This window comes from Nomia melanderi, chromosome 13, assembly GCF_051020985.1.
Source record: "Nomia melanderi isolate GNS246 chromosome 13, iyNomMela1, whole genome shotgun sequence".
Taxonomy (NCBI): domain Eukaryota; kingdom Metazoa; phylum Arthropoda; class Insecta; order Hymenoptera; family Halictidae; genus Nomia; species Nomia melanderi.
The window spans coordinates 11,126,512-11,260,992 of NC_135011.1; the positions used below are offsets into that span (position 1 = coordinate 11,126,512).

Genomic DNA, 134,481 nt, shown 5'->3' on the forward strand with positions numbered 1-134,481 from the left:
CACCCAATTATATGTATAATCAAATCACATCTGTTAAAAATAACGCAGTCATTTCTATAAAAATTAAATTACGGTCATAAAAGAACGTAAAATGTCAAATTCTTGCAATATAATATGGTATCTACATACTTTCATCCGTTTCATTCGTGTACACTCTAACATTTCTGTAATTATTGAAGAAGCGAAAAAATGATTTAGGTAAAAGTTATTCGGCATGGTGGGGAACATTTAGTAAGCTGTTTCGAATTTTTTCAGACTGTTATTTAAATTAAACTGTATTTTTGACACTTAAGGTATTTCTTTAACCCATGCCAAACTGTAAATTTTAAATGCTTTTCTAAATGATCACTTTAGCACAGATACAACAAAAGTCCTTTGTTACGTATGTACTTTGTTTATAGTTTCAACTGATTATGTATAATCGTATTGATGTATAACAAATTAGAATCGAAGATGAGATAAAAACTAATCAATTAGATTGCACCAGTGTAGAAAAAGAATACAAGACATTTATTTGTGATTTTTGGTCACATCATTGTACATCAATGTCTCGTTCTACCTTCCCATTCTTGCGACGTGGATATTTATACCTTCAAAAAAATTCTATTTTCCTTCGTAACTAAATATTTTGTTATTACGATTTAAAACAAGCGTCTAATGTCATCCTACTTTACTTTAAAGAGCTAAAAGGTTAACACGTTGAACGCTGCAGGATGTTACGTAACAAAATACACAAAATGAAAACAATATAATATCAAATTATTTCATTGAATTGTTTTATTATTATTGCATGTTTATCTCGTCGATTGTCGCCGCATTAGGTAAAATTATTTATAATATAACAATTTTTGTGAATAATCATCGTTTAATTGACTGAATTACAGTAATTTGATTTGGTCGAGGGTCACCGATGATCCCCATAGTATTCAATATGTTATCCCTTGACCTACAATATCCTATCAGACTCGTGATGAAAATTTTAAACTGAATTTGAAAAATCTAAGTGTTATTTATTTTCTTAAAACATAAATTAAATAATACTTTTGTATTATAAATCGTTAACTTTTGAAGTAAACGCAGACATAAAATCAGCATCAACATCGTTTTTCCTAAGAAATTACTAACAATAAAGCAGTTGTATCGATCACAGAAATACATAAATCATAGGCCGAAGGATTAACACTTTTGTTGCTACAGTGGTTACATGAGACCTAAGTTTCGAAATAACTCGAAAACAATTATAATTCATAATACAACTGACATCGAATAAAAATGTTCAGTAGCGTAAATAACTAGATAACTGTGTAACGTAAGAATTATGGTACCAAATAATTAATAATTATTCCTTTTTATCTTCGCTACAAAGAAATAAGTAATACGTAAAACGCTGATGTTTTTCGTGGCAGTCAACATGTTGAGAACCCCTGCTGTAGACTTACAAGAATGCACGCAGCGAATAATTCTATGTAGAAACGTGATCCGTCGAATTCGCGTAACCCAAAGGGAAAAGTCTTTTATCATCGATCGACATAAGCGTCATGGGGAATTGCTGGGAGACCAGCGGCCGACTGAAATTCTCATTAGCGCGGAGTGGAAGCCGCATTCTCGTCGCCTCTACATTCCCCATAAGACGGGATACAAGCGGCCGAGACGGCCGCATGATATTGCGACGGCGTCGAGGACACGAAATTCCTCGTATTGGAGATGTTCCATCGCATTAATTAGGTGGAAACACGGGACGGGACCGCGCGACATTCACAACTTTTCGAGGGCTACCCGAGACCGGAGTGTAGCCGATGATCACGAGGCCAGGGATGTGCTATGGCCGCCATGATGGCCGTTGCACAGCCTATTAGGAGTTTGGGCAGCAAACGTGTTCACCCTTTGTGGACGAGGATTTTTTGAGGTACCGAAAATCTTTTTCCATGGGATACTAACTTAGAGTAATTTCGGGTGAGATGGTTTGGTTTTATTTACATTGTCAAATATGTATATTTTTAATTGTTTTTAATGGTGTACTGAATCTTGCATAGAGAACTGTTTAATTATTCTTTTTATGAGTTTACATGGATAAATATATTTTCTTTTTGGTAAGTGTTAATGATAGTTATGATGTGACACTTCTTTTAAAAAAGTGGGCCATCTCCCCACGACTTGCGAAGAAAAGTTATCGAACTCAGAAATTCAAAAAATTAAGAAACTTCGTGCATAAGTAGAGTAAGACAATCCTAATAGGTTGCAATTTTTTGTATCAAATTTCACTTTGAAAAGTCACCCCTTAAGAAAATGAAAATTTATATTTCACGTAGATTATCTTGATAATGATAAGAAATAGCGAAAAAAAGTTTAAACAAAAAATACATTATTCTTTTGTATATATAAAATTGCAGAATAAAATTTTTCTAACGATTCGATTTCTAACCAATCAATTAATAATTATTATGTTATTAAAAGACTGATAAGGGTTGCTAAACAGTGTTACACCCCATTTAGAAGTGGAATCATGATTCAGAACAATTGTGATTTTAATGTAGAGTTTAAAGTGTCCAGAAGTGGTATAAAAAAATCTTCGGAAATACTTATTATATACTAATAAACAATGCAAAACATTGAGACAAATAATTCATAATGTAAAAAAGTTCTGCAGTTTGGAAAGATAATAAAAAGATATAAATGGTTTATCAATGACGTATATTTAACAGAATTCACTCAACTTTACAGGAAATTTAATTTCTTAATTTTAATACCAAATTGAAATATTCCACACCACACTTTGAACTTTTCATTTTTATCCATTGAACGAAACACTATACGCCGCGATGCGATGTGGTCAGATTAATATCATGGGCGTCACGGAACGAGCTACGAGCAGGAAGTGAATACTCCTGATTTTAATCACTTGCCTTATAATAACAAGTGTACCTAACGATGAAAGTTTCCAGTTCAGTTTACCACGTTCAGCTCCGCGTCGATCATCAATGATTAGGCTGCAGACTCGAAGACCGTGGAAAACAATATAAATTCTAAACATCAAATTTTTCAGGGGAAAATAGTAAGAAATTTAATTCGAAATTATTTACAAAATTTGTTTGTTTTTGTTGTTAAATGTTTTTATATGCTACTCTATTTGCGCATAAAATACATGATCTGATATTTTAATATAAACTCCTACATATTATTGTAATATAAAATAAAGATAATAACATTATGAGATAGCAAAGAAGATAGCAAAATCTACATTTGTAACTGAAATAAGTTTACTTTCAATTGTGCCAAAGTTGAATACTAAATCCGTCAAAATTTTTGGTGTAATTACCACTATCTACAATGTATAAGGTAATTACCACGTAATAATCCAATGAACAATCGTGGATATACTATACCTCTATTATATTGCAACCACTAATTGATTATTTGCGGCATATACTAGGTTTCCCAACAATATTGGACTATTCGAAATGTGGATAAATGTTAGCAATTATACTCGGGAAATTTTATACCATCTTTCGAGTTGAACAAAGTAATAATAATAAAAAATAGAGTTCACTTCCCAAGACGCAGTACTAAAATTTTGTAAATTATTGAATAAACTATTAATTTAATTTATTTTTATGGTAAAAAACAAAAGAGCTCTATATATTTATATAAAATAATGTAACTATTTATAACATTATATTTTATATCATTATATAATATCATTATGATAATCATTATAATATATACAGTTATATAATTATAATTAATTTCTAATTAATTAGAATATATCTTTATATAATGGTAAGTAATAAAGTAAATAGTTTTGCAAGAAATTATTTTATAGATTTAAAAAAGTTTACATGTGCATATTATAAAATAGAAAATTAAATCGATAGTCCTGATAATTGTGCATAGAAAGTTGAGAAGTTAAAAAAACATTCTTGAATCAAATTTTTCATATGGTTTGTTTTATTATAATTTTCTTTTACTTTGTGTAAACCTTTCTATTTATTTATCATCCAATAAAAACCATAGAGTGAAAATATTCTCATTCGGTGTGATAACACAAAATTCTATGTACTCCAAAAAATTAAAAAAAGCCTGTGAATAAATGAACAATCAATTGACATAAGGCTTCAATGATACGAGTAGAAGATTTATGACTTAGACAAGATGCAAAAGAATTAATAAGTTGGCTGTATCATTTTCTCAGTTATTTATATACGGCAAGATGTTTTACATATTGAACAATTGTTAAAGTTGAAGCCAACAGGTATAATTTATATCACTGAAAAATTTTATTTATTTAGAATACAATCAATTAAGAAATTTCATACAGTTTATTAAAAAAAGATTATTTCATTTGATAAAATAAGTGTACGTGACCAAGTAGACTTCTTTTTATAAATGAAAGTCAAACAAGGTGGAATAAGAAAAATTTGTTAATAGCATCTGTCGGATATAGATATTTAATAATAATCTTTAAGGATAATTTTTTAAGGGTAATTTAAATGTTTGTCTGTTTCGTTATTTTAATTTTTCCCGAATTTCTTGTAACAATTGCACAAAGTTGTGGAAAGTTATATATTAAATAAATAAATTTTATTGTTTATTCAATTTGTTTTTGGATAAAAATTTAAATACTGTTTATTTATTCGTACGTATATACAAACCAGAATTTCTTTAATACGTATTAAATAGTGAATGACGATAAAGTCATTTACAGTATTATAATTATTTATTATATCATTCTCAGAGTTATACCTATAGTACACATTCAACTGTCGTAAAAATCTAATCAAAATAAAATAAGTCATATCTAATTCACGTTTGCCTGTATAATGGGCTACTTATAAATAATTTTTATGAAAATATCTGTTTCACTTAATTTTAAAATATTCGAGCGATGCGATGCACGTTTCCAAAGCTGTAATACATAATCTTTATCATTTATCTAAGAACGCATGTAACAGTTTGTTGTATTCTAGATTATACTCACCTTAGTAATGTAGGCATCTTTTATCAGCGAAACGTTCGAGCAAAAGCAGGGCGCAGCAATTTGGACACGGAATAACACTGCGGTAAATGGAATAAGGCTGCAAGAAGGCAATCTACGCTTCTCCTGGCAATATCGCCGCCAACAATTCTGCTATTAAATCGTCTTAATCTTCTAACATGCGTTAAATCGCATTTTTGTTTCCCATTCGACTTCCGCCAATTGCATTTGTGTTCAATCTTTTTGGAACCGATATTATAAATCGATAATCGTTTCACATACAAAATTCGAGATTTCACAAAGCTATCTTGGTAAATATAAATTATCTTATATAGAATGTCCCTTATCAAAAAAATATCAGAGAAAGTAAACTTTGTTTGCAACGTACCATTGTAATATTTCAATAATTCACTGAACTATTGTTCTATTGTTCCTGTTTGAGTTTGTTTATTCGTGGATTGTCCGTGGAATTAACCTAAATTACATAAATTATTTTTATATTATTATCCCGTATTTCTTTAGATAATTTAAATAATTCAAAGTTCATTAACGATTTTCATTGGTTCTTATAATAATTATATTAACATTAATGGTTTTCAAAATCTGTATTTCTCATTTATCAATTTTTCTAGCACTTCCAAATATTTATTTATGCATTATTTATGTAAAAATGTTTTATTTTGATGTGTTAAATTAAATGAGTTTTAATATAATATAATTGATTGGTACGAGATTGCAAGAAGGAAACGTTTGCATAAATTAATGCCTTCTGTTAGTTCCCATCTGGCATTATCCTAGAATTCATTATCGTGACATTTCTACTATATTTAATTATAACAATTGCTTCCTGCAAATATGTAATTAACCAACGAATTACGATCACGTATTTGTCTTCGATTGAAATTTAGTCGACAGTATATCGAATGACTTCACGAGTAGTTCTACAACACATTTAGAATCGAAAATCGAATGCTCGACAAATTGAGGACATCCTATAATGTTCTACGAAAGGATGCTTCGAGTGGAACCACGGAATCGAAACTACACGGTACCTCTGTAAACATTGATTACACCGAAAATTGGTTCAACCAAATGTTTTATAGTTCCTCTAAATCTATACGACGCTTTGTTAAATTTGATTTATTCCCAGTGAAATGGTATACACTTCTTGTCAACGGAAATAAATAATTAAAAACAATAATACAAAAAAAACAAAATACATTACACTGTTTACTCTTTTTTCTCTTCTTCTTACGAGTACAATAGACATTAAATAAAAACAATTAAACTTGTATCATTAAACAAATCTTTAATTTTTAACTGCCAACATGATTTCGATAACATTTACAATGTTAAATCAATTTAAAATGAACGTTTAAATTATTATTTACAACATAAGGATTCAAGTCACGTAAACTCTTTCACATATAACGAAACCTGTATTTTCATTATAAAATATTAAATTATAATCACAACCTGTTTTAAATCTTACAATCACTTCCTTTTCTATTCTATTTGTAAAATCGACCTGAAAGCAGCCGTTAAGTGGACGGTCCTTTTAAATAATAGCTTTCAATTAATGAAATCCTTTTACACAACATTCCCCGGCATCCATAATGCAATTACCGCGCATAAATAATACTCGTTGGAATAATAAAACACAATTGGTTCTTGAATAAAAACAAGATGTTTCTTTTATTCCAGGTTTTATATCACAGGTACTCATCGAATGTTTATCCACTGTATCGTTCATTTTATTTCGATCGGCGCAGCAAGTTCTCAAGTTCTATTGTGTATAATTGAATCCTACTTATTATTAATACTACCTGAAACGGGAACTAGATTTCAACTGCACGGAACTTGTTTACGATTTAATTTAAAAGTTGGAATGAAGAAAGGGTTCGCGTTTTTTACAACGGCTATTGGAAAATATGGAATAAACTGAGCTGTTAACGACGCACTGTAGCTCTTCGTTTCGGGTTGGTACAACTAACATCTTTAGAACTTGCAGGCTGTCTTTTAGCGCGCACGAACTCTTAATTGTTCCACGAGTTAGTTCGAACAAAGCGTGCAAAATATGTGCATAAAACTACAAGAAAGAAAGTGTGGGATAGAGGTACGATGCTTAGAGGAAAGAGTTTCTTCTATCGTATTCACCGTCGCACTAGTATTTATAACGATTCTTCAGAATGTGTACTTTAACATTGTAACTACTGAATCATTGGAATGATTTATTTATCATGAAAATTGAAAAATTACACTTCCAAATTTTAAAAAATTACAAATTGTTCTTATAAAGGTATCTGCACGGTTACACGAATTTGTTTTACGATTTCTTGCAAAGACATCTTGATAATTTTAATAATTCTGAAATAAATGTTTTGAAATAATTTTGACTTTATCTTGAGCTGTCTGGTAGTTCCAGTGTTAAAATAAAGATTGTTATTTGACAGATGCAACATATTGATTGGAAGAGTCTTCTAATAAGAGAGTGTGTATAAAAATCAAGAATTTTAAGTCTGTTTATTATTTTGATCGTCTTGAAGTTTATTATATTATATGTTTTAAGCATCTATTAAAAGTATTTGTAAAGTAACATCATTAAAGTAACCTCTTTAATGAAGAATTACAGTTCTTATACACTGCGTTGCATAAAAATAAATCCAACTAACAGTTACAACCTCTATGTTTTTTTTATGAAGATTATGTTAAATTATGTATAATGTATGTGAACACATATTAATGTATAATGCTTTTCTAAAAAACAATTGCATACTTTCCTATATAGAAACAATGAAAAAGCGATTCTACCATTGTTCTGTAATTATAGAAACAAGTTTATAAATATTTTTGCAAATAATGATCTCATTATTGTTTGGAAAGTATAAGCCAAAAATAAAATATTTACTTGGCAGAATTAGTATTCAATTCTGTTATTCTTATACTGAATTCTGAATAATGTTGAAGATAATAGTTACATTACAATTGATTCTTTCAATTGTTTCAATTTCAATTCTTTCAAACTCAGTTGTAACATATAAAACACAAAAATATTCATATAGTTTTATAATTATGAAACGCAGTAGAATTTACTTTGTATCGAATAAAATTATTCTATACTGTATTTCAATAAAAAAACACGTGTTTTATAGACTTTTTTTAATAATTACACCGTCTACAATAAATTTAAAAACAAAGAACACATACCTCTACGTCACGTTCATCACAGTAATGTTTATCACTGAAAATCTACATGTCATCATTAAACCACGGATCTTTATCCAAATGCAAATTTTTCAACTCTATTTATTTTGTAAAAGTAGACATATGGTACTTCCCATAAAAATTTCAAAACGATAAGGTTAAAGGACAAACTCCGTTACATCTTTCATTTTTATTTACCTCATACTCCTTAAAATTTTTCCTAGGGAATATATCTATTACGTCTTAATCAAAATATTTATCTTATTATATTTTATATATTTACAAGTACAATAAATACATAAAATCCGTAGTATAATGATCACTGTCGAGCGTAGAAAATATTATCTTACATAAAAGATACAAATAAATTCTTTAAAATTTTCGACGAGAAACAAAAAACACCAAACATGCAGAATGTGAAAATAGAGCTAAACCTTCAGAAGGTTTAACACTAAACGTACCGTAAGTTTGTATGTACCAATTCCTACCATAACCAGACAAATAATTGGTTACAAAATGAAACTAAACAAATTAGATGGTAAATTTTCCTTAGTGAAGACAGAAACAATGAGAAAGACAAAAATTGAAACACTGATTAATCCGATGATATAGGAATTGATATAAAATTAAATAAAAGTTAAACGAAAAAAACGTAGAATTATAATACCTTGACCTATAATATCATATCAGCCTCCTAACGAAAATTTTAAAATGAATTTGAGAAATCAGTGTTATTTATATTTTTTAAATATAAATTAAATATTACTTTAATATTATCAACCGTTAACCTTTAAAATAACCTTAGACATTTTTTAATTAAATATAATTTTTTCTTTTTATAATAAATCATTAACAATAAAGTAATTGTATCGATCATAGTTAAGAAATAAATAATAGAGCAAAGCGTTAAATCATATTTTGAAACCAATCATTTAATCCATCGCGATATGATTAGTAGTAACAAACTAAGGAAATTTGCGTTTAGTTTTGATGTTCGTAAATTTATCTGTAAAAACGTCAAGTTTATATAAATGTCATCGAAGCACCATAAACTCCAATTAACACTAGAACTACCACTTAACGGTAGATTTTTTTGTCTAGCAATGATTGATACCTTAAAAGCATTGAATATTCGAAATGATCTTGAAAATAACTAGTTTCAATTAAATATTATAACAAATACCCAAAGAAACGGAAAACAATCTATTATTACAATTTTTATAGGGATTAGATAACTATTGTATTAAATGCTCGGTAGTTCTAGTGTTAAATAAATTTTCTAAAATACTCCATCGTAAAAACTAATTCCTTCATTTAACCTCAGAAATTGTATCACTCGCAGAATACGACTAATGTAGCAGTCAGTTTGCTAGATTAGGATCAGCTTTCGAAACGAGATGACTAGAATGGTGAAGCATAAAGAGAAACAAGTTACAAAGTGTCCGGTAAGTTCGGTTGGTCCCCAGACGTCCCCACCACCGTGATGGACGCCGTCGATGGGGTGTCATCGCCGTTATTCCTTTCCATGGCTGGCCCCCACGTCTTCATAGGTCGGAACAAACTGCGATCCCTCTGCGGACAATTAAAATAAAAGTCAAATTCTTTTAACAAAAGAAAAGGCTGGATCGAGTCCCTTCAAACAATTCAGCCTCAACTTTCCAGACTTGACGCTTTAACCTGTTAACTGTGGAATTTAGTTTGAAAAATCTCTCGTTTCGCGGGCAATAAGATAAAAAAATGAAGTGTGTACTCGTCAAACACAGGACAAATGTACCTAGAATATATTTGAATGAAAAACCAAAGCGAAACAAAGAAGAATTACATGCTAATCTGAAAAAATAAAGAATTCATCGTTGAAAGAAGTAGTATCATTTCAAGATCTAAGTGACGTGTATATACGTCAAACGCAGTTACCTTTTTAAGAGAGGGCACCACCTAGAAACGTCCCAAATATAGGTAAATCTTAAGAATATTTTTGTTAATAGCTATTAAGTGAAATTTTTTTATTTTTTCTGGGTATATAACTGTCACCTTCTGCTTTATATTTATATTTTTACTAAGCCAAAACATTTCAAAATGGCGAAGTTATTCGCCCGCTTCGCAATCCCTTTTCGTAAAGCAGCCATTGCTAGATGACTCGATTACAAAGGACTGAAACAACCGAAGACAACAATTTTTGTAGATTTTTGAACAGGAATATATTATCTAAAATGTAGCATACGGATTTTTCGAAGTTTTCATTATTATGGAAATGTTAAGCATTTGACGCGCAAAAACCTGTTTTTACCCCAAAAAATTAGCTTCAAATATTTATAAAAAATTAAGTAATTGAATCCACAAACAAAAAAGGGGTTCCGAAGCTAGCGAATAACTGTGCTATTTTCTAATATTTTGTCTTAGAAAAAATATAAATATAAAGCAGAAGGTGACAGTTATACAGCCAGAAAAAATCAGAAGTGTTCAAATGAAAATATTTAACACTAATCAGTAATTTTCATACTTTTATACGTAAAGGTTAAATTCACGTCCATACTTAAAGGTTAAGTCATGAAGAGATAAGATTTTCGAAAGTCCATTTTGCTAGTCGAGGGTTAACGGGGTGCAAAAATTAAAACTTGTATTAGATACAAGGAAAGCCTCCAAAAAGAATAACCCACTATTAAGATCGTCGAGATTGCAGAAAGTGATAATTTTGATTCTTGGCAGCAGGGGACCGTCTTAAAAAAATATCCTGATCTCGAACGAGTTAATTCGATTTGCGATAATATATTAAAAATTTGTTATTTTAGGATAAAAGATTAGAATCCTTTAATATAAACTAAATAATTAAACAATGTAAAAATTGTAAAAAATAATAATGATCATCAATTCAGATTCTGAATGGACCTAAGCATGGTACAGCAAGGATTAAATATGGTTAGAGTCAAGGTCAAGCTACAGATAGTGTTAAACATTGATGATGAAATAAATATATTAATATAAAAATATGACAACTTATTCCAAAAATGGATACCGTACTGTCTTATATAAATAGATCTTTCATTGGCATGGCAAATCGTTGAGACCAATGAAAGATTCCACGAATTTTGCTTAGAATGCCGTACGTAAATTGTTTACGATCGCTAAGGAGAATATTAGAGGTATTCGAATACTGAAACAGATTTGATCCTTAAATGCACTACGGTTGTGGAATAATTCATGAAATGTCTGCCCTGTCTTATAAATGCGCGCTACGATTGGACGATAGAAATCATGGCGCCTGCTACGGTCCTCGACTTATCTAAACACTTGAAATATTATTGGGAAGGTAGAAACACGTACACTAATAAGAAATAATTAGGACCAAAAATGCGTGGATTTTTTCATATGTCACGGTACTTCTAAATTATGTTTTAAAGTGAGAATTTAAAGATTAACTATTATCTTTATCTTTTAGGGTATTATTTTTTTATTGGATACTGTGTGCTATGTATATGTATTTCACAGTAGCTCATTTGATGGTCTTACCTAGACGAATCAATTTTAAAAATTTCGTTTAAGACGTAAAATTATTACTCCTTAATGTAGTTGAATATGTAAGGAATAAGGTATCAATAGCTTTTTTCATTAATACACTCTTAAAATATACGTGTTTTAAAAAATTGTACAAATTTTTCTCCATAATGAAAGTTCTTCAAATAAATATATACTAAATTTTTGATAATACTTCATCCTTGTATTATTTATCTTCCAATAAATATTTAAATTTAAGCATGTTTTATAATTAACAACATTTCTAACAATTGAAAAAATATTATTCGTCATTTATCCTGTTTTCATTTTTTAGAGTGTTTTTCTTTACTACGATGTTAATATTTATTCATTTATTATATATTGCGTAATCGATTGTTATCATATATTATTTATTGTACTATTATTATTTATTATGCTATGTAATGTAACTCATACTATATAAATAAGTAAACAATGTTTTACATAAGTATTACAATTAAGAATATTTAGTATTTACTCATTTATTATATGCTTGATAATTGATTATTATTTTATATTACTATGCAATATTATATTACCATAATTTGTTGGAAATATTCCATATGTAAAGATTCTTAATTTTGATCAGCTAAGTGGACTAAATGGGCTATTGTGTGTTTTCTGTAGATTTCGATGTGCTCTTTACTATAAGATAAGATTAATTAGTGAAGATTAGAAAATTCATACTTTATAAAAAGTATGGTAAACTTACTTAGGTTAGTTACTTACTTACTAGGTACTGGAAACAGAACATTAAAACAGTAGATGAGATGAAAGAAATTATGTAAATGTGAGCATCAAACAACACGTATTTGAAGTTATTTTTTATATTAATATCAACTATCGCTTCAGACTTCTAGCCTCGAAAATTTATTATGCCACGGTGAACGTTTTAACGGAAATAAGTTTACGAAGAATTTTAAGCGAAGAAAATTTCGTACGGGTGGAAATTGGTTAACCGAGTTTGGAGTTGGCGCAAAACTTTTAAACTATTAATACAAGGGTGGAAGGAAAAAAAATCTGTCGAATGAGGTCGGTCCTTTCATTAAATTATTTTGTCGTTTCAAAAGTGTCGGTTACGTCGTTTAAATTATTTTTTGTATATATTTACGTACTGAATTTTCTTTTATTTTAAGTACTGAAAAAGTATTTATAATACTTGTCAATAATAATTGTTCAATGATGTATAATAATAAGTACTTATTATTGAAATTAAGAATGCAAAAGTAATTTTCGTTAAGAATAATAATATAAAAAGAAGAAGAAGAAAATATATTTACCATTCCATATACATTTTTTAACATATATAGTTCTAAACAATTTTCCTATATACATTTAATTACGAGAAATATTTATGTAGTCGCTTTACAGTTTACTCTGTATATTAAGACAACGTAGGAAACAAGAACAAACAAGATACACACGAGTTCATAGCCAAACCAGGTAAGTACAAAGTTTAATAAAGTTACGTTAGATAGACACAATAGTTGCTAAACTACTTCGGCTCCATATATATTGTACTAAAAACTAATAATAACCGTTGTGTTTATAGTAAATAAGAATAAGAATCATGCATACGAAATATATTCAAATTAATACTGCAACGTGACTATTGAAAATATTATAAGATATTTCAATTTAACTACATTTAAGTGGAGAAAGGGGTGATAATAAGACCTCTTAGTTTTATATTTCATTCTAAAGTTTAATTCCTAAATTAAAGTAGATGAAATTTAATTGGAAACTATCATATATTTGCATCTAATCCAATGAAAGAGCTGACTTTTAATTACTCACAGTATCATATAGAAAAATAAGACACAGATTATTGAAATACCTATTATAAAAATGAATCTATCAGCATATTAATAGAAAATTGCAGGTCAAAATGACATACATTTTCAAGTTCAATTACTAACTGTTAATGAAATAGATCACAATTTAATTAGTTATAATGGAATAAACAACACAATATTGACAAATAATTAAGAAATCTTGTTCAATGTCAATTATTAAAAAATCTTATGAACTGCCAACTTTGAGAATACCCTGAATACTCAACAAATAATATTTAATCCTTTACAAACCAAATCTTGTTTAGATCTTTCTTCCAATAATTCTCCGTCTTGCCAGATACAGTTGAAAATTTTCGTCACGATTCTGACACGATATTGTAGGTCAAAGGGTTAAAATGACGCGTATACACAACAAACGCAGTCAACTTGTTAAATCATCTATTATATTATACAAGTACTAGTACACCAGGATAATCCATAATAATACAATCTTCGAATATTGTCAGAACTATTGATGACCCTTCACAAAAAGGAAAACCGCGGTAAAATCGTCTACTCCAGGATGATAAAAACAGAACAAAATTCTCCAATGTTAGCACTTGCAGTGTCTTCCACAAAAACAGTTCGACTGTTCCGCGCAATGTGACTGGAGACATCGGAGTGAGTTGCGATTCAAGAACAAAAGAAACGTAATCAGTAACTTTAACATCGATACAAAAGAATCACGGTTTCGAAAAGCGAGAGGTTGGTCCGGCGTTACTTTCTTCACGGTGGTTGTGTCCCATTTCGCTTGGCGGGTCATATCTCCGCGAACCGCACAAGTAGTTCGGAACTGTGCAGGGAATCGAAAACAGGAGGGAAAGAGATAAGAGTAATAGTAAATTTATCGGGTAACACAAAGCGGAAGTGGTCAAGAAGAGGGGGGACGGTGGGGCAGAAAGTACGGCAGAAATAGGTTCGATCCGAACGATGGAGCGCGGACGAAACTTTTCGTTTCAAAGTACGATTACCTACGTACCGTGGAAAAACTTGTATTAAGACGTTCGAAGTTCGCAAGATTTCACGGCAAGGGGGGCAACTTTTAAAGCGGTGCCCACCGCCCGGGGGCAACCGTCACTGGACGGTGTGCGGCTTTTAAAAAAATTTGCAATTCGTCCATCATTGAAACATTATAGTAATATAAAGAAACTTCCCGCAACAGTACAGTGTTTATGTAATTCTTCCATAAAAAATTAGAACAACAGTATTTCTTTTATTCAAAATAGAAGTTTTACTATTGTATTAATATTATGGATCAGTATTTTAGTTGCGAATATATTTTCGTATCATGGCTTGGATATATCAGCATACTTTGAACTTTTGGTTTCATATAGGAAAACTTTAGGAATTTTTTTGTTAATAACTATTAAGTAAAAATTCCTGGCTTTTTCTGGGTATAACTGTGACCTTCTGTTTTATGTTTATACTTTTTCTAAGCCAAAGTTGTATTTTACGCTATATTTTTTCTAAGTAGAGAACTGATTGAAAATAATAGATTATGGAGGGAAAACAAGTTTTTCAAATGTTACTAGTTACCATTTCAATACTATCAGTGTGTATACAGAGAATTTAACTAGGTGTAGAAGGCATTTTAAGGTAGGATTGAAAAGAAGTACAAATACTGGAACATTACTAACAAAAAGTGAAAAAGAATTTTTAAATCTTCCTTTTGCAAAAAAGAAAGAAGAAATGGGAAATATAAATTGCGATACAACAAATATGAATTGGTTTCTTATTGAATTGCTATAATACATATAATTCAAAGCAATACGAATATCAAAAGTAATAAAGACACTATTTCACCTTTGTTTTCAAGTTATTAACCATTGAAAACTGCCAATAACGACTGATTGTGAATCTGTTCTCTGTTTCTGTCTCTGATACGGTACGTCACTGTCCAAGCTAACACTGACCTATTTCACGTGCACTGTTACCCGTGAGCCATTATAATTCAGAGAGATTTGGAATTGTTAATAACCGAAAATGGCAAATTTTAATAACGAAAACTATCGAAAACCAAATGGCAATTTTATTCTTGATTTTCGTCTTACGATTATGTATTGTAGTTTGTTTTGTAGAATTTCCGTTTTAAAAAAATTTACTATGCAGGATTGATAATATTGGCATTATACCACTGTATAAATTTATATTAGAAAGTTTTAATTTATAATTAACATAAGAGTCACATAATGTGAAACAGCACATAGCAAAAACCTATATACTTGCTACAATAAAAATACTTTTCTGACATCAAAAACGCACACAACAGATTAAAAAATTTCTAATATGTATGTACGCTGCTGCACATAAGTATTTGGTCAGTTTATATGATCCTATTAAAATGCTACACCTCACATAAGGAAAATGAACTTAATACTATGGATATTATTTAAAGTTGTAAGATGTAACATCATACTTAGAAACTTAATAACTCTTTTCAGTCTCATTTTTTAAATATTTAATTTAGAAAGTTTGTTGAATATAATGAAATATCGTAACTATGAAGATCATCTCCAAGACAAATGATGGAAACGAACATGTTAACAATAACCGAACCAGGAACTAATCAAACGGCCAGTTTTAAAATTCTGCGTTTTCTTTCGTTCATTTAACACTAAAACTATCCAACAGTTGAATTAACTTTTTAAAACTCCTCTATACAATCTCAAAGAGTGCATCTACTGAAACTTTAATTGATTTACAATTCACTTACCGCAATGCTAAATCAATTTCTTTAATAATTTCTCAAAGAGATAACTATTATCTTTTTAATAATTGCAAAAAGAAGACATCAGAAATGAGTCATTTTAAGCCGTACTTCTTTTTAATAATTGCAGAAAGATGAAATCAGAAATGAGTCATTTTAACCCATTTAGCAGTTTTAGTGTTAACTTTATATAAATTATTGTCTAACTAATCAGTTTCTCAATCTTCATTTTCCCTTTTGCCTCTCTATCCACTAAAAAAGGTATCATCTAACTTGTTTACCTTTGTTTTGTATCCATGTGACTGGTTACGGTAAGAAAAGTGCTGGTATGGTTAATGTTAATATTTTATAATACATCGTAATACACTAAGCCTTAAACTATTTCACAAATAAAACTAATCAAATGCATATGCACGGTAATGAAATAACAGATCACAAAAAAAATTCAAAATACAGTAATACTTGCTTAAATTCCATTATTTCGGATTGATAACAAATTTCAATTGCAGTAATTTTAACCTTACCTCCTTAAATGTAGTGCCAGTGAATTCCTGAGATTGCTGTGATTAAAATGAATCCAAACACGATGTAAATCTATACTATTTTTACCGACTTAATGTAATTAACGAAATTAAAGGTTCTTTTCACTGTGTCTGTCTCCCTTCCCCTCTTATATTCATTTTCTGTCCCTGTCGATTGGAATCGCGTTACACTGAGCTCGAAACAGTGAGTAATGGGGGAGGAGTAGGGTTGGTGCAGTGGAATTAAGCCGAACAGATTTCTCTGGGATTTAAGCGAGCATCACTGTACTACTGTGAAAACCATGTCCAGTCCAGAAGAACCGGCCAAGACGTCTTCAAGGAAACTCGGTCACCAATGAGAATCGTTGTGAACTGTAAAGATTACGCGGCGACCCGTTTTAACTGAAAACGTATCGCGAAATCTGTGGGTAATTTGCATAATAATCTCTAGTTTGTCGAGCATTATTCTAGCTGATATCTCGATTTAGCTCATATCCCGCGCACTTCTCCCATAAACTCAGTGATTTGATGGCGCGCAATCGCCAGTAATCGTTCGAGCCCGAATTAATGCGCTTATTCTGTGTAACGATAGAATTCCACAGAGATTTAGTGGCGTCATTATTAGCGTCGTGACAAACTTACCGGTCCTTTCCACAGCCGCTGGATGAAAAAGAATGGCAACGGGGCGATGGTCGACAGGCCGATCAGTATTCCAATCGCGTTCGCCCAGTCAGGGAATATGTACGTGCCATAATAACCGAACTCGTACGTACATATTTGATACACGAACACCCCCTGCGGAGAAAAAGAAAACTCAAAGAACAGGTTGCCCGTTATTTCGCCCGCGAATTCCTCGGGAGAGCAGTGATCTTCCGGTACACCGACCAATTAGGAATTTGATATTTTTAGCCGGAAGAAACACCGTCCCGTTTTCCCCAGGGCGCGATTGTATTAGGTGTAATAAAAAGTTCTTTACGGCGAGCTTCGGTTGACTAAATGAATTCGTTTCGTAGAAGCTACCGAATACCTATTACGATGGTATTGCTTGGCTCTTCGAAACATGGCGGAATGCCATAGATACTAATAGCGTTTACTTTAATGATTAGTGCTAGAACTACCGAGCATTTAATACGATTGATATGTAATCTCTATAAAAATTGTAACAATAGATTATGTTCAGTTTATTCATACATTCATTGTAGTATTCAAATGAAACTATTTATTTTCAAAATCATTTCGAATATTCAATGCTTTTAAAGTGTTAATAATTGCGAAACATAAAATCGAAACCAGACATTTTGACTGGTACGGTAGTTCTAGTGTTAAGTGTTTGCACGTTATTTTAATAATAGAATTACTGTATATACAAAAATGACGGGTTTCAGTTTTTTTTTCGTAATTGTTGATATCTTGAAAATGTTAAATGTTTGAAATAATTTTAGAAATAAATAGTTTCACTTGAATACTATAATGGACACGGGAAGAAACCGGAAGAATATATTGCCACAATTTTTATAAGTATTATATATTAATTATATTAAAAGCTTGGTAGGTCTGGTGTCAAACAAAACTTTGATTTTACTGAAAAATCAGAGAGTACATTTTACTATACGTAATAACTTAACAATTAATTGAGATAGATAAAAATACTCGTAATTTCTAAGTTACCAATCATAACAATTATCAATTTCTTCATTATTTATATTAGACATTAGTAACTTTTATTAAATATCGTTAAAAAATATTCATAAATACGACAGTTATAACAGAATTCATAGTTCACCTCCTCTTTCTGCAAATTTACAAAATATTGTGAGCCATCCACTAAAATTCTCTCACTTAACCGGTTATGTTAAATGAAAAAAATTTAGCAAAAATTATCCCCTTCGCTAAGTTGTCGGTATCAGTAACAACCGGCTGAAATTAATAAAATTAACGTAACACTTAAATAATTTTGTTTACTTTTTCGTTCTCTTAACAATCGTATATTACCTATATTTACACCTTTTGCGGACAAAATTTTGTTTAATGTTTAGAATGATTTTCCTATGAAATAAATATTTAATATCCCTAACTACTTAAATAATAATAGCGTAAGTATATTTAGATTTTATTACTCGATTAGAAATAGGAAGAATAATAAAAGAGTATTTTTTTAATGTATTGAATCATCCAGCTTCCGTGTACCTTCAATTAGTAAACATATATATAGGAAATGATAGAATAACAATTATTCTTTACCTGTACTTCTTAAAAATTATTCCATTACCATTATTACTTTTGACTATTCGGTGATCTAAATATTGGTAAATATTCTTCTCCCTATTAATAATTTTGGCATCAATAATTGCTTAATAATAAAACCAATAAAAATGCCAATTGATACAATAAACTTATTTCAAACAACAGTTTAATCATCTACAAAACCGTTCACACGACTTAAACAAAAAAATCAACAAAACTTATGTGGCGGCCGAAAAGCTGCCTTACGCCACTGGATTTCCTCGCTATTCTTTTCCCGTTAACGCTGTCCTTCCGCGCGAGTCTGTTTCGTGTCATCGCACATTTGGCGACCAGACCCGCGCGGGCCCTCGAATTTTCCGAAGGTTTCCCAGGCCTCGCACGGAACTGCCCAGTTCGAGGGGCAGGCCCTTGCAGGTCTGGAAACTTTCACCGTTCTTACGACACTCTTGTTTACTTGTCTGTTCACCATCATCCTTCTTCTTCTTCTCTGTCTTTTGGATCTTTTCTCTCTTCCTCGTTTTTCTTCTCTGTCTTTTGAATCGTTTCTCTCTTTCTCGTTTTTCTCCTACTCTCCTATCTTTCTGTCCTTCTTTAGAGGAATATATATTTTCCGGGGAGAGTTTAGGAGCTCTCACTTTTTCTTCACGCGCGTTCGACGTCACCACGAACCTCCGCGACACCGACCTTTGGCAAACTGTGTTGAGGGCCGTACTTCACCAATCGTCTTCGGTTTAACATCTCCGAATCCTCCACACTTACTAATCGAAAACTATAGCTTAAACTAAACCTCATTAAAATGAAGAACCATAAAAACCCGTAACAATCTTACAGAATAGACCAATATAATTTATAATTTTCTCATTTCATCCTCCATCACAAATCTTGATTATTAGAATCGATTCTAACCCATTATTAACGGTATAATCAAAATCCTGTCGCCATATCTCATACACGTTCGCGTTATAAAATCTTTCCGTCTCGCTCGAATAACTATGCTCGGTATCGTTTATTTTCCGCGCTGATAAAAGGAAACAATGAATGCGCGCGGGCGCGCGCGCGCATCAGCCAATTGAAACGTTATCGAGAATTTCCTTGTCAGACTTTCCGAGGTGAAAAGCCTCGGACCGCAGGCATTGTGTACAATTGTTTATGAAAATTGGATGACCGATGACCGCAACACGCGCAGAGACTTATCGGAAAACGAACGGCGATAACTCAACGGAGATCGCGCTCGATTGGCCGCGAAACAAAGCTCGGCCGCGTAGTTTCCGTTATTTTTCCGAGCGGCCGGCAAAAAGCTCGAACGAGGCCCATTCTTTTCCCGACGATCAATTTGATTCGTGCGTGGGACAGAAATTATGTTATCGATTCGATCGGTTGTTTTAAATCAGTCCGCGCGGCCCATAGACGCGGACCGTAATCGACGAGAGGAGTAGCCGACCGATTGAGTGGCGCGATCATTTATTTCGGTACGACTCCCGTGATCGCTAAAGTGGAACGTGACAAGGGTTTGAGCAACGCACCCCTCCCAAAAGGGAATAAAAAGAGCCCTGGATGAAAAGGATACAGCTACGCCTGTATTTCAACTCGTTTCTCCTTTTCTAGTTATTATTGACCGCTGTCACGTGAACTGGACGTAATCAAGTTAATGTTTATAAGATTGATAGATACTTTTGCCTGTCATATGCACATGAGGGACAGCTTAAGGAATTTTTCATGCTAACAGAAATTGTTGTGTTTAGCTCTTTGAGTGGTAAATATTTACAGCTAAAATGTTCAGTGTGGACAGAGTACTTTTTTGTTTAGTTTGTTGTCTGAAGATTAATAAACCATGTTAACCTGTTAACTGTGGAATTTGGTTTAAGAAATCTCTCATCGTGCTCAAAATAAAATCGAATTAATGAATTGTGCACTAATCAAACACAGAGCAAATGCCGAAATAGTATATTCTAATAAAAAACTACAGCGAAACGAAGGACAATTGTATGTTTGTATGGAAAAATAGGTAATTCATCGTTGAAAGAATTAACTGGTTAATTCATGCAATGCGTGATTAAGTTGTAATTATAATTCTTTAATTTTACCAGATTGAGCAATGATAAAAAACGTGTATATTAATATCGTACACTTATAGTTGTCTTATAGCACTCAACGTGTTAAATATTATTGGTTATGTTCAATAGATTAATTAGTTTGAAAATTGTAAGGATAACAATGTAGTAGCAGTGGAAGGAAAGGTAAAATGTATCGTTTGGAAATATATACAGTAAACGTTGGCTAATTGCAACACTCAACGGGACCGGAAGATTGTAATTATGAACGGATAGTATCGAATCTGCTCCAAGAAACGAACATTTTGCGCATGGCGGATGTAGAAAAGGACAACGCGAGTGAAGGAAAAAGAAAGACTGAGAGTCGAAGTGTTCGGCAACATTAAAGGCTTGTGATGAGCTGGAGATCTTTAATTAAAAAATCAAACTTAATAAGAAAACTTAATATAAATCATAAATTAATAATAAAAACATCTAATTATATTTTCATTTGTTTATTTCAAAAAATAAATAGTTGACTTTCTTGAAAAAACTTATTTGTATGGTTATTTACTTTCTTTTTCTTTAATACTTTTCCATTGGTCTATCGAAATGTAGAAGTATTATAAAAAACTTTGTGAACAAACTTAAAAATACTTAAAGACACTCTAAAAGAGGATTAAAACGTTAATTAATTAGTAAACATTTTCCTTGATAAGACAATATTAAATGCTGTACAAAACTGTCAAAGAATAAATTACTGGAATAATCATAATTCTATACATAATCATAATGTTCAAAATAAAGTGGCAATCAATAATAATAATTCAAAATAAATTACAAATATTTATGTGTTATTTTCAAGACAGAAAATTGTGTTGCAACTTACTGAATTCACAAAAATCTCAGAAATATTTTCATATAATATATCTAATGGAATGTTATAAAAATATTAAAGGAAACGTTTTTTTTCATTTGAAAAGGTAAAAATATTTCAGGCAATAAAGTTACGCGTGACGCATCCTCTAAAAAATCATAAAAAAAGGTGAAAAGAATACGAGGAGCAGTTGTGCCTCATTAAAGCGATCATCCCCTCAAGCGAGTGTCATTCCGAGCACGCATGAGTACTAAGGATACGCACGTCGATGTAGTTTCGCTTTTACAATTGTGACGACAGAAAAAAAATACAGAAGTATTACGTTCAAGCTTCATCTAAGTGTTACACATGATTATAAAAATAATTTGAAGTTAGGTTAATTTATTCATAATAATTTCATTTGTGTCTTTTTATCTACGATTCTAATTTATTATATAATACTGTGAATATTTATAACGAAGACAACAATATTATTAATATTAATTTAAGAACGCCTTTTAAAATATTAAATAAAACTATAAAACACATCCATGGTGTTTTTTAATGTAAAAACATAATTATGATCAAAGGTAAAAATGAAAGGAGTACCATTTATTTCTGCAAGGTTTCTAAATCGAGACCGAATGTTTACCCATGTACTTTTTTAAAAACAATAATGTAATATTATAAAATCATTTTAAAAGAAATGAATTAATAAAATGAGGTAAGCATAAAATTTGTAGAATGAAAGAGTTAATGTATCAATGATAAATATCATCAGATGCATAGTAAAAGTACGTGTTACCTTTGACGTGAAAAAATAAATAAGTAAATTCACATCTGTCAATCTAATGTAACAATAAAAATTGTCTACATGTACAGTGATGAAATACATTTTCTGTTATTCACTGATATATTACAGTGGTTAATTAATTGTTTAATTTTAAAACTCCCTGCATACAAAAACATTATTTGTTTTTTGTTCATTATCACTAACTTTGATAGTGGTGTAATTTCATGTTTCGAAAATAAAGTGTCGTCACCAAAAGAAATATAATACAGGAAGAACAAGCAAAAAGTGTTTATTTTTGCATACTGTTCCTGGTTTAACGTGAGCCAAGATATGAAAAAACGTGCAGCCAAGCATTATGCGTTCTGTATGCCATCTGCAACCCACAGGAAATAAAACAAGAATATACCGAGTGTCACTAAAATAGCGACGCAACTTGTGGAACAGTAGCCTTATTGAAGAATAAGTTGACGATACAATATTTTTGGAATAAGCATAAAGACGATTAATTTCGTGTTTGTATAAATTATTAATATCTTTCACGTATCGTATTGCATACATACAAGGTAATCAATACTGCTACCTAAAATTACTTTTAAACTTTCCGTTATATAAAAAGCTATTCCAAACCAAAGTTACATACTATGAGAGTAATTATTACCTTTTTATTCTTTTATTTATTATTAAAGTATGAATATAAAGACCATTTTAATCTGTTTATTGTAATTGATACGTTGCGAGCATCGCATATATTAACAATCATTTAAAAAGTACCTGCGAAATTGCTATTTTCTAAATTTAAATACGTGCTTCGGTATTTAATACTTTTTCAAACAGTAAATTAAATGACTAAATTTTTAAGCATTTTTCGTACGTAGTTCACAAGTAATTTAAAGTAATAAAATTAGTCGAGTCACCTATATAAAATGATATATATTTCAATTGGGATTTAACGCTATTTTTGTTTCTCTTTTATTTTCTTTCCACTTTCAAGTCTAAAACTTTCAACAGTAGAAATATATACTATAATATTATATATATATATATTATTATTACTAAATTTAATCAGTAAAATTTATGTAACCTTATTTTCCAAATAAACCATTTTTTTTTCATTTATCTGCGACAGATGTAACGAATAAATACCTTACTAAAATTCTATCAAATAAATCCTGCATTCAACAAATATTCAATTCAATGTTCTTGTGAACAAAGCCTTTTGCAGCAGAATTTCATTTGAAATTTTCGATTTCCTTTTCGTGAAAATTCATGTAATACTTTATCGATTGCAGCGTTAATGACAAAGGGCATTGTGTTGTAATCGACATCGATGATGGAACCTTATTTATTTCACACAATAATATAACATAAACTGACAGAAAATAGTGATATCGACCGTATGCAGATGATACAACACTTTGACAAATTTTAAGTATTGGGTCATCCCATAAATAATGCGGTGTTTTATACTTCTTTTATTTTTAAAACAAAGATAAATACAACTTTTTTAAAGTAATTATAATGTATAGATAGACAATTTGTAGATAATGAAGGAGAATATGCTTTAGATTAAAAACAGTTTTGTTTATCTTTATGTTTAGAAATAAAATAAATATAAAACACCGCATTATTTATGGGTACAGCAATGCCACAATATACAAGTAGAGAGAGGGCATTATATTAATGTAACATAAACTCACAGAAAACAGTGATATCGACCGTATGCAGATGATACGACACCATGACAACTGTTAAGTGCGAGCAGAAATGATGGGGCAGAGTAACACCGGACGAAAATGCACATGAATGTGTTCAACGATGCCATCATTTCGTTGAAACTACATATATATGAAACTATATATGAAAACCTATTCGTTTATAACATTTTGCAGACCTGCATATTTAGCCTAATGTTCATGGTGAAGGATATTAACATTTTAACTGTTAGGTTAATCATTTATGTCTGACGTAATTCAGTATCGAATATTAAAACAAATGTTTAATGTGTCGAATTGAATAAATCAGTCTTGTTACGATTTATAAGACGCAATAGGATTAAAAGAGTGTGCAATAAAATCGAATGTTTCGATTTTGTGAGATTTTAGTAGCTACTAATTTCATATTTAATGTGTAAAGTACATAATTCCGAACCTGAATTTTGATTTTGATGTGCTTGGCATTATGAGAGTTTCTAGAAACTTTTTGATTCTGATGTGCTTGGTATTATGAGAGTTTCTGTAAACTTTTTGCTTTTGATGTGCTTGGTATTATGAGAGTTCCTGCGAACTTTAATAAAATTATGAATAATATTAATCTATGATAACGAGGAATAGTTTCTCTTACCTAATTGTATGTAAAAATACACCGTCACCTTCAATTTTGAAAAAAGTCAGACGATTAATATCTGAATTTCTTAAAATATCAGAAATTAAACATTTCATTCTTCTCCTTGAACTTCAAAATCCATTTCATTTTTCGAATATTTAATTCTCACTGACGCTATCTCCTCTGCTCCTACAAACAATGATCAAACAATATTTCCATATATTTCAAACTTAACTCTTAACGGTCGAATGTCCCCTTAATAACAACTTCGAACTGTCACATCTATAATCGATAGCTGCAAATGAACAATTTAATTGTTCAAATAATAAGAGATCGATACGTGACTTCGTTTCTGGCACTTAAGATTTCGATACACAATTCAATTTTTGATAGAAATGGTTTTTAAACATTTAAAAAGTTCTCGTCCGCAAAGGGTTAACACGTTAAGCGCCATGTCAATTACTAATGACCGACGTTTCTGAATTACTGAAAACAATCGTAACATGCAAGATAACCGATGTCGATGCTTTTCTTTGCTACAAACGAATAACTCTACGGAAAAACGGTCAAAATTTTCATGACGCTTAACCTCTTGCCTTTACTTGTCCATTATCAAACTTTAACATTTGTAATAAACGTAGACATAGAATAAATATAAGATTCTTTCTGTTTCTCCTAATTTATTACCGATAAAATTGTTTTATCACATACAATTTAACGTCGAACCAACTTGATTTAAATAAATCCATCATACATAATTATTTTCCAACAAATCCGCAATAAGGACTTCCTCAACAAACACTTCCCGCCCACGACGCGTCACGAAAATCCACAGTTTTTTCATCCCCTGAAAAAGAACATCGAGCGAACATCCACTCCGAATCGAGTACACCTATATACTTCAAGAAAAAGACAACGAAAAGTACTTCAATCGTCGAGTCAGAAGTTTTCAAAGGAATGTCGCACTTAATAAAATCGTCGATCGATCAAGCTGACCCCAGGTCTGGCTCATCAGATTCCCAGCAACTGGGATCGAATGAGAGAGGGTGCATCGATGAATGTGTTACTACAGGGTCCGGATAACGACGGATCGAAAATCTTTGCCAGCGAGCCTCGACTCGTAATGATGAAAATAGCAAAGGCACCGTGAGTAAGGATCATTACTCGGCTCTTCGCCACGGCTCAACGTGCCTGCCCCCTGCTCGGTGATCCAGATTCCCGCAAATTTGCGTTTGTTAAGAGTGAAGTGCGCGCAATGGAACATAATTATTTGGGGTACGATTTTTTCAATAGCACCGGCACGTACACACGCACACACACACACACACACACACACGCGCGCGCGTGTATGCCAGAAGGGCTGCGCCGAGTGCGAGGTCATTTACTAAACGAGATGCAGGAAAGGGGTGGTAGGGGCGGCGGGGGAAAAAAGCGACCGGGAAGCCGGATAAAGAGTCTAAAACAAACGGAAAATCGATAATGGAATACGACCGTCACCGTTAAATACCTGTGGACCGGGAAGCGAAACCGCGGTAATACCGTCACTGAAAACACTCCGGAAAGGAGGAAGGATTGTCGTCTTAACTCTAAGTCGGCCACCATAAAAAGGACTTCCGACGAAATCGGCTGGCAAGTGAGTGCTCGTCAACACGGGGATGGGTTTGTTTAATCAACCGGGACGCTTGATTACACGCATAATTGTGATCGTCCAATTTGACGGATTAACTTTCAATGAAGCTCGGATACTTTCAATGAACGGATCACCGGATCACGCGAGAAATCGGATATTACATTGGTGCTCTGTATGTGGTGAATTTGAGACTCGTACTGGGAAGGATATGAAAAACTGTATAGTTTAAAGAATGTGTTCAGTGAATTTTGTTTATGGAATGGTGTTTATATTTGGAGAAACTGGGATGTGAGGCTTCTGAAGTTTTGATATATGGTATAAATTTTTATTTGTGAATTAAGGTCTGTTTTTTGAGTGGTTGAGATTTGAAGCTTTTAAAATTAATAGTAAGTTGAGAAATTTGGGCAATGGGGATATTATTTATTTTGGAAACAGTATTTGTTATGATGTATTGCTTAGTATTAACAATAAGAAAATTCAAGATTTGTGAAAGTTTGTTAATGGTAATGAGTTAATGAGGATAATGTACAAAATATTGAAAATGTACAACAGTAAAAAACGAAAGTAGTTATTGTATTATGTAATTTATGATGGAATTAAGGCATTCTTGAAAACAAATCGTGATAAATTATTTTCCATATAAAAATTTGTTTTTAGAAAAAGTTGATTTTAAAAAAAACTTATGTAGTTTCTTAAAATAATATTAATATGTGTGTGTATACTGTTTATAATTTTTTCTACGGTAAATAATAGTTTCATTATGTGTATATAATCATTTTACACTATAAGCTACTGTTGGAATTAATTTTCAACTCTTAAAATCGCTACAGAATGTGTATAATATACATGTACAGTACTTCCGTACCCACAAAAATGTGACAGTTTGCGGTATTTACAGTGAATGTAAATTTCAGGTTTTGCCTAATTCAAACGTGCTTACTTTTTAACAATTTTATTTTTTTGGCGTGTATATTACAAAACAAAAGAGAAACTAACGGTTAAATTTTCACTTAAAGGAGTGAACCATATTTCTTCAAAGTAATATCTTTTTCATCACATTACAGAAAAGTAGCTAATTATACTTTCAAAATTTCTCAGAATATAAAAATACTATGTAAAGAGGTCTTTTAAAATCAAATAGAAAATTTTGGAATTTCAATTTTTTTCTTAAACTGTACAAACGTGCATAGCCTTTTATATGCTGATAATCTTGAATAATTCCTAATTCTTACTTTGCATAATTGTGATTGGATAAAATCGAAAGAAATTTTAAAAATTTTACGAATATTATAACTTAAGATTTATATAGCTCAAATAACAATCTGTTCAATGATTTATAATTATAACGCAATACGTACAATAATAATTCGTATATTTCTTCTATTAATTGCAAACAGTTACTTTCCGTTTTTAAAGTTTCTATTGAAGAAGGAGTAGTTTAAAATTCAATCATATTAGAAGGAACTTAACGCAAAGTTAATTAAACGTTCATTTTACTTCAGGCATGCTTTTAATGTTCTCGTGCCATTAAGGTAATCGTTCAGATAATTATTATTCAAAGTTTTATTCATCGAATCAATTACACGTGACCGCGTGCAAGATTGTTACGCTTTCAAATTTTTCAATTACTTCTAATAAAGAGGATAATACCTTTTGGTATTATTTAGTAATTATAGTCTTTGGTATTGCTTGGTATTGGTAATCTTTGCTATTGTTAAGTATTATTTAGTATTGGTAGGCTTTGGTATTTATTTAATATTGTTTGATATTACTTAGTTACGTCGATCATTGGTGTTGCTTATTAGTATGTGTTAATATTGCTTAATATTGGTAGACTTTGGTATTTGTTTATTATTATTTGGTATTACTTAGTAATAGTAATCTTTGTTATTACTTAGTTTTGGTCAATATTGCTTAGTATGGGTAGTCTTTGATATTATTTGATACTACTCGATACTTGGTAGCCTTTAGTACTATTTCGTACTGCTTAGTATTGCTACCGTTTGACGTTGATAATGATTTGGTATTCATGATATCTCCAAACTCTTTCCACAGCAAAGCAACACAATTATTTAAAATAACTTCAACTCAAAGAGTTGTACAAAATAAAAACAACCCAATGCTACAATTTACACACTTTTTCTATCACTAGTTCCCAAAATACTCAATCAACCATGTTTCTGAGTTAATTACACATTGTCCGAATACACTAATACAAAATAGTCTCCCTAGAAATATCATCAAAACCTACAAACACTACTTGCACCTACACACATATATCATTAGCTTTTAACCCCTTCACCTACAATATCATATCAGGCTCGCGATGAAAATTTTTAACTGAATTTGAGAAATCTAAATGTCATTTATATTTTTTAAATACAAATTAAATATTACTTTCCTATTATTAATCATTAACCTTCGAAGTAGACGTGGACATAGAATAAGCATAAAAATTGTGTCTTTTCCTAATGAATTATTAACGATAAAGTAGTTGCATCGATCATAGCTAAGAAATAAATCATAGGATAAACGGTTAATATTCAAGTTTCAAACAAACGATCACCTTTCACAGAAACCTCATCCTCCTCATTAACAACATTCCCGTCCACCAAAGGTGTATACATTAGAACAGTGTTAGCAACCGAAGTTCCCAGAATGCGGATTCTCCATTATTTCGACAAGGAGTATCCCAATGTTCTTGGCAAATTACGTTAACAGCTTCCACGCGGAGGTCGCGGGAACGCTTTCCCAATGGTATCCAATATTTGTAAAACTGGCCGACCGATATTCCGGGAGTTAATTATTACCGAATAACTTGGACATAGTTTCTTGACCGTATCCCAAGGATCTCAGCGCGGCGCACAAGGAACAACAAACAGGTCCGCGTGCCGCGTTAAGACCCACGGACAAGGTAGATGCGATTGCGATGCACTTACCAGACAGGTGATAGGCGCGAGCACGACCCAGCTGAGCCACCAATAGCCGCGGAGCAAACGGCCGAACCGCATTTGCATTTCGGCAATGTTACGCAGGAATTTGTTGCAGCCGTAACACCACGCCACCGTCCCGACCTCCGCGATGCCGATCAATAGTATCGCCCAAGAAGCGGTGTTCCAGTCCATCAGCGTGAACAGGTAAATACCGCCGCCGAACACCATCGGCAGAGCGAGGAGCCAGCAAGTGACGCATATCCCGAGCACCACGTAGCTCTCGTGTTTTCGTAAATCTGGTCGCAGGTCCAATATGGTGGTGTTTATCGCCTGCACGCCTGCGAACTGTGTATCGTAAAAAGTAACGACCGACCGTGTTACTGCGAGATTCGATGCTTCGCCTGCCGGGGTTTCTCGTTACCCTTTCTACTTTTTACAATTTTTTTTTCCCCCGGCCCCTTCCCTACTCCAACTCCTCCCATAGCCTAGACTCGCTCACCCTACCACTTCCTTTTTTTTCGACGCAGTCCGTCTTAATTACCCTTCAACGTGCTGGCTGCAGGGAGGACAGAGGAGCATGTAAAAAAACAAAGGCTCTTTCGCTCCCTTTTCCCAGGCGGTCCAGCTGTCCCGCTCTATCCTGGCTGCCCTATTCTAGCTTGGTCGTTTGGATTCCTGCACTCTCTTGCTCGAAGGAGAAAAGAAGGAGAAACGGAGTAGAAAAGACGAGGACAGGAAGAAAGGTGTGGATTTCAGTGGGACGGCAAACCATAACTCTTTCCATGATATACGAGCCTCGAGGCGAGGAGACGGGAGGCGATGCAAAAGTAACACGGAACGATCGTCTGGCTACTTGCAAGCACATTTTCGCCCGCAGCTCTTTTGACGAATACAGGGAACCGGCGTTCCGGTTCTCCGGGCCACTTGAATGGCGCCTTCTCAGCCGGTTCGGCAGGACGAACAATTTTTTCATACTCTCCCTTTCCTGCTTTCTCTTTCGCTCTTCACCTCCTCGCGCAGAATAACACGCGTACAAAGAACAAGGCTGCACTCTGAAGTTTATACAACGCGGAAATACGCTGCCTTTTATTTTCGACGTCACCTCTCTCACTCCTTTCGAAGGACGATCTTTTTCTTTCCATTCCGTTTCTTACCTTTGCCCTTTCTCTATGCTCGGCCACCGTGAACCGACTTGCTCACCCTCTTTCTCCAACTTCAGAAACGTTTATTTTTTGCTATTTTTTGTTTGGCTCGTTCTTGTATTCTGTGAGCCCGTTCAAGCGTCTGAGAATGATTCTCGCGGTTGAACGTTTTTAATTGATCGTTGGAGACAGCGGACTTTTGCGGGCAATCAATGTTTCTTGGTGAAATTTAACCCTTTGTGTGAGAGGATTCTTTTGTTGTATGTGTTTGTCGCTTTGTGTTGAAATATTGATGATGGTTTTTATTGATTTAAAGAGGAATCGTATATACATTGGAAAACAGAACTGTTTTATTTTAATGTTTAGTGTATTGTTGCAGTATACAAAATTTAGTACTGGATACCGAACTTTTTTAACTTTGCTGTATCGAATTAAGTCACCTTTCGGGTACAAAGGGTTAAGAGACCAAGAATTCACCTGGTAACTGTATAATTTAGTTTAAAAAATTTTAGGCTATATTTGAATGAAAAACCAAAGCAAAACAAAAAAGAATTACTATTCTTATTTTTCATAAGAATGTTTATGGGAAAAAAATGAAGAATTTATCATTTAAAGAATTAGTATCATTTCAAACTTTAAGATGGCGAGTGTACTCGCCAAATGCAGTAAACTGGTTAAATAGAAACTGATTTCTTCCCTTGAAAATTTTGAGGAGCTAGAAAAAAAGTAACAATAATCTGAAATTATTACAAACATTTCCTTAGTTTACATCCTGTATGCTCATAATCGTCATAAATGCATAAAATCCGCTGTCTAGTTATTAATTTTAACCACAGCTGAGCCAATATGTAATCTGATTACATATAAAGACCAATTATTGAAATGCAACAATTGATTTAATTGAAAATTATCATCTACAATAATTAATTACTGTTCACTGTGATCACCTCATTTTGAATAGCAGATCAAGAACAATAGACGATTATGAAAGCTGCTTTGTAACTTAGTTAACTTATATTTGAATGTAGGATTGAAGATTACGTTTCATCGAATTCTGGCTTTAATCCTTAACGATCCATAAGTATTTCAATCTTTTGCACTCGAGAATATTTTTCTCAACAAATATTTATTATTTTTCATTGAAAAACAATGATATTTTTGCAACTATCATAAAGAAATATCTTGCATAAATTAAGGGACAGAAGTATTTTATTTTAATGTTCTATGTATTGATACATTATATAAAGTTTAATATTGAATTTTTAATTCTATAATTTGTTGAATCAAATCAAATGACGACTGAAAAGTGCGCCCCGAGTGCAAAAGGTTTGCACTTTGCATAGAACATATAAATAACAAACGAAAATAAAGTAACTATTGTAGAGAGATCACTTGATAACTGGGTTGAAGATTATAAATCTAACTGATCAATTCTCATCTTCCTTATGATATAGTTTACAAACCTAACACCCTATTTACATGGTAGATTGATTCCCCGAAAATGCCGTGTAAAATGAAATCGTGCAATTCGACACAGTTCACATTGAAAAGAAATACATATGTAATAAATTTGGCAAATCCATATGAAACACTATTATTTACGTTTTTGTAAAATAAAAAATTATATACATATTTTTAAATAAAAATTCGTTAATCTAACAAGACTGCATATGTAATTCACAAAACAAAACAAAATTAATGTAATTTTTCCATTTGTCTTGGTTATCGAAGGCTAAGTATATTTCTATTTTATAATTATAGTTTCTTCAAAACTATAACCAAAACACACAGCGAAAGACTTTGTCCCTGTACCATCCTGCTAAACATCAAACCTCTCAACACTACAAGGAATCAGTGCAGCAATTAATGTATTAAATGAGAATATAATAATAATAATAATGGGAGTAATAAAATCATTTTCACAGTAATACACTCAGCATTCGACCTATTAAGTAAAAGTGCTATGTCTCATACATTGGCTCTTCAACCCCTTGCCACACAATTTCCTCCGCGGTAGTGTTGGTTATATTTATTTTACTATCAGTAATTTACAAGAATGCAAAGAATTTTTCTTCTCCTGGCAAGTGTACCTTAAATTTTTTTGGACGAATGTCAATTAATATAATGACGTTTTGTATGTTCTGTATTTTGTATGTCGTATGTTATTCTGTTAATTTGATCCGTGAATTTTATATTTGGTTTATTAAATGCTTTATAATACACATTACACTGCGCAATGCTATCAAATTTAATATTAAAACATTGATAATAGCAAAACAATCTTTTCTTTCGATCAATATGCAATAAATAACATTGATTCCTATTAAATTGCGCGAAAAATCTTTACCACGAGTCCTGCTTGTTATTACATGGCATGGGGTTGGGAGTTGATTATTATTATCGTTTGATGAACTTACTTGGCTACCGATTCCAAGAATGAATAGCATAAAGAAGAACAGAACAGCCCAGAGATTGGGTAACGGCATCCGAACCACAGCTTCAGGGTATGCGACGAAAGCCAGTCCTGCGCCACTTTGAAGTACCTTGTCGATCGGCATCTGCATCTCGTGAGCAAGGAATCCCATGATAGAGAATATCACGAAACCGGCGAATATCGAAGTAAGCAGATTCGTAAGAGTCACGAAGATTGCATCTCTGAAATGACAGTGTAAGATGAGGAATGTTATTTTTTTCGGGTATTTGTACGTAGAATGATTAATGCAGTAGCTTTTTAATCCTTGCACACTATTAACTGGGTCTAGTTTCACTCAACATTTCTATAATTTTATTTAGTTACCAATTTCTGGATAACTTACATAACTAATTTCTTGTTCTGAAAAAATACTTTGAAAAAAGTATTTAAAATATTTAATGAGTGTTAGTCTTAATGGTGCTAGACATTAATGCTTGAACTCGTTAAAAATCTTCACTTTTCAAGAATTAATTAACTTCTTTACAAATGAACCTTTAGCTTCATAGAGGTGCTGAACTTTTTTCCAAAAGTTATTTTAGATGACCTTTTTCAATTCACATTTGTTTTCTGGGATTGATAATGAGACACAGAAAAATACCAAACTGTGATTTTAACTATTACTAATAATAATAGAAATAATATATAACTAACATAAAACAGAGTACAATAAAATGTATTAAAAAATGCGAAATTAAAATTCTGTTACGCAATGAAAAGAGAATTCATTGGAAACCTTTAAATAAAGAGTTTTAGAAAACATAACTTGATCCACTTGTATAGATGATAAGAAAAATATTCTCGACGAATATTTACAATATCTTGTGGATTTTATGGTATACCGTGTCATAAACTTATCTGATTTAAACGTTACCACGCTTCAATAAAATATTAAATAGTGCAACATATATTTTCGCTCGTATGATTTGTATAAGTTACATAAAACATAAGATAATTGTTGTTTTATTATGTAAAGCTACTTGCATGTTTTACAGGTGTTTAAATTTAAGAATATAATTACATGTTCTTTGCGAAAAAGATATGCGGTGACTAACGTGTAGTTAGGAGTTAAGAACAATTTATGTGCTCACAAAATGTTAAAGACCTCAAATCCTACTTTAAAAACAGACTTCATTTGCAGTTGTAAGAAATATATAAAATATATAAAACAGTGGTTTCAGTAGTATTTTTTAAATTATTAGTAGCATTTAAAAAATATTTTGTGTAGTGTTTTTTTTTTGTAATACTTTGTAATAGTATTTTTTAAATAATAAAATCGTAAAATTGTGGACCATAATACTCTATTTGTGAAGCAAGTTAACTTGCATATTATCATTTTACATGCCAAATTTTTAATCAAACTAGAATGGAGAAATAATAGTTAACGTAAATGATTATTCCAATATATTAAAGAAAAATATGTACTAAATAACAAAATTTACGAGAAAAGAATGTTATAAATTGTTTTATGTAATTGTTTCAATTATTTCTATTCTGAATACAAAGAACAATACAAACATTCAATGAAGCAATTTTTAGAAGCTGGTACGTATAACTATAATACAGACTGAAACTGATATAAAATATTATACTATGGTATGATTTGAAAGCTCCGATTGGAGAGCATACAAATGCAGAAAGGGAAAGAAAACACCGTCTATTGGTAGATCGATGAAATGAATCTACTGGGGTTTACCACATCCCACATGAGAAACGGTGGGTTAATTGATTTCTTCTCAGATCTCCATTATCCGCTGGCTCTCAATTTCCCTCGCAATTGAACCGAGTAATCGAAATTTTACTTATTACAATAAAGTGAACCATTATAGTATGAAATATTTAAATAATTCAGTAATCAAGATTAAATGAAACAATAAACTACTTCCATTACAAAGAAATGGTATGAGCACTTTGTTAAGCCTTCTACAAAGGATTTTTTATTTTATTTTAAGCCATAATAGAATCAATTCCCCTACAGAATTATAATTACTCTGAACTGACATGGGTCAGTTGCATAGGAGTGTAATTTTTGTTTACATGATATTCTTTATGTGAATAAGTGCTCTATTTAACTGAATCTACTGTGCAATTCGAAAGGATAAGTGTTCATTAGCTATAGTCCACAGGTTAGATCGGTAACTAGTGAGTTTGGATGGTTTTTATCTTAAACTCAATTATATTGATCTTTTCTCCGAAATATTCAAATTGTGAAAAAAAAAATCGATATCACTACGTATTTTGCAGTATCAGTAATCAATGAAGAATTGATATTGTTAATGAAAAATCAATTTAGAAGAATTTGCTAATTATAGGAACTACGAGAGTCTTTACTATTTCGAGTGTTGACTGTATGGCGATACCATTAAGTCACAATAATTGTCTACAGAGAAAAACCATTTCGACATTCTTTTTATAGAAGAAGGTACTTTTTATAGGTTCTAAATAACAAAATAGTTTAAGTAAATATCTCTATAAATATCTATATAAATATCTATATAAATATCTCATTATTTTATTTTAAAATCTCTCGTAAATCTTTAAATGCGGTTTTTTAAACATAACCTATAACTTTTAATTTACTGTCTGTAGCCACATCAATTTTCTGTGGTATTAACGACTAAATATGTTTTCAATAATGTAGTTTTTATAATAAACTATTTGTAGTTTACGTAGTTTCTTACAAAAACCAACTATATCTTCTTTAAACTGACATGAAGATTACAATTATATTGTTTTTTCTTCAATCTTGTTTTATAATTATCTTAAAAAATATTAACTGCATTTGCCTACACCTTTCAAACACACATTCCACTACAGATATATTTGTCGTTATGGATAAAAGTATAGTTATTCTAATGTGACAAAAATCTTTATAGTTTACCAAAATTTTTATAGACTATGTATCTAATATTAAGAAATATTGAATATTACATTATTTCTTATCGACTATTTATTTCTCAATTCAACAGTTTTACTTTAAAAAGTGTTTCTACTTCTGACCTTCCTGCTAGATCGATTTATTACTTAAATCTCTAAAAATCTGAAACTTTTATCACTGAAGAACTCCATGGTTGCCACAATTAGCAACAAATAATTTTTCCTATCGAATTCCCTGTCATAACATTAAAGACACATATGAAAACATGCATAAAAAGTACAAAACTATATAGATATTCATTTCATTCCCCGAAAGACAATTCCTCTAATTACACTTTCGATCCAACGAGTTTCCAACGAATAGATTTCACTACAAATGCGAGCAGCAGAAGTGAAGTAAAAAGAGGAAATCCGGTTGCTTATTTACATAACAGCTATCAGTAGAAACTCGTAACTTCCATAAGGAAACAACACACAACGGTGTATCCCGGCGAGAAAAGTTTTCTAAAACGTTCGTTTAATTTCGCGTTGGACGGTGTTAAGCGGCTAATTAAAAAGAATTGTCTCAACTGGCGCAAGAAGTTTTCGGGCGTCTCACGCATAATCGCCGCAAAGAACGAGTGCGCTGTCTGTCCGCGTGTAACCGCGTAGACGTTCGCCCGAAAAAGTCGTTGGCTGAGCCGCATATAAATATTTCGCAAACGGACGGTCGCTATAAAAGTCCGTATCAGAGCGTGGCTCTCGTGACACTCGTCAACAGTGAACCATCTAAGGACACGCTGTAGTTAACAGCCGCGAGTTCTCGACTGCGCGGAACTTCTCGGAAATATAAAACGCGTTCCGCGATAAGAGGAACGGGCGACACAGTTAGGTGACGAGGAAGAACAATTAATAGCCACTAGTAAAAGTTAGTCAGCCTGCAAGAGCGCGAGCGCTACAAATTATGCTCCGCGCGTTTGTTCATTCGACTTACGCCCCGCACTGATATAATTTATATGCGATGCAACGTGCACCGAATTGTATCGCTCGCGAGAGAGACTTCAGCCTCGGATAATAATGCTAATTACTACTTCGAGCAATATTTCGAGAACGTGAACGTTGCGGGGCCAGAGTATCATTACCTTAAAATCGGTCGCTGCCGTCAAACCGCGCCAAAACTAAAGCACGATTCACACTAACGATCGAGTATACGAGCGTATCACGATCAGTCGCGATCAAGGATTTTATTGGGACATTCTTGTTCAACGATTAAATCCCGACCATGTAGGGTAACGGTACCTAATATGGAACATGTGGTTTGAAAAGCTTGCCAATATGCGAGATATGGATTTCTTCAATGAAACTCATTTTTATCACGAGAAATTAATGTTTATGGAATTAATCCTCTACAGGTCCGTGTAACTTTGAAATCACATGCCAATGTATTGGCATCTTGTCCATTTATTTCACTTTGCGTAGCAAAGTGGCGGATAAAATTAAATAATTAATTAACTTAAACTTTTATACGCTTAGGCGTGAAAGTTCAACATCATTGTAGTTTCAAAATTATAAGGTATATTCATTTTAATACAATTCTTAAAACTATTAAATACATCGTTAATTTGCACTTACAGGTTGATATTTATTAATTTTATACTATATACATTTTTTTATAGTCACAAACAAAAATTCGGCATATAGATGGTTAAAAAGGAGAAGTAAACGAATTTTCCACTTTTTTGAACTTATATTATGTTAATTTTTTTCTTCTTTTCTTTTATATGTTGAATGTATGAATAACATATCAGGACCACTGCATTTTTCGTGAACACAATGCACTGGACATATTTTTCCATTACTATCACTTTCGTAATTGCCACCATAAAATAAAAATATAAAAATAACGTGTAATATTAACAGATAATATGCACACAATATGTAATATGTTCCATATTAGGAACCGATAGTAAAATAATAACTATTCTAAGAAGAAAATTAATTTGCAGCAAATTTCTTTTGAATAATGAAAAACAAATATGTTCAATGATAAATGATGAAAAAAATAAAATTTTTCGACCTATTTCTCATGGAAATTAACAATTCAAGCTATTTATGTTTCGAAATATTTTGATATTCCATATTACGAGCTGTTTTCTAGATGGAAGCTTTGAAAGATTATGTTAATTCTGGATGACTAGGAAATAGTAACTAAAAAGGATTAACACTAAATCAACCGCACCCGTCAAAATGACGAGTTTCAATCCTCTTATTTTGCAACTATTGATATCTCAAAAACGTTAAATATCCAAGATGACTTAAAAAATAAATAGTTTCACTTCAATACTATATTCAATACATGGAGAAACCGAAAAAGATCTATTGTTAGAATTTCTATAAGGATTACATATTAATCCTGTTAAATCCCATTAATCATGTTAAATTTTCGGTTGTTCTAGTGTTAAAAATACCAACAGTAATTAATGAAATCTGGAATATAATTCATAAACTCACCTGTGACAATTGTGACTGAAATTATTGTAACTAGAGAGCGTGATTAGTGACCCGCATCCAATGCCGAGAGAATAAAACACTTGAGAGGCAGCATCGGCCCACACATTAGCTTTCTCCAGTGTTGACCAACGGGGAGTGATGAACCAGATACCACCCTCCTTGGCACCCTCTAGAGTGACACCTGTATCAAGGTTTTATTTAGAGCCCATTCAGACCACCGCGGGGTTCTTGAATAGTTCTTTGCTGAAGTTTGAATAGGGGTACGTGTTGCTTCAATGATTCAAGTCACTTAAGTCTTTTGAACTGCGGCTGGCAAAAATGATTGAAGTACTTTTCGTTCGAGTACTTTTATATTTATATAACAAGATATAATTAACAGTTGATAATTTTGTTAAGAATAGTTATTTTGTACATAAAACCACAAAATATTGGCTAAATGTAAAGAAAAATTTCATTCTAATTTTAATATAATAATGTGGAAAATATCTCTCGAACTACAGCAGATTTACCTAATAACTTGGATTACAATAGGATTCCGATTTATTAGGTTGGATTTCAATTGGATTCCTATTTATTAGGAAAATTTGTTCTAGTTTGAGGTGTATTTTCAAACGTTGTTTACTTTTCTATGTAAGAGAGTTTTTAACTTTTAAAGGCTAATACATATACAATGTAGAAATATATTATAAAGGAACCATTTCTGTCGTTAATAAAAACCATACCTGCAAGTAAATTTAAGAGATCCTTTCTCATGAAAAATTGAAGCATCAGATTTAAAATATTAAAAAGTGTAACAATCAAACACTCTATTTCTTATCATGATAAATCTCAAATAAAAAAATCAGATACATAATTGCTGTTATCCTTAATTCTTGAGAAATTCAATTTTTAAGGTAAAGTCAAATGTGTCACTTTAAATATTTTCTATGTATTAACTGTAATATGTTAAATATAAAGATTATTTAAAAGCTTTTTCATAGACAATAATTATATAGACCTTCGAAAAATATTTTAAATATTTAAACAAGTTAAAACAAATGTTAAAATAAGTAAGATACCCTTCACACTAACTTTTTACAATATCCTGTACCTCATTGTGAAAACAAAAAATGTATAAAAACCATTAAGAGAAAATACAATACACAAATCTTATTTTCAATTTTAAAAAATCAAATACTTTCCCTGCTATTAAAAACCGTGTAACAATCGAAAATTCTATTATTTATACTAATTCCTTTCGTACATTAAAAATCTATATATGGGAATTCTGTGAAACCTATTACACATTGAAAAAATACGTATAAATTAAAATTTTGTGAAATACAAATTTTTGTGTATGAAGGAGACTTTAATTTCTTTCCATCTATTAACACTAACCGTACTGGGAACCGGTCAAATGACCGGATTTCAAATTCTGCGTTTCCTTCTGTTTATTTAATTTTATATCAATTTCTATATTGTCCGATTAATTAATTTTTCAATTTTCATCCTTCCTCTTGTTTATGTTTCCATTAAAAAAATAATATATCATCTAATTTGTTTATCTCTATTTTGTAGCCAGTTATTTGACTAGTTACGTTATAGTTAGTGTTAAATATGATCCTAATTACGTGCTCCTTGTCTAGAGAATCAAAAACAATGTTTGATTGTTGAAAAGTCAATTACGCGATAAGTGAGGACCAATTCATATCTAATACGTGATATCGAAATATTCTTGAGACCCTATACAATAATGCACTCAATTGGAACGAGATCTTTCTGCTAACTCAAACGTTTCACGGAGAATAGGACGATACGGGTGGATAATCCTGATTTTCAGACTGCTCGCTTCACCGAGCGCCCATTGATGAACTTTATTTTTCAAGTGACTATATTGAGAGAAATCAGGAAGTCCTAAAGTTCAATGAATCCGTTGGAAAGTTACGAATCAAAGCAATTTGACAATTGAAAGCTGAAATACTCAGTTCCACGGAAAATCTTACTCTGGGTAAAACTCAGTTCCATTAATTATATACAAGTTTTACAGATGGTAATCTGACAAGTATCTTTCCTACATCGAATAAAAGAAATTAATTTTACTTTCTCAGAGGCTCACGAAACGGAAGTTGAAACAAAAACTTTATTAATTTTTTATTTCTCTTTAACACTAGAACTAGCGTACCAGTAAAAATGACTAGTTTCGTTTTTTTTTGTTTCGCAATTATTGATATGTTGAAAGCATTGAATATTCGAAATAATTTTGATAATCAATAGTATAACTTGAATACTATAATGAATGTCTGAAGAAACTGAAAATAATGTTTTGATACAATTTTTATAAGAATCACATATGAATCGTATTAAATGCTCGGACATTCTGGTGTTGATATGCTTTGTGCTTTAATATTTCTGTAAATACACAAAATCCCCAATCTAAATATAATAAACCGAGAAAATTAAAAATAATTTTATATTTTATGATTATCTTGTATCATGTGTAAATCCGTGAAACAGAAGAAGAAGAAAATTTAATTGTATCTAATAAAATTTGTGTTTTATACATGCATATAATACTTAAGAAAATAAAATTTTCTTTAAAACTACCAACGAAAATATATTTTACAATTCTCCTGTCTTTTGTCATTTTCTGCATATAACTAGAAATAAATTAGTAAAGTTTATTACTGTTTGAAACGTTATGTAATTTCTATTATAAGCAAAATGTATTCGATTTTTTAATTTTCCTAACATAACTTATATACTTGTATTTATTAGCTGCTATTTAAAACATTTATATATTGTGGGAATGGATGTATTTGAGTACGTGAACAGATATATTGATGAGTGATGAATGTGTGTGCAAATAATGAGCGTGTTTTGAATTAATGTTAAAAGCATTGGAATATTCTAGATTATATTGATTTTCTCTATATGTTAATAATGTTCGCATTTTTTATGAGTCTAGAATATTCCAAATGTATGTGAAGTTAATGCATCGTAATGAAGGAATCAAGAAATAATTATACTGTTTCTAATAAAATCTTCTTTCTCCTAGAATATTTTAAAAAGAATATAAATGTTAACCCCTTCTTCTATAATATCGAGTCAGACTCGTGGTGGAAATTTTTAACCAAATTCGACAAATCTAAATGTTACTTATTTATTTTTCAAATAAACAAAATATTACTTGTCTATTATCAATCTTTAATCTTTAAAGTAAACTCGTAGATACAGAATAAGCATTAAATTCGATCCTTTTGCTATTAAATTATTAACGATAAAGTACTTTTATCAAGCACAGGTTTGAAAGAAATCGTAGGACAAGAGGTTAAGAATACAAAGAAAAAATATATTATTAAAAAGTAAATTATAAATTTACTTTAATAAGTAAAATAAGTTTAAAAAAAGTAAATAACATGGAAAGTTTAAATTACATGTTATGAAATCCCTACTATATGCGTCCGTATAATTACAAGAGGCTTCGACAGAATTATACGCATGAGTTGAATATTTCTTTACACTTACAAAACCTGGTAGTACGTGAAAGCATTTCACCGCAGACACGTAATGAATTTCGTTCACATATAATACCTTTCAATTGCGAAACCGCAGGTTAGCGCATTTCAAAGTAAACCAGGAGTCAAATTAATTGGATTTCTGTATAAATAATGTTGGACAACAAATGCAAGGGGTATATATAACATTAGCCATGAAAATATGATGATTTTTATACTAACTGATCAAGTTAATAAACCAGAACTAAATATATAAATGAAAATTTTATATTTTCACGTGACAAACAGTGAAATTTTCATTTCGATTTTGTATACTGTACTTTTTACTTTGTGCGCAAACATGTGATTTATTTATCACAGTCAGAACAGGCGGTTAACAAACACACAATCAATAGACCATAATATTTGTATAAATGTAATTCAGGCGTTTGAATATTGCTTCCGTCCTTTTCTCATTCATTCACCATCATTATTACTAATTTCGTTCCAAAATAACACAATATTTTGGTTCGAAATAGCAATTCAATCGTTACAACCAGTATTAAGATTTTGTTTGATTCTTCGTTAAAAAAAACTTATTTTAAAATGAAATTCATTTAATTGAGTTTTAATCATTTTAGTATGAAACTAAAACTAAAAATTTTTATTGGTGAATATTCCAGCTATTATATTAAGGAAAAATGATAAAGCTATGTTCATAAGCTTAGTGTAAACAATTTCAGCCAAAAACAGAAATTTTAATTATACTAATTTCAATTTTTCATAAGCGTCAATAGTCAGGGCCAATATGGTAAATTCGAGAGATGCCTCACTTTTTTAAAACAACGATTATACCACAAATATCATTAATATTTAACAAAAGAAAAAAATATTTATAAAAATAGATATAATTTAAAGTATAATACAACGAATAGTTAACTAGGCCCCTGTGCCAAATTTAATATACCACTAAGAACAATTAAAAACATAGATATTTGATAATCTAAATTTCAAACGGAAAATCAAATTATCATTATAGAACGTAATTTACTTGATTAACACAGCTACAACTTTAATCTAACAAATATGTAAAACACATAAAATAGTATATTCTTGAAGTAACTTTTATTATTATTGCAATTTTTCCATGACTAAAAGATTTTTTATTAGTTCGTGGTACCAAACCGAATCAAAATCATATTTATATTATATACAAAAAATTAAGAACCAATGTAAAATAGTAACAATAGAAATTGTAACAATAGAGTATTTCCATTTTCTTTATACATTCATTACAGTATTCAAGTGAAACTATTTATTTTTAAGATCATTTCAAATATTCAATGCTTTCAAGATATCCATAATGGTGAAACAAAAAAACCGAAACCAGTCATTTTTACTGGTAAGATAGTTCTAGTTTTAATGATAAAATCTTAAAAAATGTAAAAAGTGGAGTTAATTGATTTGGCCAGTGGCTCAATTATTGCTCGACATTGCTTCTTACCTCGTATCAGTAGCGCTATGAGCATGACGTAAGGGAAAAGGGCGGTGAAGTAGACAACCTTTCCGACGGACTGGACACCACGCATCAGGCACAGGTAGCAGATTATCCAGGCTAGGCTGAGACATCCTACCAACTCCCATCTTATGGCTCCGAAATTTTCCCAACTGACTCCGCGCAAGCCCAGGACGTAGTCGCTGTATTCGATCAACGATAATATCCGATCGCGATTACATGTTTTACCTTTCTTCGCGACTTTCTCGCTTATCGTCTAGCGCGCGGATACGGGAAAGCCTGTTTTCGTTATCCGATTAGAGTGCACCCTCGTGTAAAGCGCACGGGAACGAAACAATCGGAGCTCGCATTGAAAATGTACAAATAAGAAAAGACAGAAAGTGTATTTGACTCTTCGTTCGGAATAATTTCTTTAGAATTTGCTAATCTTTAACACTAGAACTACCGGACGAGTCAAATTGATCCACATCAGAATTTTCATTTTGCAAGTATTTAAATTATGATGGCGTGTTTGCAAAAGATTTTTAATTTAATTTGTGTATTTGTACAGATACAAGACTAGGAAACTATTTTAATCTCAAGAAACGTATTGTTCTAATTCTTATAAAAAATTGGAAATATTCGAAATGATCTTGAAAATAAATTGTTTCACTGGAATACTGTAATGAATGTTTGATGAAACTGAAAATAATCTATCATCACAATTTTTATAAAGATTACATGTCAATCGTATTAAATGCTCGGTAGTTATAGTGTTAAGTATAAATGTGCGGTCGTTTAAAGTTTTCCGATATTCTTTAAACTGGAGTGTGAAATTGAAGAAAAGAGAAACAGAACATGATTAAGACAGTAGAAAACAAACAATCACGAAAAAGGTGAAAATTAATTACGATGAGGGATTAGCTTAGAAATATCAAGGCAAAACACATTAAAATATTAATTTTGGAGATTCATACTAGCTTAAACATTACCTACTTAGACGTTAATGTTTTTAATCTCACCGTTGGAAGCTTGTTGGTAGAAAATAATAATTTGTCAAACTTTAACAAATGATATCCAACAGATCATTTAGGATTCAGTATGTCATCAGAGAAGATGGGAAATATAAATGTCTCGAAAATAAGGTTTTGGACATAGTCCAATGTTGGAGTTCCTGCATTAGTAGTAAATATTGGTACACTTTCGTGGGTGTCTTCTGGTTCGACCACAAATGATACGGTTGCATCTAGGACGCTGTTGGGATCTTCTTGGCTGAATAACCGAGAGAAAATGTTTTTCTCGCGCATATTCTAACAACTGATATTTCTTATCAGCATCTAACCTAACCCCTCATCTACGTTTAAGATCAATTCCCACAGATAATCCCTGATGTATATTCCACCTGATAGTATCTAAAATCCAAAACGAGTATGGATATCGTGTAAAGTGAGAAAAGTTAAATAACAATGATTCCCTATCTTTAAAAATTTTCATATGCTTTTTAAATTTATTTTTTCGCATTTGATGTCCTAATTGACTATCCTAATAATTATAGGCAGGTGTGTAAAATAATTTAAGGAAATATTCCCATCTTTCAAGTAGAAAATATCGATTCTTTCCCTATTCATTATTAAATCATGATCTTTTTGAAATATAGTCACGTGTTAATTTTATTAGAACATTGGAAATTGTAGAAATATTTATAAATGTTCGTAAAATAAAATAATATTTTATGTTTTATGATGAAATACAATAATATTTCAAAAGAAATGTAGTTCAAACATTTTAACATAACATACCTCGAAAAGTTGTTATTCTTCTTCAACCAAAATTTCAAACAAAATTTTTATGTTTATCAATATATCCTAAAAACAGCCATCTTATACATTGTACTCTTGCATTGAAAAAACTGTAAAATCTATTCATTTAGTACTTTTTGTCGACTTAATTACATAAGTAAGTAAATAATACAGTGAAACCTCAATTATTTAAACCACTGGCACATAATTTCTCATTTGTTCTACTATTTCATTATCAGAATTTACCTTAGTCTCATTTAGTACAAGACAATCAAGGTTCTACTGTACTTGATTATCTGAACCATTTTGGTCTCAATTAGTTGAGATAATCAAAGTTCTACTGTAGAGTAGAACGTCGATTAACCGTGTCGGTATTTTCCGCGATATTACTCCTCAGATATATAGTTGTTCTTGAAGGTAATAATTTTTATTGTTAAACGAAGCTTCGGAACATCCACTCATCCCTCCATTTACGCAGAATATCCGTTCTACAAGAATTGGTTTTACACAAATGAAAATCGCGTAAATAGGGTTTGTCAGTACGAAAGAAAACAAAATATCGAAGAGCAAAGCTGTATAAACTTTAGAAACACATATTTTAGTTTCACATGGTGTAACGAAAAAGATAATAATACTATCATTTCAGAAAACAAAAGCAAATTCTTTTCAGTATCACTAAATTCTGATCGCGTGTGAACAATACCACGTAAATGGTGTTATAATTTACCGCTTAAAATAAAATCTCACGTGAAAAAAGTGCCATACAAATGAAGGACAGGTGTATAGAATCAATTTTACTAACATGTTTCGAAATATTTTTTCTTACATCTTGTATTTCAGTTGTCTATCGTCCAATAATCAAATAATAGAGGTTCCACTGTAATGCTAGGAGATAATTTGTTGGCTAGACTGAAGAATTCAGCTGATTCATCAATTTACATTTTTCCTCGCCTAATTTTCCATTCGTTTTATTCTGTAATTTTTTATATCTTCGACGACTAAATTATTGTTCATCGATACGACCCTGAGGAGCAGCATGATGATTGCGGTATGGGAATTGACTATCCCAAGGTACCCGAGCTGTGCCAACCAAGCTATGATAATACAAAACATACGCATCAAAAAGTACTACCAATAGACCTGCGATCATTGGTACTATAAGGATCGGGTGTTCGATAGTTGCGGCCGTTCCAGTTATTTGGTGTTGGCTTCGTAGTGTCAATGGTTGGAAGCCATACTGGACTAGGGACCTTTCGCGGATCCCAGCACGTGACCAGCGTCCCAACTGGACACTAACCTAAACAGCTAGTAGACTTTTGGAAAGGAGCTGAAGACCTTCCGAGGATCCCGGCGCATGAATAGCGTCCCAACTGGTCCGGCACTAGCCTGGATAGCTAATAGAGCTTTGGAAAGAAGCTCGACGCTACCAACAGAGGAAATACCATTTTGCTTCCGAGTATAGTGCAACCCTGATGAGATGAGAAATTACCCACAAGCGGAAAAGTCAGAGCGGCAGGAGAATTCTTCCACTCACGATATTAGAACCACACCGGTCTTCAATGCATAATTGTTATTAGCCGCGCAGCAGTAACAAATGACAGAAGACTGACACTCAAGACTAAGTGCAACGTAGTGAGATGTAACGATAGAGATCAAAGTTTATAGTGCAGCCAACTTCGTTCTTTATCGTTACATCTCACTCCATCGCGCTCAGTCTTGCTTCCGACTTTTGTTACTGCCGCGCGCCAATAATGACCATACGTCGAAGATCGAGATGGTCTTAACATCGTGAGTGGAAGAATTCTCCTATCGCTCTGACTTTTTCACCCATGGGTAGTCTGCCATCTCGTCGGAGCTGCAGTATATCTGCAGCCAAGGCTCACCTGCGAAGGTCCTCATGAGCGTGGAATTGGAATTAAGCACAATCAGCCGAGACCGAAGCCTTACCAGCGCTGCCTCCCGAAAGTGACGAGTTCCATGGAGATACAGTTCGCCTTTCACGTTAGCCTCTTGGGCCTTAGGCTAAAAAATGCACAGGGGCAAGAGGCGACGTCTACTTGTGGCACTCGACCCGGTAGTTATGGCGTGTCAGTTTCGGCACGTCCTTGTTATTGGCTCAACCACGCCAAAGTGGAGCATGTAGTTGATTCCCCTTGCCCCTGTGCACTTTTAAGCCAAAGGTCGATGGAGCTAACGCGGGAAGAGTATTGTAAAGTGTTAGTAGCACCGAGCTCCTTTGCAAAGCTCTACTAGTTCTCCAGACTAATGTCGGACCAGTTGGGACGCTGCTCACGCGCCGAGTTCCTCAGAGATCCCTAATCCAGCATGCGGGCTTTCAACCACCATCACTACGAAGCCAACACCAATGTCCGACACGGCCGAAGCCATTGGAACCCCGTAGTACTAATTATCGCAGGTGGAATATATTTGATTTCTTATACAAAAAGAAACAGTATCTTCCATATCTAGGTATCTCGTCCATGCCATGACTTGCTTGGTCCAGCTTAGGTACCTTGGAATCGCCAATTCCCATACAATTACCATACAGCCCCTAAGGAATCGACGTTACCAACAGTCTACAGTTCGCCTCTTCCCATCTGGAACCCGCTCTGTCGGCTATCCGGACTGGGGGCAAGAAGAAACATCTACTCGTCACGCTCAGCCTGATTATTATAACGGCTCAGTTTCAGCACGTCTTTGTTACTGACCGCGGAACAAAGAAATTAGGCGGCCAATAACAAGGACGTATCTAAACCGAGCTGCTATAAGAATCGGGCCGAGCGCGGCGAGTGGGTGTCTGTTCTTGCCCCCCAAGGCGGATAGTCGACAGAGCGGGTTCAACATGGGAAGAGGCGAACTATACTTCCACGGGACTCGTCATCGCCAGGAAGCTACCGTTAGTTGCTGGGAACCTGGCACTCGTAACATTATAGAAACAGAAACAGTTACTCGGTAGGTCCGCCTAACCCTCTTTTGCAGTTCCGAGAAGTCCAATTGCGTGTCTAGAAACGGCTCTTCGTGTTCTTTGTCACGTAACCCAATTAGCAGGCGTGAAAGCCTCAGCAAATCAGATACCAGAACCGAAAATTCGTATTAGCAAGGCGTGCGCCTTAGAATCTGACCACTCAGACGAGAGTGTCAGGTCCCCAGCAACTGACGGTACATTGGTAAGGCTTCGACTTCCGTTGATTAGGCTTGATTCTAATTACGTCACCCATAGGGCCTTCTGAAGTGAGCCTTAATAGCGGGTACTCGGAAGTAAAACTGTAGTTTCTCTCTGTTGAACAATAGTTAGACGTAATAAATCAAACCTTCTTTTAGTTTACAGCTCTAAACATATTGGGTCTCTATACCGTTCCGCTAGACATTAAAATATCTTCTAACTGTACTAGAATATCCTTTACGATAAATTATAGCATACTTGAAATATTCCTCGGAAGAAAGCACCTGGGTGTAAAGGTCTCGGAGACGTTCGGTGCGGGTACCATTGGAGCAAAAGGTGACATTGCCGCCATCATTGAAACCAAAACTTCTGCAGACCTCAGCGACGTCCATGCAGGTCTTGTTGTAGAATATCGTGTTTGGATCCTTCTTCTGGCACTCTATTTGTTGAAGGCCGCTGTAACAATCTGATCAACGTTACTGCTCCAGCGACGTACACCCAATATCGTTATACCGGTTATACGGTAATTAGAAGGAAACATGGGCGCCTTCGCAAGGTTATCGTTTATTGAAACGGAATAGCTACCATTAAGAGTATACGAGACTTCATAGAACCAAGGGTTCAATTTTACGCGCGATAGTTTGGCTTATGTATCTCCACGTAGACACTTCGTTGCCATTGGCAAGAAACGAAACTAATTACATCGATGTTTCCTCGTTTTACTTGCCATTTAGTTTAGAGGTACTTCGTTGATTATAACTACCGTTTCACTCGGTTATTTTTACACAGTATTATGGTAACACGTAAGCGTAAAAATTGTTTGTTATATATAGTATGACAATTGGAACTTTTATATAAAATAAAGTTGTAGATGTATATTGTTGGGTTATTAGTCCGTAAAATAACTATGGGTGGTGCACTATTTAGTAACACTGCCGGATTAGTAATAATGATTTATTAGAGAATAAACATACTACAATATTCAACTTATATCTTATTGGATACCGCGCACCGGGACGCATCGCGGACGCACACAGAGGCGGGAACACGCGCGAATGTCTTTTGTTTAGCAGAGTGGGTAATTGTTCGATCTTCATTACCAACACTCCTCCTATCGCAATTAGCCACTATAACATTGATTTCCATTCATTACAAATATAAAAATCATTTAATCTATATTCAACATTGATACACATCTCGCGTGTTTTATCTTTGGTAACGACTTTGTAAATATGTCTGCTATCATATACTCGGTATTTAAATATACTACACTTAATATTCCTTTTTCAATTAACTCTCTAGTATAGTGGTGGCTAATATCAATGTGTTTGCTTCGTTTGTGAAACATAGCATTTTTCGACAGTTCAATAGCACTTTGATTGTCACATTGGATTATTATCGGAGATTCTACATATGTTTCAAATTCCATATGTGTGAGTAGTCTCTTCATATACATCACTTCGCGTGAAATTTCTGATAGAGCTGCGTATTCAGCCTCCATCGTTGACAATGCTACGGAAGCCTGTTTCTTTGACTTCCAACTTACTGGTCCGCTGGCTATTAATATTACGTTTCCAGTACACGACTTTCTGTCGTCGATGTCGCCTGCCCAGTCCGAGTCGGTGTAAGCCTGCATCTTCTCGTTGTTCCTCGTGTATCGAATTCCATAATGCTTTGTCCCATTTAGGTATCTTAAGACTCGCTTGGCTATATCCCAATGTGCTTTTCCTGGATCTGAAACAAATCTACTTAATATACTAACCGCAAATGCAAGATCTGGTCTCGTTGCGTTTGCTAAGTAAATCAATCCTCCAATGAGTTCACGGTATGGCCTCTTCTTCATTTCCATCCTTTCTTCGTCATTAGACGGTCCCATTTCTTTTGATATTTTGATATTTGCTTCTATAGGTGTCGATACGGTCTTTGCATTTTGCATATTAAATTTGCAGATCAACTCTTCGATATATCTTTCTTGTGAAAGTTTCATGCTTCCTAGTTTTCCGTTTCTTTCAATTTTGATTCCCAATATTTCGCTAATGGGTCCTAAATCAGTCATTTCAAATTTTGACTTTAGTATACGTTTGACCTCATTTAACTTTTCTATATTCCTTCCAGCTAAAATGATATCGTCCACGTATATGATCATTACTACAATGTCCTTATTCTTTCCAAAAACATAAACGCACGGGTCAGCTTCTGTTCGTCGTGCTCCTTGCGCTGTAATGTATGCATCAATCTTTTTGTACCATTCACGACCGCTTTGCTTCAACCCATACAACGGTTTAATTAACTTGCATACTTTGTCTTTTTCGCCATTTCTTTCAAATAATTTTGATTGTTCCATATAAATTTCGTCGTTTAGATCACCTTGTACATAGGCCGATATTACGTCCATGTGATGTACATACATTTCACAGTCCACTGCTACTGCCAACAGTGTTCATATAATTTCGTATCGTGCAACTGGTGCAAATACTTCTTCATAGTCTATTCCCTTTTGTTGGGTGTGACCACGGGCAACTAGTCTCGCTTTATATTTATTTAGTGTGCCATCTTCATGATATTTAGTTTTAAAAACCCATCTGTTGGTTAATACCTTTCTGTTTTCGGGTCTTGGCACCAGTGACCATGTTTTATTTTTCATTAGGGTATCGTATTCAGTTATCATTGCTTTTAGTCATAGCTCTGAATCTTCTCGATTCATAGCTTCTTCAACGTTGGTCGGTTCTGAGGATGATGTTTCCTTTTGCTGAAATATCTTCCTGGGTCTACCTCTTTTCCCAGTTCTCATTAATTTTGGTCTTCCTCTTCCACGCTGAACTTAACTGTTCAGATTCTGATTCCTGCAACATCTCATTTTCATTTTGTATTTCATCCGTATAGCTATTATTTTCTTCACATATTTCCTCCAAAAGTAATTCGCCTATTTTATACTCTTCTGTATTTGCAATTGTTTGCTGATCTTCAACGAAACGCACGTCTCTTCTTTCGTAGATCGTCTGGGTTCCTCGATCCCACAAGCGATAGGCTTTCGCTTCATTCGAGTATCCAACTAATATATACTCTTTACCTTTTGGATCGAATTTATTCCTTATTCTTGCACCTTTCTCTAATGCAATGACCTTGCTTCCTATTTTTCTGAGAAAGCCAATAAAAGGTTTTTCATAGGTCCATTCCTCATATGGAGTGACATCTTTGTTCGCTTTGGTTGGGCAACGATTCTTCAAGAATACTGATGTGTTTATGGCTTCGGCCCAAAGAGATGTTGGAAGCTTACCTTGTAGGAGCATACAGCGTGCCATTTCCACCAAAGTACGATTTGCCCGCTCAGCAATCCCATTTTGCTGTGGTGTGTATGCTGTTGATAATTGACGTGTTATGCCACATCCTTTTAGAAATTCATTGAACTCATGAGATAGGTACTCCTTCGCATTATCAGTCCTAAGCTTCTTTATTCTGCAGCCAGTAGAATTTTCTGCATAAGCTTTATATTCTTTAAATGCTTGGAAGACATCTGATTTGTTTTTTAGTGTTTTTATATATATGTATCGACTCTTGTCATCGATGAACGTGACAAAGTATTTAGCTCCCCCAAGTGACTGTACACTAAATGGACCACAAATGTCACTATGCACAAGCTCTAATTTTTCCTTTGCTCTGTGCTGAGAAGTACTGAATGGGAGTTGGTGTATCTTGCACTTGTCACATACTTCACAATTTGGATTTTGTTTTTCATAACTATCATTTATCCCAATTGCCATCTGCTTACTCTTTAGATTTCGTACATCATTGAAATTTAAGTGTCCTAGTCTTTCATGCCACTTGACTAACTTATCTTCATGCTTCTGAAGCATTGCCTTTTGTCGCATTGCTTCTTCAACTACATATAATCCATCTTTTTGTTTGGCTACCATTGCTACTGTACCTTCCTTGCGTAATACCTTGGCACCATATTTATCAAAAATCACAGTAAATCCATGCCGAACTATTTGCGAGACAGAGAGAAGATTACTTTTGAACGAAAGGGCTAACATGGTTTCTCCCAATGTCACATCGTTCAATTTTCTATCTGTAATCTTTACGGATAAGTTTACTCGTCCTATGCCAACTGACTCTACACTCTCATTAGTAGCTGTATATATTTTATCATTATTGTTTATTAGGCCTACAAATTTTCTTTCCTGATTCGTTATATGTTTTGTAGCACCACTGTCCAATATCCATGTGTTAGCTTCTATATGGTGATTTTGATATGCTATTGCAGTCATCGCTTCTCTTTTTCTGTCAAATTTATCTTCATGAATCGCTTCTCTTTTTCTGTCAAATTTGTCTTCATGAATCGCTTCTCTTTTTCTGTCAAATTTATCTTCATGAATCGCTTCTCTTTTTCTGTCAAATTTATCTTCATGAATCGCTTCTCTTTTTCTGTCAAATTTATCTTCATTCTTGAAGCGACAGTTCCTTGCCATATGTCCATGTTTCTTGCAAATATGGCAAATTCCATTGAACCTTTTCGATTTAACTTGTACAGCTTGGTATTTTTCAAATTTCTTCTTTGATATCAACGCATTTTGTTGGCTAGGTTCCTCACATGTGTTTCCAGCTTCAGTTCTTCTGATTTCTTCCTCCAACAGTTTTACTTTTAGTTCTTCCATCGTTGGCATCTTTTCCCTTGATTAAATAGCTACACAGAAATTTTCATACTGACTAGGTAATGATGTAAGCAGCATAATCGGTAATACCGTCTCTGGTAATTTGATTCCTGAGTCCTCGAGTTGTTCTATCTTTTGGACAAATTCGTCGACGTATTGAGCCATGCTTTGGTTTGCACTCTTTTTCATTTTGTACAATTGTTTGTACAATACACATTGTCTAACTGGTCCTTTTGACTCATGAACACCTTTAAGGGTTTCCCAAGCTTGCCTAGAGGTTTCAACTCGTTTTACGTGGTTATACTGGCCTTTGTCTAAACTCAGTATAATTAAGTCGAGAGCTTTTTCGTCCTTTACTGTCCATCTATCTGCATTTTCTTCCGTTTTTGTATTCGTTTCGCTCACATATCCCCATAACTCGTTGTATCGTAACATACTTCTTATTTGTACTCTCCACAATTCATAATTATCGTTTGTGAGCTTTTCTATATTTTGAATATTCGAAAGAGCCATTTTTTCTATACACTCTTTTAGCACGTGGCTTCTTAACCTCACTGCTCTTTAGCACGTGGCTACTTAACCTCACTTTCCTTTTTGCTATTTTACGGTTATTCACAACGCCCTGGGCCCATAACCTGTTGGGTTATTAGTCCGTAAAATAACTATGGGTGGTGCACTATTTAGTAACACTACCGGATTAGTGATAATGATTTATTAGAGAATAAACATACTACAATATTCAACTTATATCTTATTGGATACCGCGCACCGGGACGCATCGCGGACGCACACAGGGGCGAGAACACGCGCGAATGTCTTTTGTTTAGCAGAGTGGGTAATTGTTCGATCTTCATTACCAACATATATGATATTTCTAGGTAACAGAATATTTTAAATAATTGCAAATTATATTTCATTTGTGAGTGATAAATGAGAGCTAATTAAACAGAAAATTTAAAGGTCTCTGTTGCTGTTGCATTAAGCGTACAAAGGATACGCAGAATTTAATTAAAAAGGAATACACTGGCTGATTATATGGCAGTAAATAACATTTTGTCAAATAATTAAATAAACAATCGACATTGCTGCAGAATTATAACAGTTAATTTCATCTCTACGTTCCCATGTAATCATGCCGTAGTTATTTAACATTTCATAATTTATTGTATTATTTGCAAATTAAATTGGTACACAAATTAATGAAGAGGCAAGCAACGACGCAATAATAAGCAAGAAAAGCAATATTGTTCAATGTTAATGTCCACTGGAATTTCCGAGAACGTGTATTATATTGTCGATAAAACGTAGAACGAGGAAAACAATAATGTAATCAAATCAAAATAATATTATTCGTTACTAATGAATAATGCAATTGTTAAACAGCAGTAAACAATACCTGACATTTTTCTTCGATATCCGACACCTGTTTAAAATTATTTCACGTAAAAATACACTGTCATCGGGTTAACAAATCTTCGAAAATCATCAAGCTTTCATGGTACACGAGAAGCTTACTATTATATATTTCGATAATTTCATTTTCTTGGATGCACTTATCAAACTACCATATTTTGATCGTATTTGAATAGTCTCAATAATTTTAATTATTTCCGTAATTGAAGCTTTCAAGCGTTCCCTGCTCCTTATTTTCCATTAAAATTTTTATTGCTCGCTTTAATAGAGATTCATGGCGTATGGCTCGCCTAATAATATTTCGTTTGCCCCGATTGCTTGAACTTCTGCCAACGACCAGGGGAAACCTTACTTCAAAGCAATGATTGCCAACAATCTTGGAAACCTTACTTTCCTGATATTATAGTATCTTCTGGAACTTTTTCCTCGGGAAAGTATGTAAAAATCTGATTCCGTGCTACTCGAACTCACTTGGGCTGGAAATCGAAGGGCCTTAACAGCGTCAGAGCTCTAATGGATGATCTTCCATCAACTTTATCGACACCTTTTATCAAACTTCTTCCACGGCTGCACATTTTCAACCATTTTACGAAAGCAACGATTCAACTTTATCTAAAACGTGTAAGTTGCTTGTCGGAGTAACTTGACTCTGATTTAATTGATCTTTCAACAGGTATCGAGTATTATTTTTTTAATATACCGATTCACTGACAACGAACGTGTCTTCACGCGAGCAAGACTGTAAATCAATGTTTCTGTATGCGAATGGAACAACGGTCGAAATAATTGTGAATATAGAATTCAATAACAATTCACTTGTATCGAATAAACTGGCAAGAGCAACGAAGTGTTAGATGGAGTAAGCAATTGAATTAATTTATGATTTAAATAAATTGTTCGATATTTCATGGTTTTAGAATTTGGTGAATGAATAACAAAATTTTTATCGGAGAGTTTAATCCGTTACAGTTACCGTTTTATATCCCGCGAGTGTATCCCGCGAGCATGAACCGGATTTTCAAATAAAATCTGTAGGATGTACAGCGATTGAAACGCATCATAAATGTAAAAAATCGTTAACACTATTTTTACCGAACATGTAAAAAGATAAATTTTGAAATTTTCACTTAAAATTATTTTCCAAGTTTAGTCGTATATTCTGAATTGAGTTTTCTACTTTTCGAATAACCATTACAACTAAAAAAATAATTCTAAGTGAACATTCCAAAAGATACCTTTTGACATCTTCTGTGAAAATAGTGTTAATGTTATTAGGCACCGGAAAAAGTTTATGCGGATTCTGAAATCAAAATTTAAACACAGAGAACATTTTTGTAAAATAATTTTATTTTATTTGGTACCAATGGCATAAACATAACTTGCTGCTAATACCAGTTCCATTCGTTAAACTAGTTAAATACTGATTGAAGTCGGACCTTAATTCATTACTAACAAGAAACCCGCAGGAACATTTCCGGCACGTAATAAATTGTGTAACATGAAATGTCGGATTTTTCTTGTTCATAAATGTTTGTACTCCTGTCGTTGTTAATCCTTTGTTTTTCATATAACCTCTTAAACAGTTTCATCGTTGATCATCAAAATAACTTTTTACAAAAAAGCTTTTCCGAATTGTGCATAATAACTATTTCTTGTATTGTTTTTTGAAAACATGGACACCACTAACATTCGCGTAATTTTCTTATATGGATTTAAATTTGGAAATAATGCTGCAAAAATCGCTCAAAATGTAAACAAACCATTCTGTGAATGAAAAAACAAAATTTTGTTTCAGTGATGTTTCCTTGCAAAATGAGCCATATGGCAAGCCGGAAACAGTAGTTTATAACGATGTCTTTAGAACTTTAATTCTAATTATTCAGAATTTGTGTAAAAAGGAATATATTCCTTAAAAACATGTTAGTAAAAGTGTATCGAATCAAATAGAGCATATTTTCACTGAATAAACGTCTTTTAGAACATCAAATAAAGTTTCCTTTTTTCCGCAAACTGATATTTCATATTACATGACCTAATATATAGGGTAATTCCGAGTGAAATGGTCTGATCTTATTTAGATTATCAAATATCTATGTCTTTAATTGTTTTTAGCAGTATACTGCATCTTCCACAGAGGTCTATTTAACTACTGTTTTTATTAGACTTTAGATTATATTTACTTTTATAAATGCTTTTTTCTCTTGATAGATATCAATGACATTTATGCTGTAATCATTCTTTAAAAAAAAATCCGACATTTCATATTACATGACCTGATACAGGGTGTCATGTAATTAGTGGTCTATCTATTACACTCTACAATAATTTTTTCGAGTATTGGCAGACTACCCACAAGCTAGAAATGCATAGGACAAGGAGAATCGGCGCACACTCTACTTATTATAGCGTTTCATACATTAAAACAACAGAAAGCTTTAGAAAACGTTCACAAAAATTTAATTAGAATGACAGAATTATCTATTCGATAGAATGGGCATCATTTTCAGCAATTTCTGTAATAATAAAGTTTATGGTTACTTTAACATCCTGCTTCATTTCATATTTCTACCTCTCAAGTACAGTAAGCATTTTCATGACGTTGGTAGTCTTTATCAACAGAAACTTCAAGCGAGACAACGATCTACAGTGAGATCTACTAACGCATATAACCATAACACCAGAAATAGTATTTATGAATTAAACTCAGCCTTTTTGTTCAAAAGAAGACGTCAACTAATATTAACAAAATTAAAGATTATACACACGAACCTCTCACACTCCTACCTTATTAAAATCGAAAACAAACCACAATGTGCAACCGATACAACATAGCGAACTCAATTGAACACATAATCATATCGTGTATTAAATACCAAAGGGAAAGAAGAAACTATCAAGTAAAAGAAAACTCTAAAGAAGTAACCCGAATAGTTCACTTATGCTCTAATACTTTGAAGTTTCTAACAGAAATCAAAATAGTACACTTAATTTAACCAGCCATACACAACTATGGAATACACAATGCAATCATATACATAATTAATCATCTGCATAATTTAACACGTTGAATGCCATGGGGATTTCCAGTGATACCCAACCAAATCCAATCACTATAGTTCATTCGATTCGATGATTACTTGAAAATAGTTCTATATTATAAATAATCCAACCTAATGTGGTGACATTCAGTTAGACGAACGTACAATAATAATAATGTAATTCAATCAAATGATTTAATATCATATTTTTTCTATTCTGTATATTTTCCTCTATGAAATCGCGCGATCAGTCAACGTGTTAAAGTAGCTTCCAATGACCCAATAAGGTTGACACAACTTAAAATATATAGTAAAAAAATAACGAAACATATTCAAACTGGATTTTCTCGAAAACAAAGCCACATGTGACAAAATTTCATTCTATATTTTCGACTTATTTTCTTACATAGAATCAGCCTCTATCCCATTCTATCACCAGTCACATGACACCCTGTATATTCTTCATGCTGTACTTGTTTGTTCTATGAGTAGAGAAATTAACACGTTTGCTACCAGTGTCATATATTTGCGACGGCCGTAATCCTATATTTTACATAATGAAAATGAAATTAATCCAATAGATATTGTTATTGAAAATTAAAAACTATGATATTATATTTAGAAACTCAATGACTCGTTTCAGTTTCATTCTTCTAATATTTAGTTTAGAAGATTCATTAGATTGAAGAGAATATTTTAATTGAGGAGACAGTCACCGAAATAAGCGCTGGCAGCGAACATATTAAATTTCGGAGGACCCTCCACGATTAAATCGTGTAAAACAGTTCCACGAGCACTTAGAATTGTATGGTTATCGATAAATCGTGTATATAATACGGTAATATAATGCTACCTCACATAACCAGACGAGTGGACAGGAGACACGCGTTATTGGGCATTACTAACCGTTTTAGTGTGGAAGTACGCAATCGCGTTTCTCTCGCGTTATGTCAAAAATGTGGAGAAGTGTGATCATGTTGCTGTTCATTAGTATAATTTCTGCGTTCATTGTGAATGGTTGAGTATCAATCGTGACTTTTAACCTTTTGCAGTTGAGAGGTGACTCACCATTGACATGTAATTTAACGTAGGAAAATTATAAAATTTTGTATTCAGTATCGAAATTGATATAATGTAATCAGAGGTGGAATATTGAAATAAAATACCTGCAGATATTGATGTATTGGTGAACAATGAACATGTGTGCAATAGATTAACGGGATTGTGCGTGTGTGTGTGTGTGTGTGTTTTGAATAAATGTTAAAAGTATTGGAATATTCTAGATTAAATTGATTTTCTTTAATATTGATTTTTATATGAACTACTCATTAGCCAAATCGGTGCACTCCACAAAACAAAAAGTAGAGAAAAGTGATGCAATAACTACACATTGACTTTCTAAATTTTCCTTTAAATAGAAAATTAAATAATCATTATAGAACGTATTTTACTTCATTATTACAGGTGTTCCTTTCATCTAAAGAATATGTAAAACGTATAAAATAGTGTAACTTTGAAGTAATTTTTTTTATTACTGCAAGTTTTGCGTTGATAATAGAATTTTTGTTATTTCGTGATATCGAAGAAAATTTATCTAAATGTGAAAAATCAGAAGCCAATGAAGCGTTTTAACGACAAAATCTTAAACAATTCAAAAAGTGGAGTTAATCGATTTGACTAATGATCAGCTCGTAGTAATGATGTTGTGTTAAATGTATCTAGAATATTCCAAATGTACGTGAAGTTAATGCTCGCAAAAAAATGTTCTAGAAAGATTTGATTTGAGTTCATTGTTTTACTACGGGTTGTGTAGTAAAAATATTGTTTATACAAACAAAATATTCTTTTCTTCGACATAGTTATATCCTTTGATTCGTGATTTATTTTCATTTAATACACTCGAAAATTTTATCATTCCAATTTTATAGCAAAATTATGAACATATGAAGAGAAAGCTTTCGAGAACGATGGATTAACAGTATAAAAATTCAAAATTATTTATTATACAATATATACCTAATTAAAGGTATTCATTATTTTTTCTATTTATTTAGTTTTAAACGTTTCCATTATTTTTACAGATAACAATGAGCACGACTTTTACTCTGCAGTTTTAGTATATATCCAAGACAATTACAATTCTTCAAGAAAATCAAATAATTTTAAAAAAATGGAAACAATCTGTCTACGTATGTTGTACTTACTGTTCGTATTGAAATCGTTGTCACAGTAGGCCCAGCTAAGTTTCGGCATGAACGAGGCGAAAATGTAGAAGATAGTCCACGCCACGATCACCATGTAATAGACTAGCACCCACAAAATAACGACGAGGGTGCAGTAGCCCGTACCTTGAAACGCCGGCGCCATGCGTGTGAAAGCTTCGGTAGGACCGAGACCTGAATACTGTCCAATTGCAAGTTCCAGAAAAAATATTGGCAAGCCCATTACTATCAATATTGCAATGAAAGGTAGTAAGAAAGCGCCTAGAAACAAAGGTTAAGCATAAAATAAACACGGGTTTATTAACACTAGAACTACCGAGCATTTATTTACATGTTATCCTTATCAAAATTACAATAATACATTTTTTCCTGGTTCCTTCAAATGTTTGTTATAGTATTCCTCTACAAACATTTATTTTTAAGATCCTTTTGTATATTTAATAATTTTCAAATATCAATGGTTGCGAAATAAGAAAAGTGGAACCCGTCATTTTGACAAGTATGGTAGTTCTAGTGTTAACCTTTAGTATCATGATTTTTTTCTCGCGCCTACAAACATTTCTATCAATGTATTTTTATGCATATGTTGCCGAAAAAATAAATTCTTAGTGTAACAATTTTTTACTTAAATGGAATACTTTGAACGTAACGTCAGTGTTGTCCATGCACAAATGAGTCATAATGTTAAGTCATAACTGATTTGTATACGACTTTAATATATATATTATATAAGCATCACAAATTTTTTAAAAAAGTGAAACAAAATAACTAAGAGAAAAAAGGAACAAATATCTGTTAATTTCAGTAGTTTTAAATGTTTCGGCGAATTTATTTTGCAAGAAGTAAATGTCAATTAGAAAACGTTTATGAAAGTTGTAGTTTATTTCAGACAAACAAATTTTTACTTTGTAATCAAGAAATTTATCCATTTATGCTATTCGTAAATTCATGAACTATAAAATAACGTATGCATCGACCAACGTCTTTAACATTTCTACTTTATTTTTACAATAAAGAATCCCTTAACCAATGAAATTAATGTTTCTTCGCCCTGATTTTAATTAAATAACGTATAAAACCTGAAATTTACATACAAATTGGCAATCTATTCATAATCGGTTTTTCTGTAGCATTTTAATGACTGTTAAGGTATTTGTATAATTAACTCAAAACTTTGATATTGCACTTGTAATAATATTCAGTATCAATTCTATGCTACGCTGTACTGTAGAAAACAATAACGTAATTTAAGGCTATTCAGATGATGTGTAGTTTCTGTTTTCCTGTTGTCAATCCCTTCTTTAAATCTATCGTACGTATCTATTATTCTTAAACACCAATCAAAATTTAAAAAACATTCAGCATTCGTTTCTCTTTAACCAGTTGAGAAAAAAATTTACTGATAAGATTCCAAACCCGATTATTCTTATCAACTAAAATTTCGAATGCTCCTAGTATCGACTCAATACAAGTGCCAATTAAACTTCTACGTTATCTACAGCGGCTTCCTGTTATTTACATTTAAGATTACCGACGTCTTAAATAATTATTAGGATAACGCCGCTTAATATAAAACAGCTCCTAATGTGGAACACCACAATATTTCGGAAGATAAATAACTTGATATATCAGTTACCGTGCAAAATACTTCATTAGTGATAGAAAACAATCATATTAATAGTTTAATATTAATTAACAATTTGTCATTGAATGCGAAGCATTATTGTATTTGGCAATAAGTTCAATTTTCTGAAATACGAGTTAAACAGTCAAATTTCTTAATGCAGAAAGACTAACGAATTTTATTTTCTCATGATTTATCATTGAACACATTTGTTTATCACTATTCAAAAGCAATTTGCTGCAAATTTATTTTCTTTTTAGAATAGTTATTATTTTTCTATCAGTTTACGTGGATTTTGAATATGAAATATATCCCATATTGGCTGCGCCTTCTTTGTTAATGTTACATATTATTATGTTATATTTTTATTTTATGATGGCAATTACACAAATGATAATAATAAAACAAAGTATTTCCAATGCAGTGGTTCCGAAATGTTATTCATACATCCAAAGTATAAAAAAAAATGAATATAAGTTAAAAAAGTGGAAAATTCGTTTATTTATCCTTTTTAATTCCATAAATATTAATTTCTCGTGATAAAAATAAGTTTCATTTACAAATCATATAAGTGTTCCATATTAGAATCTGTTCTTTCAGATCAGAAGGCATTTCAATTTTTGCACTGTTATCGATCAGTGTACGAATATATATTGAAAAAATTGCATATCTCTCGTTTCAGAAAGCTTTTGAAATCAGATGTTCCATATTAAGTGTCATTGCCGTATATCCTTTAAATTAATATTAAATACCCCAAATACCAAAATAAAACTAAAACCCTGAAAAGACAGGAGAGTACTCTTGACTTCGATGAACGTGCTTTAAACCCTTTGAGTGCTATGGACGCATATAATATATATGCAAAATTCATCGCTGTGAATTATAGGCGCATACATCCGTTTATCGATCTTTTCAATCTCGCATATGTCGTGGTGACAATTATAAGTATACGTGATTAATATACACGTTTCATAACGTCATTTAATTTGACGAGACTGAGGAATTACAATTACAATTTAATTACAACATACTTAATTGCATAAATCAACATAATTCGTCGATCTTCAAATGAGCAAAAAAATATTCCCTCCACACAAAACGTTTCTGTTGGGAGTATTCAGCACTCAAGAGTTAACGGACATCCAGGCGCAATATATACATACATTTACTGGCGCAAAGTAAATTCGTTTAGCATTTCGCACTTCTAACGCGGATTAATTGAAATTTATCAAAATCTTTGTCTGATTAACGCAATGACACATAGACCGCAGATGAGAAAGTTAAAACATCGCTCTCCCATCCTCAATCTTTCATTACCGACCATCCAGCGAAACAATAGAGCATTGCGTAAACGAATAAAGACAAAAGACAAAAGAAAAATAAAACGGGCAACGTACGAAACAAAATAGAATAATTAAAAGCCAAGTGTTCAGAGCACTGGCCACCCTTTCGACATTTCGCAAATAAACCCAGCCGGACGGGCCGGCCGTATCAACAGGCATAACCGCACGCGCGGGCCAGGAAAGATTTATTAAATTTCCCGAACGCGCTTGGTCACAAGCTGCCAAACTACGCTTAATTATTCGAATTAACCATTTCGTCACGTCGGCCGTGCACGCGGTTTCACGTGCGCTCGCGTACGTTGTGCCCGTTCTCCGTCGCTCCTTCCCGTTCCGGCTGCCCGACTCGGTCCTCTTTTTTTTCCATCTGTTCTCATGAAAACACCCCAACGCCCCCAGCCCCGCGCAACGGACGGGAATAAATCATTCCGCGTAATCCGGTAGTTCGTTTGCCGGCCCGTTACTGTATGTTTAGCGAACTCGACCGGACGTTTTTTTCTCGTGGGCCCCGTTTACGCGGATGTATGTACACACCGCGTCGTGTAAGTACATACACGCCGACTGCAGGCCCGTGAACACATACGTACCGCCGCCATTACGATATACAAGGTAAGGGAAACGCCAAACATTCCCGATGCCAACAGCATACCCGATGCAGGATAGAACAAACTCAATAGGGTTGGCCCAGCTACCCCGTTTCGGATCCTGCGGCAGCTCCACCATGGCACCGCCGACCCCGAGTGAAACCCTTTTCGCCTGCCAATAACACGGTCCACGTCATATTCGCATCGTATGAATTATCACGGTGGCCTGTGAAAGGTAAGAAAGCCCCGAAAATCACGGGATGGGAATCTGGCTACGGGACACGGATCGGCCCGAAGAACTCAGGGCAGAGGCAATCCCTTCGGAGAACAGTGCAATGAAGTCGCAGGAACGCCTCTGATTTCTACGAATTTGACCTCTTTCGTCCCTGAATGTGCATTTTTTCTTTAACTCGTTCGCTACAGGGTATCCTGAGAAAAACGTCCACCACCGCCCAGAATTTTTTTCGGAATTATACGACACCAATTGCGATACAATGCGTTTCAACGTGTTTCTATAAATTAACCAAAAACGTCTGTCACATATATCTGTCCATAATTATGAAAGTGGTCTAACTAGAAATTTAGAAAAAATGAGTTTATCAGTTATTTTATATCGCATTATTTTAAACTAAATTAAAACAAAAAATTTCATAATTATGGGTACACGTATGACGACGGGCTCTGATAACAAACCGATGTGTCGCATATATAGGACGGCTGGTAGCGAACGAGTTAATATGAATTTTGTTAAAAACTACTTGTCGCTCATTTATAAAAAAGTTTTCTTTTATCTAAGTAAGTAGTGAGTAATTAGAATCTAATGCCATGTTTTCTTACCACTCAATTATCGAATAAAAATGATAAACACATAAATAATACACGTATGTAACTGGTTTAATACAAATTAAGTTCGATCCCCTTAATGATATTCAACATTTTGTATCTTGCATAAAGAAAATTAACCCGTTCGTCCCTGAATATGTATTATTTTTTAGTACGAATTTTGTGAAAAAAATACGGTTGCGTATTAATCAACTAAAACACATGAACTGACGAGGGACTAGCAGTTAAGGTGTCAGACGTAAGCTAAGATCCCTGTGGTACAATTTCCCTTTATCCAGGCATTTTCCAGCTTTCCGGTAATTGAAAATGTTCGTTGTAGATATGTGTACTATTCGGGACGAAAGGGTTGAACTCTTTGACTTGTAATATCGTATCACACTTGTGACAAAAATTATTATCTGAATATTACAAATCTTAGTGTTATGAATTTTTTTCAAATATAAATTAACCCTTTGCAGTCAAATGTCGTCGTAATGGCGACTTCGAGTTTCAATATCTAAATTCAAAAGCTGCTAATGAGTAATTTAATTATTCTCTACTATTTAACCTTTAATCTACCAACAAAATAATACATCTCACAGCGTAATTCAGAATTTCGGTTGGCTAAACAAACCTCTCGGTTAGCATAATTTTTCATACAAATAATAATTTGAGGTATATTTCACAAAACAATTCAGTTATTTGATTTAGAGGTGTGTTTACTTTATCATTGAAGAGTTCTGTTACAATTTACGTCTGGTTATTTAATTATATTTAGTTATAGTATTTAATTAGTCATCTTAATTTAATTATGTTCCAAAGTGAAACAACAAAAGGTTCGATAGTCTGAGGATTAAGTCTTCGATGTATAATTCAGTTTTTGTGGACACAGTATTTAGTAGTTTAACCCCTTCAAACACAATACACATTATAATGTGTATTGTACTACTTCTATATCTGGCAAATATTACGACTATGATAGATAACCATAAATCATATTCGATTATAGAATTCAATAACTAATGAATATAAACAAATCGTCAAGCAACGAACGGAAGGATAAACTTGCTAGCTCGTGCCTGTGTCATATAATTATGTACATATAGATAGGATTCGGTACAAGCACCTGCAGTTTCTAATGAAATATCTCGGGAATTAATCCCGACCGCTGATTACTCGCCAGGAAGACAGTTGTTCGAAACGTTGATTTCTAAAGCATAATTCAAACATCATTAAAATCGAAGAGGAAGTAGCGTTACTGCAGGTTCATGCGATGTAGTACTGAAACGTAATGCGGACAACGCGCGACTGGAGGACCGGCCAAGATATTTACGTAACGAGATTAAGGGAATTGCTCTCGGATCGAGCCAATTTATCTCGAAAGTCTAACGGTACAAGCATCGGCGGTTTAATCTGCTTGCGCTATAAGCCGCGCGGCTAGATAAGATCCCACCGAACGCTGTTCTTTTCCGTGGAACATTGTTGCCATTGTTCCGTGACGGTGCATCGTCGCACGCGAGCGCGATTGTAACGTGCGTCGACCGTCGTCGGCGCCATCGCGGTTTTCTTGGCCGAGTCCTCCATTTTCGCGGGAACGCAAGCCCCGAATCGCAGTCATTCGCCGCTAAGATATGACGGATACACATGCTAATAACTCGCATAAAAGCGTGCCAGGAGCTAGCAAGTGACATCTACTAGCACGTTTATGCATAGTGTTGTAACCATGAACTTTGAGCCCCGAACTTTAGAAGCTGCAGCCACGACTTGAACCTTTAGAGCTGGAACGCTTAAAACTCAAGCCTTCAGTTCTGAAAGCTGATGTCTTCAACGCTGGAGTCTTTAATCGTCTTTGAGTTCTTAGAGTCTTTGAGCTATCTGTTCCTACATTAAGTCTAAGAAATTTGAAATGTTTTGAAGATTGAACTTTAAGTTTGGAATTTCCAATGCTGTGTTAATATGGCAACAGACGGCTTGAGTCTTTGACTGCTTTCAGGAATAAAAACTCTAGTGCTGAAGATTCTCAAGGCTCAGTTTGGGCTTTCAAAGCTTTTTAAACTGTTGCGTTGCAAACTGAGTCTTGAAGTTTCGAAGATTCAGACATTCTGATTGAATTCTCAAACTCAGCGCTTATTGAATTCCAAGCCTTCAAGACTTAGCCTTTAAGGTGAAGCCTTGAAGCATCGAAGACTTAAGCTTTATTGAACTCCCAGGCTTCAAGACTTAGCCTTTTAGATTAAGCGTTGAAGCCTGGAAGACTCGAACATTTTACAACAATATTTATACATAAAATGTGAGGAAATCGCATGGCATTTGATTTTTGACGTGTTAATGACATGTGATATGAGGCGAGGGTAGAGAACAGTATCAAACAAAGCAAATCTTAACACGTTTGATTTCCTACAGCGTACGAGTAGTAAACACAAACATGTTATGTCTCTAGCAAATGTATACATTTGACGCAGCATGCCATTTAGTAGCATACGAACTACTCGTCATTGATATGCTTTACTACTAGCGTCTGTATCCCTTCATTATAGTTTCAAGAAGAGAAAATTGTCGCTATGGATTTTGTTGTACAATTGGTTGAAGTACTATAAATGAGCAGAGGATCAGTTTAAACTCTTAACATTTTAACTCTTTGGCAGCCACATCATTCGAATTTAGGTGACACCACTTTTAACATAAACTTGAACATTGATTTTCTTGGTAACGTATCGAACAAATCGAATATTGTTAAGTGTGTGAGATATAAGAAAGATAGTAGAGCAATCGATATGAAGAATTTTAACTTTTAAGCTTCTGATGTATTAAGGAAACTGTATCGATTTTACAGGAGTTTTGATGAGTGTTTACTTGGCAGTTAAAGTGTGAAGGTCTTCTGATCTAGAGAGTTACAAAATTCTTTCTTGTTCTTTCTTTGATTTGTATATCATTACATTGTAGAGGATTGTAAAATTATATAGAAATCATGTATCAGCGAACGATTCTATCTTTACATATGGAAAACTGTTACTGACAAGAGTAGTAAGATATTGAAAATAATCAAGTTCTTAACACATTGATATGAATCTTCTTTTCGATACATTCGCATTGTGGATATAACGATGTAACAATATAGCTGACAGTAATAATACTCAGTGGAAAATTTATTTCAATAACAAATCAAATATCATAAAAATGATACAAGCAATAAGAATGGAGATTAAAAAAAATATAGAACTTTGCAAATTACAAAAACTACAAACAGTTCGACCACATTAACCAACAATTTAACACCGTGAAAGCTTTAAACATTTGCTACACAAAAACAACTTTGTGATCTATTTTATGAGATAGAAAAGTATGATATTAAAATATTACAATTTTTATAAAAATAAAGTTACTCGTTTATATTTTATTCGTTGTATTTATGTATAGTATATATTACTTTTATAAAACAAACATATACATATTGCTAAATGATACCACATCATATTATTAGCAACTTTATTCTTTAAATAAAATAATTACAGTCAACATTGATAAGTGCTGTAAATATCATTTATATATAAATATATATATATTTATTTTATATATATTATTATTTTATATATATATATATTTATTTATATATATATAATTTTATTATATATATATATATATTTTATTTATATATATATATATATACAAAATTAAATAAACTGTTGTAGACATCTTTGTAATGTGATAGTCGAATGTATCAAAAAAGGAAAATGATAACGCAATAATGAAATTATACTACAAGTTATAATATGTTACACGTGTAACACATTATTCAGACAGGTATCTTATCCATTGAGCAGACGTAATATTCTTGGATAATAATCAATGAAACTGAATTTAACTTTACGTCTGATAATTTGGTAATATCCTGAAAATCACAGTAGGCTATGCATTAAACGAATGACGTCTGACAATTTTGCCAATCTCATTCCACTAGATAATATCATCCGAAATATAAAGCTATGTTCACACTGATGACAAAATTTGTACGCGATAATGTGATCATTATTCTCTACTTAATGTAACGATGAAAGAACAAATTGAGGAAAAGGTAGTTGTCGTTCTATATTTGCGTTACCAAGCACGTCAATTTTAGTGTTAGTTGACAATTTGCATATGAGTTGAAGTAATATGAATTCACGTTTTAATAAACAATTATTTAATCATTAATTAACTGTATATTTTTAGTCATTTTTATAGTATAAATATACAAACGTGTTAATATGAATATATTAGCTAATCGTGTAACTCATCTAAAATTGATAAAGAAAATAAACTAAAAAGAACTTGTAAACTCATTTATAAATTAAAAAAAATCAACTTGAACTGATGAACAAAAACCACGATAATAAAAAAAACACTGTAGTTTATATATTGTATAATAATTAGTTTTTCACCTCTCACAGAACACCTAAGTTTTGATTAAGTATTAAATTCCTAGGTCCTCTCAAAGAACAAATAATCTGCTTAATTCTGGTCAAATTGGTAATGAATTATTTTCTATCAATTCAATTATATCCAATAAATAAAAGTTATATTCACAAAATATTTATACACTTTTCTACATTATATTTATTGTTTAATAATATCTTCTATGGAGAAATTAAGCTCAAAGTATACATAATGAACAAACCGTGAATACTTATGTACAATATTTATGCGAAATTCGAAATTGCCAAATAGTACAAAACGCGGACAATACTAAGCACATATAAAATCCAAAGTATAGCGTTGTCTATATTTGTTAACAATAAAAACACCGAACGTTTAACATGATTAATATGTACTCCCTACAAAAATTGTAGTAACTGATTTTTTCGATTTCTTCATGCATTCATTATAGCATTCACGTAGAACCATGTATTTCTAAATTCACTTCGGATAATTAACATTCCTGAGATGCCAGTAATTGCGAAAAAAGAAAACTAAAACCCATCATTTTGACGAATGTGATAGTTCCAGTGTTATCAAAAACCATTCCCTGTTGTAAGTCCATTTTTCTAGCCATACTCTTAATAATTTCAATTTATGGGGAGACACGCAATCTAATAATGAAAACTCTCATATCTACTAATCAATGATTGCTCCAGTGTCTATCTGACACGTCGGTGTTTCTGGTCAGCTGAGTATTAGGCCGCTTTCACATGATGATTACACGTATCGCGATGATAGTATCGCGAACTACGAACGTACGATACGCGTACGAGACACACGCTTAACAATAAAATATGTCTCTTTCGGTTTTCTGTCTATTATTCATCTTTTAAATAAAAATACCTTCTTTTCTCAAACAACTGTACTTCCATCGCGTCGCTTTCGTTTGAATAAACTCATTCAACTGAACTCATTCAATTAATTTGGTTAAAAACTTTGTATTGTACAAACCAGAACCGTATTTGATGAATTGAAAATAATCCCACTTCAAGGCTTACTAAACAACAAAAGAAGAGATAAATAGAAAAAAAGATAATACGTTGCTAAGTGAAAAGTGGGAGATCCCATTCGGTTGGCTAAGTGTTAACATTGGAACTACCGCACCGATCAAAATGACGAGTTTCAGTTTTCTTCTTTCACAATTACTGATATCTTGAAAGTGTTAAACATCCCAAATGATTTTCAAAATAAATAGTTTCACTTGAATGCTACACTGGATATATAAAGAAACCGAAAAAAATCTATTGCTACAATTTTTGTAAGGATTACATATTAATTATATTAAACGCTTAGTAGTTCTAGTGTTTAGGTAATTGCCACAAATCTCTGTCGTTAGATCAGGGATACAAATTAGAAAATTTGTTTTGAAGTATTATTCTTGTAATGATTTATTGTTTGGAATTAATAACATGAAGTACTTGCAAAAAGATGAATTTACGGCAGCGACAACCAAGAATAGAATTTGAAAAGATGTGAATGCAATTCAGTGATCGCGAATGTCTTAGTATTTTGACCGCAAATTACACACGAGAAGTATCGCAAGCAGTCGAGATTTCCAAAAAATTCAAAATGAGAGTGAATTATTTAACTAGGCAACCAACAATCTAAATAAACAGAGACTCGAGAAGACATATTTCGGAACATGTTTGTAAAATTGATTCTCTACATTCTAAGATGTTTAACACTAAAATTACCGAACAGTTAAATTGACTTTTTGTAATTTCTTAATATAAACTCCAAGAATGCATTTATTTAGACTTTAATTGATTTACAATTCAGTTCTCATGTTACTGAATCAATTTCTTTAACAATTCCTCAAAGAAACGTCTGTTATGTTTTTAATAATTACAAAAAGATTAACTTAAGAATGAGTCATTTTGACCCGTCTGGTAATTTTAGTATTAAGCGTCCAAAAGTGGAATTTTAAGTGGAATTCTGGACGATTAATATCGCGGAAAATAGTGACCCGATTAACAGAGGTCGCAGGTTAAATACTAGTGTATATAAAATTCTGAAATGAACTGACGTTTTGTTTATAATTTTCATTAGTTACGTGTAACTGTATTAACAAATAGCAAATTATTGTTATTAGGTTTACCGAAAACTAATGTACATTTTCATTAATATTTGCTTAACAATATAATTCCCATCATTACTAATGACTTTGAATTACTAATGACTGTAATGTTATGGAAAGGAGGAAGATGTTCGAAAATATTAGAAAAGAAGAAAAGAGGGGGAGAGTGTTTCGTCGGAAATCTACTAGTGAACTCATCAATAAAGGTTCATCGGTAGACACCTGCCTTAACACGTTAAGCACCACGAAAATCTTGGCCATTTTTCCGTAGAGTTATCCTTTGTAACAAAAAAAAGGAAGGAACAATTATTCACCATTTGGCGTTACAATCCTTGCATTACATTATTATCAACATATATAGTTACGTTACTAAATATTCTCATTCGACATCGGTTACCTTGCACGTTACGATTGTTTGCAAGTAATTCAAAAGCATCGGTCATTGGCGACTTACATGACGCTTAACGTGTTAAGGCCCAACTACATGTTGAAACATCCGACAGTGCAGCCATCGCAAAAAAAATGATAGGTTTAAGCCCTTTTTATTTTTTGACTTAAACCTATCACTTAAAGCGATCCCATCACCGTAAGTTTCAACGTGTATGGGGAGCCTTAAACGCGAGGACGTGTGTAGGGTGTTTACGGATGTTACATGTACAAAAAGGTAAAGAACTGAGCAAGAGCAAGAAAGGCTCTTAACATATTGAATGCCATTGGGGTCACCTGTGACCCCCGACGAAATTCAGTTACTGTAATTCTCTCAATTAAACGATGATTATTTGAAAACATTCTTATATTGTAAATAACGCTACCTAATGCGGTAACATTTAGCAAGACAAACCTGTGATAATAATAACGCAATTCAATTAAATAATTTAATATTGTACTTTTTTTATTTCACATACTCTGCACCTTAAAATCGCGCAGCATTCAACATATTAAATATCAGTAACCCTTTATCGGCAGAGTAGGAAAGGTGCTGCCATAACCTAATTTCTGTAGAATGACTCATTTTTGAAAACTTGACATGACATTATCAGACAGAACTTCCCAGTAGATCATAGTATCAAAACTAACATGAAAAGAGATAAAGACTGACCAATCAGACCAGCACAATCCTCAGCTTAGCCATAAAGTAATCTCCCAGATTTATATTCGGTATCCATCACACACGCATCGTTTGAAAACAGTCTCAAAGAACATGTACGTATGTAGCCTGGACACAATTTTCCATCGAGAAATACAAGTGCTCTCGTTCAGTCCCCGAAATAGCAGACTTTTCGTGGCCGGAAGTGTAACCGTCCACGCGATATTCGCATCACGCGTATCAAACGTCCCAGTGGACGTGCGTCCATACGCCCGACACCTGACAGTCCATTGTTTGCCGACGAACGAATTTCCCGTGTCCACGTTGCGCTCGCCGTTCCCCAGTCGAGGGCAAACCGAATAAACAGGGCACTGCGGTTTAAATGCTTACCTTTGGCGTTCTTTCTTTAGCATCTGACATGGCTGGTTGCCGCGTAGAGAGTATTGGCGGATGGGAGCACACGGAACTTTGACGTGGCGTCGGTGGCCTCGTCGTCTTCGAAATCGCGTCCGCGATCGTCTGAGTTGCTTCGCGACGATTAGACAACTATACCAACGTCAGGCATCGAGATAATCAACAGGCCCCATTATCGGGCGTCAGGTTCCGAATCCACTTAATACCGTGGTCACAAATAACGCGAGTTACAATCATTGCCCATGCCGTCGCTCGAGCTGGAGAACAAGCGTCTCGCTTTGCAAGGTCCGTGTCGATGCATGATAACACGATATTAACCAGTTAAATGCGTTTGACGATTATACACGTCATCTTAAAGTTTGAAATAATATTAACTTCTTCAACGATGGATTATTTATATTTTACAGAAACATGTAATTCTTCTTCGTTTCGCTTTAGTTTATCGTTAAAATATATTATATGTACATTTGGCCTGCATTTGACGAGTATACACTTCATTATTTGACTTTATTGCGCGCACAATAAGAGATTTTTGAAATTAAATTCCACAATTAACGAATTAATAATTAATTCTAACACCATTTGCCTTTGTTATGATACGGTAAGTAATATTATACGAAGCGCTCTAAATTCTCGTAGCGATCAACGTATTAACCAATTAGCTGTCGCGATCTTTTTGAGAAGTATGTACCTAAAATATATCGGAAAAGGTAGCAATGACGAATATACTCGTCAAACACAGAGTATGTGTGGCTATTATAATAGAGAATTAAGTTTTAATGAAATGACTGTTTGATTTTTAATTTTTTTACTAACATTTATTTATTTACTTCACTTAAAGATACATAGTTTACATATGAGAGGAAAAGATTCATGAAAACTGGATTACTTAGAAAAGTGATTAGTTAGCTTAACCTCCTGTTATGGAATGATATTGGATAAAGCTAGGCACAATACATAACGAGGGTTCACAAGTCGAACACCAATATCCTGATTCTACATAGAACAACTACTTTGTTCACACTATATACAGTTTTTTCATAATAATTATTTATATTTGTTTGTTTTATTTCGTCTGGATCTCCAAATATTCAAAACATCTTGAAATTCACAAATGTATTTCAGTTTTCACTAAAATTGCAGTTTAAACAGCAAATTGTCACTACTTTTTACGCGTGACGAGTATACTCGCCATAACACAAAATCTTACCATTCCTTGGTAACATAGCATAAAATCTTACCATTTCACTGTGACGAGTATACTCGTCAAAAGTAGCTAACTGGTTAAAAACCACAGCGAAATATCGGACCGCGCAGATGAACGGTTATTTTACCGACGAAGACCGCAGCGGTAGGGATGAAACGCGGAAACGTTTTCGCTTTGCCTTCTTTCGAATCCCTCTGAATCAGCGATGCGCAATACACGAGCCGAGCGTCAATACGCCGGATAGACGACGAGCGCACTAAACATTGTTTGATCAAATTCTGAGAACGATGTTTGGACAGCTCCGATGTGCTAATCAGAGAAAAACTGAGGGCGATACGATCGATCGGCGTCGGCGATAAAGGAAACCGTGAGGTAGGTAAAAATTCTCGCGTGTGTCTGTTTTATTGGCTCAATAAAATCTGTAGACGATGTTTGCGGAGAAAGTGACCGCATAATTTTCATTCCGCAGTTTTCGGTATTGTTGGTGTATTTTATTTATTTATACATTATTTAACGCGTTATTGTGTATTAACATAACACACGCGTAATTCGCCTCATAATCATACTTAATGCATTATTTTGTATTCGGTATATATTGAGATGCTGCGTGTCTTTTGGAATTCTTGGAGTGCGATACATCTTCGTTGAACGGATTTTCAAATACGAACGTTGTTTCGTTTAACACTAGATTTATGGACGTTTACTGTACAATTTATTCTGTCGCTTTTAAAGAAATTGTTTTTCGTTCATTTAGATTTTAGTAATTAAAGGTTTAAAAGTAGACAATTAGGGTACATATTTATGTACCTACATCAATCAAAATCGACCGAAACATTTACTAAATTATTTAATGCTTTTATATTGTTATTTTATATGATATTTTATATTGAACGTGATCAGTAACCTCTTTATGCTCGGTTTATCGTATTTTTCTTGTGATACTGAAGATTATATACTTTCGTGTTTTGAACGTTTTGAATCGATCTTTAAAGTACTGGGATAATATTCATCATATGTGTCATTGTTTGAAATAATTGAGAAGTGATAGACTAATCTTAAACGGCATTTCTTTGATAAAGCCATTGCTCTAATTATACCAGAAGATTACAGGAAAAGCATACTTAACCTATCAGTAAATGTATCTGAGTCGGGTATTTTCACAAATACAAATTTATTTTAATGCCTGCGATATTTCCAAAAATAGTACTAAATTTAAAATACTTAGATATTCAATGCATGAAAAAATTCTTTTTGAATAATCGAACAATAGTTTCATGTCTTTAGTGTATATTTACCATATTATTCACCCAAATTTGAATTTTTGAATATTATTTATACATTTCATTCCCTTAAATCTCCAAATGTGAAATTAATACGTTACACTGATAAACCGAGAGTTTCAAATTCATGTAAAATAACTTCGAAAATTTCGCGTACAGTGTTATACAAATACGTTACTAATTCTAATATCACTTAACTTTTTAAAACCTAAGCATCAAATATAAAAATTTATTCCTAGTTTTAATTCAATCTTCATAAGTCCTACACTTTTTTAGTGCCATACTCTCATCTACGCTATATACATCAAATTTCTTTTTGCATATAAAATTATTTTTTATGCAGTCATACTATACATTGATAACACCCTGTACGTTGATTGTTCAAACTACCATCGTGTCACACTTCAAAATCAGCTCATTATTGAAAGGAAAAAGTGAAAGACAAGAAAAATTTAAGAGCTTTTTAACCCATTGCACTCGACAATACTTTTCATTACAGACGTTCATTATTTCCTGAGAAAATATTGACAGTACTATTTAGAACTTACACAAAAAACCATTTTATGAATTATAAAATATAATGATAATATGATAAAATTATAAAAAGTATAAATTCAGTGAGCGAACCGTCTTATTTCCATGTTTCATATGCTGATACTTTATTCAACATTCAATACTAAACTTTTAATTTCATAATTTTGCTGTGTCGAATCAAATGTCTGATAATCACCTCTCGAGTGCAAAGGGTTAAAAGTACCCATCCATATTTTATTTTATTACACGACTTCAATCGCAAAGAAATGGCACCTTGGTTAACTTGAAAAAGGTGTAAGGGTGACGCCATTATATTCATCGCGCGATGATAATTCCGGACGATTTCCCAGACGACCGCGACGGCTGTTTGAAATTCCGAAAGTTGAATGTCGGGATGGAGGAACGTCGGAAAGAAAATGGGGCCCGCTGTTTTACCGTGGAAATGCCGAGCGTAAAAAAAAGAGAAGTTTTATAGCCGAGAGAACAAGCGGCGGATGATCTCGCTATCCCTCGATCGCGTATGCACCAGTATCGCGGGCAAAAGGAGAACGATTTGAATGGGGAAGGTGAACAAATCTGCTCTACGAGTTCCGGATAAACGGGACGATTTGCAAACTTCTTTTCCATGCCGCACATAGAACCCCCGCGTGATTGCGAGACAAACACTAGCGGCTTATCGTTTGTTTAAATCGGAGGCAAGTCGCAAATTTCGCGAATTATAGAGCACTCGACGCACAATGGTCGATTCTCGAACAAAATGGGACAACAAAAGAAAAAAAATTGCTTTAAAAAAGTTTTTAGGTTTTAATCTTTAATTTGATTTATTATAGTCCAATACATATACCTGATCGATTTCTTTTTTTTATTTAATCTTATTTATGACCGAAGAAATGGAAGTATTTACAGATTACTCGAATCTTAAAAGTCATTTCTCTCATCCGTTAGAATAAATGTGTTCCAAATTATTTAAGAAGTTATAATTAATGGAAAAGAACGATGTGAAATTCCCAGTTGTTAGTATTGACATTTTATTTTATGATTTATCAAAAAAGTAAGTTTTCAGGTAATATTGACATTTGTCCCACTTTTTAGAGTAACTGATCAGTATGCGACGTGTAATACTCGCATAGGGAAATATTAGGTCTAGCGGCAAGTTCTGTTCGATTTTTAATTAACTCTTGCGCTGGAAATTAATTCAGAAATTTGGCAGTCTTATGCGAAGAATCTTGCTTTTACCTTTTTATGTAGATATGTATTCTATCTAAAATAAACCAACGTTTGTCAATTTTTCTAAATCTATTCTCCTCGCAGAAAACCTCAACTTACTTTTCAAGGCGACTGTTAACCACTGTACAATTAATATGCCGCGTAACTCATATTCATCCCACAGGAAGACTGCATAGATAGAAAGATAAAATACATTCCCTAGCTTATATCCACACAGATATTACCAGAAAAAGAAATATATTGCCACCAGCGTTGGTAAATCATAAACGTACAACGCGATAAAACGTTGGGAAACGATATTTGTAACAAATAAATCTTCCGAATAGCGAGAACTTTTGCAACAACGATTCCTGGCACAAACGACACGTTAGCTACCCGTGGGGTTGTTTCGCATGGAAATTAGTTAATTTCGAAGCAGACAGTTAAAAACAGTGAGACAGGAAGCTACGGGCAAACAGAAAGGAAAGAAAAAAAGGAAGAAACAAGAACAAACGAAGAACCAAAAATCGTATTTACGGTACCATCGTTGCTTTGTAATGTCCAGACCAAAAGAGATGTTATCTAGCGTTAACAGGCACGGTCTGTTCATCCGTTGCACCGGTCGTTTCATAGGAACGCTAGTAGCGTGTTCTAGTGAAACGTTTTTCCGGTCTGCGGGTGAGTTCTCGAGCAGATGCGATCAATGCTATCGATAAATTAACCGTTAAATTCGCGGAACGCGGCCGACGCGTAGCGACGGGCCAAAGTCGGCTACGAACTCGGCGCCGCGAATGGAATTAATAGAAGCGACCGCCGCGGCGGAAGGGACGCTTTTGGCAAACTTGGTAAGCTTGCGTCAGGGTCAATATAGCCCTGTACCTACGGCCACGGGCATCCACCCGGTCTATGTGTATACCGTTTTAAGCTCGCAGTTTCAAACATTTGGGCCTGGGTGATTATATTACATAGCGGTACGCCCGGTGTACCTGGAGATACGATATACTCGAAACAGTGGACGCATCACTGGCCGGGCACCGTTTGATTTACAGCCTCGGTCATCGTTATCGAATCATTTCAGGCAACACCAATGCCCGATCATTCGTTTTACATTCATATTTTTCCTGCCGCCCTCTGTCCCACGGCGCGGCCTTTCAGAATTGAAAGCACGTAGTACATACGCGGAACCATTGCGCGCGCCCGGCGAAAAAGGAATTTTCGAGCCAATTCCACGCTCGCGTCCTCCGATTCACCTAGAAAAGAATTCACGGGACGATGTCCACATTCCGTTGTTTTGGAAATCGTTCGCGTGCGATTCTCCGCAGAATGGACAAGTTTGATGATCGTCCCGAATAACGATTGATTTTTTCAGAAAACGTGGCATTTCATTAGTTTTCTGTTTTTTTCCGTGGAATGTTTTATTTCTAAGAAAATTTTGCTCAAACGTTTGTCTGGCATGCGTGATCTAGTTATGCTTTATAGATTATCGTTATGTTGCCATGACAGACGGGAAGAATACTTCCGAAAAAGAGGGTGGAATGTTGTCCGTATCCAGAGGAAACCGAAGTTGCTTAGGCTTTCTGTTTTATTCCGTCACGCGATGGTGAGTCCGAGTTGGGAAAACGTGGTAGAGATGGTTAATTTAATGTTGACGGTTACGTGGTTAGGATAGTAGAGATCTACCCTTCTTCTCGGTTGACGAGATTTGGGAAACTCAGGAAAGGGAGAATTTGGTAGTAGAAAGGGAAAAAAGTTTGGGCTTTCATTCCTTCCGGTAAAATGACGAGTACAGCTCGTCATTGGGCTTTCATGCCGTACAGCACAATAACGAGCTATACTCGTCATATGAGTAAAGTCACTGTTGCCTGTTATAATAATTAATTTGGTTTAAAATTTCTAGTTCATTGAATCTGGTAATATCAGCTATTTTTGATATTCAACAATGAATTATAATTCTATCCAAATAGTATAATTTAAATTAACAATATATATGAATTATAAAGTGGAACATGTTTTTTTGAAGTAAAAATTATATGGTTATTTCATTCACAATTTTTCATGATCAAATCTTACCTAAAGGGGTTAATGATTCACGTTGGGAATTGAAGCGACAAAAAATTTGGACATCGGACTGCCAGCTATGTTTACACGAAGTCGTCAGGTGTACAAAATGTTCACAGAGTGGTTAGGTTTACAACTAGACACAGTCACAATCCTAATGGAACATTTCAGTATGCACAATTATTGTTTTTAGGTAAGGGTGATGATAAACAAACATTGGAGGTTGAATTAACAAAAGTGATAGTAATAGGAATAATAGTGATACCGATAATAAAAGTAGTAATACTACTACTACTAATAATCGTAATAATAGTTATTACAAATATGCAAGGTGCTTAGTGGGGTAGGATGTAACAGTTATGTTTGATTGCTATTCGATAATCGTATGTTTATCGGATTTCTGCACTGTAACTGTATTATTCGTTGCCGAGGTTACTTGTTTCTTGATCGTATGAAAAATAATACGACTTTCTGACTGTTTCCGTAGATTCTAATCATCAAAAATACTTTATTTTCCTTTATAGTACTCCATTTTCAAAGATTCTAATTGAGTATTGTAATGCTGATTCAAATTAACGTATCAAATAAGAGGAACATTGTGAAATAACACTGATATTTTAATGTTTTATTTCGTAGAGTACAATATAAATTATCCGCCGACCCTGTAAACGGAACATCTTCTGTCTAAAGAGAATAGAATCTCAGCAGAATATGAACATTAGCTGATAAGATTCCAGGTAGTTTCTAGTCTAACTAGAAAAGCCGAGAAGCTGTAATTAGCGCAAGTTGAACTATTAAATGACTCACTAATTGGATACTAATCTACCGATAAGGTAACTTACAATAAGTTCGCTTGCCGGATTCAGTTCGTATAACCACAACCTCCTTCTGCATCCATTGAAATACCCGAAACACAAGCTAGCTCTAGAATAGTATCATTAGTTCTTGGTAACTCCGTGTAGCCCAATTGCCTTTTGTTCTTTCGAACTTTGTCTCATTGTATGCATACACGTGACAGTACCCTTAATTTCATTTACAGTGAAACTCATATAGAACCGATTATAAGAAATGTCGATTTGATCACGAAAAATAGTCGTTGTCGAAAATTAATCACGAAAAATGTAAATTAAGTAACAGAATGGACAACTAAATCATTAAACGCCAAATCTCCTTTATACTTTAATTATATATTAGTTTAAATATATTGTTTACCTAACTCTTTTATGAAACTTGGTTGATTGTTTCATGTTAACCGAAATGATACATCATTCATCAATTTGAAATATGAGAACTTTGTTTCTCTAAATTTTCTTCTGAATTTAAAATCTTTCTCTTCCAATCTCTATTTTTTATTTTCAACTCTCCCAAACGCTACGCCATCATAAAATTCGTTTTCCTTACTTTTATGAGATATCCTTCAGTGTCAGTTGCAATAAGTGTGAACACTTAGCTTTCGCTTCTTTTATCTTCCAAAGTATCCCTCTTATTATTATAATCTAATGTAAGTATATGTTTAAGATAAGTATTTATGTAAGATTTCAATTACAAGAAAAATAATTATGAAAATTACATTTTCCATAAGAAACTGACGCAAGCATAGGACCATTCTAATACAAGTATATGGACCATTATCTAAAAATCCAAATTCCGCGCGAAATTCATAAACATGAACCTCTGTAACACGGAATATTTTAACCCCTTGCGAAGATTTCTAATATGGTTCAACAAATATAGATGTCATTCAGTTCTTTTGAGTTCAAATGAGACATTCTTTCTCTTGTTAGCAATTTGTATGATTTATAATAAATCTAGGCATAGAGACAGCATAGATTTTTTTGTTTTACTAGTGCATTATTAAGGATAAATAGTTCTAACAAGGACAACTGCGAAATTAAATCGTAGATCAAAGGTTTAATCGCGTTACAAGCTGTTCTACTATATTGATAAAAATCAATTATTAATTTACAAAATGGTAAATAATTGTTACCCAAATTCCGTATTCTGCAATTGTACCCAAACATCGTTTCCTACGATGTGCCCTCTACGACTTTCCCACAAGTAACCACAGTTATCTCTAAAATTGTATCGTTAGTTCTCCGTAGCTGCGCGTGTCCAATATTTGCCTTTTGTCCTTCCGATCAAATTTGTCTCGTTACACAGACATGCCTGATAGTATCTTTAATTTCACGTAGTTTCGCGAACCCAGCTGCCCAACCCTCGCGCGCGCCGTGTAAATGCGTATCATTCATAATTTGATACCCTCCGCCGGACGCGTCCGCAGCGCCGTTTCAATTTATTCTCCGCTTTACTTTCCTGCATTCTCGTTTCTACCGTATTTATTTGCATAGCGTCGTTCGCGTAGGTATTATACGGCTCCACGGTAAAGCTTCTCCCGAGCTTGGCCGGCTTTAGCTTCCCCTTGACTCTACTTGAACAGTGAAAAGCCAAATGGCACGCTCAACGGGGGGAGTACCGATCGAAAAGGTACGCTTTATGTGCCGGAGTCGGGTGCTTTGCCTCCCGCGATACTGTTACGCGTTAATAAAAGTACTCCGGAACGATAATCGCGTCGGACTCTGACCACGAACACGTTTTGCTTCCGGTGATAGTCTAGCGCAGTAACGCGGGGCTGTATTTGCACGACGAAACCGTCGATCTGATCAATAATTAAAAGAAATTGTTCCGACGGTATCATTGCCGCTCCTGCCTTCCTGCGTTATTCGTGGCCAGTTCTTACTGATATTTACTACTATTTCAATGGCATTCGAACGACTACTGTCTCGAAATACCAGACTGGCAAATGCTGTTCCTGCCAATAGGTACGATCGTTGACGAATCAAAAGGACTTTACGCCTTAAGCTAACATCAGGAACGTTCACTTAAATTTTTGCTTGGTTCTAAAGACTTGCGATTCGATGATAGTGGTTTATATTATATTTGATTAGAAATAACTGTTATACTAGCAGGAAAATGATTATTAAGAGAGTGAGTTAACATCCATACATTCAGCTGTAAAGGAACTTTAAATTGGTATAAATGAGTAAAAAATTGTTAGGATTTAATCCTTGAAATAACAGACTTTTTTCAGCTGTTTTTTTAGCTGTTTTTACGTAATTCTATGGGTTGCTTCTATAGTAACATTCTAACATGTTTAAGAAAAAGATTCAATTTCACTATTAATCTTTAAAAGTATGAAGTTACATAAGAGAATCACTAATCTTTAAATATATGAAAAGTATAAAAAAGTAATGGTATGAAATATGAATGATCTTCATATGAGAAACATAGTAACTCAAGAATTAAATCCTTCCATAAATTAAAATCAGAATTACCAAAATGTGATTCTTACAAACCGATTACCACGAAGATCCGCCATATTTATTGCAAATACATTGCAGACCATTTTCATAAAAGTAAGGACATTTGGATGCTTTTCAAAGCTATAAAACATGATAAATCGGAGATAGATCCTTTACTATGGTACACCCTGCATCGTTAGAACAGTCTACTAACAGTTTTCTAACAATAAGTATTCACAATATACTTAGTGATAAAAAACTACCTATATTAAAAATTATATCATATAATTATTTAACGATTAAAGAAGTTTACAGTTTGAACTTTAAATGTTGAAATGCATACGTATTTGAAATATTTACAGTACTTGTACTGCTCCGATGAAGCACGTGAACTAATTGAAAGTGATACGAGTGTAGCCTAATGACATGGTGGGCACATGCCTTGAATGCCTGTAATAGCTATTCACTTTTAACCTCGTTATATTAAACCTGACATGCAATAAAATACCTATATATATAAATAAATATTAATTTCTATACTCATTAGTTTGATATCCTTTTATAAGCTATTAACATTAATTTATACTAAGCTTCTCAAATTATTATTTACTTGTTACCATTATGCATAACAAGGATTACTTACTTTTTTCAAATGAATAATTAGATAATTATACTTGTTCCGGCACGGACCGTATGGACAATTATGCTCGCTCATTTCTAACAATATAATTAACATTTGGAAGTGTTTTATGGATAGCTGCATTTTACCATCTAGTGTCATAACTGACCAGCAGTTGACATACCATAAAAAAACTGCAGCTCATCCACTTGAACCCCGAGCGCACAGCCACCGGTACCCTTGCAGGTCAGAAGGGACGACGTACCCCTACCTCCTCAAGTAATGTGAGCGTAGGCAAAAACACTGTCATCGGCAACACTCCAATCGTTCGGCTTTCCGATTTGATACTAAGGACACCACCCTACACCACTATTTTTATATATATATAGAGTTACAGGACTCACGATAAGGGCAGACAGACATGTAGTCAACGTAAGTTAATTACAAATCACGCTGTACTCACTGGACAAACACACACATCAACTTTGTACACACATACACACTCTTTTCACTCATTATTAATCAACAAATACAGTCCACTTTCAACCGAGAAAAGGAGGAGACGTTTTTTCATTCCAACTATTTCATACAAAGTTAATTCGGCGTGTGAAAGTGTTACGCAACGTCTACTAATATTGCCTGGACAGCGCGCACGAACAATACTGATGAAATAATAGAATTTTCAATCTTTCTTTATAGAACAATTCTTACAGTGTTTACAAGTTCTTTTATTTTATTACGACTCTACTCTGTTTCTGAACTAATAAACATTACAGTGCTATAATATATTCTATTATGCAACTTGAGATGAGAACTTAAATGTTTGCAAATATAGTTTAATGATTGTCATTGCACACAATAAACAAATACTGTACTTATGTAATACTTATATATTTAGTTAGAAATTTCAATGAAAACTATTTTTATTTATTACTATTTCCTGATAAAACAATGAACAATATATTGTGAAAAAATATTCAATTTTCACGCAAACACCGCATGAAAGACAAAAACGTGACACAATAGAATACAAATAATTTGTAATAACAATTTTTACCATTTTTATAAATTTTCAATATAATATGATACGAGTAATTAAAATAAATCACTTCATAAAACGACGTAGCTCTAGTAAGCTATATTAAATGATACTCACAAATTGCAATGGTTCCGCCATCTTCAAGCAGTTATATGAATCATTGCTACTTATTCGTTGGTGTATTCGTTATCTATACATCCGTCGATATTGGTTCATGGGTATTACAGTTGGGGGTTAAACGACCCTCTTACCACCGACGAGAGGCAGGCACCGACAGGATAGCAAATATAACATAACAAATATAACAAATAAAATTTATAATAGCATTGTGGCAATATTTTTTAGGAAATATTGTTTTAATAGAATTAGGTTTGGACTTATTATGTTCAGTAAGTAAATTTACCGATACCGTCAAAAACGCCCCGATACACTAGCCGTCCTAGAAGCTAGTCGATAAAAATTATTACATAATAATTTAATGAATATTCTAAACAAATATATTGAATAATAAAAAAAGCGTCACAAGAACGCAACAAAGTCGACATCTAGCGATGGATAATTTTGAGTGTTTTTCCCTATCCCTGCAATGGGTAAGACAAGGACAGAGTGACTGTGCGACAAAGATAAAAATAGGCTTGCCGATGCAACCTACTTCGAAAAAGCATCTCATCAGGCCCTGGTGCCTACGCGCGAAGCAGGATAGACAAGGAGATATCCGACAAGGACAGACATATGTTTTTTCGCAGAGAGAAAATAACGCAAAAGACACTTTCTACAAATCGGCGTAATTGACGCAAAGTTTGTTAATACCAGAACTACCGACCAATAAAGTTAATTATTCTGCATTTTCTTATAAAACATATAAAAATACATTTATTGAGTTTTCACTTTCCTTATATTCTAGTTTGTATTCATCTAAATCCATTTCGTGAATAATTCCTGGGAAAATCGTCTGTGCCTTTCCTACAATTGAGAAACAAGAGACTCGAAATGGATCATTTTAGTCCATCTGGTAATTTTAGTGTTAACGCTAGGTTTACAGAACGCGTGAATTTAACGCACATTGAATTTTATGAACATTATTTGTTCCATGTTTATATCGATTTTTATTCATTCATTGTCTATTTTTCTACCCTTAACTTCTGAGATTTAAACACGCGACATTAATTGCTCTAGGAACGATAGAACAAAATGTACAATAAGTATCCATAAACTTAGTGTTTATAACTTATCAATCACGGACAACTCGTTAACATTGGAAACTGAAGACTGTAGAGCGGACCTTTCCTATATCATTTCATATAGGATTTTGTTTTCCGTAAATTATTTATTAGTTACTGTTTGAGATGAAGTTCTAAGATACCCTAGAATTTTTTAAATTTATTAATTTTTTAATTCCTTGGTTTTCTAACTTTATAGTCATATAATCATTAATATTCTAAGTTCAAAATAATACCTAAAAATGTATTATACATTTTCATTTTAAATACCTAACAATTTTGTTAGAAATATACTTTAAACAATAATGTATATTTCACTTCAAATTTATTTGTCAAAATTTCAATTATTAAAATAAATATTATTGGTACATAATTTACCGAAGAATTTTCTACAAGCATTACTTCTACAATCTATGATTGTATAATTAATCAAATTAATTTCTTATATAAATTTTATAGCTGCAATTTATATACTAAATGTATTTGTAAGAATATTTGCGTTTGTGAATGAATAAAAATTCCATTGTTATGAAGTTCTATTAAATAAATACTACTTCCATCGTTTAAATGTACGCGCCATATCATTTATTGTCTTGAATCTTATAACACACTCGTAGCAAAAATGAAGTATACGTATGAAGCATATCCGATTCCTGCTGATAAACTTGCAAACTTTATTATTGGTAACGTTGAGCGCGACACTGAAATGGTACAGGGGTCTTGAGACCCCCAATGTCCTAGATAAAAATTCCTACAAACAGCAACGTCTGTACGTATCTTAAGTCTGCGTTTCAATATTTTTTATTCTAATTCCTATCAGTTACAGCGCTGCCATGCAAAACCAATGTAAGTCGATATGACAGGGCGTGACACGAAAATGGTAAACACGAAAATTTATCAAAATAAAGAAAATGGTAAAAATGGTAATGGTAAATCGCGAGCTTGTAATAAAATTTTACATTGCATATTATATTTATCCTATACTTCGTCTGTGATATTGTAAACAGAAATACTGAAACGATATTAGCGCCCCCAAATATAAGGCCATGAAAATATTTTGGATCTGAATCTACACTTGTATCTAATCTGTGGTCATACTGAAACGATATTTCAATTTAAGGTGGCGAAACATTACACTATATTGTTCGTCTTGTCAATAACTTGTCTATGCTTGCAATACTCATTTCTCTATGACAGATAAACAAACAGTGTCAACGAAAATATGACAATTCACAATTTGTATATATTTTCCAAAAATGGAACGTTACTGTATTACGCTGAATGGAATAGGTTAAACAAATCTGGAATCACTAAAGAAGAGGTAAGATGGAATAAATAAAGATTTATTTGTAGTAAGGTAATAAAACAAATGCCATTATTAAAATTTGTAACTTCAATCTCCTAAAACTTACCCTCTAAATATCACAGGACTTTCTTCGATTCAAATTATGTTAAATAAACGTATAACTGTATCAATTTTAGGAAGCCAAACTGATGTATGGAATGTTGTTTTCCATTAAATCTTTTGTAAATAAAATATCCCCACTAGACCCGAAGGAAGGATTTTTATATTACAAAACTAGTAAATATACGTTACATTATTTTGAAACTCCTTCTGGATTGAAATTTGTTTTAAACACAGATAATGCTTCACAAAATGCAAGAGAATTATTGCAACAATTATATAGAGATGTAAGTAATTTATTTCCAAGGAATATTATGAACATATATTATGTATTTTTGAGAAGAAAATGAAAAATTCCTCTTGTACTTACAAAATTGTTTTAATCAATCTTTTTCCAGGTTTATTTAGAATACGTTGTAAAGAATCCTCTATGCCAACTAAACGAACCAATCCAAAGTGAACTTTTCAAATTGAAAGTAGATGAATTATTTAAAAAGTCACCTCTATTTTTAAGTAGAGCAATTTAACTTGCAATATTTGTAAAATCACTGTATATAAATGTAAAAATAATATAAGATTATTAAGTCCTTTAACTTAATAATGTATTTAATACCGAATATTAAATGCTACTGAATTAATAAATAAAATCATAAGTATATAGCTGAAAAAACCGATGGAATTGATAAAAATTTTACTTTCAGGAAATATAATTTAAGGAAAAATACAATTTACGTTGTATTCTGTTGTATTTACGAATTTACATTCATCAAAAAAGTAGTATTTTTAATAACTTCTGAAATACAATAAAGTGTAATTTTCATACAAAATATACACTGATAAAAGAAGCTTAGAGAAATTAATGTTAAACGTTGTAAAAGTATAAGTTTATTCTTTGTGGTCACATATATTATTTCTATTAACATATGGAAAATTGTACCTCACTTTACATCAACAAAATGTACTACTTTAATTTATATATTTAAATCATTATTAATATACGTAAAAACATCGGTAAAAATGCATATTATTATAAACTTTATATTAAGCTTGCCTTTGTTATACTTTGTATCACGTGCTAGTTCTTCTAGACATATTTTCGAAATATGCCTTACTTAGCTAAAATACCTACCAATGCATACATATAAAGATGGTACAGCAGCTTATATTTTACATATCTGTTTGTGTACATATAAACTTCTATGAAAAAGTCTTTCATAGAAATCTTTCGTTAGATACATGATATTAGCTTATTCAAATAGATAACAAAGCTTTTACTTATAAACAAAAACATATATATATATACGTATATATATATGCGTGTTTATATATATATTTTTTTTCGAACATATATATAAGAGACAATTTTACAAAATTATGTACACATATTTAAGTTCTTTAAAACTCAAAACCAAAAACTTATAGAATACAAATTCGCAAAAATATATTCGTAATGTTTCTTATAATTATTGGTTTAGTCAGTCTTTGCTTGCTTTTTAAGAGTGTACATTGTCCTCTGCATTACTGCTGTTGCATCCGTCGTCGGAAGATGTGAAAATACAAGCACGTTTATTCTGTGCCACCACAGAGCACGGTTCCTCTATCACTGATAATCGCTTCTCGCGATTCATAGATACCGTAGAACTATGGAAGAAAACATTTCTTAAAGTAGCAATTTTCGTTCGCGTGATACATTGCTATCCGTTGATGAGTCGACTTTTGCGTCACCATTAGAATTCCTAAAAAATAAATCCATGTAGATGCAACAATAATGCGCATAATGTACAGTAACATTTATTACTTAACACGTTGAATGCCGCACGATTTTAAAGAGCAAAATACATAAAATGGAAAAAATATAATATTAAATCATTCGATTGAATTCCATTATTATTACTGCACGTTGATCTAGCTGAATGTCGCTGCATTAGGTAACATTATTTATAATATACGAATGTTTTCAAATAATCGTCGTTTAATTGAGTGAACTATAGTAATTCGGTTTGGTTGAAAGTCACGGGTGACCCCCATGGCATTCAACGTGTTAATGAACATTATAGTTATTCTTACTTCGCAGGTTTTTGAGCATCTGTTTCCTGTTCCGTCTCCTTATTGCGTTTACGTCTTCCAGCACTCCTGTTGCCCACTCCACACGAACTGACAATTCCTTCCTGATAAGCTTCGATAAAACTGATATGATCATCGAACCTGACGCGTTCAGAGCCACCGTCTTCTCCACAGACAGTCCAATTACTCGAATCACTACACTGACGATCTAACGTCGGTTTGCGTCGAGCACGTTTTGCTAAACCAGATGCTACTTCTTCAAGCGAACTTAAAGATGTGGCTTGTCCAGCTGTATCCATGTGACCACCAGCAACTGAACCAGCCCCCTGTTCACCTTCCATACTTCTTCCACCGCTTAACGAACCACAATCCAACTATACGCATAATGTGTTTATTAAAGTGTTCAAACATAATTAAAAATAATAATTAAAATGAAACATTTAATGATAATATGAAATACCTTGAAATTTAGAACAGAGCCTGCTAAAGCTCTCGTGGAAGCTGCACCATCGTCCAAAGCAATGGACGCGTTTACAGACTTCTCTGACAAACTGGTTGTGGCTGAAGCGGTCTCACTACATAAGCTAAAACGTTGTGTAGACGTCACGTCCGCTTGAACTTCCAACCTGGTTCCATCGTAAAACACAAATATAAATGTTAGACAATATTTTGTATTTCACAATTGTTTTGTTAAATAATTAAATAAATATGAATGGTCGAATAATTAACATTTAAAATTAACATTACCTTTGACCTCCCGGAAGAACACTAGAAGCTATACTTCCGGCAAGACTGGTACCAGCGAGGGCTACATTACTGGCGCTCTCACGGTCGTTCTCGCGACCTAACTTTTCTAATTGACTTCCACTACCCAACGAAAGTGAAGCTTCTCCTATTGAAGGATTACCACCACGATGACTGGCGACATCAATCGATGCTGCATCTGTAACACAGACTGTGCCTGTCATTACGTTTAAAAATCATTGTTGTAATTTGTGACGGAGTCAAAAACAGAATGCACTTGAGCACCTTATCTCTCACTTATAGAGGGGGAGTGTTTGCCCCCTGGTGATTGTCAGATCAATCTCAATTGACTACTCAACAACATTTATCAATAGTAAATCACAATAAATACAGCATATACTGGTATACATCGTCAGTTTTCATTATGAATGAAATAAATATTTTGGTGTATATTTACGGTCAATCTACCATATATAGGACATTGTGAATATTTTTAACAAAACATTTTTAGTCACGTTATTCTGATCTGACTATAGTGTTGTAATAGAACACGTGGGATTGATGCATCAAACTGGACAATGAAGGACTCAAACTGACCAATTCCACCAAATAAATCGAAGTATTATTTGTAATGTTAATTTAATATTATATAATGTTGAAGCAAAGTACTTCATAAAAAGTTAAGTTAATTAGTAGTTTGCGGATTTTTATGCATTTATGAGACGTTTAAAAGTGTAAAATTATAGAGAATGCGTGCACTACGAAAAAATATATAAAATATCTAAAGTACAGTGCTTTTTATACTATTTGTTAAGAAAAATTATTTTCAATTGCAATTCTATTTTTTTAATTATATTTTTAAATATTTTAACTTGCACAAGAATCCGCAGTCTATTAATTACTTTATATTCTAAACAAACAAAATAATAAACTAATAAAAACATATTCCTCAATAGTTTTGTATCTCCCACGTGATAGAACTTAAAAATACGATACTTCAGCTATCAGCTTTTTTTTTGAATAGCTTAAACTCAATCTTCTAGGTCTTGCACCAATATTTTAATTTTAGTACTAAAATCATATTTTTGCTACCTCAAATTTAGCATCAATATTCTTTTCCAGTAGTTTAAACTTCATTATAATACCCACGCTTCTTTCTATAGTTCTAATTAAACTCAAAAATAATTGTTTCAGTAACTTTTATCATAAATAGTATTCTTGAAAAAAGTATTTTTAAAAAAGATGGAAAAAGATAAATGAAAGTTTATCGTCATATCAAAAAACGATATTACGATTAATGAAGATTACTTATAATATTTTCCACAAGTAAAAATGATTTTAAAATTCTATTTTACAAACGTGAACAAATATTTTCAAAGGTACACGTTCTTATTTCGTTTCGACAATATGCTTTATTCGCGAAAAAAATTGTTATTAAATGGTTGAACTAATAACACTGTGGAACACGATTTTCGTTTTTAATACCCACTAGGTGATCCTTATAGAGTTCCTTACCCTAAATACGAATCCAAAAACCAAATTGCTGGGTCACGTCCAGTTTTCGAAAAAACTGGGTTTTTGTAAAAACGGTTGAATTTTTCAGAAAACCAAGTGTTACGTGAAAACTAAAAACGAGAGGCAGTTAAAATTTGTCGCAGAAAATAAAGGAGACTTGCCCGGACACGTAGCTATAATAATTTTGAATTTCGCGTGTCATTAAATGTTTGTGAATAATGATCAAAGTTTAAAAAAGGATAGATGCGCGTACTTTGTATGCACTTCTATTACATTTCTACGAAAAGTGGGTCGGCTAGCACGAATTTGCTATGTGCCATTGGATTCTGCAGACATTTCTGAAGAAGAAAATTGATTAAATATTTAAAACGGAACGATGATGAAAAGCTTTCTCATACTATTATGAAAATTGATAAAACAATTAAACATTATATATACATATAAGAAGTGACCGGGGTCCAGGTCAATACAGCGCGTAGTCACGGCCCTGCATAGCTGTGGCCGGCGAGCAATGGCCGTGTAGCGCGAAAGTTCCATACACGCGCTCTTCGCGGACATTTTCTTACCCTGTCCCAAAGAAAAACCGATCTCACGCTTCCCGCGGGAGGGTTCTTCTTCAGAAATGTCTGCAGAATCCAATGGCGCACAGCAAATTCGTGCTAGCCAACCCACTTTTCGTAGAAATGTAATAGAAGTGCATACAAAGTACGCGCATCTATCCTTTTTTAAACTTTGATCATCATTTACAAACATTTAATGACATGCAAAATTAAAAATTTGTATAGCTACGTGTCCGGGCAAGTCTCCTTTATTTTCTGCGACAAATTTTAACTGCCTATCGTTTTTAGTTTTCACGTAACACTTGGTTTTCTGACAAATTCGACCGTTTTTACAAAAACCCAGTTTTTTTTCGAAAACTGTACGTGACTCAGTAATTTGGTTATCGGATTCGTATGTAGGGTAAGGAACTTTATAAGAATCACCTAGTGGTTATTGTAAAAAGCAAAGAAAGTTCAAATTTGTTCCACAGTGTAATTTGAAGAAATACACGTATAGCAAAGGAAGTCAATAATTTTCTGTGTAATAATACATTTTCGCATTTCCCCATTAATACATTACCCATTTAATATATGCAACACGTTATCAATCAGATATTCGTACATCAATGTTGTACTAAAAATATTGTAATCAATGACCTATATATCACCCTATTGTACTTCAAGAAAAACACTGATTTATATATTTACCTCCACCGTTACGAGGCCCTAATGAACCCATCAGTTCATTTTCATCGTCCAAATCGAATCGGCCACCTGTGCCATTTGTCGAAACACCACAACCTCCACTTCGACAAAGTGAAACGGGAACAACACCATAAACATAAAATAATAAACTGGGTACTCCAATGCCGACAACCAATCCCGCTAGTATGGGCGATACCAGAACCTGTAACAATCATGTGAAAATCATAAATAGGATAATAGGTTTGTATTTTGTCGGCGTCAAACTAAAAGTATAACAGTTTAACCCCTTCAGACCTGATTTCCGTACAAAATTATGTACACTTAGCTAACAACAAAGGACTATTCAATGCACCACCAGTAATACCATATATTTTAAATAAAATATATAAGGTGTATATATGGTTGCCTGCCATATTTTTAATATTTCATCAAATATTGAAGGAAAACAGTGTAGAATATAATATGCGTTAGGTTTAACGGGGTTAATTCTATTTTTTAAGTTCCCTTACGTTGGAAACAACTGATAAATTCACTTCTATTTTTCATAGATTCTAAACTACTGTTACCATTTGACCAGTAACTTTTAAATTTAAGTAAAATCCTGTTTATTGCTACATCAATTAATGTTGACGAATCAAATGTGTCGAAATACACCGCGGGTTTTCTTTAAGCTTGAGCAAGGTTTAAATATTCCATGACTCAAAATAATTTAATTAATTTTAAAATTAATTATTTAATTATATTGTATTATATTATGTATTAAAAATACTAACTATTTATTATGTTTATCATTGGTTCGTTTAACGTTTTATATTTTCTAGTAACATACTTTAAGCGTTAATCTAGGTATTACTGCATATTTAAATTATATAATGAATTATTATTTTTACCATTATTACTAAATTCATAGAATTTTGAGAAGATTTAAAAAACTAAAAACTAAACAAGGTACATCTTTATAAATTATAAAACTTATAGAAAGCTATTGTCATTACATTATCGAAATTTGATGAAAACATTATAAATCCCTTTAATATTTTTTTTATTAATTAGTGTCTATATTATTTTAAAGAATAATGCAAAACTGAATGAAAGTATAGTCGTGAAGCATACACAGTTTTGGAGAAATACGAGACGACTTTCATTTTCTATTGACTTACGAAACCAGAAAATCAGGAAGTCTGATATTACATTGAGAACTTTCATCCATAGTCTCGAGTCATTGTTGTGTAGTTTCAAGCTACCGGAAGATGGTGAATGTATAGTGCACAATTCAGAATTACGCGTTTTCTTTCATGAATCCTCTTTTTTAGAGAGAAAAAAGCAATAATTATTCTGGAGATGTTTCAAAAACGTACTCTGTTCATCGCTTTTCATTAATATACGTAAAAATATGAAAAATAATGAATATAAGAAGGTACTGCCTCAATTTGAATTGTAGGCACACCAGTATTTCAATAATTTTGCCGCAGAACCTAGTTGAAACTGCAGAATAATTATTTTCCATTGTGTCCTACTACAAAAACATTGCACGAAAATGTAAGCACGACATAACAAGAGCTTACAAAAGAGTTCCATACGACAATAGTGTTCGAAATATATAGAACTGTGTTTGAATAAACGTATTAGTCGATCCAGTTTTCTATACCGCGAACCCTTTTCGTAGAAACGAAATACTCAGAACATCAATTATGTTTGTTGTAATATTTTCAATGTAAATGGAAGGGAAGAAAATTTTCGTACATGCTCATTAAACAGTTTCATATCCATGGAATAATTCTATTGCTTTTTGAAGAAATCTTATGTTAAAAAATAATCTATATACAAATTAGTAATATAAAATAATAAATAATAGTAGATAATAAAAGAATAAATACATATTAATAAATTACAGTACTACTTTAGAAGTTTAAAGCTAAAATGTTACTTAAATCAATAGTTTCCTTTTAACAGTGACCCAGTATCTTTTTTTGTACTTTTTTACACTTTAAATATTTCTTTTGGGATTATTAAATGTGAGAACTCTTTTCTTTAATAAACGTGTAAATGTGCTGAATTAGAAAACAGTCATTTGTTATGTAAGGTATTTTCCGTTGCATGCATTCAAGGAAAAAATATACGATTTCACAATACGACTGTTAACTTCTTATCTAGTGCTCTAAATTACCTGTTACCTTATGTCAAATTCATTTTAAAACAAAATATATTAAAACTAACTTATATCCAATACGTCTGTAGAGTATACTGCACGCGATAAAACAGTCCGAAATAGACATTATTTTAACTCGAGTTCAATGGTCACAGTTAATTAAGATAAAATAATTACTTTAAATACGTGTAATTCTGAGACAACAATTTTATCGAAAGGTTTAGCAAAAATCTACAAGTTATTACAAGTCATTGCTTATTCCTCGAAACAATTAAAAAAAAATTAGAAAAAACACGAATAATTTAGAAACTGTTACATAGTATATGAACACATGCTTATATGTAGATTAAATTCCTTCGTCATTTTACGTACAAACATATCGGGGCAAAGTGCTCGAAAACTAATTAATTCTCGAGATACGTTGCTTAAGTGTTTTTCTTATTGTACACTGATTTTTTAATTGAGTAAAAATATTCTTCAATTATTGTTGCACGATAATTCACAATAACAATTTAACCCTTTAAGTGTTTCATTTACTTTTGGAAGTGTAGAAATTATTTTTAAATAATAACGAATATACTCGACAAGAACAGAGTAAGAACACTTGAAAAAATAAAAATAAATTATAACAAAATAATGAACGTTTAAATTGAATTTTTAGAAGAATTTATATTTTTATTGTTTATAGATCTATTAATATTATTTCTATAATACTTGAAATTGAAAATATTTTTATATTCAATAATCAAATATTTGGAAGAAAGAAGTTAACATTTAAGGTTTCATTTGTTTTTATAGAACAGAAAGATAATTATAGTCAGTAAAAATTATCGATTGAAATGTTTAAATTCGTGACTCAGTTTATTATAATATTTATTAACTTAACTGTCATGTTTTGTTTATTACCCTTTAATTCCTTATTGTTCTAAAACATGTTAAAATTACGATAATCTTCCTTGTTTTATCTAAATTCTACTTTACATAACAAAGCCTAATTTTTTTCTCCAAAAAATGTAGTCGTTTTTAAACAAAAAATTGCCATCTTTTCATGACAAGTATATTCAAATAAACATCGAAAAGGTTAAGCAGTATTATCTGTTTTTTGGTCCTTGTAAAGAATATACAGAGCACGAATGAGCTTAATTTTTTAAACAACCTCATAGAAAAGGAAGGCAAGGTAATATAAATTGAGTTAATAATCATTGTACTTCCTTCTACATATCATATGACCACATATAAATTGTGCAGTAATACATCATATAACTGAAGAAATTCAAAACTTAGTGGATTTTATATCGCCAAAAAATATAAATCAATAATGTTGGTATTTTACACTTTATTTATCTAACGCTGGATTTTATTTCACGACATTTATTTTCTCCAAACTATGTATTTTTACAATCTATGTGCAGCAATGAAAAATAGTATTAGCATAGATCAGTATTTAATATAAAATCATGTTTAAGTCTCTAAATTATATGAATCTTGATTTAATTTTTTTCGCAACATATGAGTTTCGGGTCTAAAGCTTAAATATATCACAATTTATTATCATTGAGCTGATAAATAATAATAAAAAACACAAACAATTGTTTTCAGCTAAATATAGGTATATTGGTACACTCATATATTTAATGTTTCTATCAAATTATAATGTAAACATTTGCAATGCTTGCATAACCGTTATATCTGCAAAAGTTCCAAAACTCAGTTTGATGTTCGTTTGTTATAATTAGTTGGTCGGTTCATCAAAATAACAGGAGAATGTATTTACACGCGTAAGTTAGAAATTGTAATGAAACGGCAATTTCAGAGAAGAAAATTATATTGAAATTACCAGAAGACATATTCATATTCTATAATATTCAAAATTTTAAACAGAAACTGTTTTACCGTAGAAAGTATAATTAAGTAATTTATCCGCAAAAGAAGATGTAACAAATTTTCCACAAAGTGATCGCTTACAAAAGTTAATAAATCGGGACAAGTAAAACATTATCAAGCTACTGGAAAATATTTTAAAGTTATTTCCAAAAAAATAACGAATAAATGATTTATCTTATATTTATCTAGAGAAAAAGAAAGAAAGCCTTTAATAATTAAAAATTTTAAAAAAAAGCAGATTAAAATAAGCAAACATATATTTATATTAAAATATAAGATTGTAATATAATATCTTCTCTAACGAATTTAAATTCGGTATATTTCAATTTAATCAAGTTAAATCCGTACAACGTATTTCCTAATGGATAAAGACATTTACTTAAATATTTTAAAACGAAACAAAAAAAGAGCGTAAATGTATCCAAACGATACTACTTCAGACATAAATCTCGTAGAGCAATTTAGAATTAGTGAGACGAAAGGGTAAGAAAGTTCCATGTCCAAATGAAACAATAATTAAAAATACGTTTGAAGAAATGATACAAAATAAGTTCAAATATAACAAAATACTTCATATAATCGTTTAAAACCTGCATTCAAAGAAAAATGTTATGATTAAAACTCTGGATTCAATGTTATAAAGAAAATTCCAATAAGAAAATCATGTGTTCTAAACATTTATACAGAATTGTGCAAAAGCGACAGAATATGTCAATACTTCCGTTCATCATTACATTATATACTCATTGCGACTAGCCATTCGAAACTCAATGTTTAAAATGTTCCAAATAGAGAAATCTACCAGCACCTCCTTCAATAAAGAAATTCTTATAAAATATCTCACAACCTGATCATTTCGCGCCCACCTTGCTTGTTTACCAAAAACGTCGAGGAAATTCGTTGAAATCCCATAAGAGAAGCAATAATAATTATACAATCGCGTCACGCGCAGGTGGATCATTGCACAATCAAAAAAATCCAGTAGTCAAAGAAATCCGGTGGTTCATAAACCATTAACCGTCTTCATCCAAAATTCAATTCCCAATGAGACTAAAAGGGAATAGAGGGGTATCGCTTGCAACAGTCGCGTGGACCACCCTATAGATTCCCAGCCACGCCCCTGGTAGAAAGAAAAAGCGTGATTCGGAACCGGCGATGTTAACCAATACAAATTCTGAAACGTGTCACGATGAGACAGCTGATTAGCGGCAGACGGAGTGATCTATTTTCTAGATTTCCATCGAGCGTGGAAAGGAGCGTGGGGCAGCGGGATAGGAGACAGAGAGAAAGTGCGTGGCGAGCAGAAGGTGTGGGAGGTGCGGAAGGAAGGATATTGATCGGCGGGTAGGAGTGCGCGCATGGGAGATCCTCTCTGTCCCACCCTGCGGCCTGCATCCACCTAGGTGGGTGACGATAGAACGTGCATCGTGTCAGTTGGTACTTCAAGATCCACATTGCGCTACGATCAAGCGCTACGAGAGAGGGTCCGGCGAGCCGAGAAACGTCGGGACACGGCCGGTCGGTGGTAACTGCGCCGTGGAAGGGTGTGTCGCGAAGCGAACGTTTCGAATTACCGATGAGAGGACGTCGAACTACGCAGTTGGCCCGAACGTCCGAGGACCGGGCAACGGGTAGCAGGAAGTAGAAGTGACGGCCGACGAATCCATTGTTAACTGGCGAATTCACGAGAACCTCGACGATATAGCCCGGTCAGGCTCTTACGCGAACAGCCGAATAGGCGCGCTCTGCCTATTATCGTTCCCAAGCGTAGATGTGCTTGCGCTTGATTAGCATCGATTGGGGAGTAGACGCGCGATACGCGCCGAGGCCAGCAGCACACCACGCAACGCTCTCCTTTTTCTCCCTTTCCTTTATTTTTGGTAAACGATATACAAACCCCTCGGGGATCAGTGTTCCGTGTTCGATCGAGTAAACAAAAAGGAGGAGGAGAGGACCGCCGGAGAGACGCGAGGGACTGATGGCCAATTTTGGTTGGAAGGACATGGATTGGGATTGGGAAGACGCGGAAGACTCTTCCAGCGAAACGGAGGAGCAGAAGCCGGAGATTGATAAGGAGTGGCTTGACGGTATCCTAAGGGAATTTCACAAAGAACCGGTTAGTTCGGTAGAAACTATGATTTCCAGTTTACGGTTGCCTGTAGGAATGTTTGCGCGGCTATGCTACTTTATTAGCGGCGCGGTTGAACACGTAGCGTGTTCCAAATATTCTTGAATCGTTTAAAAATTAACCCGTAATGTACAGGTCACGATAACCGAGTGTAACGTGAACCCGGGCTGTATGAGTAACGAAAGTGTACTGAGCACTATAATTAGCGTTAAAGTCAAGTACGTGTTGAACGAGTCGAACACCACACAGGATCTTTCGTTAATCGTGAAAGAGCTACCGAAAGATGCGTTCAGTCGATTTTTCGTTAACGAGGGGCAGTTCGATCTCCGGGAGATTAAATTTTACACGCAGGTAAGCGATCAAGTAACCATTTACCCGAATTAATGTCGTACGGATAATACGGCTCGACCGAATAACGAATCTGACTATGTTTGCAATCAGGTCATGCCAGACTTGAGAGAATTCCAAAAGAAACAGCTGGCGTTAGAGGATAATCGCGAGAACCTCGGCAAACAGGGCGAAGAGATACCTCTGTCGGTCCCCGTGTGTTATCACGCGCAGTACACACCAGCCGAGGAAACCGAGGACAATCTCACCACACCGGACTCGATTCTGGTGTTGCAAGACCTCCGTGACTCTGACTTCTGTAACATTAAGTTCCGAAAAGGAATGACCTACGATCAAACCAAAGTCGCATTGGAAGCTATAGCACGTATACACGCGCATTCCCTAGCGATGAAGGTTATCGAGGGGCAATCTCTCTCTGAACGTTACCCGTTCCTCTTCCAAACAGCGAAAGCAACAAACTCGTATCAGCAACTGGTCGAGCGTGGTCTACCGCAGCTAGCGAAATTTTTGGAGAACACTGGACTGGAAGCAATACTTGAAGCCCTACTCGTATTAAGACCGAAGACTATGCACATAATATCGGCACTTCTAGCTCCGGAAGGGCCATTGACCCTGATCACACACACAGATTTCTGGTGCAATAATCTGTTGTTCAAGGACGGGCCGAACGGCCTCGAATGTTGCATCCTCGATTGGCAAATGGTCACCTATAGCAGACCAACCAACGACATCGCTCTATTGATAGTGAGCTCTTTGCCTACTGAACTGCGCCGGAAACACACAGAAAGTTTTCTCGATATTTATTGGAACGCTCTAACCAGTACGTGCTCACGCCTCGGTGTTGATATTCCCAAGGATTTGGGTTACACGAGAGAAGATCTGAGCAAGGATTACAGACGGTCGCAGCTGCTAGCGCTTCTGCTTTGTATCGGATCGGTGGATGTTGCCCTAGGCGATCCCGACACCGAGCAACGATTGATCGATGTACTAAAGGATCTTCACAGCGAAGGCGTATTCACGGATGAAACTGCCATTGCAACCAGCGAGAATGATTTTTAGTCAGCCGCAATGCCGTTCATGATAGTGCCGCTGTGAATTCATAATCTACGCAAAATGCAAATCAAATGGACGACGGTCATGGAACCGAGGGTTCGATAAATCATGAACATTTGACGTTTGATCGATGTGATTCGGATCAAAAGGCTTGTGTCGATAACAGTGTAATTGCGGGTAGTCAAGGAAGTCGACGTTCAAATGCTGCTACCATGGAAAGTATAGCGTTAACGATAGAACTTTGTGTTCGAGAATGTTTGGTAATAATGAAAGTATTAACGAACATGCGTAGGAAATTACGTCTTCGATATATATTCATAAGATATTCGTTTGTTCTTGCGACACTTGTTTATGTTTTGGTATGACTTGAGCAAGCATGATGCTAATAAATGCTATTTGGAATTATACAAGTAAACAAAAATGACTCGAGAGTTGAGTAATTACTAACAACCTGTACTCTATGAAATGCTTTCGGCATTAAGTGAAACATTTAAGTCAATTATCTACTAGACTGATTTCATTTAAAACGAAGTTTCTCTGACCAAATTTCTTCCCGCAATTATTACAACAGCTACGAAATCGACGTTCTGTTATCGTCAATTTACATACGCAGTAATTATATTATTATTCTCTTTCTTTGTACAAACTACATAAATAAAATATACCTTGATGTTGTCATGAACTTATGGAAGTATATCGGTATTATTAACGCCTAACCATGCATCCCAAACTATGCATATAAATTATTGAATTTGTTTTATTATAATCGTTTCAGTGCTACTGTCTGTGGTTCAAATATTCATTTAAAAATCGCAGTCGCATAATTTTACTCAAATACCACATATATTTAATTATCACAATCAATAATTTAATAACTGAATGTAAAAAATGATGCTTGACTTACCGATGCAGTTACACCACCAACGATAAAGGCGTTCCTTTTATGCTTGTTGGCCTTTTCGTATCTTGTGTACAATTCCTTCCCTACCCATACTGGTATACCTGCAAAAAGAATCATACAAATTAAATGTGACTATATTCAGAAATAAAAAATTACTTTTATCAAGAAAATGTTTGATTTACTTTGAATACGATATTTTATGCAATATCACATGTAAAAGTAAAATTATTTACATTATATATACGTATGACTGACCTATAATCATAGCGGGTATAGCTATGCCAGCTGCAAGTCCGATTCCAACAGGAGCTCCAACTAAAGTCCCTAGTTGCCACAGAATTTTTTTTTTCCTAGACCAAGGTTTCTTGCCCCAAAAGGTACAACCAGAAGGACTATAAACATTTAAGAAATTTGCATGTTAAAAAATTATACAGCAACATTATATTTAACACTTTGAGTGCTGAATACTCCTAGCCGAAACGTTCTGTGTGGATGGAATATTTTTTTGCTCATCTGAACATCAATGAATTCTGTTAATTCATACAATTAATTAAGTTGGAATTAAATTGTAATTGTAATTCCTCAGTTTCACTAAATGGAATAATGCTAAGAAACACGTATATTAATTATTATCACTGTGGCACATGCGAAATTAAAAAGACCGAAAAACGCATATGTGTATGCATAGTCCACAACGATGACTTTCGCCGAACGCATATATGCGTCCATAGCACTCAAAGGGTTAAAACAAATAACATATATAAAAGATTAACTAATACCTTAAATAATGAAGATCGCTAATTTCTTTCATGCATAACCAACAAAATTCTGCCCCGCAAACAGCACAAATCATATGATTACAACTTCCATCATCCATTTTGACAATCAAAACCTGACATCTTGGACAGGGTTTGATGTCATCTCCTATGAAAACAAATAGCATAAAGAATTTGTATCGTATTAACTTTATAATATTAAAAGTAAGCTTTTGAAGATAAATAAAATATACGTACTGTGTTGTGAATCACTCTGACTGAAACTGAGAGACGAGCTACGTTCATAGTATTGAGTACGCTGAGATCTAGCAGCATCACATGTTTGATTAGGATGCCATCGTGCTTTACAGTGGTAGCAAAAGTATGAATCACACCCTGGTCGTTCACAGCGTAACTTCGGACACGAAGCACAACCACTAGCAATAACGGCAAAACTACAATCTGGTGCAGGACACCATCTTGCGTCAGGTTCCACGGCAAGAACTCTTCGAACCATAAAATCTTCATACTTTTCTAACTGTGTTTGGTCATTTAAAATCATTCTAATGTCTAACATAAAAATACATTTTATAAATTTAAAATCTTTCAAGATTGTACACTTTATTTATTTTTCTTCTAGTAAGAAAAAAATACTTACCATTTGGATGTAATGGTTCAGAACATTCAGGACAAGCTATATTAACTCTAGATTCTGAAATTTCAACCTTAAGATATTGTTGAAAGCAGTCATAACAACTACGATGATGACAAGACTGTACCACAGGAAAAAATTCCACTGGCAATTCAGCCAAGCATAAGGGACATTCCATTAAACCATTTTCATTACTCTGAAATAATTATTTTACAATTCTTGTATTTAATTACCACTTCAATAATAGCAACTAAAAATTAATATTAACTGGGCATATCCTGTAAGCTTCATCACACAGATACATTCTATAAATACCTTTCCGGCGGAAGAAAGTACAGAGCCTTTGCTGGTAGCACGCTGTAGATCTATGTTCTGAAATTGAAAATGGTTCGAACCATTACTTACTCTGGCTTCTCCTTTTTCGACATCCGCAATTCTGCTGCCAGTTTGGTCTTTAGCTAAAATAATCGCATTTAAAGAAGACTTACGTTTAATATTGTTTTTAATTTGTTATATATGAGTTATTACTTTTAGTATTCCTGTTGCTTGAACTAGGTGTCCTAACAATTCGCCGGCCGATAAGCGGACTCGAGTATAATAGTCGGCGCAGTGAAAATCGTGGCAATGTTCGTCGTGGTCGGGGAGCTGCACTGCTGCAGCCTCCTGAATTGCTGTCATTTTCTTTGAACATTCTGTGAGGTATTCAGAATCACTACAGTCTCATTCTTCGTTTCGCAAATTGAAAGTATCGTGATCTATATAAAAAAAATTTTCAAAAGAATTCAATAGAATTAAGTGTTCAAAACAATTAAACATATAATACTTTTGTGACATGCACGTCAGTGTTACTTAATTTAATATCCCATATCATTTATAGGTTGTAGAATGGCATAAGTTACTCGCACCGTTTAATGCTAAAGAAAAAATCTCAATCGTGTATAAACGTATGTATATATAAACGTATGAAATGTATAGTTTTATAGGTGATTATACTTTGCGTCACACATGCACGTGTAGCGTTACATCGATCGCACTCAGTATATGAAATAAGAAATTAACAGAGCTTCAAATTTTTTGTACTGTAATTACCGCATAAATTAAAAAAAAAAATGTTAAAGATATATAGTGTTCATAGTGCTACCATTAAAATAATCATTAATAATGATGAATTTGTCGAATGTTTTTACCACGTTAAATGTTTCACTGAAGTTATCCAATTTCGCTCGTTTCTTCTTAATAGTTTCTAATTTACATAATATCGATAATTATTTTGCGAATTCGTGTCTACTTTCACTAAAAAGGGAATTATGTAGTCTGTCAAGACACTTGTCATCAATTACGATTTCTCCGCGGTCATGAGACGCATAAGTAATCAGTATTTCGAAATCTTCATAGAGTAACACGAAATATTTGTATACATCAGTTTTACACAAATCTGTTTATACTTATTTGGAAGATATTATGGAGGATCAACTAACACACTATTATTGGATTGCACTTATTTATTCTTTCAAGGAACTAAATCCAAATGCGTAAAATATATCCGATTCGAAATAAAATTCCCTGACCGATGCATGAATCACAGTGAATCACAAAAATAAAAACATTAAAATCATGCATTAATTATAAATGCAAAAATGTAATTGGAACTCAGCTTCGATGTTTAATTTTTTTACTAATATACTTCACATTTGATAACTCGACGAATACGCTATTTAACATAAATCATCGTGATGCATACATGCAAAAAGAAAAATTGTAAATACTCATGCTATTAGATGCAAATGTAATTATGATAATTAGAAAGGTAAATGTAGTGCGAGATACAAAATAATCGCCATTTGTAATGGACTTGCACGTTTACGTACGTTGCACAAAACATACGAGCAATGTGTATATGTATGTTCATTACGATCGAATTTTTCACTTCACTAGTATTACATACTAGTTCCAATGTTAGGAACCAATTCTTTTTCTTAAACCCAATTATACAAAGTGTACATTCGTAAATTTTTATTTTACATTAAGAAACCTTATGAAATGACTAATGCTAATGCAGGTATAAGGAATCTACAAGCAAACATCAACTAAACTTGATCCAACTGATATATGCACGAACCTTCTTTCTGCTAACAAATGTTTTCAAATCTATGACACTTTTAGTAATGAGAAATAGAAATATTATTATAAGGTCACACACTATTGATAAGTTTCACTTATTTTGTTGGTTAAGGATGTTAACTTGACACAACAGCTGACGGCTCCCGACTAGAGACTTATCATGAACATAGTTAAGATGAGAAACATAGTGGGCAAAATGTATGAATAATAACAACATTAAACGAAGTCTCCGCAAGAGGGCAAACAAATCAAATGACATCGAGTTTATCATTTTTACAAGTGTATATTATTTATAACACTGCACTGAATTTTCTTGATTATGTTGGAAAATAGATTTTTCATACTTTAGTCACTTCAGAGTCACTCAATAAAATGAACAAAAAATTATCTTTTCTTACAATATGATGCTCTATGGCAGAGGTGTCTAACTTAATCCCCTCGCGCTAGTAACTTGAAAACAGCGGTCCCCCCACTACCTCTATTTAAAGAGCAGTCCGAGACCACAGACGAGGTATAGAATAGATATAACATGCAATGTGAAATTTTGTCACACGCTCTCGGTGGTACTAGTACCCCTTACCATTTTCATGTCACGCCCTGTCATATCGACTAAGGCTGGTTTTGCATGGCAGCGCTATAAGCGATAGAAATGAGAATCAAAAGTATTGAAATTTTAAATGACAATCAGTATGATGTTACTGATATCAAAAATTCTTTACTCGTTAAATTGAATGTCGCAACGTGATGTTTCAACAATAATAATAATGCAGTAACTTAGAACAACGATTGACAGAAATTCAAACACAGTTGAACAAAAGGAAGAATAATTTCAATACTGTTCACTTGTAATTATGGAAACAATGTAGAACAATCAGATAAACGGTTACCAGGGCATAGCAAATAAACAGATTTCAATGATCTAGTTTTTATAAAAAATGAATTTGTAAAAATATAATATTTTTATTAACAATATTGTTAGATAATAAAATTTTATGTGTGAGATAACAAGAATAAATTTTCCATAATGAAAGGAGACTTGTATTTTGACAATTAAATAAATTCAACATAATAATCAAAATCGGAAAATTGTGATTTCGCTCAAATTTATTATTAAAAGCTTATCAAAGTTATGAATTGAATAAGAAGCTATTGGTAAACAAGAACCTTTTATGATTGAGTAGTATATGCAGTATGTACTTTATATATTACCGTGATCGGGTAACCGTTGCGATGTTTACGCTTACAGGAATTACCTTATCGTCGAAAATACAAGGATCCTACAATATCATCGAGTACAAACGATTATACGGGACATTGTTTTCGGTGGCAAAATTAAGAATATCGCGACTAACATCAGTGACTTTTACCTGTAAATGGAACAGTCTCGACAGCACAGAGTTCAGTTTGTTGCAACCTCTTGAACTGTGAGGACCGAACTCTGGTACCATAAGAACCACAAAGCAGTTTGCATACTGTGAACAGTGGTTCTTCGCAGCTAAAATGGCTGCACATTATTGCTCGCAGTCAAAATGGTTGGCCCATATGCTTAAATGTAGTGTTGCATATAATTAAACTGGGGCACGTAAATTATTCATTTTATATCAAATAAATTAGAGTTGCGATCAATACCGAACCTCTCGTGTTTTTATTTTGTTATGATATTTGTAAAGTAGCGTTGCGATTAATCAGACACTTTTCGCGTTTCTTATTGAAATATTTGCATATTTTATTAATTAGCGTAACGCACCTCTCGCATTTATAATTGAAATATTTGTATATTCTGTAAATTAGTGTTGCAAAAGAAATGGTTTACTCTCGAGATTTTGATAGCACGTATAATAATAGAGTGGACACTCCCATTTTTTAAAACATCTCTCCTTATATTCAGTTTTATGATAAGCTTAAGGGAGAATTAGAAAGGGAGATCGATAGAATTCAGTTTCGATCCACCTTTCTGAATTTCTTTCGTAGCAATCTCCATGTGGTGAAACCTGAAAACTGGCATTATTGTCGGCAGAGTAATTCCTGTTCACTAATTATTTTTTAGTGTAATTTGCTTGTTTTATCTGTTTCTCCATGTATTCCGGTTCACTTAGCCATGTATGCAAGTGAATCGGGCCGTGTGTTACATCGGTTAGTTCTGCTGTGCTCATAAATCGATGTAGTCGATTCGAAAGGTTACGATGGTGAGGCCCGGTAGCAACCTGTGGAAAGGGCTACATGGTTCGCCTGTGTCCATCAAAGCTGTAATTATCACGGAGATCCTATCACTACTGTGTAATCCGTCTGTGCTCCCCTTTGAGGGCAAGGCGTTGAGTAGTTAACGGCGGAACGCTGATGCCGGTGGAGATCAGCCTCTGATCCGTAGATGAGGGAGCATCGTAATTCGGTACTGTGGTTCTGGCTCTGATTTCTCACATTTTGGAATCAAGAACTTCTTAATTCGCTCCCTTTGCTTCTTGGCCTGGTAATTCTTCGGTATATGCTGCGGCCCATGTATAGCTTAAGTTATTCGTTACGGCTAAATTAATTTAAAATTAAGTTTGCGAATGAAGACGTCGCCGTGGGACATTTTCTTTTTTCATTTCAGTATAGACTCAGGAAAGAAGATAGCTGCTGAGGGAGTAGTATTACGTGCGACAGTAATAACTGCGTTCAAAATAAGATGTAGAATAAGGAAGGGAGGTTGATGGAATTCAGTTTCCATCTATTCCTCTTTGGATCTCTCGCAGCAACCTCCACATGGTGAGATCTGGGCAATCGATATTGCTCTGGATAAGACATTATAAATTCAGAGTAATCTCGAGCTAATAGCTACAAATTAAAATTAAAAAATGTTAATCTAATCTTTCCAATACAACAAATAATTCTTGTCGCTTTGTGCATACCATGTTATGCATATAGCGGCAAGAATTATCTGCTTTTGAAAATCTACGCTTTTGACTGGTAGTACCATCCGTGACAAAATGCTCAAACTGGTACACAAACGTTACCGATATGGGAGTTCACACGAAGTGATTGTGGCGTCATCCACGGTAAAATGCTTGAACTGTTAGACAGCGAAGTTTGCGCATTTCACAGGAGTTGGATCTTATATCTGATATCTTATCGTCGCGAACACAAGATTCCTACAATATCATCGCGTGCAAATGGTTAAATGAGACATTGTATTCGATTGTGAGGTCAAGGATATCGTGAAGAACATCGGCAATTCAGAACATGTGACACCGAGCCATATAAACTTGCAATGACTATCCTATACCTCGCTGTGCCTAGACTGTGCACATGATTAGTTCTATGTAGTGTCCCCTGAAACAGGTCAAAGGTGGTATGGAAAGGGTAACTCTCCGTGAGGGGAAGACCCTAGAAAGTTCGCGAAATTCCTAGTTTGACATCCCTGTTATATAGTAATTCCCTATTTTAAAATTTGTTCATAATGGTTGTAGAAAAATATTTCTTTTAGTGTTGCCAAATCGTTTTATACCACCGCTTATGATTTGTTCAAAGACTATGTAGAAGCAAATTTTTATTTTATTGAAATTTATGTAAAAATTAGCATCTGGAACACGTTTAAATGTGTTTAATTTATTGAATTTTGAAAAATATGTATAAAATATGTTTTTTCGTACTTGACACATTTGTGGAATATAATTTTTCTAAATCACATAATTAAGAGAAATAATTATTCGTTTAAAATAAGTGTATACGTACGTAGAAATGTTTATGCTTACGAATAATATTGTATTTTTGTAGTGTTATATTTTATAAACGTTAAGTTTCAATTCGAGTCATCAAAACATGTTAAGTATCAGTGGAGGAATTAAGTATATAGTATACTCAATTCTTATTAACAAATCTAAATGCTTGAACTATCGGTAATGTCGAACATGACAGTAAAATGATATGGGATTCCAATGGATTCCTGAGTCATACACAAGAAATCCCATTATATGAGACGCCTGTATTCTCTATTATTAATAGCTAAATGATATTACATTTTACTCTTTAATGCCACCACCGCAGATTTTTAGCATTATTTTAATTTCAAAATTAAATATTAATTTGTTTTGTTTATTACAATCATATATTATGCAGTGAGAATATGTAATCATTGTAAAATTTTTTTAAAATAGATCATGATTTGCACTATCTTTTTATTATATATCCACTGACAAAATATAACTGTACATATTTAAACAACAATAAATCCAAAGCTGATAAATGATACACGTTTATGTACATATGAATCATAAGTGTAAAAAATGGTTTTGAAATTAAAAATAATTTTATTCTCAGTTTCAATCTAATATTTATAGTACCACGAATCCATACAATTGTTTCAGACATTTGTAAAATATATACACTTTACTCTATTGCTGCATTTGAAATTTTGGTTATCATTCTGAAAATTGCTATATAACCTTATAAATGACAAAATTCGTAAAATATTGTATATGCAAGATGTTTGTTTTGTTCAATGTTTTTGTCAGAACTGGTAAATAATTTGAAAATCATTGTATATCATATTTTTAAATATGTTTTCACAGTTCTTCGTCATCTTAAAAATATATGTACGTATAGCAATTCATCTTAAAGTTAAAGGTGGTTTTTGTTCTTCGAAGCGTATACCAAACGCAAAAGCTTGATATATTCTATGGCATTGGTTATTAAATGTTGTACAATGTTTACATTTACCATTTTTCCTCTGTATTACCATTTCCGAAAAAAACGTTCAATAATAATCATGAAAACGTTTTGTATATAAAATAACTGCAATATTCATTGAATAAAAAGATTTGATATTTGCTTTAAACTTTATAAATTGTATAAAGTTATAAATGTAAGTACATGGGTAAAATAATATGAATGTATAAAGTATAACCCAAAAAAATTGTTATGTTTGCTGTGACAAGAAGTAACGAATTTAATCAAATAAACGATTTTTACTACTGATACATCATTCTACTTAACCATATAACGAATTTTTGAATATTTTGTTTAAACTAAAAATAATTAAGAATAATTTCTAATATAAACTAATTTATGATTTAAGGATGGGGATGAAGGTTACATTTTAAAACAATTCACAAGATTAGAAAATGATTATTAATGTTTTGGAAAAATTGTGGTTCACCGTACTAATGACCGCTCTATGTACAGAAATGTTTTATTCTTAAATTATGCACAAACTGCAATCAATACAAATGTATCTGAAACAAGCAAGTTGGGGGATATCTCAGTTTTTCTGGCCGCCATAAGAATATTCAGATAAAATGGCAGCTGTTTTGTTGGTGTCAAGTGTTGCATCAACCGCCATGCGTTTTTGCAAAATCCATGAGACACGTCCGATTAGTTGTTGTCATATCCGGAAGAAGAGGCAACTGTTTTAAGTTGACACTTGATTTTTAATTTTCACTAATAGTCAATTTAAAACAGTTCACCGTATCTATTTTATAGCTTAGTATAGTAAAGCTAGTTTATTTTTTCAGACATCCACATTTCGACTAAGTAGTATTATAGTAATAAAGGTATGCGCTAAGTCTGCACTTCAGCTAGATATCATAAAACATGTATCATTCCTTCTCTGGCACATCATACATTGGTATTACTAAGTATACGTTTACTTTCCTTTTAAATCATGCGAAACAATGCGGAAATGAACTTCATATCAAATCCTAATGTTTGATATAGTATGCTTAGACTGTAATAAAAAAAAAGGCTAAATTACGTGAAAGTGAACCCGAAAATAAAAACCGACTTCTTGTGCACACCCATTTGTGTTTTTTTACAATCAAATAAGTCATTTTAGCATTCATCATGGTATTATTAATCAACACTCAGCATTGAAACATAAAAATCTAGTGTCGTTAAATAATTCTACTAATAATCGTAAATCAAAAAAAAAACTCAAATCTTGTGAAGTAAGTAGAAGGAACATCATTGGGAATACCTTTTAACCCAGATTTCATGCAGCTGCCGCCTACCATTGTTAGGTCTAACAACGGAAATTCATTTTTCCTGCTTCACATTACGTTTCGTCATAGTTATGTCGCAAAACTGTTATATCCAGTGGGCTTAATTGACGCTTCTCCAAAAATAAGTACATAATAACAAACATCGGATCTTTTATACGTAATATGGTGTTAAATATATTGAAAACTTTTTGCAACAAAGAACTCATTAATGAAATATAGAAATAACAATAACTGATTACATTATGTGTTTCTGTAGGTATCGTGTGTTTTTTGCGGTAAATATAGCGACACATCTAGACGAAAATTGTTCAAATTGATAATTGACGTACGAGCCACGTATATCCAGCCTATTATTGGATCATTTCACAAGTGATTAAGAGGTACTTTACAGTACGTCCAAATTGCTGTCACACAAGTTGGGAGCTCGGTATAAAAATGAGGCACAGTTTCACAATCAGGGGATTCCTTTTTACCAAATGCTTCTACTACCTCCCAATGAATGTATCCATATATCAAACATGATAGTATAACTACTATCATTAAACTAAACCATGCATGGATATTAATATGTGTCCTTAAATGTGTTTAAGGAGAATGACGATTTCTTTAACAACTGTCGTATTCTTATCGGTAGCAAACAGTCTTAACAACGAGCGTAGACTAATCATGTCGCGTTCCATAATCGTGTAGTCCTTGCGTAGGTATGCGTCATGTATGTGCTGGGTGTTAATAGCTCTCATCAGGTGTAATGTTATACATAAGTAGCATTTGTCGACCACAATGGTTATTTAGCCACTGGTACCATTAACCAGAGCTTCTTTAGGCTTGTTGCTCTGTTGCATACGAGGAGGACGTGCCCGTTGTTCTCTTTGGCCCTTAGGCCCTTGGGAACTGTTATTAGTAGCAGAAATGTCATTTGCTGGTGTTCCTTCTTTACTAGTTACTGTTGATTGTTCGCTTGGGCCGGCATTGCTGCCTAAACAAATGCATAGATTAACTTTGAATATTTCTTCAGAAATATAAAACAATGATTTAGAAGCGCACATTTAATAATGTACTTGAATAATAATAATACCTATTAAAACCGATCGTCCTAAAGGAATATTGTAACAATTTTTGTCTATAGTTACCTCTTCGATTATTTGTTGGTGTAGAACTACGCTGCCGAGAATGTCGAAGTCGTCTTCGCCTTACGCTTTTAGGTCCTCCCTCCACACTTGATACAGACTCTATGCATAGATAAACCGTTGTGACCATCTTTTCATACTTCATTATAAGAAAAACTAGTATTCAAATTTACATATATCTTGCTAATTATATATAAAGCTACTGCATATGTTAGTAGCGTGCATTAGTAATCATCATTGATACTGTTAGTGTTAGATGGTCACAAGTGTTTTTTCCACAATCCATGCCACTCTCAAAGCATTTTTAATTTAATAATACTTTTTCTCTTTAGGACGAAACGGTCGTAATGTAAAATGTTATTCAAGCAATGCTATTACCTCTATCAATGCTTGAAACATCTTGGCTATCAAGAACTGTGTCTTCATCATCGGTGGTTCGACGACGTTCGTCTCTACGATCTCTACGTTGAAGTGGAGGACGTTCTTGTCTACCACCCATATATCTCGGATTTCCGGTACCTCCTTGATGGCCACCTCTTGGAGGTAGATCTCTTACGCGATCTTCACTACCGTCTAAGGTATCTCGACGTAAACCTATAAATTAAATATTGTTTATAATACAAATTATATGTAAATTAATCAACACAAACTGATGAATATAAAACACCTTAATGATTTTGTAAAACAAACGTGACGATGAAAGATTAATATTCTTACTTGTAGCGCATGCTGATCAATATAGAAATGAACACATTGGCAACAATCCTCATCATTAAGAGATACTGATTGGAAGTGAAGTATTTTGGGGAACTAAGTTCATATGTACATTCTAATTTACTTCCCTTAGTTACTTTGTAATAGTACATTTTTAGTATTAAATAATGATGTTTATTATATTATAGACTGGTAAGTCTATGCGATTACAATATTATTTTGTTTGAAAATATTAAAAGCATTTGTAAAATGTATGTAATTATTATTAACTACTATCTTCTATTTTAAAAATCAGATTCACGTAGGAGTATTTCACAAGATAAATTTTATTACAAAACGTATTTAAGTACAATATTAATAAAAATAATAACATAATAATTGTTTCTTAGTTACCAACTTTAAATAATCTATAGCGTTAACATTTAGTTTTGGTAATAGTTAAAGGCAATGAAGTTCATTACATTCAATACATTATGAAGATAAATCTTTCACCTTTCATTTGACAATACATATATTATAAATTGAATGAAATACTAAAAATTGTTATACGGGTATGTATCATAAATTTATTGCAAAATATTTGATATTGCGTAAAAGTTAATCATTCTTACGATATATGATTACACAATTCGCACACAAAATTAAAGTATGTGTCATGTTTCATTTTTAAACAATCAATGAATCAGATTTATCACACATCACAAGTAACTTACTCACGACATGCATTTCCATTAAAGGACATACATGCAAATGCATATGGTTGCAGTTACCAGTTTCTATTATACTTTATATCCTATGTAATGAAATGTTTACATATGCAAATTGTTAATGTACTTATGGAGATGAAGTGAAACAATCTAAATGTTGTAATTATGAACAAATACAATGAATTACAAATAACGATCTACATTTAAAAACTAAATAGCTGAAACGGTTTTATAACAAGTACAGTTTTAAATTTGTATAACCAAACTATGGAAAATTTCTAATGCATTTCAGTTTTAACAAAAGCTAAATTTAATTTGAACAAATCGAATCATGTTGCTTCTGATATAAATGAAACTTATTTAATATAATAATAGATGAAAAATCTCGTTTTGTTTTATTTGATGTATTTGATCAGTATTTTTCATATTTATACATTTACAAATTTATACGTTTTTAATTTTGTTTAACATTGTAAAATAAATGATAACTATTTTATTAAAGGAATAGTTGAAAAAACCAATGAAAAGTACAAACTCGTTTATCCGAATACCTATCGTTAATTTTTATAATAGTATATATAATTTAATGTATTTCATACAATAATATATATTACATTATTTATAATTAATTATAATAAATTAATGAATTAATTATAAATAATTTAAAAGAACCGAGAAATATTTAACAGCAATTTTCCTACCAATCAGTTGTATTTTCATCTACCTTTAAACTACTTTAAACTTTCATAGGGCAAGAAAAAGGTATCCTCATTATTTTTTATATTTCTAGCAATAAAACTGGTATTAATCGATTTCATAGAAAATGTAACAGAATATAGAAAAAACATATAACAGTTAAAAGTAAAATAACTTTAACATAATGTAACTAAATAATAGACACGATCTCTAGGGAATCGAAATTTACTTTCGAGTAAATTAAAAAAGAAAAAAAAGAGAAAAGAAAATCGATATAATTTCGAAAATATAGTTTGAAACACATTCAGTTGTTCAGTTTGTAAGTTAAAAATTACATACGAAGCTTATTATAATGATACATTCACTATGCAATTTACATTACTGACTGTTACTTACTTTTAGACTCACAATTTAAAAAACTAAACATCTCTAAAAATTATTCCGTTCATTATATATCCGGTAATACTGGTTTCTTTTGACAAGTTTTACCAAGTCCTAAAATTAATGTTACTGTTTTATGTACATCTGTAAATTATATTACGTTAAAAATGTAACAGTGAGTGTACCGATGATAATAATAATCATTTTTATTTACGGAAACCAAATGTCGTCATCAAATAAACGAGTTTCTACTAAGAATGTTCTATAAGAATTATGTAGTATTCATTTAACATGAACAACTCATTTAGGTGTTACTTTGTAACAGGTCGCCCTCTGTTTCTAAAATCTCTGGATTCTTTACTGTCTCTGGTGTTGGGTCCACCGCTTCTGCCATTACGTTTTTGTGTGTTCTCTACATTGTTGATATAGTCAGTAATAGTATTACCGGCATTGTGTCTGGTAGGAGCCCTACCCCTGTTGCCACGTCCACGAGATTGACCACCACGACCTCCTCGACCTCCACTACCTTCTTCTGGGCCTGTAATTATTCCTCGTCTTGCTGGAGGAAAGTTGAGCATTGGTCCTGTAGTTGATCCATGCATGCTTCTTAATTGTTGGTCAATTTCTAATTTTTCTTGCCGTAACTGTTCAACTTCCTTAAAAATAAGAAACAAACACAGATTATATATATGTACATATTTATTAGGTGAGATAATCATTTTGACCGTCTTAATTATTTTAAGTTCTATCTTTAAACGAAATAACAAAGTTTTATTTGTCGGAATCGTGCGATGTTGAAATGTTGAAGAGTTTTTGGAAATTTTAAAGCCATCTACATGTTTAAAAATCGTTTAGTATACTTTTCATGTATAATAGTGGACATTTAATTGATTTTAATGACCAACAATCATTCAACGTTAACAGGTTGACTGCCATGGTGGTCGCCAGTCACCGGAGCTTTTAAATTGCTTGAAAGTAATTACAATAAAAAAAGTAATATCAAATAAAAATATTTAGTAACGTAAATAACTAGATAATAGCGTAATAAGAGCTGTGACATCATATCATTAATAATTATTTCTATTAGCATTTGACTTTGTTATGAAAGAATAAGCACCGTCATATAAAACGCTAAAAATTCTTGTAAGAGTTAAAAAAAAAAGGGTAAATAATAATTCGGTCCCATGATCAAATTATTATTAGTATGTTATAGCTCTTTAAATATGATCAAATTTTTGTAAATAAATATCTTAATAAAGAAGATAACTAAGGCGATCGAAATTACTTCTCACCTTATATGTCTTATTAATGATTAATTTAAATGTATCACTCACAGAATGAGATGTAAATAATAAAGCTCGTATTATTTTAATTGCTGTACCTTCAAGTGTGCCAAGTGATATTCCAAACACATTTTTGCATTAGCAATACTTTCGACGGTACCGACGAAGACGAAGGGCACCTGACCCTCTTCTCTTGGAATCGTTGGTTGAGGTTCGTTGTCTCCTTCTATTTTTACACGTACCTGAAATTTATAAGATTAAGAATCATATTGCTCATTGTACCGACAATAAATATTCGACTATGAATAATTTAATCTGATATCACGTCCATACACCTTTAATTTTCAGTCACCTTGTTTGTTAGTTTTGTTAATTGAATTAAAAATCAGGCGACCAAATTTTGTTACATAGACGTTTGATATGAAACAATTTCTTTTTACTTATACGAGTTTAAAAAGTTTATTTCTAATTTTTTTTTAAAATTCGGAAGTTTATAACTATTCATTGTCCTCTTTTATGAAACTCTCAATTTTAAAATCCAAATGGCTATGGATGGATAAAATGCATGGACATGAATAATATATACATGATACAAAATTTGTTTAGTAGTAGACAAAAAAGGATATTTTTGTATTGGGTGGGACTGGCTCGAGTGGGCTGTCTAAACTTTAAAAATATTCCTAACGATACATAATTCATATAATTGAACTAACTGAAAAAAATCAAAAACAATGAACATGATATACTTACTCTATCAGTATATACATTCCCACTCGAACCAGTTGTTATCTACCGAGAACAAACAAGGTTTGTATAGCATATACCAAACCCATAACAAATAACTGTGATTTTCACTATAATATTGAGTTTTCGAGTTTAACTATTTCCTTTAAAAAATATTATCATATAAAAATATATAATTAACAAAGTAATGGTACACACATACTACTTTCAGATTATATGTATACATATAAATATAAATAGAAATAACTATATATTATATTATTTATATTTATATACGTTCTCACATTAGCGATACAGCAAATTGATCGATGCTCTAAAAAAATGAGTATGTGTATACGATTAAATCAGAGATACTGTATTTAATATAAAAATAAATATACTATAAATTTATATAATCCAAAAAAGAGAAAAATAACAGTATAAATTACAACAACAATAAAATGCCTATAACTTACCAGAGTAATAAATAAAAAAATAAATATACTTACCACGCCACTTTTATCCACAATTTCTTGTATTACACGACCATTTTTCCCAATTACTTTGCCTACCAAGATACGTGGTACTTGTATAGATTCTTCGCTATATTCAAGCATGGAACGAGCTTTTTTAACAGCTTCATGTGTCTGCAATCAAATAATAATGTAATATTTACCATGTTTGAATTGTTCTGTTGATAATATACAATTTGTACAGTGACTTCAATTATTACAATTACCTCTCCAAATATTTTGAATGTGCACGAATTTTCTTCTAATTCTATATTCGTAATTCCATCGACTTTCCTCGCTTGTTGAATATTTGCGCCATGAGCACCAATTGCTAAACCCATCAGATCTTCTCGCACATTAAATTCATCTGTGTATCTAAAAAATAAAGTGTTTTCCTTTTCAAATACCTAATTTTGAATGGGAACAACAACATACAATTTCTTCTGCTGAAATAATGCAGGTAATTATAATAAACATGTTTCGCTATAATTGCATTGAGTAATGTTTTTAGAAATCAAATTAATATATTTAGTTTTAGTAATACTGTAAATCAATGAATATTATTCAAGTGCAAATATCACTTTCTATTGATGTAAACAAAAATATAAATACTTATATACATAAATATTTCGAATATACATATATCAATTGTATATTAAATTTTTTATATCCGCTGGCATAAAGTTTATGTTTCTTGTTAACAACATGCAATACAATATCAATGTGTTAGAGTACAATTATGAAAAGCAAAATGTTTTAATAGAATTCAAGGTCCTATCTGTGGCTTGCATCTTGGCAGATAAAAGTGATAGAAATTTTTTTATAAAGTGCACTGAACGTACATGATATGTGATAAAAATTAAACAAGATTTACAAAACTATAATTAAATTGAGAATAAATCTAGTTTTCTGTTCTATACAATCTGCAATAATTAAACTTGAATTAATATTTGTGTGACATTAATTTTTTTTTTGTTATATAGACACACATAACCGTTAAAAACAAAGGAACAAATGTACATTTTATTGTAATAACAAATGTATTTAAAGCGATACAAAAATAATTATATTAGAAAAATAACATAAAATTGTGAATTTGAAAGGAATATTTAGGACTTGAAATAATGAAACCACGATTACGCGATTGTACGAAGCATGCACATGTTGCTATTACTAAAATAGGAAAATGATTATAATTCCTGCATTTTACTGTAGCTTCTTAAAATTTACATGATTTAAGTATCATTTGAAAACTAGAAAAAATTTAAGTTGGAATATCTATATTTCCTATAATGTTATTAAATATTTTATTGTAATAATAGGAGAAATCATCATGTGTATGCTGTTTTTTAGGTTCTTAATATTTATATTTACAATGAAAGTATTTAAATATATAAATTTCAGTTTATATAAATGTAAATGGTAATTTTATATAAAAGAACATTCAACTTTCTGAGCAAAGTTGTTTTGAAGTATAACCATTTTGACAAACATAAAAATTTATATTCGAAACATATGTATGCTGTTGTAATATTTTATATAAACAAAATTCTTTTTATAGAAAAAGGAAATTGTCTTAAAAAACAAATGCAATTCAATAATATTGAAATTATAAAAAGAATTAAAAATAACATAAAAGCCTAATAGAAATTATGCAATACTGAAGTTTATATTAATGATAAAATGCTTCTTTGATCATCCCATCCATTATAATTTGCACAAATTAATTATTTACTTTTAGCACAATATTATACAGAGTTACCAGTTATTCAACTTTTCGGGCAAGACACTTAATATATCAGTGTTTCTCAAACATTGGCAGGCCAGAATATATTTCCTTATTTGGGGAAAAACGTAAAACTCTACTTAAACACATATACGTATTTAAAAAAGAAAAAAAAAAACAAAAAAGAATAACAAAAACAGAAAGAAATGAAATTGAAACTGATCACAGCTACCTATTTATATTTATTCACTATTTTATCATTTACGAAAAAGATTTTACTACAAAACAATTAATAAATAGAAAAGAATAAATAATAAATTTGATATGTCTGTGTATTTAAAGCATTTGGGTCTCAGTGAATAATCTACACAACGCCGAAGCATGCACATTTATAGTGTAATTTCATTTTTCATTTGAAAAATGCAGCCGTGTATTTGTCATACAATAAGCTAAAGTTAACTTAAGTCTAAACCACGCTGCTGTGATCTCACCTTGAATTTGTTTTCACTCCTGCCTCAAAGTCTGAGACACGCTGATATATAAAGTTTGAAGATCTAAATTTGCTGAAATGAGAAACAAACTCTGGTGTAACTCAGTGGAAAGTCATGTGTAAAATGGCCCTATCCTGTGTCCCTGCCATTCTGTCTGTTTGCTCCTCATAAATAAATTTATGAAATTTCATTCCAAATCCACTTTCATTATTATTAATTAAAATACATAATTAGTGAAAATTTCACATTCCTATCCAGAAGGAGCTATGGTTCTGTTAATAATATTAGTACGATGATACAACATTTTCGAAATATCGCTGTATTTTATTTGAATATATATTTTATTATTAATAAATTAAATTAATAGTTTTATATTAATTATTTAAAAATAAAACATAACATTATATAAATTATTACCTGTTAATTAATTACACCGAATATTTATTTAGAACTAAACCGCTATTAAAATAAATAAATATGTAGAGTTAGTATTGTCAAATTTATTCTCAATTTCCACTAAATCACTAACATTTATTAGTTATTATTTAATTAGTTTAAAGAAATCATACAAACCGTTGTTTGAATGTTTTGGTGAGTATCTCAATCTAAAAATATCTAATTAAAAACAATTGTAGTGTTGATAATATAACATATAAACAAAGTTTAAGTGCAAGCAATAGCCCTAATTATATGTATTAGTTGCTCGAACATAGAGTGTTGTTTACTTGCTGGAAATATGTGAAGCATCTAAAACTACAGAGACTTTTGTAAATTTTTATATGATTATTAATATACAAAAATCTTGCATAGTAATTTCATATTTGCATAAATGAAAATAATGAATATGTTTTATGATAATAATTTAATATTGTCCCAGTACATATAAATACACGGAAAAGTCGAAAATGCATGCATGTTTTATCTTTTCTTTGTATAACCTGATTGAACTATTCAAGAAATTTTAGATTTTCAACATTTATAACGATATTAATTATAACAGTAACGCTTATAATAGGACATTAATTTAATGACAGTGTTTATTTCTCTAAATGGTACTGGTACAAAGCTTCTGAATTCTTCAAGAGTATGATATCTATACGTACATTTGTTTATTTACTTATTAATGTGATAATTCAAAATAGAGAAGCATCAAGTAGCAGTAAATATATTTAAAACATTTAATATGAGAGTGTATTACGAAATACATTAAATAAAATTGATCTAATCCTATTCTATATAGCTGATAATTGTAATCAGCAAATAATGAAAAAAACATAGCATTACCCTACATATACAACAGTATTTCAAAATAAATAAAACAGTATGTCAACAGAGAGTGACATTTGCTAAAAGATAGATAAAGTACATCGTGTGCTGATTTATTACAATATGCACGTCGTGCTCTTGTGATTGGCAGAAGTATGAGAAATAAAATGGCAATTGACACATAAAATTATGTATGGACCTTGAAAATGTATTGTTAAATTCCTTAGAAGATTTTATATACAATCACAAATGTAACATGTGGAAACGAAAATGAAACGTACAGGAACGTTTTTAGTGTGATTACATAATAACATTCATAAAAATTATATAATGTTGAAGCAAACATATTAATTAATGATTGGAAATATAGTGAATCTTTCCTGTCAGCAAATGCAAACCACAGACAGGATGGTAACCAGGACAGTGTATGGATAGGGGCAGGTATTAAATGTCATAAGATTTTATGTTAATCGCAACGCCAAAACAAATTGTTACTTACCCCCCGATCGTTTGAAGTTTAGTTGACTCAAGTTGACGTACTGCTTCTTCTGTTCTTTTTAAAAGTAATACCTGTAACATGCAAATAAACTTTTATGTAGTTACGAAGATAGAAATACATGAACGTTTTTACATAATTTACTTTTGCTTTAAGGGGAGATCTCCACCTATAGGCGTCCTAAACATAGATAAATTTTAGAAATTTTTTTGTTAATAACTATTAAGTGAAAACTTCTGATTTCTTCTGGGTGTATAACTGTGATCTTCTGCTTTATATTTATATTTTTTCTAAGCCAACATGTTACAAAATGGCACAGTTATTTACTAGCTTCGAAACCCCTTTTTGTAAAGCATCCATTGTTGGCGGACTTGATTGCAAACAACTGAAACATTCGAAGACAAAAGTATGTGTGAATTTATAAATAGATATTATTATAGAAATGGCAAGCATTTGACGTGCAAAAACCTGTTTGTACCCCCAAAAAATTTGTTTCAAATGTTTATAAAAAATTAAATAATTGAGATATCGAAAAAATCTGTATGCTATATGTTAAATAATATATTTCTATTTATAAATCCACACAAATTTTTGTCTTCGAATATTTCAGTTGTTTACAATTGAGTCCGTCAACAGTGGATGTTTTACGAAAAGAGGTTCCGAAACTAGTGAATAACTGCGCCATTTTGTAACATTTTGGCTTAGAAAAAGTATAAATATAAAGTAGAAGATTACAGTTATGCACCCAGAAAAAATCAGAAGTTTTCATTTGATAGTACGTTAATTTAATAGTCATTTAACAAAAAAATTTCTATAGTTTACCTATGTATAGGACGACTCTAAGTATTGTCCTCTCATAGTCAATATACCAGTTTTGATGACATTATATTATTAAATTATGTGTAAATTAATTAAAATAAAAAAAAGAAATTGAAATTAATATTATCATTTACCTTTTGCGATAAGCTTCTAAAGTGCATTTCTTGGAGCACGCTACTAAGACGATGTAAATTTTCATTACGGGAGATGGCCAGCAATACTCCTCGTTCAGGCACATATCGGCACACTGCCGCACCTATCGCTTTTTGAAATTCCTTATGTACATTTTCCACTTTGGCACTGTACACATTAAAACATATATTTAAAATATAATGTATATTTGCCTAATAGTCTTAGATCATTAAGTAAAATACAAGATATTACGTACAATTCTCGTAGATCTTCAGGTACTTCGATTTCGATCTTGTGAAATGTATTTTTATCAATAGGGGGATTAGGATTTTTGGCCCTCAGTCGCTCACTAGCTACAATTTCGGTATAAGCACATTCCCATCCTGAATATTCGACTACTTGAAAACCTCCTTTGCTCATCTGAAACATTGATGTTAATGTATGAATAAAGTTTATAAATGAAAAAAGCTTATAACATTTGAAATATAAGTTCTTTTCATAAATATATCAATATACATTTGGAACGATCATTTATGTAATATTTTAACCCTTTTCGATCTCAAGATAGGATATTTCCAACAAAGTTTGGTTCCTATTGAGGTGAACATCAAGTTCAGGTACACATGCAAATCGCCCATTTGAATATAAAATTAAATCTAATGAATTTTGATGCACCAATGTTAAAATGATTGCGAATCACATTATAAATTTTGTTCATATTTAATCTGTTCTTACAGAAGATAATCATGTCTGTTAAATATGTAAATAAATGTTCCATTTAAAAATCATCGCTAATAGAAGGTACGTAATCAAGTTACTTAAGATCAAAAAAGGTTTAATATGTGAGCAATTATACCATCTGAATATACCTTGATGCAATATATGTAGAAAAATAAATATAAATATAAATGTGAAAGTTTAAAATATATTAGGTTACATTTTTCCTATATATAAGCTGTTCATTGGTCAAATCGATTATTTCCACTTTTTGAATTTTTCCAGATTTTATCAATGAAGCGCTTCATTGGCTCTTAACGTTTTATACTTAAAGTAAATTTCATTGTGACTAGGTTTAATACCACGAAATAATAAAAAGATTTTTGGACACAAGAATTGCAAAAATTATAAAAATTACTCTAAGGATATACTAATTTGTGTATTTTACATATTTATTAGATTAAAGCTGTACCTATAATAATAAAGTAATATACATTCTATAATGATTATTTGATTTTGCATTTAAAGGAAAATTTTCGAAATTAATATATAACAATTGCATGATATTTCTCTACATTTTGTTTTGTTGAGTTAATCAAGTTGTCCAATGAGTAACTCATATAATGTGTAAGACACAAAATGAATGGTTTCTAACCTTAATGAGTGCCTTCCACCATCCACAATGTTCATGTTCATTGGACCTAGAAAATACTTCGATTTCCTGATTTTCCACAAATTCAGCTTTGGGACCATCTTTTGGAGGTAGACGTACTTGAGCAAATGGAAATTTTGATTCTGGTTGCCAACTAAAAATGAAATATAAGTACGTTACACAATGTTGCAATACATTTTACATGAACATTGAATTATAATGAATTTTAATAAATTCATCTAATTATATAAGATAAAACAATAATTTTCTGCAATAAATATATTCTTACGCTTATAATATTATTTTACAAAAGTCTACAACATATAATAATTATTTTACATTAGCAAATTTATTATCTAACATAAATAAATCTAATATTCCTTTCAATCATAGAATTTTGTTATTTCATATTATTGAACCGCAAAATAAATTTGCTCTTTTGTATATAAAATAAATATCAAAAATAAGAATTCTGTAAAATATTATATTAAATCTCAATAATTCTTATCAACGCTCACAAACGTTATAATATCTTTCAATGTTTAAAACTGAGGTAATATATTCAAATAAAATTGGAAAATTGTGTAAGTATAGAAACAACTAATACTCATGAAAATTGCTGGACCTTTAATATTGTTCAAGCAAATACAAAAAGTGTGATTGATAAGAATTCAGAATTCCCATGCTCAAAAATCTATACTGTTTGTATTAACATAGTTTGTAATCATTGTAAACCATCGAATACTGATATTCAAGCTGTTGTTGGAAAATAATGGAAATAACTTACTCATTTTCAAATTGTACCAGAACCTCGTCTTCAAAGACATCGGTGACAAAGGCCTAAAAAAATGAAACATAAAGCATGTAAAGATACTCATCCACAAATTAGATGTGTAGCGAGTGGCATAAGACAATCGGGCATAATATTGCAACGCATTCGGGATACCCGCAGGAGTAGCGTTTCTACAATTTCGACATAAAAAGAATGCGTTTCCGTGAATCGGGGAGATATCGAGGCGAAACGCAACATTAAAAGCTGACGAAAATCACGCCCTGTCAAACGAGACATGGCGTCGGAGGAAGCCGCGTTACCTCGCGAACATTTGAGGGCCGCGCTTTCGCGAAGTACAGGCATCTCTTTTGTGAGATTATAACCGCGCCATGGGCCGTGAGTTGTTCTATCTACGACCTCAATCTTCCGCCCCGTTTTTTGTATACTTTTCACAGAACGAACCTTATAATATGCTCCGTTTTCGCCGCATACTTCGACTGTGAGATCCTCCATCTTGCTTTTGTGTGACGGCTCGCCTCCTTTGCAGTAGGCATGCTGGCGAGCGGGCAGCTGCACGAGTTCGAGGCTGCAAATTCGTTGTTCACCAATCGCACAACTCTTTTCCATGATGCGACCTCTTTATTGGATGGGCTCGTGCAGTGTTACCACTTTTGCATCGTTAATTTACGTTTGAAAGAACTAGGATAATTGAAATACGTACCCAGCATATTCAGCACGGGGCAGTGCATTTGTGTAACCGCTATTAGAAGTCAAATCATGACTTCGTGCCGCTTGCAATCCTATAGCCGCTTTTATCTAGCCTTAGTGTTCGCGATTTTGCGAAACGCGTGACGCGCCTTGACAGTACCGATGCGGACAATATTATTATTACTGATCATTCAGTGCAGACGACAATGTCTGGAAGCAGCGATTCCGAAGAATTTTTTGACGCAGAGGATGATACTTTCCAACGTAATTCACGGTAATTTTACTAATCTTCGCTTGTCATGTGATTCATTTCGAAATCTTAAGTAATATTTTATTTACAATACATGTGTGTTATAAATTGTTACTATCTACCTTTCGTAACAATTTGAACTCATTTGATCGTGGAATAATAGCTATTATGAACATTTCTTTTGCGTTTTTCATTTGGTCAATGTCATGTTTCATCTGATCTTCTTCCAGCCTCCAAAGATTGCTCTTCATCCTACATTGTTCCTTCGTATCTACCTTTTCTTGTTGTATCATGTTCCTACTTAATTATTTTTGGTTAGGTCTGAAATTTAGTACTTTCGTGTAATCGTTTATATGATTGTATGTAGTTACTTCAGGGCCGGCGTTTATGACTTTCGTAGAGCTCTAATTGTCGATACTACATTTCCACATTTCTAAAATATTTTTTTGACGATTAATTTCATAATATTGCAATAAAAATATTAAGTATTCTTTTACATCATTTAGTTCAAGTATGACAGTATATGTACTAATTAATAAATTCGATCATTTCATAAAAAAATATGAAATTTTATTTATGTTATAATAATTATGATTTTTTTTAATAATAAAGTATTTGATTTTTGTAGGAGAAGTAAACAACGTGATTCCTTTAGTATTGAAATACAATCCAAGGATACATCAGATATTTCTAAACAAACGGATGATGATGTTTTTGTAAAACCTGCTGAACCAAAACCAATTATAGAACCAAAGGATAATGTAACTATAGAATGTGTACCTTGTAAAGATAAATCTGTAAGTATTTATTTTATCAATAAAGTTATTAATGTTATATAATGTTATTAATATCAGTTTTAATTAAAAATATATATTCATTTAGGAGGAGGATGGAAAGGAATCGAGTACGGATAAAATTATAGGTCGAAGGAGATTTCATGAACTTCGACAACGTATGCAAACAGAAGATGACGATATCCCAATTAATAGTTCTCCTCCAGACAGTCAAACATCATCCATTGAGGGTGTTTTTCCTGTTCCTTCGAAAACAACTCATCCGTTTAGAATTATTGAACATGACACTCTTAGCCTACAAAGCATGACCTCTTTAGGACGGGTGGGTCGAATTTTAGCTGGAGTTGGGGACAGTGCTTCGGCTGTACTCATAACAAATGTAACTCAGTGTCCCCCTTCTGCCATCCTTACCCGTGAAAGCCAGATGTCCTCCATTGCTAGTATTCCAAGCAAAGACGAGGACACAGTGTCTGGTAAGGTGTCCCAGTCCTCCAGCATCCTTACGTTATCAGGGGATCTCCTACAGGAATCCTCTGTTAACAGTAGGTCAAACTATTCTTCTCACTCACAAAATGATAAGACTGTTATGCTTCAAGAACCTGATGTCATCGCTAGTACAAAGAATAATGGAAAGTCAAGTGAAGACGTTACTGTGGTTGGAATACCTGTTGCACCACCTAGACGTAAAAAAAAGACAAAGGCTCAGACACCTACTGACCTTGCTGTACGATACTTCCTAATCAGTATAATTACTTTAGAATATAAAAAGTATTTTTTTTTAAATCTGTGAAAAGGTCACAATGTACATAATAAATAAACACGAATTTGTAATTTTAGCCTTCTACAACAGAATCAGTGCTGCCTACCTCACCATTACCAAGTCCAGCAAGTACCATTGAGTCTATCACTAGAGAATTTGAACACTCACTTGATATTAGATCTGCTACTAAAGGACAGTATGTTGTTAAACCACAAGTTTGTATTACAATGCATTTATATGAATCTACTTTCAAATGTAATTTATGACATTGGTATGTAATATTATTATTTATTTATAGGATGAAGACAAATCAAAAGCAGAAGGACCTTCAGCTGAAGAATTGGAAAGAATAGAAAGAGTGAAAGCTGAATTAATGAGTGTGAGATCAAGCGATAAATCAAGCAGTCCATTGGGATCCATGTCTAGTAACAGTATTGGCCGTTACTCTTTAGGTCCTCATAAATTTACTGGAATAAGTTCTCCAGGTTCTAAAGAAAGACGAAAATCTGCGGGTGATCAAGATATGGTCAAACAGTTAAATATGTTTGTAAGAACAAGAACAGATTCTGGTAAACGCTTAACAGACATGGTATGATATGCAATAAAAATTTGATTAATCGTATTGCTTTTTAATGTTTATTATATTAATGAAACGAAGCGTTCATTTTATTTCAGGAAATTTTAGAACAAGTAACTGTATTAAATTTAGACACTGGTGAAAGAGTGCCATTAAGTATAGCGGAAGATAAATTACCACAGTGTATTAATCCTTTATCGCTTCATATTATGAGACTCACTTCAGAATATATAAGTAATTCTAGTCTCGAGAAGGAGAAAGAAAGTGACGAAGAAAGTGTTGATAGTAAAATGTCCAGTATACCACCGGATGAAGATGTATCTGTTGGCAGAGTTCGAAAGAAGACTCAGAAGTTGAAACGATTTTTAGGATCTACTGTAAAAAAAACGATGGACAAAGCAAAATCTATCGCACAAGAAGTATCTCATGCAAGGCATAAAGAAGACGTTATGGATATAGTAGACGAAGTTTATCCCGGTGAACAACAATACATTAAACTAAAAGCATCTAATAGTCATAAAGGACCCTATGAATTCAGTTGTTTACAGCATGTTCAAGATTTAAGTGGCGAACATGTAGGTCCTGTTTGGTGTATGAAATTTTCTGCTTGTGGACGATTACTTGCTACAGCGGGACAAGATCGGGTTTTAAGAATTTGGGTTTTGCGCGATGCCTTTGCATATTTTCAGGATACGCGAACTAAATACAATGCGGAGAAAGTTAGTCCTACACCTTCACAAGAATCTTTGGTCTCGCAACAATCTATGGAAGACCCTAATGTTGTGGCTAGTGCCTTCAGTGAAATAGAAGGGACGAAAAGCCCTTTCATGCCGAAACCATTTTGCACTTATACCGGCCATACCTCAGACTTGCTCGACGTATCCTGGTCTAAAAATTATTTCGTTTTGTCCTCATCGATGGATAAGACTGTGCGGTTATGGCATATATCGCGGAAAGAATGTTTATGTTGTTTCCAGCATATTGATTTCGTCACAGCAATAGTATTTCATCCACGCGATGATCGATACTTTTTGTCAGGATCTTTGGACGGTAAACTTCGACTATGGAATATTCCGGATAAGAAGGTCGCTGTGTGGAATGAGGTTGAAGGCCAAACGAAATTAATTACTGCCGCAAACTTTTGTCAGAATGGAAAATTCGCGGTGGTGGGTTCATACGATGGCCGATGTATATTTTACAACACGGATCAGTTGAAATATCACACGCAGATACATGTCCGATCGACGAGAGGCAAAAATTCGACGGGACGGAAGATCAGTGGTATCGAGCCTATGCCTGGCGAAGACAAAATATTAGTCACCTCAAATGATAGCCGTATCCGTTTATACGACTTACGAGATTTAAATTTGTCATGCAAATATAAGGGTTATGTTAACGTTAGTAGCCAAATTAAAGCAAGTTTTAGCCCTGACGGGCAATACATAGTTAGCGGTTCGGAAAATCAGTGCATTTATATCTGGAAAACCCATCATGATTATTCCAAATTCTCTAGCGTACGTAGAGATCGGAATGACTTTTGGGAAGGTATAAAAGCTCATAACGCTGTTGTAACGTGCGCAGTATTTGCACCAAATCCAGATAGTATTATTAAACAAATCGAAGAAAGGGAGCAGTGGGAAAATAAGGAAGATGCAAAAAATTTAACTAGTTCAACCGTAGATGTTCCTCCCGTTGATCCGGTGGTTGAACAGCGCACCAAAGGTTGTGGTGGCCATGTTCTCGTAAGCGCAGACTTCAATGGTTGCATAAAGGTTTTTCTAAATAAAACGAAACCTAAGCACAGTTCCCTACCAGCGTCTGCTCTTGCATAACACAACACTAAATTCATCTACGCACTATTGTTAATAACTAGAAAATATTATGGACACCAGTATATTATATACGCATGTATATGTTTTACATCGGCGAATTATCTAGGGGGTTCACTAACCACTGTTTTTCAAAGTAAACCGTGATTGTGCTATAAATTTTTAATGGCAGAATATTTTGTGATGCATTGCAAGGAAATTATTTCACGATAAAATGCTTCCAAAATTGAATTAGTAATATCAAAATTAATTAATGATATTCATGAGTTAGATCTTCCCGATAATATTTCAGGATTTTTTTTCTGAAAACAAATAAGAAATTTGATTCACAACGGATTAAATAATCATTGTAATTATAATTTTTACTAAAGCTTTAACTAAGCCGTACGAAAGGCACGTATACATAGATTTGTAACATGTATTTTCATTATCGTTTCCTCCTTAAATTTGACATATTTTTTTATTGATTTTCTTGTATTTATATTTTCTTTCGGTGCTGGTCCACTGTGATCATTTTACATTTTATAGAATCACATTGCCAGAAACGGTGTCACAACAAAATGTACGAGTAACGTGGCATCGTGCGTTTCGATTTAATTTATAAAAAGCAAAGAGCACCTTGGTGAAAAACAAAGTATAAACGGGCATGCAAGCGACGGTCGAATAGAAAAAAATCAATGGTCGAACGAATCATATGGATAACCGGAAACTTACAGATATATTCCCTGGTGATCCATCGTTAGACAAATGTTGAATAGTATATATCTACAAAGTTTAAATGAAAATCAAACCGGATTTTCGAATCCTAATGGTTTCTAAAAGTATATACTCTGTAAAACTTTACCGTGATAAGATAGCGTAATACATCGAAGACAATATTTAGAAAAAAAGACGTAAAAAGAAAATAAAGAAAAAAAAAACAGTGAGGCGGTTTGAAGTTAAAATGCATCATCGTTAAGTTTTTTTACAAACGCAGTTTATATTTTAGAGACTACTTCACATGTTCAATATGAAAGTTATTGTTCGACGTATCATACGGATCATCATTTGACGTTGCGCTCTATATGACATGCAGTTATAAATTTAACCGATTATACTAAGCGCAAGATCTGTCTTGCATGTAATCATTATTATGTATCGTAAGAGTTACATTACGTGCTCACAACACTCGCTATGTTCGGTGTTTGATAACGACGTCGTAACCGTGTGTCGCTTTGGTTTGATTTAAGAAAAAGAAAGAAGAAAGAACTAATAAAATTAACGAAAAGAAAGAAAAAAACAAGAAAAAAAGCTGTTGCGCGAAATAGCGATTTCGCAATGTGTCAATTATAGCGGCGAAGTGTGCCGTGTAATGCAAGAAATGACGGCTTAAATGCTGTTCGGGAACTCTGCATTTTACGATTCTCGATTTATTTAATAAATTATGTTGTAAAAAGCGATGCGCTATAACAGTCGCAAGTTTAAAGTACGATAATGGTAGCCGCGAGATCTATCCGGTGCCGCGGCCATAATTGAACGATCAAATTACCGATGTACGGTGTATTTTATTTGTATTGCAAACTCTATGTAAATACACAGGAAAGAATTGTAGGTATTTTGTGTAAATGCAATTGTAAATAATATATTAATTCGAGGCGATAGTATTGATCGCTTATTAACGACAGTCATTTCGACAGTGGCGTGCACAAAACTATTGTTTGTGATCTCGTAGTAAGCAGTAATCATGTAATATATTAATGTATCAATAGTGTATTCATGTATGGAAATGTGTCTGTTTTTTAAGTTGACGTCACACAGCAATATAAATCAACTTTACATTAACCGTTGAAGATTATTTCTTTATACTTTGAACTACCACGTTATTGATTGGATCAAGTGTAATATACTGTAACATAGAAGTCGAAATCAATTGCTATATTTCAAGTAGTACATACTTATAAATGTACTATAAACTTGTTATATTTGCAGAATAGTTAAACGCTTTTTTGGAAGTGCTCTTTTCATTTCACTCATTGATTTTATACATATTTTAACTTGAACAAAAATTAATTCTTAAAATTAAAAGATCTATATTTTCTGATATATTGTTATGATTAAATCGGTCTTTTTTATAATTAGAAATTGTGTAGTCATTGTATAGGTTCAAGTTTATACTTTATCTACATTTTAATAGTATATAATTATTAAATTTGAACTTTCTTGCAATATATTTGATCTTACAATGAAAATCATACTAGGTAGGTACATCACAAGAAATATTGACTTGATACAATTATAAAGTAAAGAATTTGGTTAAAAATCGTTTACCATTTTCTAATTCAGTATTTGGCCTCTACCTGTACTCAGAATTGAGAATGAAATATTTTTTCATAATGAAAAAATATAATAATTGCAATATACACCAAACCACTCCCATGTAAAACATCATGTAGTCTAATGAGATCGCCTTTGTTTGAAAATAGTACTTCATTTGATTCTTTGTTGATTGATAGCTGTTAAAGAATAGTGTGTCATTTAAAGATAGTGGTTTAACATGTAACATGCTGACAGTGGAATTTAAATTTGTAGTTTATTTTCACAATAAAAAATAATATGAAAACATTGCTACAATTTTAGACAGAACCAATTTAATAAAATGAAAAATGGTCCCAAAGTTAATTCGAAGAAGAAATCAATGGAAGTTAATGAATAATGGTAATAAACAAATGATAAAGTTTTAACAAAAGCCATATGTGATTGTTAAAGATAGAAGAAAGAAACTGTTTGCTGAAACTAAGTTATATATTAATATAGATTATAATGTTTGCATAAATATTATTTTTAAAAACAAGAATGACATTGATTTATTTATATTAAGCGATAAAGTAAAAATTACAGAAAACATATTAAAAAGAAAAAATTTACATTCGACAATTAAATACAGCTATTTAAAACAATGTAAGGATGTATTTTGTTTTAACAATTGAAGTTGAGAATTTAACATTTATTGAAGAAAATATAAATTTATTTAAATATTTTAAAAATGCTTTGAAAAAGTGCCATGTGATGTTTTTGAAACTGTATAGAGAATCGTTCAAGAATAGTTACTATACTAGAAAGTTAGAAGAATATAATTGACCAAGTTTGGCATAAAATACAAATCAGTGACTAAGAATAATCTACTAAACATTAATTAAAGACAGTATAAACATATATGAAAACATTCAATCAAACTCCTTAAGAAAGTTATGTATATAGTTCTAACAATGCTATTACATAAACACTATAAATAATAGCCCTATTATTTTACAAAGTATTGCAATAACTTTCTATATTAGATTTATATTTTATTATACTCTACAATTTTTTATAGCGTTATCGTTTCTTTCATTAACAAAAAATAGTATTTAATTTCTAATTCTGAGTACGTGTAACGACCAATTACAAAGTAGAATTTAACAAATAATTCTAGATTAAACCTTTCATCTTATAATTGTACTAAATCAGTGTTTCTGACGATGCGTGCTGTACGATTTTCATGGTGAGCGACTGTAAGCATGTTTTCTTGCTGGTCATTTATTTCCGTAACTTTAATCCGTTATTATGCAAAGAAAGTAGCGATTGAATATCACGTCAGTGTCAATGGCAGACCGTGTTATATTACTAAAGAAGTTGCGTTCATCTTCATATTGACGAATAAGAAACCGAACAATGATTGCCACTAATAAGATTCCATCCATTGTTCCACACAAAGGCGCGTATCCAGCTGGTACTCACCTATAGGTCACCAATGTGTGTGCGGTCAGTCGGTCGGTCGGTCGGTCGGTCGGTCGGTTGGTTGGTTGGTCGGTCGGTTGGTCGGTTGATTGTCGGCTGATTCACCCATTTACTACATTCATACTTACATTGGTTATACATAGGTGCATATATTGTCCTTAGTAATTAGAATGAAAGTGCACTATACAGTACTCTGTAACTTCGATTACCATCGACGATCGAAGTGTTATATTTATTATTTCAAAATGTTTAATCTAATTAAAATAAAATCAAAGTATTTCAGTATTTTTATAAACAGATTTAAGAAATGCACCATGACGGTTTTGTTAACGGTTTGCGAAGCTTTGAATTCCATTTCTATAGAATACGTTTGACCTACTTTCAACGAATCTCGAAAAGTTCTTCTTATAATTTCCGATCAAAGAATATTTCCTTCTTATTGAGAATTTATTTTATAGAAATTATTTTGTATAACTTGATAATTGATGTGTACGTTGATACATGTTCTAAATAGTTTAATTCACTCTCCTATTATAGATTTTATACAAAATCAGTTACATATTATTTCTTTGTTCGATTCTGTTATGTTTAAAATAACGTACTACATACTTTAAAGAAATATACATAATATTTAACTAAATAGTTACTGAAAGTATTGTAACTACTGGTTTACGGAGTTTCTATAGAAATCTCTATATGAGATTAATCGTCAAATATTTTATTCACTTTATGTTTCTGTAACATTTAAAACTTCAATATTTGAAGTGAAGTACGTAAAACAGTTTAAGATCACAAAGATGTATTAAAAATTATTATTGTTTACATTATCATGTTTAAAAAGCTTAAAAAGTTTGTAAATTACTGGTAAACTGGAGTAGTTATATTTTTAAGTTATCGATAAATCTGAGTCGTTATATCTTCAAATCATTATAAACCTTGATTATTAAATTTTTATTATCACCATTAAAAATGGCGAACAGAGTCATAAGAGTTTTCAGAGAATGTAAAAACAATATTCTACTAACAAAACTGCTTCCTAATTTATTACTTTCTTTACAAACAACAGATAATATTATTGAGGACATTCTACTGACAGGTTACTTCGAATAGACGTTCGAAAAGATCCGTAAATCCAAAACTCCTTAAGTATACAAAATTTAAATAACTGCTTTAGTATCAAGGAAGAGATAAAAGATCTCAAACATTCAAATTCGCTTACAAATTCACAGGTAAGAATATCGAAGTGATGACACTATACTTGTATACTGTGGCCTACAAAAGTGTTCGTACTCGAGGGTGAAATTTATTCAATTTAATTTTATTGATACTTTAATAGCATTTATATGCGGTATGGTTACACGTAATTACAGTTCTCGATCATCAAAATGTGTCAGATGTCGAACGAATAGAGTAATATTTCTTTCAGTAAGTGAAGGATATTTATTATACGGTTCCAATACCGGCACACACGCTTTCGCATGCTCGCGATATATTGTACGTAGAAATTCAAATATTAAAACAGATGACGTTGCGAAACATCTTAATGTTGGGAATAAATAATTGACCAGGTACGTATATAACCTCCTTTCAAAATGTGTGATTACTTTCATTGTAAAACAGCTGGAAAAAAGATGGATAAACAAAAAGGGATGAGAAATCATTATCCACGAATATAAAATTATCATTAATTTGCTTCATGAACAGGGATTTTTATGAAAAATTAGTAATATTGTTAAAAAGTTACGTTCGACTATAAAATATATTATTAAGGACATAAAGACGCATAGCAAGTTACTAATAGATATTTCACAGGAAAATCAAAAAAGACGTCAACTGGGGATGAAAATCTTATTTTACGTAAAATGAACGTAAGTATAGATCGTTGTGCCACGAGTATTTTTAAATAATAAAAATAATTTCTGAAATTGAAGTTCACGCAAAAAGTAATCGACGAAAGCATATGATAGAATTTAATTTATTTTGGGTAGAAATTATGTTTACCAATAAAAGCGACAATTAATGGCGAAAATATGGTACATCAAACGATTGTAACTTTTATTAAACCAATTATCTAAATCATAATCATAATGGTATAATCTTAACATTAATCTAAAGGATAACTTCAAGCCGGAAAGAGTTGAAACTGGTTTTCAAATTTGAATGGGAGAACATTAACACTGAAATCACTATGACTTTAGTGTAATTAATTCCAAGATAGTTGGAAATTGTGAAAGGTTATTCTGTGATAAAACGAAGTTTGTTTTAAATAACCTTTATTTTATTAGCACATTATTTCATCTGGATGATATTAATTTCATAAAATATGTCCGAGGAAGGAAACATTTTAGTCAGAATAGATTACATTCTTAACAACATTCACAGGGATTGAAAAAGATAGATATAAACAACAAAATTTTATCGATTACAAACAAAAAACAAATGCTTTGAATTTTGGCGCAGGTTTTAAATATTTCTAAATCCTACAAAATACTAATAGACTTAAGTATAAAATATTATCCGTTTATATTTTTAAATGTACGAAACCATTTGTGCGCCCATACTTTGCCCGATATAATAAATATCGTTTACCCATCAAAAGAAACATTGTTTGTTTCGATGTGGGTGCGCCTTATTTTTATGATTAAAAATTTTTTTTTAACTATGTGTAACTATATTGTATAAAAGTTATTACAATATAAATAAAAGTATTAGCCCATTTAAGTCATATTCAAACTTCATTCATAATATTTCAAAATGTCATTCTGATTTGATTTGGAGTACAATTGGAGTCTTCTTAATTATATCTTTATCTTTCTGTTAATTGATTTTCAGAAAGGAGGGTCTATCCTTTTAGGAGCGCTTTACCTAATTAGTTTTGAGCGACAGAATTATGGGGGTATTCTTGTTTAAAGATATCGTTCTTTTTAGCAAACTTCTAAATTACGGTTAGATTAAAAGGTTTTTGTTCTACTAAAATA

General features: G+C 32.6%; 6 protein-coding genes and 1 long non-coding RNA gene across 16 annotated transcripts; 4 read left to right on the plus strand and 3 right to left on the minus strand.

Annotated features, from left to right (window-relative positions):
- Positions 1 to 7,977: 7,977 nt before the first annotated feature.
- Positions 7,978 to 72,340, minus strand: LOC116425636 (sodium- and chloride-dependent glycine transporter 2). Of its 4 annotated transcripts, none has more exons than XM_031973615.2 (10): positions 72,192 to 72,334; positions 63,364 to 63,532; positions 59,795 to 60,073; positions 48,746 to 48,953; positions 43,535 to 43,728; positions 38,558 to 38,738; positions 33,138 to 33,375; positions 29,585 to 29,923; positions 17,413 to 17,565; positions 7,978 to 9,748 (listed from the first exon to the last, which is right to left on the minus strand). In XM_031973615.2, the coding sequence occupies exons 1-10, from the start codon at positions 72,219 to 72,221 to the stop codon at positions 9,608 to 9,610; spliced, it is 1,932 nt and encodes a 643-aa protein (XP_031829475.2). In that variant the 5' UTR covers positions 72,222 to 72,334; the 3' UTR covers positions 7,978 to 9,607. The 4 variants fall into 4 exon arrangements, with proteins under 4 accessions (XP_031829475.2, XP_031829476.1, XP_031829477.1 ...); XM_031973616.2 differs by having other exon boundaries at positions 7,979 to 9,748; positions 63,364 to 63,586; positions 72,192 to 72,340; XM_031973617.2 differs by lacking the exon at positions 63,364 to 63,532 and having other exon boundaries at positions 7,979 to 9,748.
- Positions 72,341 to 85,776: 13,436 nt separating this feature from the next.
- Positions 85,777 to 88,870, plus strand: Bet5 (blocked early in transport 5). Its single transcript, XM_031973587.2, has 3 exons — positions 85,777 to 85,998; positions 86,160 to 86,369; positions 86,481 to 88,870. Exons 1-3 carry the CDS (start codon positions 85,900 to 85,902, stop codon positions 86,607 to 86,609), a joined length of 438 nt encoding a protein of 145 aa, XP_031829447.1. The 5' UTR covers positions 85,777 to 85,899; the 3' UTR covers positions 86,610 to 88,870.
- LOC116425618 (E3 ubiquitin-protein ligase RNF19A) lies at positions 87,576 to 102,530 on the minus strand. The gene is given in 15 exon segments (XM_076373036.1): positions 87,576 to 87,757; positions 87,760 to 87,818; positions 88,150 to 88,520; positions 88,607 to 88,772; positions 88,894 to 89,089; positions 91,653 to 91,851; positions 100,116 to 100,213; positions 100,368 to 100,504; positions 100,892 to 101,036; positions 101,126 to 101,437; positions 101,526 to 101,715; positions 101,835 to 101,977; positions 102,048 to 102,274; positions 102,343 to 102,433; positions 102,513 to 102,530. Coding segments are annotated over 13 exon segments (2,361 nt in total). The 5' UTR covers positions 102,211 to 102,274; positions 102,343 to 102,433; positions 102,513 to 102,530.
- LOC116425619 (putative oxidoreductase dhs-27) lies at positions 97,017 to 100,176 on the plus strand. The gene is made up of 3 exons (XM_031973584.2): positions 97,017 to 97,798; positions 97,946 to 98,161; positions 98,252 to 100,176. The coding sequence occupies exons 1-3, from the start codon at positions 97,661 to 97,663 to the stop codon at positions 99,215 to 99,217; spliced, it is 1,320 nt and encodes a 439-aa protein (XP_031829444.1). The 5' UTR covers positions 97,017 to 97,660; the 3' UTR covers positions 99,218 to 100,176.
- A 5,687-nt stretch (positions 102,531 to 108,217) lies between the features above and the next one.
- Positions 108,218 to 112,509, plus strand: LOC116425601 (uncharacterized). Its single transcript, XR_012999916.1, has 3 exons — positions 108,218 to 108,480; positions 108,694 to 111,320; positions 111,466 to 112,509. It is a non-coding gene; the product is annotated as an uncharacterized LOC116425601 (long non-coding RNA).
- Positions 108,790 to 123,443, minus strand: Fmr1 (synaptic functional regulator FMR1). Of its 6 annotated transcripts, XM_076373007.1 has the most exons (15): positions 123,292 to 123,443; positions 122,845 to 122,897; positions 122,061 to 122,211; positions 120,945 to 121,108; positions 120,691 to 120,856; positions 119,741 to 119,811; positions 117,976 to 118,047; positions 115,986 to 116,133; positions 115,756 to 115,893; positions 115,274 to 115,312; positions 114,622 to 114,765; positions 113,686 to 113,896; positions 111,121 to 111,336; positions 110,746 to 110,844; positions 108,790 to 110,591 (listed from the first exon to the last, which is right to left on the minus strand). In XM_076373007.1, the coding sequence occupies exons 1-15, from the start codon at positions 123,340 to 123,342 to the stop codon at positions 110,404 to 110,406; spliced, it is 1,911 nt and encodes a 636-aa protein (XP_076229122.1). In that variant the 5' UTR covers positions 123,343 to 123,443; the 3' UTR covers positions 108,790 to 110,403. The 6 variants fall into 6 exon arrangements, with proteins under 6 accessions (XP_076229122.1, XP_076229123.1, XP_031829408.1 ...); XM_076373008.1 differs by lacking the exon at positions 115,274 to 115,312 and having other exon boundaries at positions 123,292 to 123,442; XM_031973548.2 differs by lacking the exon at positions 117,976 to 118,047 and having other exon boundaries at positions 123,292 to 123,441.
- A 93-nt stretch (positions 123,444 to 123,536) lies between these two features.
- Positions 123,537 to 129,564, plus strand: LOC116425598 (WD repeat-containing protein 44). 2 transcript variants are annotated; one of them, XM_031973547.2, is made up of 7 exons: positions 123,537 to 123,811; positions 124,416 to 124,584; positions 124,670 to 125,054; positions 125,178 to 125,305; positions 125,419 to 125,556; positions 125,640 to 125,930; positions 126,017 to 129,564. In XM_031973547.2, the coding sequence occupies exons 1-7, from the start codon at positions 123,744 to 123,746 to the stop codon at positions 127,748 to 127,750; spliced, it is 2,913 nt and encodes a 970-aa protein (XP_031829407.1). In that variant the 5' UTR covers positions 123,537 to 123,743; the 3' UTR covers positions 127,751 to 129,564. The 2 variants fall into 2 exon arrangements, with proteins under 2 accessions (XP_031829407.1, XP_031829406.1); XM_031973546.2 differs by having other exon boundaries at positions 124,670 to 125,305.
- Positions 129,565 to 134,481: the final 4,917 nt, after the last annotated feature.

Bases quoted from the DNA above. Each gene is read 5' to 3' on its own strand.
- Fmr1 (XM_076373007.1), bottom strand. From the start codon at position 123,342: ATGGAGGATCTCACAGTCGAAGTATGCGGCGAAAACGGAGCATATTAT. The intron at 122,898-123,291 runs GTTCGTTCTGTG...TCATTTTTTTAG, and splicing joins AAAACGGAGCATATTATAAG to GCCTTTGTCACCGATGTCTT. The intron at 119,812-120,690 runs GTAAATGATAAT...TGCATGTTACAG, and splicing joins TTAGAAGCTTATCGCAAAAG to GTATTACTTTTAAAAAGAAC.
- LOC116425619 (XM_031973584.2), top strand. From the start codon at position 97,661: ATGGCCAATTTTGGTTGGAAGGACATGGATTGGGATTGGGAAGACGCG. The intron at 97,799-97,945 runs GTTAGTTCGGTA...CGTAATGTACAG, and splicing joins GGGAATTTCACAAAGAACCG to GTCACGATAACCGAGTGTAA. The intron at 98,162-98,251 runs GTAAGCGATCAA...GTTTGCAATCAG, and splicing joins AGATTAAATTTTACACGCAG to GTCATGCCAGACTTGAGAGA.
- Bet5 (XM_031973587.2), top strand. From the start codon at position 85,900: ATGACAATTCACAATTTGTATATATTTTCCAAAAATGGAACGTTACTG. The intron at 85,999-86,159 runs GTAAGATGGAAT...TATCAATTTTAG, and splicing joins CTGGAATCACTAAAGAAGAG to GAAGCCAAACTGATGTATGG. The intron at 86,370-86,480 runs GTAAGTAATTTA...ATCTTTTTCCAG, and splicing joins TGCAACAATTATATAGAGAT to GTTTATTTAGAATACGTTGT.
- LOC116425598 (XM_031973546.2), top strand. From the start codon at position 123,744: ATGTCTGGAAGCAGCGATTCCGAAGAATTTTTTGACGCAGAGGATGAT. The intron at 124,585-124,669 runs GTAAGTATTTAT...ATATTCATTTAG, and splicing joins TACCTTGTAAAGATAAATCT to GAGGAGGATGGAAAGGAATC. The intron at 125,931-126,016 runs GTATGATATGCA...ATTTTATTTCAG, and splicing joins GTAAACGCTTAACAGACATG to GAAATTTTAGAACAAGTAAC.
- LOC116425636 (XM_031973615.2), bottom strand. From the start codon at position 72,221: ATGTCAGATGCTAAAGAAAGAACGCCAAAG. The intron at 33,376-38,557 runs GTGAGTTTATGA...CTGTCATTTCAG, and splicing joins TTCAGTCACAATTGTCACAG to AGATGCAATCTTCGTGACTC. The intron at 9,749-17,412 runs GTAAGTTTGTCA...AATTGTCCGCAG, and splicing joins AGCGGCTGTGGAAAGGACCG to AGGGATCGCAGTTTGTTCCG.